General features: G+C 39.4%; 3 protein-coding genes across 9 annotated transcripts; 1 reads left to right on the plus strand and 2 right to left on the minus strand.

Moving 5' to 3' along the window:
- Nucleotides 1-379: 379 nt before the first annotated feature.
- Nucleotides 380-4,577, minus strand: ntpcr (nucleoside-triphosphatase, cancer-related). The gene is made up of 5 exons (XM_077496288.1): nucleotides 4,477-4,577; nucleotides 3,606-3,768; nucleotides 3,415-3,517; nucleotides 1,718-1,927; nucleotides 380-759 (listed from the first exon to the last, which is right to left on the minus strand). Exons 1-5 carry the CDS (start codon nucleotides 4,508-4,510, stop codon nucleotides 691-693), a joined length of 579 nt encoding a protein of 192 aa, XP_077352414.1. The 5' UTR covers nucleotides 4,511-4,577; the 3' UTR covers nucleotides 380-690.
- Nucleotides 4,578-5,565: 988 nt separating this feature from the next.
- map10 (microtubule associated protein 10) lies at nucleotides 5,566-8,173 on the minus strand. Its single transcript, XM_077496233.1, has one exon. The coding sequence runs from the start codon at nucleotides 8,114-8,116 to the stop codon at nucleotides 5,813-5,815; it is 2,304 nt and encodes a 767-aa protein (XP_077352359.1). The 5' UTR covers nucleotides 8,117-8,173; the 3' UTR covers nucleotides 5,566-5,812.
- A 1,273-nt stretch (nucleotides 8,174-9,446) lies between these two features.
- Nucleotides 9,447-106,883, plus strand: LOC144001088 (signal-induced proliferation-associated 1-like protein 2). Of its 7 annotated transcripts, none has more exons than XM_077495073.1 (22): nucleotides 9,447-9,610; nucleotides 44,378-46,126; nucleotides 50,282-50,415; nucleotides 54,706-54,894; nucleotides 59,453-59,627; nucleotides 60,820-60,923; nucleotides 61,691-61,848; nucleotides 62,801-63,377; nucleotides 68,946-69,220; nucleotides 76,113-76,367; nucleotides 78,833-78,982; nucleotides 80,178-80,281; nucleotides 80,367-80,455; nucleotides 82,796-83,169; nucleotides 87,395-87,670; nucleotides 88,332-88,385; nucleotides 91,257-91,395; nucleotides 96,030-96,249; nucleotides 98,328-98,459; nucleotides 101,164-101,293; nucleotides 103,340-103,415; nucleotides 105,397-106,883. In XM_077495073.1, the coding sequence occupies exons 2-22, from the start codon at nucleotides 44,707-44,709 to the stop codon at nucleotides 105,541-105,543; spliced, it is 5,178 nt and encodes a 1,725-aa protein (XP_077351199.1). In that variant the 5' UTR covers nucleotides 9,447-9,610; nucleotides 44,378-44,706; the 3' UTR covers nucleotides 105,544-106,883. The 7 variants fall into 7 exon arrangements, with proteins under 7 accessions (XP_077351199.1, XP_077351200.1, XP_077351203.1 ...); XM_077495074.1 differs by having other exon boundaries at nucleotides 101,164-101,281; XM_077495077.1 differs by lacking the exon at nucleotides 98,328-98,459.
- The last annotated feature ends 37,296 nt before the right edge of the window (nucleotides 106,884-144,179 follow it).

A 144,179-nucleotide genomic window follows, 5' to 3' on the forward strand; every position in this document is an offset into this window, starting at 1 on the left:
TGAGGAGTGTACTTTGCACTTTGACACAACCAGTAGAGGCGCTGTTGATTCAGGCTCAATGATACTTAACGGAAATATAAATGCAAAACTTTTTTCAATGTTGCTGAGTGTAGCCCGTGCTTGCTTCCTATCTATCTATCTATCTATCTATCTATCTATCACCAAGGGATGAGCATGGTTGAAGTTTAAAAGTTCTGTAATTGCACTACCGTTACGTTAATCACCCCTTCAACCCAAGGACACATGAAATCACATGAATCTTTGACCCATTTTATGCTGTCAAAAACTGGTAGTATTTTCCTGCTATCCAAAGAATAAATCATACATGTAAAATATTGTACAGTATACTGATTGGATTTCAATGAAAACAACCTGAAAGTGGTCTAAAAACATCGACCAGTTGTCTTTAATTGGGGAAATTCAATATTATTGTACATGGGTATGAATAGTTGAAAAAACACCCAGTTTGACAATACAAGGCAAGCTGCTACGTGATCGATAAATTATTCAGCACAGAATAAATTTTGAACAGGCACAATGCAAACCATGAATTGAGTACACATTGAGTAGCTTGGTGATTAGGTCACAAACCTGTTCTACTACATGGAAGAATGCTTTTAACAAGAAAATGAGGCCTCAATTGAATTAATTACATGTTTACCTTACTAAAGTTGTTATCCTTGTGTATCGTTATTTTAAACACTCCCGAAGAGCTGAGAGAACATCTTGCAGAATGGCATTTCTGTTTTCCCTAGTCACCTGGGCAGAAAAACAAACAATATTACTTTGGGAAGCGAAACGACAGTATTTGGTTTTTAACTCATTCACTCCCAGCCATTTTCACAGAAGCAATCCCGTTCACTCCCGGCTGTTTTACTGGATTTTGACTGATTTTGCATGGCCCACAGAATATTGTGTTCTATTGCTATAAAAGCATGGAACCTATCAAAAGAAAGATTAAAGTCTCCGCTTTCATCAGGAAAAAAAAAAAAAAGTATGTTTCTATCTGTTTCCGTTTTGCAGCAATTAGCATTAGAAGAGAGCTAAGTTTCATCAGTTTTCACAAATCTATTTAAAATTGTAAGTAATTGAGCTTTTTTTCTACATGGCCCTGGTTCATCTCTTTTGCTCTGCTGCCACCTGCTGGCCGTTTGTGTAATAACTACCATTTCTGCAACCGTTCTTTGCAGTTGAGAGGCTCCATCAAAGCCTTCTGTATGCTCCAGCATTAAAAAAAAAAAACGTATAAATACGTCTTTGGGACACTTAAAACATTTAAAAAAACGTATTTATACGTTATTGGGATTAAATGAGTTAAATGAAAAGTATACAATGCCGGATTATCAAGCTCAAAGTTGTAAATACCTGAGAAATAGTCACTGTGACATACTGTAACCTTGAGCCAGACAAGTACTGGCTACTTAGCATGGTAATATGCATAACGGAGTAGCCCCATGATAAATTATTTGGACACTTCAGTGAAGCCTTTGTTGTTTAATCAGTCACGCATGATTTTTTTTGTTAATCCTGCTATAGGCGCAGGATAATGCAGGGCATGGCTCTATCCAACACACAACAGACTGTCTCATAAGACCGTGTGAGATAAAGTGTAAACATGGTCCTACAGCTACTAAAAGCTCTTAAAAACGACCTACATATCCTTCTCTCCCCCACCCCCTTTTCCTAGCAAGTGTACAGTATTTGTTTTTGTACTCACAGCGATGACCCTGACATCGCTCCTAATCCGCACTTCTTCTACCAGGCCAAGCGGTTTCCCCCTGGGGATGGGGATGGTGCCCAAGACTGCGCAGGAAGAGCAATCTAGTGTCTGTCTGACCGCCTTGATGAACGGCTGGCTGAAGAGTTCCATTTTCCCAATCTCGTCAAGGACAAACACCTTCTTACCCGTCCCGTCTTTTGAACCCACCTGTACACAACAGAGTATTGAATATAAAAGGGAGTGTAGGGAAAATGAACAGCTGATTATTCAATTATTGTTTATTAGCTGCTAAGTACAAGTTATTTTATGTGAGTGTACCCTAAAAAAAAGTCCATTTCACAGGGGTGAGCCTATTCCAGCTGATTTTGGAGAAAATTAGAGGTATACTCACTTTCCATTTTCTGTCGCACTTCTCCTCAGTATAATAGTGGACAAGCTGGAGCCCATCCCAGCTGACTTTGGTCAAGAGGCGGCGTACACCCTGGACTGGCCGCCAGTTAATCACAGGGCACATCATGTCAAACAACCTTTCACACTCACATTCTCATCTACGGACAGTTTAGAGTCTTCAATTATAACATGCATGTTTCTGGAATCTTAAAAGGAGTCCCCGGAAAGAATGCACGCAAACACGGAGAGAACATGCGGACGACACCCGACATGTCCGAATCGTATATCACATGTTCATCGAAGTGGGGGTGGCGAAAAACATCCAGCGATTACTGTTTGATTGATAGGGGAAGTCTGTGCGCACAAGTGGGTGGGGGGGGGGGGGGGGGGGTCAAGGAAAGCGTGATTGGCCGTCGGGCTAATAAAACACTGGGGGAAAGCCTGAAAGTGATCCTGTTCAATCAGAAATTACTCTGGAAATGAGGAAAATCTGTGATCACAGGAAACCGTACAACCATGTTTTCTTCAGATGGGAGGAGACGTCAGGGTTCAGCATATAAAAACCTGCCATCAAGCAAGTTAAGGTCACAGACTGTCCTATCATGGTGGTGATTGACTGAATTTTTCTCACCCATCTTTCTGGTCCGGATAATTCTGATTTTCTCTAATCACTGGGTGAGTTTACTCCAAGTTTTCACATGACCTGCTTTCTGGAATACACCCCTTCTTGTCTGCAGACCTTTATTGTTCTTCATCAGGTCACAAATGAGTTGAACTTAATTCAACAGTGCCTCTGATGGTTGCAATCAAGTACGGCAATCCAATTTGTCTCCATTTCTTTAAGACGTCATTAATCAACCATCAATAAATTATTCTCCCCACCACTGGATTATATGTACTGCAAACAACATTGTTTCAGTCTAACATGAGGGAAAAGTATTAGCATGTAATATAATCTGTGATTCAGCTAGTGAACAAACAGAAAGTGGTTTGAGTGATTACAGAGAAACATTTACAAGAGATAAGAGGAAAACAGCATCATGACACCTTCCTTTACAGCTAATATGTAGGCGGCACGCGGGGCTCACTTTACAAGCAGGACATTCACAGTCAGTGACAGCCAGACGGCACCACTGCTACTAAAAACGTCACTCTGGAATTTATGTGTTTGCAGGCTTCCAATTATGCTCTCTGGTTTGAGAAAATCAAATGGTTTGATGATTTTTTTAAGCAGGAATAAAAGACAGCGTTCTATGATCTGTTGACGAGGGTAATTATAACAGGCACGCCAGTGTGTGGTGTACCTTCTCGAAGAGGGGGAGGGCCAGGCGTTCAAATGAAGGTAAATCCACAATATACTGTCCAACTGTGTACTCCCGTCTTCCGTGAGAATCACCAGCAATGTCTCTGTGGGGTGAAATGCATCCCGGGGTTCGTCAAACACAACATCAAAAAAAAAAAAGAAAAAAAGTAGCTTGTTTGACATTCCTACTACCTGATTCTGGACAGGTGGCCTCTTTCTCCACTCACTGTGACCACATCAAACCCCACTCTGCGGCCTCCTTCTCTGACCTCTTCCGTGTAAAAGCCCTCCATCGACTGGCCGGACGCCACTAATGCATCACACGCCTTCTGGACCAGAGTGGTTTTACCCACACCTGCAGCAAAAGTACTGTTCAACTCATTGGCAATGATGATTACACATGGAGGGGTCCTAAATTTGTGATGTAGTTCTGTTCCTATGGCATGATGACATAAACCGAGATTTGTCATAAAGTGACATAGGCTGTCATTTAACCAGTATGCTATAGTGTAAATTATACTATTTTACTAAATGTGTCCACCCATTATTAGTTATTATAATCTAACTGTGCCACTAATGTATAGTGATGGTTGCATTAGATGACAGAAGGTACAAGAAACCTGTGTAATCACCAGTTGCCAATCGTCCAACAGTCAATATTCCATCCGTGTGTATTAGCTTTGAAGTAAATTGAACAGGCCCAAATTTCACACCAAGTCATATTGTAAGTAAATTGAAATGAATCACTATGTCAGTACATTTTTTAGTGAAGTGAATATTTGTATGGCAAACACTTGGTCATTATTAATATAAAAACAATCAACTAAAGAGTTACAAATGTAACTGAATAGAGACCGAATACCTAAGTTGTTCTATATCAATATAGTTCGTCTTGTTTAGAGTATTTTATTGGGGAAGAAAACGGGTTAGGATCATCTGATTGGACAAAAACAAAAACGACTATATTGTCTCATTTAAATGAGTTTCTTTAGTGAATGGCGAGCAAACTCAATCTCAAGAAGTTTCCAGAGTGTGTAGTGAATCTATTCTGTGTAACTGTTACCTGGCGGTCCAGTCAGGAAAACGTGCCTGAGCATTTGTTCACCACCTTCTGCAACACCGCTTCACTTCCGCAAACAAATCTAGCGCATGCGCAGAAGTCTCTCGAACGATATTCATTCTTTTCAAACGCAGTTAAGTGGTATGTTTTTACATTAATACAGAGGCGACACGTGACTCAATAGATGATAATATTGGGAAAGCAGTCTGACTTCTTTGTATGTGGATGTTTTGACATTCGAGCATTTTTAATATCTATGAAAACTATTGAACTAAAATTGTGCATAATAAACGCATCCCATGCATATATAATTTCGCTTAGTTTCACTCACGAAATACACAATTGGAAGAAAGAAAGAAAAATCCCTTGGGAGTGTACTCGATAACTGCAGAAGCCAGAATAAAAGCAGCACGATCAAACCTTATACACGTGCTATATTTGTGTCTTCATATAATGAATTAAATTAAATAACCTGAAACTCCAAACAGTAATTAAAAACTACTAAACTAGTATGAACGGGAGTCATTTTGCATATCATATCTCATGAGAGGTGAGAATGCAAAGCAGTAGTTGGATATTATAGAAAGTGTTTGCCAAAAGCAGTATCAGCTCACTGAGTTTCATCTTACAGGATTTGCTGCTGTGAGGTGTTTTATTTTATGGAATGTAAGTGTATTAAATGGTGTGGTGAGGTGCTTTGTCATATACTGTACATTACTCACACAACGTTAGTGATATTCAGCTTTCAGGTAAAATTTAGGATTACAATTGGTATTGAAACAGTCCTCTTCATCATGTTGTTCACATTTTGGCATCCTGAGGCCAAGAAGATACCTAATAGTTGTTCAACATTACCTTGTCTTTGTGAGGCTTCAAACAGGACGGTGATGCCGCCCAACCTTGATTCAGATTTTGAATCACAGCAAAGAAAGTTGAAGATGGCTACTCAAACACCAGTGGCCAACCATTTGTATTAAAAGTTTAGAGAAAGGCAAACAGCTAGTCTATGTGTACCTACACATTCTTAAAATGATCGCCTAAGTCATTTCTTCAGATTTTTCAGGAAACATAAAAAAAATCATGACGAGAGGATTTAGGCAAACAAATATATATTTTTTAAATGACTTAGGAAATTATAACAGTGACGATATAAGAAAATAACAGATGGATGTAAAGTATTTCGACAATAACAAACATGTTGCATAATTCCCTTTTGTTTGGTTTTTTTTTACATTAAATGTCTTTATTTTAACTACAAATTGTGCCTAAAAAATACAATCCAATACAAGAAGCCCACGAGCCCTGTATTTATCTATGTGGTATTGACATTCTGTACTGTTTACATTGTGTAACCAGGGTGCTTGAATGCCACAAGCTCAGATATATGTTGATACTCTTTTCTGAAGTCCAGTGATCCAAGATCATCTTCCAGTTCCTTAGCCTCCAGTGGATCAGGGCCCATCGAGTCTGAAGAACTTCGCCAGACGAGGCTGCTGCTCTCACTCTTTTGTCCCCTTGGAGATGTCGTTCCAGAATCGTCCTCCTCTTCCTGTTTCTTGGAGCGTACCATTTGCATGGAGGCTGATCCATCTTCATCAGAAGAGAGGCTAAGTGCAGAGTCTCGTGTTCGAGGCCGGATGAGTTGCGTGCCTCTCAGAAGCCGCTGTACAGGGCTGTGACCTCGAATGGGTGCAGGGAGGAGGGGTCTCTCCTCAACGGGGTCCGAGTCCGAATCTGAAGCATGGAATCCATGGAGAGAAGGAGGCTTTGTAGGCTTAGATTGGGCTGGCTCTGGACTACTGGCGGTGTCTGCATCACTGGCCTCTAAACTATTAAAGTCATCTGCGTATTCTTCTTCCTTGTCAGAGTCTGATAATGAAGATCTGCGGCTGCTGTGTCTACTACAAGAGTCCAGTTTCACATCTTGGCTCCCTGATTTAGTCCATGTCAGGATCATTTCGGGAAGCTTGTTGATTGTGGCGGCATCATCATCATCGTCGTCGACACAAGGGAGGGAGACGGATGGAGTTTCTTTCGGACTTTCCAATTTAGATCCATCATGTTTTTGCTTTGTTGTATCCTGCACTACAGAGACCACTTCCATGTTTTGTGTCTTCTTCATATTTTCTTCAGGAATTGAAGTATTGAGCTTAGCTGTTTTCTTCCCCTTACTTGTACTTGACCGTGTTTCATCGGCCATGTGTGATACCATACAGTTCCGATATTTCACGACAGTGCAGTTTTTCTGCCGCCTTAGATTGTATGTTTTTGTTGTTCCATACACTAGCTTTTTCCTGGATGCTTTAGTCACAATTACAGGCTCACTCTGGTTGTTTTGCATTGGTCCTTGAGGTTCAGCCTTCATATGTTTTGAAGGGGAATGCAAATGTTTTTGATGGAGATTGTGGTTCACCTTGCTTTCTTGCTCTGGTCTTGTCTTTGATGTGCTTCCTTGTCCTTTTGAAACCTCAGCAGAAGCTGTGTTATAAATCAATGCCAAGTTTGGATGATTCAACATAGGTTGGTGCTGCAGATTGTGGGCATTTAACTGTGATAGTTCAACAAAAAGAGCATTAAGTAGAGGTAGCGGTCTCAGAGCTTCATCGAGGACATTTGAAGTGACACTTGCTGATATTTTAGGTGCATTTTGCAGTGCCTGGTCCGTCACTGAGGAATTTTCACTTTCATTTTCAGAGAATGTTTCTTCGTGTGTTACAACTGTTGAGTCAGGTTTTACTAACCTGAACCTGTTTCCTTGTGTTTCATGTTTTCCCTTGCCAGAATTGTAATAATAAAGATGTGGGGGACAAAATACAGTCGGGTCCTCTTCAAAGCCCGTCTTACGTCCTCGGACTGTTTGAGGAATTTGGCTTATTGGGTCATGTTCAGTCTGAGTTGACACAACTTGTTCATCCAGATCATCAGAATTGCCATCCATAGGCAGCTGAACTCTCTTGTGGCCAGAATGTAATTTTTGATCTGACTTACTCTTCAAAATGACCTCTTGAGCACAATGTTCTCTGTAGACAGGGATATGTTTTGTCACATGGGGAGGTAGACTGACTCCTACAGTTAGGAGTTTATAACTCAGAGAAATAACTCCAACGGGCTCCCCTGCAAGGTTGTTTACACACACAACCCCTCTCTCTCCATATGATGAGCAACTAGCAAGATCGTGGTCAATGGCGTCATGTCTGATTCTGTTCATGATCGCAGCCAACGAAATGAGGGACGTGCCTAATAATTTGGGTATCTCGTCGCTCACATCGAGAATCATAACATAAAGAGGGGTGTTGATTAGTTGCATATGCAGAGAGTCTAGATTCATTTCGAAGAAGCACGACTTGCCTCTGTTAAACCAATATACCCAACGCTTGTTATTGTCGTGCTGTTGGTGGTGAATTGTGTCATCTTCTCTCAGTTCAGGCGGATAAATGAGCAGCGTTGGGAAATCCAGCAGTCGTATTCCAACAGCGAGCTCGTCGGAGATTTTCTTTTCACTGTCAATGCGAATATATTCCACTAAAAGCTCAAATGAAAACAGGGTCTCTTGTTTCGCGTTACCATCCGGTTGTTTTGACATTGTAGTAGCGACGTGGGTACAACACAAAACAATAAAAACATCGAGAATTCCAGCTAACATACTAGCTAGCTGCTAGTTTTCAAGCAATCGGAGTTGTTAATCCCCTGCCGGAAAGAAAACAATGTGACACCTCATCATCCCGGATATCCCGTTTACAGTGAGCTGTAGAAAATAAAATTATGCTACATCAAAGAAAAACTCAATTGGGTTAGATATTACACTATTTATACAGAAAAATAATGTGCAAAAAGTATATGAAATTAAAATGAAATAATGAAAACGAGTTAGGAGGCCTACTAATTTTAATAAATATATACTCTCTCATTTACACTGTAGCTATTGACACTATTTTTAAATTACCCTAATAGGTTCTAATCCTTACTTTTAATTGTTATTTCGTCCATTTGAAAACCCTTTTCATTATTGCACGTGGTGTGTTTTGCCAAGACAATAAATTTTTTTATTTTTTTTTTTTTATTAATTTCTGTGTGACCTGCGATGAAGAATTAATTATCAAAGACGAGTAAGATGAGCAAAATAACAACTTAAAAAGATACTTTATTGAACATTAATTAAGATTAGGAAACACTCGTAGAGGATAATACAATGTGTAACGATATCCATATCCATCCATGTGAACTAAAACCTAAAATGAACAAAAAGGGGATTCATATATTAAAAAAAAAAAACAACAAAAAAAAAACGGTAATTTACAGTCATATACAAAAATGTATAACTATAAGCAAGGAGAGAAATTAAAACAACACTGAGTAATATCAACACTTGTTTTTCTTGCATTTTTTAAAAAAATATATCGTTTCTTAAGAGAAAAATTAACAATTATAAGTCAACGTCATGGTAAGGAGGGCTGAGAACGGTCACTTTCCTGCATCTGTCGTCACCATGGCAACGGATGTCGCAAGTTTTTGACATCAGTATTTTAGTGGGGACGCATGGGAAATGTAGTTTAGTTGTCTTTTTCAGTTACCACTTCGACGTGGAAATGATTATTTTCACAGGAGAAAGTATGAATAATGTAAAATAAGAATAATATATAATATGTTTCAAGTCAAACTACTATAATAGCACGTACGGTTTCTGGGTGACGATTTATTCCCATTTTGGAAGACTTTTTGGTGCCAAAAAGGTAGCCTATCAGTGAGGGGACCCACAGAGTTCGGGACCGATTAAAGGACAAAGGTGATTGATAATTAACAGCTAACACTACAGACTTATGATTATAGTTAATAGTTGTACACATTCGTCTCGGTCTCGTTTAAAAACAAACATACAAAGCACGCGCGCAAGCACGCACTCATTAAGGAGCGTGTAAATAAACCATCTCACCAAGCGACACAGGGCAGCAGGAGTGCCGGTGGGCGGGGACTTTCTCCCGGCGTGCTGTCATCGCCAGGCGAGGTGCTGCTGGATGTCTGAGCTCGCTTCAGTCTGGAGGCTCAGGCTGAAAGAGAAAGGTACGAGCCCGACTCTCGCAACTGGCGCCAGGCCGATAAGGATACTTTGTTGGTGAACTGGCGACGCTCTCGATGTAAGGTAAATAAGGAGTTTTATATATCTCTTTCAAATGGATCACATTATGAGCATATATGGTGCATATATGAACCACGCGGACAAAGTGGTGTTGAAGCGTAAAAGTGTGGAGTACTTGCGAGAGCGAAACGAAATAGAAACTCAAAAATATTAGAGCAAAAATTGAAGCTTAAGTGACTTTTAGGCGTTTCCGTTTAAAAACAAACAATACATAAATTTCTGCCCATGTTGTTTTGTCTTTATTTTTAACTTTATTTACTCAATGTCTATTTACATAATTTTGCCAAATTGTTAAACTCGAATCATATAGTCAATCTGTGGGCGGTGGTGGTGAAGTATGTGTGTTTACTATTTGGGAAGGGAAAAAACAATGAACTAGATTTGTCTTGAAATATTTGTGAATGGGTTTGTTTCGTGGAGTCAGTTCTCGCTTTGAGCGTGAGAGGGCGACAAAGATTTCGTTGTCCGCTTGTTATTTCAGCCTTTAAATTCCTTCTATTTGAAGACCATTTGACTGTTAAATATGCCTTTTATTCATCCAGTAAAAGTTGATTTGGGCTAGGCTGCGTTTACTTTTCTATACTTTTGATTATAGTATGGACTGTATTATGTGTTAAGGATCTATTTTCCCCATCAAGTTGAGTAGTGCATGAATATAATCTGTCAGTTGCCCGTACACAATATGCATGTCTCATTGCTGACTGCTTCTGTGGCCTATGTCCCTTGAGAGACTAAACAAGTCAAGTCATGTTTATCTTCAATCAACCATACTCACTGCTGTCTTCCTCTAGGAAATGAAAGCACCACAAGATCTAAATTCCTAATAAAGAGCTTCAAACGGCACACCGGAGTTCAAATGCAAATTATCGTTGCATAATTTAATGCGCTCTGATTTATCTCCCTGTGGTTTCACAGTCCCCATCTCAGCTTTTCAATCAAATAAGCATATTATTTTCCTGTTCCAAATTTAGTACATTCATTAAAGTACAATTATTTTCGTAGTATGATGCCTGATCAGTATTATTTATGGTTGCTGAACTTAGACATCTCCATTCTCCAATACAAGGACTGCTATTTTTTTTTTATGTGTATATTTAAAACTATACCATTTATGCTTATTCTTAATCCTCACTCTTCCCAGTTGGCCTAATATCAGAATTGATGTGTAAATAATGTGCAGTGGTCTTGCTCTGGTCCCATTTGTTTACCATAATCCTTGTCAATTTATCTTCCTAATGAGTTGGGGTTCATGTGTACGCTCATGCGTAATTGTAGTTGAAACTTTGTCTTGGAAGAATGCCCGTTTCGTACACTTCTGAGGGTTAAAAGTAAAAGCATACCTAAATGAAAATAGGCCCACAGTGAGTAAATGACTGCCACAAGCGTGTATACGCACTTCCATTGAGATGCCTTTGTAGACTCAGCAAGGGGGAAGTTCTGTTCCAATAGCGTGAAGAAAGGGCCCTTGAAGTGGAATTGTGTTCTCATCTATTTCTAACAACACCTTCTGCATGAATAAACAGAGAATTGGTAATTGAAGCAGATAGATATGCCTTTCAAAAATAAAGTTACGTGCACAATGTGTGCTCAGCTGAACAATAAGACACCTGTCAGGTTCCGTACAGAGACTGCTTCCTGTGACATGCCTCCGGGACATTTCAAGTTATCATTGTAGGGTTGTTGAGGACGGCTTGTGGCCTTAGGCGTTGGAAACGCCCCTCTAGTGTTTCACTGTTTGTGTATGTGTGTTTGAGACACACTATTTCCTTATTAAGATGTTACCATAACGCAGAGCTGTTTAGGGAGGGTTATGGGAAATCACCTGACAGGTATGTCTGCTTTCTGCAGCACCTGGCACCTACGCTCTGGCCTGTACCCCTTTTGTTAGGTTATTTCCTACTGCTGCGCTGACTCATCATGTTTTTAGAGGCAAATAAAGATGTGATGAGGTGGTATATAGGTGCCCCCCTCCCCCCATTCTTCTCCACCCTGTGCATGTGATGAGGATCAGGAAACTTAGTCGGGTCATGGCCAACAGACCGGCTGGCTGGCAGAGTCACAATAGGGCCTCCCCAACCAAATCGTGTTGATTTAAAACCAACCAACCAGCAGCCGCGTATCACATGCTGCCTGCTCCTGTATTGAGAGCCAGACGTTCTCCTCATCTTTATGTGAGCTTTTGTTTTGATTGCAGTCTGGATTTATGGAAGAGTTAAAGCCCAGTTATTACTGTCAGGGAAAACAGATGCTGTCATTGGGTTGTGGTGTGTTATGATTTGGCCATATGTGCCACCTGGAGTCAACGTGTGAAGCAATGTGGGTGCTTTGCACTATGAAAAACTAAAAAATGATGCTGGTCCTCTTTAGGAATCATAATTTTGAAAGGGAAGTCAACCCCCTCAAAAAATTTTTTACAATATCTTCTAGCAGCCTCATTAGTGTAAATCCGGTATTCAGGTTAATATTGTGTTAGTGAAAAATGAATTAAGCAGCAAAATCCAGCACTTTTTATCAATATCAGAAGGTGGCCATTTTGCCACTTGCTGGCAAGTGAAAATGACATCACACTTGCTCGAGGTATCACAGCTCAGCTTCAGAAAACGTGAGCTGTGATTGGTCGATTGATCTTCGGTCGACAGCAAGTGGCAAAATGGCCGCCCCCTGAGATGGATAAAAACGGCTGGATTTCGCTTCATAACTCATATTCCATGAATGTAATATTAATCAGAATGTCATGTTTAGACTAGTGAGGTCACATATATTGTCAAGAAAAGATTAAGGTCGGCTTCCCCTTTAAATGTGTAGTCTAACAGCCAGTGCATTATGTCCCCATTTGACCATTTTGTGACATGCATACATTTGATTTAATGGCCTGTTCCAGTGTGCACCGCTTGACCAATGAACACATATTGTATGTCATCTTTTGTGTACAGTAAGCAGTGGCTAATCTGGCTTTGCTGATATGGTTAAGCCTCAAAGAGTATACTTAAGAGATACTTAGGGGTGGCAGTATCTCATCTGGAGAGACTTGTGCTTTTGGAACCAGAGGATCATTCTTCATGTCCTGCTGCAGAAAAAAACCCATAAACATCCTGGGTACCGTTGACCTTGAACAAGACTAAAAACAAACAAACAAACAAAAAAAAAAAAAACAACAACACTTCTTTAGAGTGAATGAAATTAAGAGTACTACATTTGGGATCAAACTAAGGCAGGGGTGGACTGTCTAAACTATGGGCCACATCACATACAAAAAATAGCACAGCCTGCATCATTATATGTTTTTATTTATTTAGTTATTTAGTTATTTGTATTTGTATTTTTTATTTATTTATTTTTAAGTGGGGTGTGAACTGTGTGATTGATGAAAACATTGGGTGGTTGCTATGCCCACGATATGCAAAAACACAAACAAACAGTTATGGTAACAAAATTTCTCTTCATTAAGGTGGATAAAGCTAATCAGCAAAACTGGTGTCCTCCATTTTCTGCTCCAATTAATGATCCTAAAAATGTGAACTTACTACAGACTTCTCTTATTTTGGTTCTCATTGTGGAGATCAACATAATCCAGGGGCGGATCATTTTGAGCGGCTCACAGGGCTGATGACCACCTCAATTTTTTTTTTTTTTAAGATCTACAATTAAATTAAATTAAACATAGATAATTGCAAATGGGGACCTTGCATCCTATTTGTCTGTATTCAGCTCTCTGGGGAAAAAAAGTTTGGACACCCCTGATATAAGGTAAAGACTGTCATCAAAACTTGCAAAAGTATTGTTGTTTTTTTATTGTGAAGGTGACTTGGATCAGAGAATTAATGTTCCTGGCTATCTGGGCTATGTCTTAAACCTCTTTAACCAGCAGCTGCCTTTTAATTGTATATCTGTTGCTTCTATTTGAAATTGTGCCACTCATCCAGAGGCTCATTCCTGTGCCAGGCACAAGCCGAGCGATGACCAGAGGGGATGTTTTGCTTGACGTAGCAGATGGTATAACGACAAATGTCAAGTGGTTATCATGACATCCCTGGTGAGGACCCTGTCAACCTCTGGCGATGCACTGCAGAGATTCAGGAGACAAAGGAGAAGTTAGTTGGGATCTGGTGTCAAAGGGGGAGGTTAAAGGTTTGAGCCTGCTGCTATCCATGCCTGCTCATGCAAAGCATGACTGAAGAGGGGATAGAAAAATGTGGCTTCACATCTTTACAGCCAAATCTCTATATTCATGTTGGAGTCGACTGCTGAATGAAAACTATTTCTTCACACATTGACAATATTCATCTGTGGAGAGGCCTGGGTGGCTTTTTGGAATAAGGTTTCTGAGAGTAGGCTTTTATGCTTGAGTTGTCGTGGAACTAAACTTGCTGCCCTCCATTGGTTGGACAGCAGAGAATTGATTCTTGCGTGTTAAAATGGGAATGGAATGTATAAGTGCTTCACATTAACAGTTTCTATTTGTGTGCCCTTTTATTCATGCTTCCCATTAATATTGAAGCGCAGTTTTTGGGCGGAACTAATTGTCCCCTGCTTAAGTTTCCACCCATCTCATATTATAGATGCACCTGCCGATACAGCACAAGTTACAACAAGCAGACAAGCGTGAGCGCTCGTGACAAAGTTACATCTTGGCTGTTGTAAATGTAAGTTCAGGTGTCTAGTGGCCTGAAGTGTTTTTCTTTTTTTGTTTTTTTTCTGAAAAGAAAAATGATGCCTTGAAGAGAGGCGCTTATATGTTCAAGTTGGCAACACACCCAAGCAGTTAACACGTAGTCTGCTTGAGCAGAGGCCACTATTTGAGGATATGCAGTATATTGAGTTACAACGGGGGGTTTTTCATTCTTACATTGTGACATCTTGCTACATCAATCAGCTTGAATCTTTTCGGCATGATCATTTTAAAATCCCACATATTTTTTTTTTAGTCCAAGCTCAATCATGCAACAGATGGTAGTAGGGGTGTTAAAAAAAAATCGATTCGGCGATATATCGCGATACTACATCGCGCGATTCTCGAATCGATTCAATAATCGGCAGAATCGATTTTTTATTTTTTTTTTATTTTTAGGATTCACACCTTGAGCATGGAAGAATGTTATATGAACGGAACATTAAGCCTTAATATTTTATTTTAATGCTGTTCAAACATGAAACAGATTACAACCTCTATAAGACTGAAATTTCAGATAAATAAATAATACATTTTCATATAAATCTTACACTCTACAAGCTTACTGATTAGTATTTTCTAAATTTGAATGAAAAAAAATCGCAACAATCGACTTATAAATTCGTATCGGGATTAATCGGTATCGAATCGAATCGTGACCTGTGAATCGTGATACGAATCGAATCGTCAGGTACTAGGCAATTCACACCCCTAGATGGTAGCATGATGTAATGCTGTCACGTGCTTTACTACTTATTGTAAACAAAAGGTGAAAATGAGGCCATCTGAGGGCCTCTCTACTGTTGTACTAACCCGTAACAACTACTAATTCTGCAGCCTTGCAAAACCAACAAAAGCACCAAATTCCATCCACTGGATCAGCAGCCAAAAGCATTCATTTTACAGCGTTGCACCAAAGGCTGCCACACTTATGCATTATGGGTTTGTGAACATGTAAGAAAATGCGTTCTGCCTCCATGAATTACCTCCACCTGTGTGTCCCTTTGGGTCTCATTAATGTCCGTATCAGGAATGTTGGAGGAGGGAAAGGTTGCTGGAAGTTGCTGACCCTCACCACACGTTTTGTCTATTCCGCAACAACAATGGCGAGAATAAGCGCTTGCCAGTCATTAACCTGGAGGCTGCACAGTCCAAGGTGCATGAATCTTTGGGTTAACTTGAGTCCGTGCATCTCAACGTGCTCAAAAAAATGCCGACCTTTGTGGTGGCAGCCGGCCTCCATTGTGAGATAAGAGGGGATTTGGTGCGCATACCTCCTTCCCACTGTTGCGAAAACGGTCGTGTGATGGAGCTTACAAGATTGGTTGTACGTCGCCGGAGATCTATTGGCTTTCTGCCTTATCTTTCACCTCAGTGTACACAAGACAATAGAGTGAAATATAATAATCATATGATCATGTTCCTTTTTCTTTGAACATTCAATACACCAATTGACACCGTTACCCCTTCAGGCAGTCGCATGCTTACGGATAGGGAAGAAACAGTAAATGGTTTACTGGTAAATCGAGGCTAAATAGAGGCTCATTGTAATTAGCAAGTCCAATGGAGAAAAGCCATGACTGATGTGCCATGAAGTGGTCAGCCATAGTGCTGGCCCGTGTATATGAATATTGCTGGCATAGATAGATACCTTCACTTAATGTCACCAGTGAGTGTAACAAACATGCGATTATCAAAATAAATAGAAGAAATAAAGTGCATTTTACATGGAAATTAAATTTCTGACCAAGGTGACAGATTATTAATTAAATATACTTCTGTTCATGGGGTTGAATAATACTGCTGTGATTTGTAAAGTTGCTTTGTGTTGCGCTGCTCTGCTTTGTGTGCAGCACAGTCGGGAATGTGGAAGTCTTCTAAACCCCTTTTTTTTTTCTCAGGAAGGAACTTTCTCCCTAAACAGCCCTTTATCAATCGTGAGAAAATGTCTGTTTTTTCATTGGGTCCTTTTATGTTTGCCAGCTGTCTGCCGTGTGACATATTTGCTTATGGTCTGTAGACTGTTGTTTTTAAAAGCACTGACGAAATACGTAGGAGGATGTTATTCCTGTTTGTTTTCACCGAGTCGTAAATCAGACAGTAATGGATTTAGTTATTAAATGACATGTTTTTCTTGGGGACCTAGAACAACACTGTGGTCATGATTGTGACACTGATGTAATAGTCATGGATGCTGTCTATACTTTAACATGGTGGAATCTGAATTCATTCAAGTTACAACATTCTTTCATGTCTTCCATTTTATTGTCAGAAGTTTTTTTTAATCATAATTTTTATTTACTTGTGCAGTGTCTCACTTTTCTGAATGCACTTTAATATTATGTACACCATTAAATCAGCACATTAGTATCCAGGCCAGGGTTGGGTACTTGGGGAATCGAGATCCACAAAGTTAAAAAGCCTGAAACTCATCTGGCAGGTAAACAAACTCGTCTCCATCTGTTGAGATTCCTAAACCCTGTTAGAATATTAGGACTGAAACACAAAAATTGCTTTACGTGACTGATTTTATGTGTGCACTGGCGACTTATTTATTAACACAAAGTGGAAGGGAAGGCAAAAGTGGAAAGGAGCTGGCACTGGTCGCAGTCAAGTTGCAACTTTGCATGTGAGGCCACAGCAGTCTATGTTTATGGAGCATGGAAGTGATGCTAATTCAATGTTTGAGCTGTACTGTATATTATTTATTCCATGTCACTTGTTTCTTTTTTTTATCCTTCTTTGTCGCACGAGTTTGACTAGTGGTCACTTTATGACTAGGGATGGAAGATAATGATCTGGAGTGACAGTGGCCTTATTTCTTCCACCCCCTCTTTCTGTCAGTGTGGTCAAGAAGACCAACTGCTCTTTCCCTCCCCTCTACTCAAGTGTATTGAAAGCTGCTGTGGACATTTGGATGTGAGCCACAGTGGGTGGGATTCTGGTTGGATCCAGAGCCAGGAAGCAACACATCTAACAACAAATGTTACTTTTAAAATGTTGAAATTGGCTTAAAAAGGAGCAGTGTATATTCCGGGGAACTGTCACCAACACTATGGATGGGATGTAGTTGATCAAAGAGCTACTATGGGCACAGTATTTGTTTGTTCTTCCTGCTCATTATAATACCGTAGCTTCTGTGTGTTCCTTGCCTGGTTGCCTGTGGAACCTCACTGCAATGTAAACAGGACTGAAGGGCCACATGCAGTTCACAATGCCACATGATCAGCCAGGTGCTTTGAATAGGACCACAGGAGCAGCTGTACAACCACGCTATGGTTACAAGTCTCAGGATATGCATTTAGGCAAAGCATGCAAACATTAGAGGTCAAAGTAAGTTGACAGATTGTTTTGTTGTTGTTGTTGTTTTCCCCCAGACACTTCACACACATGAAAGTGCAATCTCCTAAACTCACTCAGTCAAAACATTTCTACTAGTGTTGTTCCGATACCGATACTGGTATCGGCAGAGGTGCCGATACTGCATTAAAGCAGTGGTATCGGTATCGGTGACTACTCACAAGTAACATGCCGATACCATTAATTCCAATGCTAATATAGTATTTTGTAGGGGTGTGAATTGCCTAGTACCTGACGATTCGATTCGTATCACGATTCACAGGTCACGATTCGATTCGATACCGATTAATCCCGATACGAATGGTCACGATTCGATACCGATTAATCCCGATACGAATTTATAAGTCGATTGTTGCGATTTTTTTTCATTCATATTTAGAAAATACTAATCAGTAAGCTTGTAGAGTGTAAGATTTATATGAAAATGTATTATTTATTTATCTGAAATTTCAGTCTTATAGAGGTTGTAATCTGTTTCATGTTTGAACAGCATTAAAATAAAAATATTAAGGCTTAATGTGCCGTTCATACATAACATACATAACATACATACATACATAACATTCTTCCATGCTCAAGGTGTGAATCCTAAAAAAAAAAAAAAAAAAAAAAAAAAAAAAAAAAAAAAAAAAAAAAAAAAACGATTCTGCCGATTATTGAATCGATTCGAGAATCGCGCGATGTAGTATCGCGATATATCGCCGAATCGATTTTTTTTTTTAACACCCCTAGTATTTTGGATGCAGCATCTTTTGTCTTACTCGTGCACGACATTCACTGATATGTGACATGCTCACTGCATGCCGATCTAAGATATCCTATTGGCCCTTGAATGCTCTGAACCAATGGCAGGACACCTTTTTCATGTTGAGGAAAAAAAAAACTTGCAGGCCGATACCGATACTGCAAAGCTGGGTATCGGTATCGGGGGCCAAAAAACGGTATCGGAACAACACTAATTTCTACACTATAAGTAGATTGGACTTCTCTCACAATAACTTCTCAGTGAAATAAACCAGTGAGGTTAGTCAGGTAAACAATGTGATTCTCAGCAGCTCACACACGATGTGGATGGTCAATTTCTCCAAGGTGCTGGTGACATTTGACTTTCTATGAGGGGAGGGTGTAAAGAAGTCTTTGTTAATTATTTCCTGTCATTATGTTTAATTTACATTGAAAGGCGCTCAGATTTCAGACTCTGTGAGCTTCTCCCAGACAAGCCTCAAACGGAGCCCTGGAGGAGCGGAGCCTTTGTTGACTGCATGAATGGCAGCAGTGTTGTGTGTTTTGTTGTTGATGTAAAATCAAAAACATGCCCTTGGCCATGTTTAAAAAAAACTAACTCCTGAGCAATTGTTTTACAACTATTTCAAAGATTCAGAGGATAAGATCCTGCTGAGATGTGCCTCAGGAGTTGATTTTTTTTTTTTTTTTTTTTGACTGATGGTTGCACTGCGGTTTAGGTTTCATTTGTGGTCACGTTGTTGTATATGTATAATGTATGTGTGGAATTGGGGGTGAAAAAAGTATGGTTGGTTTGAATTTGATGGCAAACATTACGCGGTTCAACAAAGTTTTTAACAAACATAGCTCTTGACAAGTTCACCAAACATAGGCCTACACGTTTATAGCTGTGCCCTCCATGAATAATTTTGATGATAACCTTGAGAGACAGCTGAACTGCGTCCAATGCCTTTTGTACTTGCTAAATTTTTTCCTCTAAAGAAAGATGGGAGTAATAAGGAGATGTGTGCTTCTGAGGAATGCTTTTGTATTTTATTTTATTTTTTTAATCAATGATTAGGAGGCTTTTTCATCTTCCACTTGTGTGAGGTCATGTCCATTCAATGATCCAATGATCCCTAAGTGCATGAATTTTTCACTAGTGAGGTCTCCTGTTGAGAAACTACTCTAGGGAGATGTTTTGTGAAAAGAGATAACAGTTGTGAGGGATTTTTGTTGATTATATGACTTCCTTCCCCGCCTCACATGTCCGCCTCATCAGATCGGTGGCCTCGATCAGTTCTCAAGGTTAAAGGTCACGCAGTCACTTGGGGGGGCCTCACGTCAGGTCACATCAGTGCACTTGTGGATGGAATGAATTCATCTGCACTTATCTCTCTTGACACTTTACCAATTTAGCTTTCAGGAAGAGGAGGATGGGGATGTGCATTGTGTTGAACAGGGGAAAAAGAACAAGCAGATTCACATGACTTCCTCTCCGGTGCATCAATATGGTTTGTGGCTTGTCTAGCTGTCTATTTGTCAGTAGATAACCGTCCTCAATATACTCCAATCTACAAAGATGTAGCTGTAATTAACTCATTTACTCCCAATAACGTATAAAAACGTTTTTTTTTTAATGTTCTGTGTCCCAAAGACGTATTTATACGTTTTTGTTTTTTGTTTTTTTTAATGCTAGACCATACAGAAGGCTTTGATGCAGCCTCTCAACTGCAAAGAACGGTTGCAGAAATGGTAGTTATTACACAAACGGCCAGCAGCTGGCAACAGAGCAAAGGAGATCAACCAGGGCCATCTAGAAAAAAAGCTCAATTACTTACAATTTTAAATAGATTTGTGAAAACCGATGAAACTTAGTTCTCTTCTAATGCTAATTGCTGCAAAACGGAAACAGATAGAAACATACTTTTTTTCCCTGATGAAAGAAGAGACTTTAATCTTTCCTTTGATAGGTTCAATGCTTTTATAGCAATATAACACAATATTCTGTGGGCCTTGCAAAATCAGTCAAAATCCAGTAAAAGAGACGGGAGCGAACGGGACTGCTTCTGTGAAAATGCCTGGGAGTGAATGAGTTAATGGATGTGTTTGTTTGTAGTTTTTCTAGGGTCAATAATATTCCAAAACTGTCAAAGTGAACGGAATGTGCCACAATAAATCAGTTAGTTATAGCTTCTTGTTGTTCTTGGTCATTCGCACAATTGTGATTACTAGGAACTTGTTGGTGTGTTTTCCTGCATGTGTTTGTGTGTACTTATGCGTAGGTGTGGGTGGCTCCCAGTGGGGGATTAGTCTTTGACACCCTTTTAGAAGCCAAACCTCACTTTAACACACCCACCGCATGCCATGCCAGCTGCAGCTGTTGATCCTCATTGCTAGAGATGTAGAGAATTCCTCACACTCTACAATTAGAGCTGCAGATTGCTGAATAGCACACATTGCGATGTCCTAAAATGGCACTTGGTCCCTTTTCTGCTTCTAAGAACACAGAGTAAATAGGAATTGATGAGAGCCAATCATGGCAAACTGGGCCAGTCTGTCTCAAGGCTGACAGATTGCGTTCTGTGCAAGCTGCTCCTTGCGATGTACTGTTACAATGGCGAAAGAAACCAAAGACCTCATTGACGGGGTGGGTTTCTCACGCCTGACTGAGAATGTTCGCTTTCCATCGAGTCAAGTGGTGCATTGTGATCTCAACCACAGAAATGCAAATATATGGAACAGATGCACTACTTCTTTTTGCTGGTATGTGAGTAGAGTAATTCCCCACAGTGATGTGGACGGTGTTGTGTGGACTGTGGATGCTATACTTAAGTGTTAACAAGGGAAAAGCCATGTCACCTTGGCACATGTGATGTGATGGTTGCTCGCCTTTCACGGCCTTTTTTTTTTTTTTTTTTTTTCAATAAGGTTGGATGCTCAGGGTAGATAAATGGGGGCTTTTGTGGCCTTTGCCAGAGGGAGAGCTAAACAATGCAGGACACACACAGAGCATGGTCTTTTCAAGAGAAAACTGCTAAAAGAAGTATTTCTTAAGCCCCTCCTTCCTTTTTTTTACCCACACTCTACTTAACTACTTCTGCCTCTTACTCCCTTTCCTCCTCCATGAGAACAGAGCCTGCTCCCATAATGTTTCCATAAACGGGCAGAGGCAATGGAAATAACTCTGGACATTTCCCATCGCTTCCCCATCTCCATCTACCCCTTCACTCACTTATTAGCAAGCTCTGGCCAGTACATGTGCTCAATGCTCCTGATGATACGCTGTGGTGTATTTCTCCAAGCACTATCCAAGTGAACTTCTTACGAATCTTTAGTCTGAATGCAGTCGGGCTATCATTGTTTTGATCCAGCATCAATGCAAATTGGTCTGTTGTTTTGGGAGTTAAAGACCAAATTGATCTGTAATGTACATTAGTTGTCTGTATTGTCTGCTACAGCTGGCTCTGCCAAGCAGCAAAGGCATGAGGCAAGCAGTTATTGGTTAGTTGATGGTCCATTGATGAACTGGATTCATCCGTATGGTGTAGTTTACTCTTTCACTTTCGATGGTATAGTCTGCTTGTATTGGGGCCAAGTGGAACATGACCAAGCAGATCCAGGATCTTGTCTCATTCTACGATGGCTGAAGACCTGACCAACTGGGGCATTTTATGCTTTGTGCTTTGTTTTGAAAGGTACTTGGTTTCTTAATTCATTTAAAAACAAGCAGGGTACTTTTTAAAACTTTAAGTTTACTTTATTTTAGAACCAAATTTATTATATGTGCTACTGAAATGCACCCTATTTAAAAACTATTTCTACTTCATTCGCTCCATTGTTAACGCTCCATTTTAAAGTCAGAGGTGTTGATACACTGCTGAAGATGGGCTTCATTGAGCGCACCGCTCAACAGTTGATTTGATCTGCAGAGTAATGCTGCATTCGAGGATGGTCGGAAGTCGGAAATATCTGAGTTTGAAACTTCCCAGTTCCGACCTCATAGTGTTAGAGGTGAAAGTAAACAACCAAAATGAGGGATAGTGATCAATTGTTTTTTTATTTTGGTCTTCAAAACTCAATTTGACCTCCAGAAAACTTACCTTTTTAAAATTTTGCTTCATTTATTGTTTTAATCTTATTTATAAGCATTCCATACAGTTAAGTAGTTGACCGTATAATTTCATGTAGGGATATAGCGGCAATACTGTCACGTACGTTGCGTTACGTGGACTTATGTTGAATATTTATGAATGAAAAAAGCTAGCTAGTTTTATACTCGAGTAAATTGTGTTTTGCCATTGTAGAGTGACGTCACATTGTAGTCCGCCGGTGAAGTCGGGGTCCTTTTTTTCTTCCGACTTCGCAAGTGGAATTTCCGAGTTCAAGGTACACACTTCCTGGTTTGAACTCAGAAAACTCCAACTTCCGACCATCCTCGAATGCAGCATAACACCCCTAATCTGACAACCCGTCTTATTTGCCAAAAGTCCAATGAAGCCATCACTATGACACTGATCATAATGTGGGTGTTAATTTCAAGTTCAACCCATACAATAGTGAAACATAAACAAATAACTTCACTGTTTAATATGTATTTTTTTCTGCATTTGCACAATTTATTATGCGATCCTGTCCAAAATGACTCAATCAGAACCTGTGAACTAATAAGTACACGTGTTATGTGTAAAAGCGATTTTTCAACAAAATCTCCTATATTTGCACAGTTCTGTTCAGATATTCACTGGGTAACCGTTTCATCCTTGCACCACTCTCTCCTTTCCCTCCTTTTACTTCTGTCTTTGTTCATAAAGGACGTCTGCTGTCACTCATGGCAAAAAAGTTGCCTAGCAACAAGATCGAGGGATGCGAGCCACTGTTTACTCTCCACCGCCTCACCTCATGCCCGCAGCCCCCTTGTCTTTCATGCTCTCTTGTGCTGTGGAGGAGTGTTGGGAAATGGTGGCAGCTTAGCCCCCTTCTCCATGATGAATAGAAACCAAATTTACAGAACACATTGAGAGGTGGATGGGGGATGGATAAGAGTGGCAGTGGTCCTGCCTGTTGCTTGCCAGCTGTTCAGCCTCTCAGCTGGAAGAAAATGCTATTTCCTTTGACTTCCTCTTCCATTCAGCGTAACTGGGGAGAACCTTGTCCTTCCATAGCATGCTGTTATCAGCAGGACTAAAAATACTGGACGGCAAATACGTCACATTCCTGCCTATCATCACTCATACTCAGTCTAGGCGGATACAGGTGTCTTTGGTTCTCTGTAGATAATTAAATAGACCCTGGTGGAAGCAATCAGGCTAAAGTCTTTGTTCCTTACCGCATTATGCAGTTCTACCTGTTTTAAGTAGTGTAATTACGTAGCAAGCCTCAATGACTTCCACACAACCATACACACAACCCCCCAATTTGACAATTTGATTTCATACAGATAAACCAGATAATACAGAAATCCAGCAATAATTATAGACATGCCGTCTGTTGTGTTTGTAGCTCATATCAATAAAATTCAGCTTCGTGGTGCTTTACATACATTGAAACATTGTGCAAAGTTTAAACAATGTTTCAATGCATTTGTTAGACTTATCGTAGGTCTTGAAAGTACATTTGTATTCAAGTTTCTTTTTACAAACAATTATCGGCTTACTTATCAGTTATCGACATCGGCACTTCTAAATTATTGGTTTATCCGTATCGGTTGAAAATAGCATTATCGTGCATCCCTAATTATGGTCATCTCTCATGAATATTCATGATGATTACTTTTGGCTTGCTTACTTAAAAAGTGTGTGAATTATTATTATACAATTCTCAAACCTATAGTTCTAATCATCTATCTAATTTTTAAACTGTTTTGTTTTGTGAAGTTAGTAACATTTCAAAATGTGCCAAGGATGGTGACTTTATGCACGATAGAACTCAGAAAGAGAAGCTGATAATGATATGCCAAGAATGTGCACTGTGTTGCAAGTGAAATGAGAAATTACAAAAGTTTGTGGAAACTGAGCCCCATAGGAATAAGTACTGTATGTTAATTAGTCCTAAACGTCACTGTTAAAGTATGTCTGTGTCGATTCTCAGTTATCCAGGTCACAGTAATGCGCAAGTTGAATTGAGGCAACTAGGCTTGTACTTCTTGTTGACAGGAACAAGAATATATTCAGCAAAAGGTTTGCAGATCACAGTAAAAGTAATGTGCTTCTCTCAAAACGCCTTGTTTGCATTTGGGTCAGATGGGCATTAACCAAACCCTCCAACTTTTCTGTTTATTTGAATCACAGACCTTGATGTGTAGCATTTGAAAGAGGAGCTTTTAAGATGTGTTTTTAGTGTTTGTGAATGTAGGTCACCGTGTATGTGTTTCCATCGCTGTAATGACTACCTTTTGCTATGTAAATGACCCATCAGGGACGGTCTTCAGTTTGTGTGTTCCTCCACCAGCTCCGCTCCACGTGTGTAGGCTGATGAATAGTTTGTGTGTCTGCTAGGGTGCAGTGACAAGAAAATTTAAGTGTTACCTCCTGGGGCTTCCCACTCCTCAAATAAAACTCCTTCCTTCCCATTCACTCAAATCAAAGCTGGGAACATGCCTGTGGAGGCTGGATCAAAGCAGAATGTGGCACAAAGATGCTTATACTTGCTGCCATTCATTCATTCATTCAGCTAGATTAAAGTCTGTCATTTCCTGCTGTTATCCCGCTCACACCTCCAACCAGTCAGAGACAGAGCAAAGCAATCATGAGGAAGTATGAAACGACTCTTATTTTACTGTTTCTCCAATTAAGCACACTAAACCCAATTATGTTTTACCATACAAGGACTATATAATCAAACCTTAATTACCCCAAAGGCCTGTGCTGTATTTAGCTGTCATGTGTTGAAACAAGGTTGACTTCCTCCCAAATAACCTGCTTCACATTCTGTAAACCTACCGAGTCTGACTGGTATACGTCATTGTTGTAGTTAGTATGAGAATTACACTACAACCAAGCTAACATTCAAAATGTTTATCACGTCAAGCCAGAAGCTGGCAAATGTCAGTTTGCTATGCAAATGGTCGTGAAAACAGAAGACATGCTTGTTAAAATTAGGTGTGCTAGGGCTCTGGGAAAACAACACAGCACTAATTTACGTTTATATGTAGTCAATAACATGAATATTGCCAATATTTGGGTTTTGAAAAGCCACGTAAACGTGCAAAAAGTTCAAAAACCCATATATATATTTAAAAAAAAAATCCAATAAGAACCGTGTTAGCCTTTCTGTAACCTTAATATTTGGCCATATAAACGTATGTCAGGGTATATTAGTGATTGACTTGGCCACTTTTTCCCCTGATTAAGTCCTTTGTTGTGTTGGAAGTGTGTTTTAGGTCATTGTGTGGTAAATGAGAACTGAATTGGCACTTCTGGTTGTGGGTTTTCACCCATATTGCATTCTGTTTAAATGTTATTCTACCACATACCATGTTGTTCACAAGAATGGCATATGGGACTTTCACCATCTTCTACAGCAGAGGTGTCCAAACTACGGCCCGGGGGCCATTTGCAGCCCGCCATACATTTTTTGGCGGCCCACGGCAAATACTAAAAATAATTTTTTAATGCTGTTTAAAAAAAAAAAAAAGAAAGAAAAAAAAGAAGGTGGATTAAACATTTCTAGCTACGCAAAGACATAAATTTGCAGCTATTAATTCAGTTTCAGAAATAAAAATTGTTTCATCCACTTGTTGCTTAGTGTCAAGGTTGTTTGTGAAAAAGTCACATTAGATTAATGGTTCTTAAGTGTGAGTTGACGACCGATTGTTCTTGTTGTGGTTCAGAACATCAAGTTGGGATTCAGCAGCTGCTCAGTGGAGAGGCATATATATTATAGTGGCACACAGGGGTCACTATTTGCCTTGTGACTGTTAGCAGTTTTCAATAAGTAACTGTACATTATATCAACAATTTATAATTGCTTCATTGATTCTTACCATGTTCAACTCATTCACTGCCATTGACGGAAAAAGACGTCAAATGATGCATTATTTGCTAGTCTGGCAATGAATGTGTTAATAAATAACTTAAAAAAAAAAAAATCAAAGAGGCCCTTGCAGCTTTCTATTTTTCTGTATGTGGCCCTCGGAGGAAAAAGTTTGGGCACCCCTATTCTACAGTATAACTCAAATGTCACCTGTCAAAAATAATTTTGAAGGTCACTGGCTTTGCCCATGCATCTTTACTTAAGATAACAGAATTTTCCCCTCTCTGTTTTCCCTCGTCCTTCCTGTCAGGCAGAGGAGCTCTGAATGTCACCGTCCATGCATTCGAATCCCCCCCACTCCCGCCTAACAACCCCCCAACACACACATATCCAAACTTTGCCTCCCAGCAGTATTTCTACCCCCACCCAGGGCAGCCACCTACTTTCTCTTACATATGCTAATGCTAATGTGTCATTCAGCTGTTGGTGGCTTTGTCACAGGGGGAGGTAGAGACTTGTGTGCATTAAGGAGCAGCTGTATGCAGTTCGCCAAATTGACTCCCTGATGGCTGCCAGACTTGCCCTTAATTACTTTTAGCCTCTTATTCTGTAACTTTTCACTAAACTCTGGGGACACACTACTTGGTAAAAAGCAGGAGAGCACACTAAACTTTTTTTTTGTTTCCTTTTCTTTGAACCTGTTGTCTTTTGGTTTACGGATTCCTTTCCCCAGTGTGTTTTGGGGTGGCTTGTACTCAACAAGTGCCTGATGGATTTAACGCAGAGCAATGGCTTCTACACAGTGAACTCATTATCTTGTGGTGGCTTACAGAGATTTATATCCTCACCATGGCTTGAGTAAAAAAACAAAAGGACTCTTGTAAGTAAATAAACATGACAACTATTGATATCCAATGATCTTAAATGCAGAAGTCTAAATACGCATGCAATTTGGCCTTTGTTTATTTGCATTTCTGTGCTCGTATGTGTTTATAGAGGAGTAGTTGAGTCAATGTATGTCAAACAAGTGTGTGTCTGTTTTGGCAGAGGCAACACAGGAAGCTCTTGCGTGGTTAATATATGTGATTCATCCACATCTGTGCTTACTTGTGTCCACCTCTCTTCCCTTCGCATTTTCCGCTTGGCGAAACATACTCTATTGTCAGTGTTGGAGCTTTCAGCTTGTGACCCGAGGGCTGAATTCTGTCTCTTATAGCTGCCACTGCCAGGTTTGTGTCAACAACAGCTGACAAAGTGTGAAAAACATACTTTGAGAGGAAAATTACTTGCCATCATTGTGAGTCAGCAGATCTTAACTCCTCAGGACTGAAATGTTTTGATTGGGGGTGTCAAAATTAATGCGTTAATTTTGAGTTGATTTAAAGTTCCTTTAATACGACAATTTTTTAACACACGATTAATGGCTGCCCCTTATTTGGAAAGCCTGTATTAAGGGAATTCCATTCGCAATGTGGCAGACGTGTCCACGTCAAAATTTAGCATTAATAAATTTAATAATAATGCATATAACCGGTACTTGTGGGGACTAGGGTCAAGTTTTATTTATTTATTTATTTATTTATTTATTTATTTATTTATTTTTAACTCATTTGCTCCCAATAACGTGTAAATACGTCTTCTTTTTTTAATTTTTTTAAATGTTTTATGGGTCCCAAAGACGTATTTATACGTTTTTCTGTTTGCTTTTTTTTTAATGCTAGAGCATACAGAAGGCTTTGATGCAGCCTCTCAACTGCAAAGAACGGTTGGAAAAATGGTAGTTTTTACACAAACGGCCAGCAGGTGGCAGCAGAGCAAAGGAGCTCAACCAGGGCCATCTAGAAAAAAAGCTAAATTACTTAAAATTTTAAATAGATTTGTGAAAACTGATGAAACTTAGCTCTCTTCTAATGCTAATTGCTGCAAAACGGAAACAGATCGAAACATACTTTTTTTTTTTTGCTGATGAAAGAAGAGACTTTAATCTTTCTTTTGGTAGGTCCCATGCTTTTATAGCAATTGAACACAATATTCTGTGGGCTTTGCAAAATCAGTCAAAATTCAGTAAAACAGCCGGGAGCGAACGGGATTGCTTCTGTGAAAATGGCTGGGAGTGAATGAGTTAAATGCACAACCTACTTCATGTTAAAGATTAGCTTGCTCTTAATATGAAAAGAAAAATGCGCTGAGGTGTCATTGTCTTACAAATGCAATTATGCCATCTAGTGGCAGAAAAATGACTAACACAAATCTGTCTCGCACTTGTTTTTTTACAGTAGATCTTATTAATTTTAACTCAATTTTATTTTATCATAAAATTACTGTATCAGTGACTCAATGATGCACATTTTTATTTAACATTATTTTTCACTTTTATGCCACCTATAATGTTCATCTGGTGGCTCACACAGTGCTGTCTTTTCATGCCTCTTCAGTGGCCAATGTTGCCCTTTGGTCGTGCAGTATAGGTCAACCAGTATGGTGCAGTTTAGTTCTGGGTAATTTGTTTCATCAGTTGTGCACCACTTGTCTTGCAAGTGCAGACACTTTTATAGCTCAAGAGTGGGTCATGAATCAGAATTTATTAGCATCGTTCTAACCAGCAATCCAAAAGTTAGTACATGAGCATGTGTTATAATGTTTAAAGAAATAATTAAACTTCTCGCAGATCTGTTGACAGCTTGCCCTATTTGCAAAATGAGATTGCCGTTCTCACCAGTTCTGTCCTTTTTTTGTTGTTGTTTTTTCTCTCTCTCACTCCTTCCCGAGGAGTGCACTGCTGACAGGCTGTCATTATGGAAGTAGCTGGGTGGGCAGCAGGCGGCTGGGGATCAGCTGAAGGGGAGATGTGTGCAGATAGAAATAGATAGTGGCTTTTATTCCAGAGACCCAGCAGTCCACATCAAAACTTGCATGTCCCTCTCAGTCGCCTCGTTGGAGTGAAGGCTGTTGTGGCTAGCCCCCACTTCAGGGGACAGATGGTCCCTTTTGGAGTGGGTCCACAGAGCTGTGCTTTCTGTTTACGGGGGCTCTGTTGGAGCAGCCAAAAATGAACATGGTCTCCTTCTGTTGGGAACGACGTAAAGGAAGTGCATCCTTGCAAGAAATGAATACGCAGGGAGTGCAACAAAAAGTACACGCGTGTGGGTCAACAACGTGATTCATACATGGTATTGTAACTTCTCCATAGTTACAATAGTTCTTGTTTATGTATTTATTTATTACAATATTAAGGACCTTTCACTTCATTACCCACTGTAGTGCATTAATGGTCCTTGATGTGGCAGCAGTATGCTTTGTTCTCATGTGAATAAACAAGGAAAATCTGTTGTCCTGTCCCTTTTAATTCCCGGCTCCCCCCCTGAAACAACTACAGAACAATGGCAATGTGCTGCCTGGCAGGCGCTGGGCAGATAGCCAGCTGGCTGACCAAATGGGCAGGAGACTCCCATTTTCAATCAGGCCAGGAGGGGGCTTGATGCTCCCCATTGCTCACAGCACCTATCACATCCACTCTTGTGCTAATTTGGAAGACAAACCACAAGCACTTGTCTTTTAACACTCATCTGCCTTATCCACCTTAATCCTGCACCACACGAGCCTTTGCATGAATTCTGGACGCCATTTCCGATATGAACCAAAATCATATTGTTTACATTCTAACGAATCCACTTAAAGGTGCATCGTTGAACGTGTCACTTTCTGACTCGTGACTGCCACCTCTGGCCTAAAGCCGAACTGCAGCCTCTGTGTCAAGCTCGTGCTCGGATGATGAGGCAATGTGAAATCTCAACGAGCGTTAAGGGGCAGAAAAATCCACCCGTTTTTATCCATCTCAGGGGGCTGCCATTTTGTCTTGGTGACATCACAGTGCCAAACGTAGAAAACAGGTGAGCCGTGATGACGTTTCAGTTTATATGTGACATCACATGTGGACCCTTCAGAAAGATGTAAAACTCCATGTTGTTGCCTGACTAATACTAAAGTGGGCTGGGTATCGATTCTGATTTTCTCAATCGATTTGATTTTGGTTCACAGGAGTTCAGTTCGATTTGATTTTGATATTGTTCGATTCACTTCAATCCGATATTGATTATTTATGGAATCTCAATTCTTCTTAAATATTAAGGACAGGATAAAAAAACACAAACATTAAATTTGTGGAATTAAACGATTTAGTTTATTGGTGTTAAGTGTTACACAAACATTGACATCCGCAAGGATGAGATGAAAAGTATTTCATAATTCCAATTCAATAATTTTAAATATAAATTAAAAAGAGTCTGAATTGTCTTAAAGTGTAATAGGTCAGGTCTTACATAAATTTAAGAACATACTTTGAAATTCGTGTGAACAATAAATTACAAAAAAAAAAAATAAAACGCCATTTGAAATTCAATTTTCTTATGAATATATTGGAAAAAGGCTTGAAAAGGAGAATATTGATTTTCCAAGGATTTTTTATTTTTTATTTATTTATTTATTTTTAAACCCAGCCCTACTAAAGTGTTGTGCTCCCATACGCATGAAATCATACTCCAATACTTTCTTGTTATACTGCTCTCAATATTTAAATTCTCAAATTCAAACGTTCTCCAGTGGTTGTCGTAACACAAATAAAATTCTATGCGCTTGTTCCTCCGTGTGCTTTTAGTCCACCAAATGAAATGAGCACACGTTCACGGTGATCTTAAAAAAAAAAAAAAGTTTCAGGCTAAACCTGTCTTCCTCATCCCTGGGTAGGTGCTGGAAACTGTACCAATTCTCACATAAACAATCTCTCAAAACAAAAAATATTCAAATGAACCGCTCTGGGAAATGAAAGCTGTATAAGGTGGATATCTCTGCACCACACCCTGCTAATGTTATTATATCAAGTGACAGGATTGCCATTAAGATGGCACTTGATGGATTACTGGTCATAATTATGTTCATCTTGGCTTATAAAGGTTGTCATTGGCTGCCATCTGAATATTGTTAGATTTGAATAAATTACCTTTAGAAGCTGATAAATGAAGTGTCATGTTTTCATTAGAAAGAGACTGTGACCATTGGTGTAATGGATGGAAATCTGAATTAGAGACGTTGGCTTAGAGGATATTTCCTGTCCAAGCAAATATCATTTTTTTGCCAACCTATCCATCCCTTGCCCATTTGGGATCAGAAATAAAATTCTCGCTGTGGTGAAATACAAAAAGGCATGTTTGTGTCTCTTGACTTGAATAGTATGCACTTAAGTGGATTTATTATGATTCTTTCCCTCCGGTTCACTGACTTAATACGTTTGTGTACCCTGGCAGACCTTTTTTTCTACTGTAACCAATTGAGCACATGTAGGTACTGAGATTTAAAAGAGCAGTGGGAATGTAGTTTCTGCTCTGTAAATACTTACTGTTCTCTGAACCAAATGAAATGGAGTCCAATCACGGGTGACCCATGTGCTTTAGACTCATCTGAAGCCAGCACATTCCAGATTGAGCTGCTGCTGCTGTCGAAAAAGCACCCAGAGGAAACACACACTTGTTCACATCATCTACCTCTATTATAGCGCCTGTATGAGTCCAGACCGCAAAGTTGAAGAAAAAAACAAACAGCTATCTTTTGTTAGGATTTATGCTTGAGAGCACAACTGTTGGCCGACGGGGTGTGGCGAGATCCCTGCTCGGGGGGGTCAGCGACTTTGACATTGCGCTACAGCCAAAAAGAGCAAGTCCCTACTAACGTGCTTCTTCTATTTCCAACTGTTACACTGCTTCACTCTGTAGGCGTCTCAATAAGTTTTCCGAGGGTTTTGGCAGTATGCATGCTGAATTCCGGTATCCGTCAATTTCCTTTTTGTGCAGATTCCTGTGTAATCCTCTAGATTCAGAAGCAAACCATGAATTTTATGCAGACAGAGCGTGCAAATTCTTTTTTGAAGCTCATGCAAGAGGAAAGACTCCTGCAGACGCTACGAGTCTGTTTGATGTTTTCTTCCATAAGTCTGTGCACCTGGGGATGGGCATTATCCAATGTGGGTATTTCCCACTGTGCATAGTCAAAGCAGGCACAGGGGGAATTATGAGACAGTCAATGTTATGTGCTTTGACCTATTTTTTTTTATTTTTTTTTAAATCTCTTTTGCTTATTGTTCTTTGCCCCGTCGTGGGGGCAGCCAAGGTCAGTGTGCACTGCGATGTAAACAAAAAGTCTCTGGCTCCTGCTGGCTTCCTCTGTTCAGCAGCTCTCTCTCCTAACCAATTATAAACACACATTCCAGTAGTGTACTCCTTTATCTTCTCATCTCTAGTGTTGGCATGATCTCATGACACGTTTGTGGGTGAGCCATGTCCGAATGACAAAAGAAATGATGTCACGTCAGATTGGTTGGTTGACAGATTTTTGCTTCGGGTGCGGCGGCAATGACGGTCACTGCCCACAGTGTGCCCATGTAACTCAACATCGACTCTGCTGTATGTTGAAAGTTTGAATTTTGTGGCAAAAAACCGTCCGTGTGTCACCCTCTTCAGGTTAACTCATTTGCTCCCAATAACGTGCAAATACGTTTTTTTTTTAATGTTCTAAGTGTCCCAAAGACGTATTTATACGTTGTTGTTGTTTGTTTTTTTTTATGCTAGAGCATACAGAAGGCTTTGATGCAGCCTCTCAACTGCAAAGAACGGTTGCAGAAATGGTAGTTATTACACAAACGGCCAGAAGGTGGCAGCAGAGCAAAGATCAACCAGGGCCATGTAGAAAAAAAGCTCAATTATTCACAATTCTAAATAGATTTGTGAAAACTGATGAAACTTAGCTCTCTTCTAATGCTAATTGCTGCAAAACGGAAACAGATAGAAACATACTTTTTTTCCTGGTGAAAGAGGAGACTTTAATCTTTCTTTTGATAGGTTCCGTGAAACTGACGTAGTCTTATACATGCCTTCATTGAGAGTTGGAGCTGGAATACTAGCCAACATCTTTATATCGATGTTCAGGTTAGTGATTTATTAGCATAGCATTTGGTTAGTTTATTTAGCATAGCTTGTCCTAGTATAGAAATTATTTAGATCGTAGTTTTCACTGCTGCTGTCAGACCACACCCAACCCAACGGTCCTCCAGGCAATGCGCCGTTTTCAAAGAAAGGTGTCGAGCAAGTGTCTGGTTGGGGGCGAGTTGCACTTTAAGAAAATTATAGAAAACTCTTTATGAGCATACAATGGAAACAACCAGTTCATGTTGTACCCTGCCTCTCGCCCAATGACAGTTGGGATAGGCTGAACTTGAACTCCAAATCTGTGTTTGTTTGTTTACCATTTAAATAATGACATACGGTATTCATATAAAACATGTCATAGGGATTATGTGCATCATTCCGGTAGCTGGAAGATTGTTTTGGGTATTGCCAGGGATGAATCGATATAATCCTCTTTCTCGTTTTGAAGATTTTGATTGTCTTCGCTTTGAATGTGTCTGTCCTGCTTGTGTGAGGAAGGACATATTCTGTGGCCCACATTGGTTCTAAGCTGTGCTCGACATAATGCGTTTCAAATTAGGTTTAGTGTGTCCATCTATGTATTCTCGTTAGTCCTGCCAAACCATCTCTTCAATAAAAATAATTTTTCATTAATTATACAGTATGTACACAGCTTTACCTGGCCCCACTGCCTTGAAGATTTTTTTTAAATGGTAGCACACTGAGACCATCAATCAATAATTATATATATTTTTTAGGACTTGAGATCATAAGACTCATTAAACCAGAAACTAATTTCACTGGCTTCCATACCTCCCTCAAAGGTGTGACCCCCCCCTCCCCATCTCTATTTACGCTAGCCTTTATCATCTCTGCATTAGTCCCTGCAGGTCATATTAGCAGATTAGGGGTGTTTGGCTGGTGGCCTGGCCACAAAAAAAAGAAAATGGAATCAGATGATCAGGCTCTTCAGTTCACACGTGCAGTGTAGGAAAACTTGGTCATTATTGTCACAATCCTATTTCCAGCTGTGTCATCTGGTGGCATATATAATTCTGTATCATGAGGTTGCATTTTATTATGGAGCCAGAAAATGAAAATGAGAAGTCATGTTGTAGTTTTTTTTGCCCTTATTTTCATTGCATCTTCTGTCAGCAGACGTATAAAATACTGAGGCATCTTCTTGCTCATGAAAAGCAGGATAATGGCAACTATGTCTGGTTTCCCAGACTAATTAATTTGATATATGATTAAAATGCACAGATTTGCTGGGAAAACGTTTTGGCATAACGTAACCCCCACTTTCATCTTCCCATTTGACATTAATGAATTAATTTCATTTCCAACTCTTTCAGAATTCCACAGTCACTGCTAAAATGGCTAAGTCATTGTAGCCCGTCGAGGGGCTTCTTTTTTGTGTACTTTGATCTTCTTACAGCAGAGGGCTGTAGAAGGATTAACTGACACAAGTTCATCACAAAAGTACAAACATTGTTGGAAACTGGAAAGCGTAATCAAAGTACGCTGAAGCACTTTGGGGCCGGAGCTTTTGCTGTCACGTGAGCTTATGTGTTTTGAAATGTTTACGACATGTTGGCAAAAGCTCCCTTTGCAACTGCAATTTGGGAAAATTTCTTGGCTGTCATCTCGTTGTAGTATGAAACAAAATGAATGGAACTTGAAGCTGATGAATCAAGTATCCGTCCATCTTCTATACCGCTTATCTTAACGAGGGTCGTAACTGACGTTGGGCGTTGAGATGCTGGGTAGAAACTGGACTTGTGGACAACAATCTTGCAAGGCATACTATATATAAACAATCAACCATACATGTTTATATTCACAGCTAAGGAAAATTTCCGACTTCACGAGCATGTTATTAGAATATTTGAGGAAACCGGAGTACGCGGGAAAACCCACACAAGCATGTGGAGAAAATGTAATTTCCATACAAAAGGGAGGCTAGATTTGAATCCACAACCTCAGAATTGTGTGGCAAATGTGCTAACCACTTGTTGTGCTGCCCACAAAGTACCGTATTTTCCGCACTATAAGGCGCACCTAAAAGCCTCCATTTTTTTTCAAAAGCTAACCATGCGCCTTATAATCCAGTGCGCCTTATATATGGATCAATATTGAGCCGCAACAGGTCTCGCTGTCAAGACGCTATCGGTCACCCTGCACGATCGGTGACGCGCATGCGCAGAAGATCCCGCCATCTTGGATCGCTAGCTAATACTAATACTTTATCTCAGAGAAAATAATAAAACAGCTGTTTATTCATTTTGGGAGTGAATGGAGTTGTCAGAAAGCTGGTTTGTAATCTATTAATAAAGTTTGACTGACCTATCTGACTGTTTTGTTGACATTCCCTTTAGCACAGCACCATCTAATGGATGCATAATGTAACCCCAGCCTCTACTGTAGCGCCTTATATATGGAAAAAGTTTTAAAATATGTCATACATTGAAGGTGCGGAAAATACGGTAATATAATGATGAACGTCTTTGAGTTATCCTTTTCACTGTTCGTTGTGGCCATGCCGAAATGCTTTTTTTTTTTTTTTTTAATTAAATTAACTGTTTAGTGTATTTAATTGAATAATTGACAAGTAATCGATTATCCAATTAACCTACAACTATTTTAATAATCAAGCAATCGTCTGGAGCCATTTTTTTATTTAATATTGCCCAAATCCTCTGATTTGAGCATATCAGCAGTAATTGTTCGGATCTTGCACTTCTGACTCAGCGTGTCCTCTGCAGCGGATGGTTTTATAATGAATAACCAGTTGATCACAAAAGTATAATAAAGAGTAATCAAAACAGCCTTTTTTTTTGCTCTCAAGGAAAGACTTGCCTAATTTGGCCTCATCACTTGAAACTTAACTGTCTTAATTCCTTTTAAACTTAAAACAGAGTCCCACAGAGTTTTAAATCACCTCCAAGTAGGGTGAAACATAAACACGGTTTGCGGCGTAAATGTGATCTCATTCGCCTGTGGAGTGACATGGAATGTGGCTCATTGTTTTAATTGTGGCTTTATGGAGGACTCAAATGGTCAATGAAGCACAAGCAACATGCCCTTGGGTTTGTTTGCTTTGCACTTGGATTTTCCCCTTCCTGGCGGGTCTTGATGAACATTGTGTGACACATCCAAATGTCTGACTAGCCATAGCCTTGTCACCATGAAACACTCAAAGGCCGATATTAAAGGCACAGATCATCTTGGAAATTTGCTTCCCATTGCAGTGCTGCCCGATTCGCTATATGATGAAGTCCATGAGGTGGAAAATTGGTGTAATCATCTTGGCCTCTAACCTACATGGCACCCTAATTTGGCTGTGGGAGGAGAGGATGATTGCATCAAGGCTTGGCCTCTACCTCTGGAGGTCGAAACAAGATGGGGACGAGGCTGGCGTCTACTTCCTGCCAGCTTGGAACAGAGGCACATTAATATTGCTCAATTACACATAGCTTTATTCAAGATAATTGCTCACGATCACAGGTCTGTGATGACCTCAAGGTTCAAAGTAGCCCAACAGCATAGTATGAGCTAAACAAACATGTTTGACCTTGACCCTGGGGCAAAAGGGACTGGGGAAGATGTTAAATATATAAAGGAGTATAATTACAAAGAACTGAACTCTTCAAATATTATGTAGTATTCCATGCACATAGGAAACTGACGGGATTCAGTAACTCCAACAAACCACTGGTTTATAGTCCATTATATGGTTTACATAAAGGATGAACATGGATATCAGTCATTATATCTTTGCAAGTCAGATGCGTTGAAAACGTGTGCATGCCTGCTGTAAATTAAAACCACTGTAAAGAATTAAGTGGCCAGTGTAGTAATATCGAGGCCACGTGTCTATTTTGGCACCATTGTGTATCTGTTTACATCAGGGGTGTCCAAACTTTTTCATTTGAGGGCCACATACAGAAAATCAGAAAGACACAAGGGCCACATTATGTTATGCAGAGAAATTGTGTTTAGTCCTAAAAATTGTACAAATAATTTATTTGTGCTTTTGCATATTTAGAAAAATGCTACAGTAAATAAACCATTTTATTTGTAATATGGCAGTAGTGTTATTATAGTTTTGGAATTTTTCATTTTAATTAGTTTTTATTAGTTTTCAGGGTTGTTCTTTTTTATTAGTTTTAGTTTTTTAGTTTTAACTTTAGTTTAGTTTCAGTTTTAGTATTAGTTTTTTTTTAATATGTATTACTTAATACTTTATACTTAATATTTATAAAACACCATTGGAGCGACGTAATCTGAAGGTGCTTTTCTATTGGCTGATGCTAGATGACGTCACTTCTGTGTGACATACTTTCAAACGTCATTATTCCGGTTGATATCAAAATAAATCTACTAAAAATCACACCAAAGACTAAAACGAAGGACATTTTTCCTATAATTATAGTTTTAGTTAGTTTTGTAAACATAAAATGTAATTTCAGTTAGTTTTCGTTGTTTAAAAAGCATTTTCGTTTTTATTTTGTTCACGAAATTGTTTTTTAATTTTAGTTTTTGTTATTTCGTTTTAGTTTACTAAAATAACCTTTAATAGCACCTGTGTTTTTCGATACACTTTCTTCTCACTTTGACCATCTCCAAACATTTTTGTTTTTATTCTGTTTGAACTGAGTTAAATGCCATTTTTAGCATATGTTGCGGGCCAATAAAAAATTGACGGCGGGCCACAAATGGCCCCCAGGCCGTAGTTTGAACACCTCTGGTTTACATGTTGTTTGGGTGTTAGCACATTTGTGTTGTTTTTATCAGTGTCAGTACAATAATATAAGGTATGGGTCACTTGAAAGTAGATTTACTAAATAGATACTCTAAAAATCTGATACTATGCACTAAATTAGATTTGGGGATTCAGACATGTAGTGTTTATATAGATAGATAATTCACTCTTCCAGAAGTTTCCACAAGCAAAACGCAACACAAAACAGACATACTGTATTACAAATACCACTAAAACAAGAGAAATATTTGAAATGTCATCTAAAATAGAATAAAAGTCAGTATATTGGCATAGTGTCTCCAGATAATCACAAAGAATTCTTGTTTCATGCATTCATTTTAGAGAGACCAAGAAAAACATTAACAGTAACTGTATGAAGAAGAGAAAAAAAAAAGAGTTTAAGTTGATCAAAATCACCTTTGGGGTGGGTGATTTCGACTCCTGCTTATTCATACTGCAGAAGTGATTAATAAGGAGTTTGTCAGAGCTGGCTGACATTATGTTCTGCTCTGGCAAAGAAAAAAGCCATATCACTGACAGATGAGTATTAATCTCAGGATGGTGGGAAGAATATGTTAATTTTCCTCACTCTATGTTTTATGTGCCAAGCTTCTAAGGCAGGGGTGTCAAACTCATATTAGCTCAGGGGCCACATGGAGGAAAATATATTCGCAATTGGGCCGGATCGGTAAAATTGTAAAATAATTTGTAAAACATTGCCGTCAATTACATGCAGATTTTCGCTATTTGTGGGCCAGCCCTAAATTGTGGGGCGCATCTGTACAAATATTGTCCTAAATTTTTTTTGCATAAACCTGTATATTGTTCACTGATTGTGTGCCGGGTGCCGTTAATGAAGTTATAAGGACGTTAATCCTTGTCATATGTGTAGTTGAATGTGTCTTATTCAGCATGTTTGTGTTTGATTCATGTTTTTATTTTTTAAACAAACTAACTTTAAATTGTGTTTAAAATAACGACATTCAGAGCAATTCCATGTACAAGATGCATTGCTCAACTGAGCCTTACTTGTGTAATTATGAATTTATAAGCTTTGATTGTGGCCGGCTGATTAATTGGGCCGACAGTCTTTTTTTTTTTTTCTTTTTTTTTAAACTTTACAAAACCATCTCGCGGGCCGGATTAAACCCCATTGCGGGCCTGATCCGGCCCCCGGGCCTTATGTTTGACACCCCTGTTCTAAGGCCTTGCCTTCTAAGGCTTCTAAGGTCTTGCAGATCAGACTGATATCGCTACCTCTAAATTGATCAAGGTGTCATCGTGACAACGGAGGATAAAAATGAAATTAGGGACCCATTTGGGGAGGATTTTATGGCTACTTTGCTGGAAACGGGCGTAAGCAAAAGTGCAATGACTCAATTCACATTGCATCTGACAAGTTACGGCCTTTTTGGACATTTTCATTATTCAAGTAGAAAGGACGCCAAAAATATGTTGGGCTGTTAACTTTGATCATCCTCCCTTAAAACTAAATGATGGAATTATAGAGCAATATTAATGGCTGTGTATTTTTTTTTTTACTGCTCCACTTTCTTTTCGTCCTTTAACCTGAAGACAATTACTGCCTACTCTCTGGCTTGGCTACTTTTTCAAGCTCCTTTACAGTGCAACTGAAAGGTCAAACGGAATCCATTCCTGGATGCTGGACCTCCCCTGACAACTTCTATCCAATTGTATTTGCTTGTCATCCTACCAATACACTTGCACCGTCGGATTTTGCTGAGTAATCATCAACCCCAGATAACTTTTACTTTGAATTTCAGTTTCAAAATAACATTGGAAAACATTTTCAGTCTTTCAACCTTAAAGTTACAAGTTTTAAAAATGATCACCATTTCCAGGTTTCAAAAATAGGAAACAAATTAATGTCCAGGGAGAACAATGCCAAAATGCCTTTTTTGAAACGCGGCTTTTGACCCTCTGAAAATTTGTGGGTGAAACACTGTTGAAGTCATACTTATAAAAATGTGTGTCTTTTCTTATCAGTTTTTTTTTTTTTTTTTTTTTTTTTTTTTTTTAAAAAAGCTTTTTCAGAGATTTTCCAGTCATTTCAAAAAATATTTTGGGAGATTCAAAACAAATTTTCAGTCATACAAAAATGTTTTCGGCGATTCAAACCCTTATTACGAGGTTTTGAGTATTGGCAGGATTCTGATTCCATTTTCAAAATTGTTAGGGTGGATTTCGCGCTGAGCTAGTGACGTGCAAAACTGAAAAAGGTGGGGTAAGTGACGTGTAAAACCGATCTGCTGAAACAGCCCATTTGAGAGTCCTGTTTGAGCTTCGTTGATACAAACACCCATAGAAAAGGGAAACATGGGTTGTTTATCTCACAGCTTTGGGGACTTAGTCAGGCTATGGTAAGGCATAGTTATGATCAGAAACCTAAAAAAGTGAACATTTCATTTCAGGGGACCTTTAAGTCTTGTAGTTGTATCATAGATTATCGTGGATTTATTACCTGACCAATATCCATAATTGCGGTACCGTCATATCGTGAGATAATCGTTATCGTGAGCCTTGTATTGCATATCGTATCATGAGGGCCCAGAGGTTCCTGCCCCTAGTCAGTACCCTAAACCAAGGCCATCTTCCACATAATCTGTTTTGCTTACATATACAGTAGTCATTAGCTAGCTAACATTAGTCTTTCTTGAGTGTATTTGCTGTCTTTAGTCCAGTGGTGTCCAAACTATGGCCCGGGGGCCATTTGTGGTCCGCCATCCATTTTTCAGTGGCCCGCGACATATGCTAAAAAATGGCATTTGACTCAGTTCAAATCAAATAAACAAAACAAAAATGTTTGGAGATGGTCAAACTAAGAAGGGAAGGTATCAAAAAACAGGTGCCATTAAAGTTTATTTTAGTTAACTAAAACTAATGAAAAAACTGAAACTAAAATAAAAACAAAAACAATATTGTTACCGAAATAAAATAAAAACAAAAACTAACTGAAACTACATTTTTTTTTTTTACATTTTACAAAACTAACTAAAACTAACTATAATTATAGCAAACATGTATTTTGTTTTAGTCTTTGGTAATGATTTTAAATGTGATTTTTAGTAGCTTCATTTTGATATAAACTGGAATAATGACGTTTGAAAGTATGTCACACAGAAGTGACGTCATCCAGCAGCAGCCAATAGAAAAGCACCTTCAGATGACGTTGCTCCCATGGTGTTTTTTTTAAATATTGTTCACAAGTAATACACATAAAAAAACTAATACTCATACTGAAACTAACTAAACTAAAACTAAACATTTATTAAATAACTAAAACTAATAAAAAACTAACATAACCACCATGAAAACCAATTAAAACTAACTAAATTTAAAAAACAAAACTCAAAACAAAATAAAAACTAAAATGAAAAATTCCAACAAAACTACAATAACCCTACTCCAATATTACAAATAAATTGGTTTACATACTGTAGCATTTTTCTAAATATGCAAAAGCACAAATAGATTATTTGTACAATTTTTAGGACTAAACACAATTTCTCTTCATAACATTATGTGGCCCTTGCGTCCTTCTGATTTTCTGTATGTGGCCCTCAAATGAAAAAGTTTGGACGCCCCTGCTTTAGTCTTTCATACATTTTCCCCTTTGTCTGCCCCTTTTTACTTCTATTCGTATTTCTCCCTCCAGCCTCATGGTTTGCCAGGCTCTGTGTCTTAAATACAACTGTGCATTACTTCAGTAATAAGGCCCTGTAAGGAACATAGCCTGCCTACCAGCCATCTGCTGCCTCCCCAGCACATGCTGCCGCTAGTAAGGAGCGAACAGAAAACGGCCACCTTCGAGTCACACTATCACACAATAGACAGATTCTGCTGACCATGGATCCTGCCACACACTCCATTAGTTGAGGGTGTGGCGTGTTTGAGGTGGAAGCAGATATGGCACAACTGTGTTCATTAATCACTGTCACAAGGAAATAAGTTAATAGAATGAGGGAAGGGGAACACAGACCACCATGTTCATTGGTTTATTCTGCCTCGTCTCCCACATGAAATAAAAGCCCTCTCACCCTGTCCTGACCCTCCATGGCAACATAAACAAGGGGAAGCAGGCAGCCTGATTCTTCTGTGTTCTTTACATCACATTTACTTGCAGCAGGAGACACTTTCAAGGTGCTTTGCTTTCCATCTTAATTATAGTTTGATGAGGTCTGTTTTTTGTATCTTTGCATTCATGATAAAGTATACCTTGAATGTCATAGTGAGTGTTAGTAGAAATGATATTTACTTCTTTTTGTGCATTTTGTGTTTGTACATGAGATCAGCATGTCATGTTCTTTGTTGATAGGTTACCATTGATAAAGTGATTTGCACAGTTTTTGGCAGAATGTGATTGGTGTTCCATTCCTTTTACAAGATAGTATTGGAAGACATTTGTGTGACGGCGTGCTTGCAGTCTTTATCTCTTGTAGATTGGAACAATATCTAATTTGTGGGGGTTATTTAAAGAAAGGACAAAAGCGGTTTAATCCCACCATTTTATCCTCATCTAATCCCACTTTAACCAATCGCCTTTGGCTTTGTTTACTATATGCAGTATTTCATTATTCATCAGTTACCAACACTTAACAGACATATTTCCCAAAGCAGTCTTTTTTTCCCCCCTCTAAATTGCTGCCACATGACACACTGCGTGTGTTAAATAGCACCGACCATTTGGTACTTGTAAACAAAGCCGTTCAAAGCAAGACAAGCCAATAGAACACATTTAGAGGCATGCCATGGAAAGATTGACAATTTTCTAGTAATGATTTGTTAAAAGAGGATTACACTATTTCAGTAATCTATGTATTTGGCTAACGTGGACAGATATGCTATGGTTATTAGATCGGACCCACATTTCTATTCCAAAGTACTCTGTTTGGTAAATTACACAAAATATGCCCACGAGGGGCCTGTGTACTGATCTTGAATGTTTTCTTTCACAATGGTAATTAAAAAAAATAAAAAAAAAAGACAAATTTTTTTTTCAGAAGCATAAGACTTAAGTTTGAATCCACTAACATAATATTATTTATCTTCTTATTTATTATTGTGATTCTGGAAGAAATAACCTGCACAAACCCAACAGAATAAGACAACATAATTCAACATAGAAACATAGAAAAACATAGAAACTTTGTCGTCTAGTGGAACACGTAGCTGATGTTCACACAGCTGATATGGGGTCAGTTCCTTACTCAATGCCTCATTCAGAATTGCCTCATGTAGTCAACTGGGATGGGCTCCAGCCTCCACAGCCCTGATCAGGAAAAGCGGACATAAATGATCTGGCAAATAGTATTAAGAGGGAGAGGCACAATGTAATTACAGTCCATTTACTATTTTCGAGACTGTTGGAAACAGACGTCAATATTGTCCCTTTTGTTTATTCTCTGAGTTAGCTGAGAGGGGAGGGCGAAGATAAACTTTTCTTGAGTTTATGCTAGCAGAGGGTCATCGGGAATTTGGCCTCATAATATATTTCTGTTTACAAAATGTGTCATGCCCAATTTAACTCATGTGGTTTTGTTATTTTCCTTCAACCGACAAAACCTTATGAAAACTGTGTTTCAATCTTCAAAAACATCCCTGCTGTATAATTTGCAGGTTTGATCCTGCAGGCAGTATCAGATATTTGTACATGTAAACGTCTAGCTGAACATCTGCCTCCTGTTACTGTAATTCGCTTCACCACCATCTGTTAGGCATTGGACAAGCTGATATACATCTGTTTAGTCATCAGGCCGTAATTGTACCGACTCCTCTCAAATAGTCCAATCAGCTGCATTTGGTCATTTGAATTCTAAAACCACCCTTCATTTCGTTAATCAACGTACCATTGTGCAAACATTTTAGGTCAAAACAGTGAGCTGCATCTTAACGAACTATCTACATTTCCCAATGTTTTGTATAAAGACCGGCCGATGCAACCCTGTCTATTGTACAACATAACAGAGTACAAACACCTTATCAAAATGAGCCTCAACAGAAAGTTTACGAGCGACTTTTCCCCTTGTAAATGGTACTTTATTTAGTTAGCGCTTCTCCGCCTTACAAGGCCCTCAAAGTGCTTTATATTGGACTACTCATTCACCTACTGACGACACAGCATCAGGAACAACTTTGGGGTTCAGTATCTTGCTCAAGGATACTTCGACATGGTCACAATGGTATTGGATCGAACCCACAACCTATGTGCTGGGAGACGACCACTCAACCTCTGAGCCACGTCATCCTATGTTACATAATAATGTCCCAAAACATTTCACTCTGTGTTTCTGTTGCTTTTTCTTTAGGTCCATCTCTTCCGGCTGTCGTTATACATTGGCGGCAAGCTGTGAGAAGAGATTCCACTCGGCGGTGCCTCAGAACTCCTCAGACGCTTGTCCTTCAAATCCAAATGCTGTTTGTCAATTGTCGTGCCAGTGGCCTCCTGTGAGGTATGACAACGGCATCTAAAAAAAGAGGCCCCTTCTCCTTCTCTCATCAGTGAGCAGACCACGTGATATCATGAAGAAGGGTCCTAGAAGTCCGCTCTTCAAGATATGAGTATATTGAGCCCGTGACGGATAATAAATCAAACCTTGTGGGAGTCGTGGGAGGCCCAGAAGAATACCACAGAGGCATGCAGTCTGAGGAATTATTTAGCAGGAAACTCAAAGCCCTCAATGGTAGCATGGGACCACCAGGCTCCAACATGCAGGGCAAACTTGAAGGTCCCGGCAAAACAAATGGTACCCCAGCCATGCCTAAAATGGGCGTCAGGGCCAGGGTAACAGAATGGCCACCAAGGAAAGATGGATGGGATGGGCGGCCATCACCAAACTATCAGAGTGTGATACCGATATTTCAGAACGGCCAGCAGGACCATACTGTGGAATTACTTGCACAAGATGACCCTGTCTGTTTGGAGGTAAACTACGCTGATGCAAAGTATACATTGAGCGACCTCCTTAGTCACTCACCGCTGAAAAGCCTTCACCCTATTCGTCAACGCAGCAACAGTGATGTCACAATCAGCGACATTGATTCTGAAGACGTAGTAGACCAGACAGCTGTCAATCCCAACACTGGGGCTTCTTTACATCGGGAATATGGAAGTACATCCTCTATTGACCGCCAAGGTTTAAGTGGGGATGGCTTTTTTACCATGCTCAAGGGCTACCGAGTGGATACCTTGGACCACCGCAGTGTACCACCCCTAGGTTTTCCTGAGCTGTTGCGCTGCGATGCCTCCCTCTCTCCCAGTTTACAGACAGCAGCCCAGATCGCCAGAGGGGAGTTTGTCACAATTCCAGGCTACGACTATATAGACAGCTCTCTCCTCTATAGCAGAGAAAGGGAGAAGTCCTTCATGAGGCGTCTTAAGTCAGAGTCATCTGAGACGTCTTTGTTCAGGAAATTGCGGACAATTAAGAGCGAAAGTGATGCTTTGAGACTCTCTCTGGAGGACGATCGACGACCACTCAGCTTTCAAAAATGCTTTGCTCATTATGATGTTCAGAGCGTTCTTTTTAATATCAGCGAAGCTGTCGCAAGCCGAGCTAACCTGAGCCAGAGGAAGAACACCACTACTGGAGCGTCAGCTGCTTCCGCTGGGGGCTTGTCCGGTGTCGGAGGCAGTGTTCTACCGGGACCAGGACCAGATTCTGGAGCAGTAGGATGTAGTAGCGGAAATTCTGTTTTCTTTGAGTCACCGCTAGGAAGCAGGGAGGACTTGAACCCAAAGGAGAACTTGGATGCTGACGATGGGGACGGAAAGAGCAATAGCCTCGTGTTGGGCTGCCCGCACTTTCGCAACGAGATCGGCGGTGAAGGCGAGAGAAAGATTTCACTTTCCAGAGCCAACAGTGCCAACTACAGCGGCATGTCGGAGAGCTGCTCTTTTGAATCCTCGCTAAGCTCCCACTGCACCAATGCAGGCGTCTCTGTACTGGAGGTGCCTCGAGAAAACCAGCCAATCCATAGGGAAAAGGTCAAACGCTACATCATTGAGCACATTGACCTTGGTGCTTACTACTACCATAAGTTCTTCTATGGAAAAGGTAAGAAATCTGTCTAGATGTTGGTCTGCCAGTATTGCTAAAAGTTCACAAGCATTTCCCTCAAACTTGGTTTTATTGTGTAAATTTGCGTGTCAATAGTATTTTTACTAGGAGTGTCAAAATGCGTTTGTTATGAGTTAATTTAAAGCTCTTTTAATGCGACTAATTGTTTTTTAACGTGCGATTAATTACCACCCTTAGAAAGCCTGTACTGTGGAAATTCCAGTCGCAACGCAGCAGACACATCCACGGCAACATTTAGCAGCATTAAATTTAATAATAATGCATATATTTGTTGATACTGGGGTCAACTTGTATTTTACAATTTTAAACACGTGCAGAATTGACTTCATGTTAAATGTTAGATAGCTCTTAATATGAAAAGAAAAATGCGCTGAGCTGTCACCGTCTTACAAATGAAAACTGATCTCAACACAAATCAATCTCACACTTGTTTTTTTTACAGTACAGTGCATCTTTTTTAATTTTAACTAAATGTTATAAATTACTGTGAAATTACTGTATTAATAACTAAAAGTAGCAGCCATAATTTTATTAGTATAACTTTTTTTTCCACTTTTATGTTAACAAGAGTATGAAAACTTGGGGGAAAAAATGCATTGTACATTTTATTGTACATTTAGAACAGATATCAAATCTCTGATTAATCATGAGTTAACTATTGAAGTCAAGCGATGAATTATGATTAAAAAATTTAATCGCCTGACACCCTTAATTTTTAAAGGCAAATTCTACACCAACTATTCTACTGACCTGTAGAACAAAATAACTTATTAGCCTTTTAACCCATTCACTGCCATTGACGGCTATAGACGTCAAAGAGCCATTTTTTACTGGGCTGGCAGTAAATCAGGCAGTGAGTTAAATAATGACATTTTTGACATGGCGGAAATTAGTTTTGCTTAAGCTAACACCTTTAATTATGATAAACACACTTGTCCTTGTAAAATTGCTTCATTTGACATGTTTGTGTTAAAGCAAATAAAAGTAAAGGTGATCATTATTCAAAGACAGTGCTACAACAATAATATTATTGCAAATAAACGGCTCATTGGAACATATTTCTATGAGGAAAAAATCCTTACAGTGGGAAAGCAAGTTCCCCAATGGAACAGCCTTAGCTCATCATATCAGATATCCTGGCGTCCCAGTTATTTGTAGCTACAAGACCAGATGATATTAGAGTGAGAACAATAGCTGGCTTGTGTTGGGTATATGTTTCTCTTTCTTGAAAGAGAAGAGCGGTCATGTCCTCTCTGGATATTGCTCTCAACCTTGTTCATGTGAGAAATAAGAGGTGAGTGAGAGGCTGTGTTGCAGCTGTTCCCCATGGGGGGGGCAGAGGGGTGTGAGGACCCTTCTTCTGAAACTATGGGGTCAGCGAAACCACGCCAAGGTCCCCGATCACCCCATTAAAACACCTGTGAGCATGGCTGTAAATACCCACGCCAGCCCAACCCATCACATCATTATACATATCTGTTTTCTCACTGTCTTAGGATTGGCTGCTCTCAGCAGATTGAATTTCCCAACCTTAAGCCACACGGAAAACAGCTGCTTCACCTTTTAACACTGGCAGATGCCTGAATGTCCACAAAAACGTGCTCTGCTTTAAAATTAAGCTCAGAGTGTCAGTTTGTAACTTCACTCAAAGCCCTCCTGGCAAGGTTAATGAGACTATTACTGTATGTGTGGATGTATCATTGAACTTCCTCGGATAATCATTGACTATGAAAGGCTCCATCCCGCCCTCTCCATAGAAATGGTTCTGTTTAGTGTTTAACCTCTCTGGTAACACAGGCCACCACATACTGTATATCATAGCTAGCTGTAGTAGCATGTGCAGCTGTCACTTTGATTTCCTTGTTCATCTCTCTTTGTAAAGATGATGCTTTTTCACAGTTTGTGAATTTAGCCCTTGCCCTTTTTACGAGGTGTTTTACTGGAGAGACAAGTCTGTCATCACCTCAGATACATACACACCCATGCACAAACGAAGATCAACACTCACACAAGCATGACGTGGATGCTTTTATCAGCCTGGCCTGCTGAACATTGATCCCACTGATTGCTTAAAGCTGCATCAGCACAGGTGTTGTTCTCCAAGACTGCACTCATGAACAGTGTTTATTCACAGTCAAAGGCCAGAATCGCTTTGAAGACCTGGTCATGGTCATGTCATGAATATTAGAAGTCATTAACTCATTTAGACATTTTCAGCAATACAAAGTTCATATTTTGTCTATAATTAATTAATTTGATAACTTCATTGTTTTTCATATGCAATTACCGTATTTTCCGCACTATAAGGCGCACCGCATTATAAGGCGCACTTTCAATGAATGACATATTTTCAAACTTTTTCCATATATAAGGCGCACCTTCAATGAATTACATATTTTAAAACTTTTTCCATATATAAGGCGCTACAGTAGAGGCTGGGGGTACTTTATGCATCCATTAGATGGTGCTGCGCTAAAGGGAATGTAAACAAAACAGTCAGATAGGTCAGTCAAACTTTATTAATAGATTACAAACCAGCTTTCTGACAACTCAATTCACTCCCAAAATGAATAAACAGCTGTTTTATTATTGTCTCTGAGGTAAAGTATTAGTATTAGCTAGCGATCCAAGATGGCGGGATCTTCTGCGTCACTGATTGTGCAGGGTCACTGATAGCGTTTTGACAGCGAGACCTGTTGCGGCTCAATATTGATCCATATATAAGGCGCACCTGATTATAAGGCGCATGGTCAGCTTTTGAAAAAAATTAAGGCTTTCAGGTGCACCTTATAGTGCGGAAAATACGGTAATATCTTTAAAACCACATTTTGCCACTTGCTGTCGAGTGAAATTACATTACATTACAGGTGCTCAGAGCTCAGGTAATGACCAATCGTGGCTCACCTGTTTTCAGGGTTTGATCATGTAACATTAGGAAACTGAGCCATGATTGGTTGTTACCTGAGCACAGATGTCACTGATGTCATTTTCAGTCGACAGCAAGTGTAACAAAATGTGTTTTTATAGGTATAAATTGTACTTGAAAAATAATGAAGTTATCAAATTGATTATAGAAAAAAATATTATGTTCTTACTGCTGGAAATGGCACCAATCGATCCCTTAATTTTAGGCTATCAGTAATCGGCCGATCCCTTAAAATAAAACCGGTCTTGTTCACCGATTTCATTTCCTACCTCAGAAAATGTTCAATGTTTTACAATAAAAAGATTGGAACATTGAAGATGTATGCTGCTTGTTATGAAAAAAAAAAATCAGGATTGGCAAAGATTTGGATCGACTTTTTAAAGGTCGGTGATTGGTGCACCCCTATAGTTCAAAGTGAAACGTGATATAGCTTGAGGAAGGAGGTACAGTATAACCTGGCAGGAAAACAAACTTGAGGTCTTATTTCACATGACAGTCCAACCAATCTTTTTTTGTAACCGTTGGCATATTGTCAACACCAAAGTGATGTCAGCCAGCGACATATTATGCAAAAGTGTTGACAAAAAAAAAAAAAAAAAAGCTGCAATGGGGTATATGCCACGGAAGAGGCGGGACAGTTTTTGCACATCAGCTTTGGTTCTGGTTCGGTTTGCGATGTGTGGACTGTGTCCCAATACTTGTGCTTCCGACTTTGTGCGCCTCGGTTGTGCGCCCGCAACCCGGACCGGAATCAAAGCTCATGTGTAAAATCACGGAAGTCGGAAGTCCCGCCTCTTCCGTGGCATATACCCTATAGACACCATCAGTATCCAGTCAGTTGCATCTTGGCCTTGTACCAACGTGTGACCTCGTGCCTCACAGATCATTCTCTCAGCCCACTATCCCTAACAAGCAATTTTTTACAATGTTATATATTTCTTTAACATTACACCAAAGAGCTCATATCTAATTATGAGTGAATCAATTTGAAGTTTTTGTTGGACCAGTTCCCTCCCATCATTTTAATCTTTTATCAAAGCTTGACGTTTAAAGTTCAAACCTTTAACAGCATTAAAATGCAGACATTTTTTCAAAGCGAAAGCTTTGGAGTCTTCAAGGATGCCTGCGAAAGGTCTGGAATACATTTCAACGCTGAGATTAATTTGGTCTTTTTTTTTTTTTTTTTTTTTTTAATGTGTCTCCAGAGCATCAAAACTATTTTGGTGTAGACGACCATCTGGGACCCGTGGCAGTCAGCATCCGCAGGGAGCGGCTGGATGACGGAAAGGAGAAAGATGGAATGCAGTACAACTATCGAGTCACCTTCAGAACCAGTCAGGTAAACATAATGTGCTGATGTTTTCTCTTTCCGCATCGCTGCGTGTCATAAATCGGACTGGAACTTTTACAGATCCATGGTAGGGACACCTACTTCCTGTCAGAGTATTGTCTACTGAGCATGCTTTTAAATGCTCTTCCTCACGCTGCCTTCAGCAGAACATGTTTGAGTCACTGAGGTCATTTTTTCCAGTGCAAGGGTGTTCTCAGATGAAATGAAACCTTAACTCTGTAGAGGTGACAGAGAGAGAGAGCGTAACCTTGTCTGATAACGCTTTATGGTGGATACAATAATAACAAATGAATGATAGGGGGTGTATGCATGTGACCTCAGGGAATTTTTTTTTTTTTTTTTTTTGCCATACAAAAATAACGTGTAAATAATGAGTATTAGCTCCTCTCCAGAGGTGTACGAAGAAAAAAAATATAGACAAATGATACTGTTTATAGTCTGGATGGAGAGTGGGTGGGAAAGGCAGGATGTGGGGGGCAAAATATTTTCTTCTTCCTGAGGGGCATAACAAAAAATAATTGAGAAACATTGACCTAAATTGAAGAAAGTTATTATTGAATGCTGCTAAATTTGATTAGGTTTGCAGCATTGGTTTATTTATTAAATAAAAAAATGGATGTGGACAGTGGCTACAATAATCTCTGTTGTATCCCCTCAAGCATAAATTAAATTTTTCAGTTCTGACATTTTACATATAAGACATTGGTGACAGATATTAATTTAATTTACGCCTGATTGTTTGCTCACATTTACTGTAACGTGTCATAAATAACTGGAGGATACATCTCACTTTACAAGGCAATGTTCAGTTTCATGTGAATTTATTTTGGCTCATGATCATGTCCCTATGAATTTTAAAATATATGAAATATATGAGTGTGCCCTGCGATTGGCTGGCAACCAGTTCAGGGTGTCCCCCGCCTACTGCCCAAAGAGAGATAGGCTCCAGCACACCCCGCGACGCTTGTGAGGAGCAAGCGGTTCAGAAAATGGATTGATGGATGGATGAAATATATGAGAGAAAATTAGAATTCTTTTTAAATAGAGTATTTATTGGTCCTTTTGACCAAACAATGTTTGTGTCATATTTGACACAGCCGGTCATAATGCTTTAAATTCGTACATTTATAACTGTCAAAAATATAATAATAATAAACGCACATTTCAAACATATTAGCATTTCTCACTATTAATAAGTATAGGTGTATCTTCTTAATTGGGACAATCTTCTGCAAGGTTGCTGGAAAAGCCATCAGCTCTAATGGATTAGCCATACATGCATGTGTCTGATCATATACATCAGGGTTTTAATGGGGGAGGGAAAAAAAGATTATTATTATTATTATTATTATTATTATTATTATTATTATTATTATTATTATTATTACTACCTCATTTACTCCCAAAAACGTATAAATGCGTTCTATTTTAAATATTACCATAGTCCCAAAGATGTATTTATACGTTTTGGCTTTGATGCAGCCTCTGAACTGAAGAGAATGCTTGAAGTAATGGTAGTTTTTACAAAATCGGCCAGCAGATGGCAGCAGAGTATAAGAGAGCAAAAAGCTCTTATTTTAAACAGATTTGTGAATAATGATGATTGTAATCCTAATTGATGCAAAATGGAAACAGATAGAAATATGATTTTTTTTTTTCGTGATGAAAGAAGAGGCTCTAATCTTTCTTTTGGTAGATTCCACGTTTTTATAGCAATAGGACACAATATATTCTATGGGCCTTGCGAAATCAGTCAAAATCCAGTAAAACAGCGAAAATGTCCTGGGAGTGAATGAGTTAACGAGGGCTCCAAATGTCTTGTATTTAATATGACACGTTTTGCGGGTAAATACATTGTAAAGATGGCCATGTAGCTGGTTTCTGCTCATATCAAAATTTCCTCCTTTGTTTCCTCAACATAAATTGAATTGTTTTAATTTTGGCGTTGGGAGAGTGCGTTCTTGATTAATGCTAGTAAGCAGCAGGTCCCTCTGGACCGAGCCTGGTTGCTGCCATGCCAAACATACCGGCTGCCTTCGTCACACTTACTTAGTGAGTTATTACGACTTCCTTTGTGACAAGCCTGTAAGCGTGCAGAAACGCTTCACTGCCCATTAAAAAAAGGCGACGCTCTCGCTTCCCAAGTTTACATTAAACACTCAAATGCATCCGTTGGTTCTGTGCCAGTTGGTCAGTCTTGCAGATGTTGTCTCCCTCGCCCACGCACACAACATGGAATGCTCCATCCCACGGTCCCTTGGTGGTACAGGAACCCTCTCACTGATAGATGCTTGGTGGTCTCAGCCGATGAATAATTCAGGTGCAACAGATGTGTCAGGCAAAGAAATGTCACCGATATCCAGTGCCATTCTTAGGTTTAGGCGACACTCCCTCGATAAAACAATGTATCTGGGTCATGCGAACCCTGCATGTAGCACGCAGTTTTAACTCCCGGACCAGTGGAGCGTCTATTTGCATGGGTTTCTATCATTAAGCCCCAGCTAGCTTTGCCTCTGTGCCCCATACTCGCTTGCTGTTAAGTAATTTGCTTTTCAGCATGCCTCTCTCTCAGGAAGCCATTCACTGCTGACATCCAAGTCTACGGGCCGTGCAGATACGGGTGGGATTCCGAAGTGTAAATGTGTCTGTAATGTTCCAAACAACAACACGTCGTTACCGGCGGCGTGGCTTAAAGCTGTTTGCTTCAACCATTACTGGCACATTAATGCTCATAACACTAAAATACCACTTAACATCTAGTGTTCAGTTTGACTATTTTAATTATTTACAATGGGAGACATTAATGCTGCCCATTGGAGCTTTAATGAGCCATTGCCCGAATAGCACGGCATAACACGAAAATTGTATTATAACTGGATCTCGCAGCAGCAAACATGAGCATACCCATTTTTGATATTGGTACAAAATGTTTCAAGCCATCATCAAATCATTGTGATGCAGACTTGCTGACCTACATGGAAGGAGAGTACACAGAGATGTAATTATAATATATTTCGGGCCACAGGATAGAGAGTGCATAAAAGCTGCCTCTAAAATGATAGTATTGCTCAGTTTTGATTGAAACTGTCAAATTGGTATTAATTGAAGACAATTTATATTAGGGGATGGACGGGTACCTCTACCAGGTATCAATTTCAGGCTGATACGCGGCCTTATTTCATGGTTTCTGTACTTGCGACATTGGCCGATACCACTGATCAGAAACTAGAAAGCATAAATTAGAAAAATAGAAAATTGGTATTAATATCATGCAATTTGAAGGAAAATCCTATACTGGGATGTATAGTTTTTCTTTAAAATAATCTGTCAGTTTTTGGGGGAATTTTATGTATCAAAAAATACTAGTGGTATTGGTACTGGCCTGAAAAAAAGTGGTATTATTATTGGCTTTGTACTTAGTGGTGTAAAACATCACTTGACAGCATCCAAAATAGAATTGTTTGTAATATATGTCCCCGCAGCAATTATGAGCAGCCCCTTCGAAAAATGTTGATTTTATTCAATATCTCAATTAACATTCAAAACAACTTCCAAAATGTTGTCAAAATCTTTTCTGTAGAATATGTGCTAAACTCACACCATGAAAGGTTGACAATAGAATGCATAGATTAAAAAAAAATAAAATCTTCAATTTAATCAAATGAACTAATGCAAAAAAAATTATGTATCCTACCACAGACGCATCTGGTATTTTCTCTGCCCTCCATGACTTTTATGGATAGCAACACGTCTGCTAGGCCTGGAATTAACACGTTGTCAGTCTTTTTCATGGGGTCTACTTATTTGGGTAAAAGGTTCTTTAACAAATTTAAGAAATATACTTTTTTTGTGTGTGTACTAATTAACAAATCTTGTTTGCAATCAACGGTCCACATTTGTGGGAGTATGTTTGTAGTATAATATCCCATTAAAACTGTGATTGGCTGGCAACCAGTTTAGGGTGTACCCCGCCTACTGCCCCTAGCCAGCTGGGATAGGCTCCAGCACCCTCCCACGACCCTTGAGAGGAGTAAGCGGTTCAGAAGCTGGATGAATGGAATAGCCCATTAAAAAAAAAAAAAAAAAAAAAAAAAAAAAAAAAAAAAAAAAAAAAAAAAATCTTGACTCTGAAAGGAAACTAAAGGTTTTCTTACACACCTGTTGGGGTGTATTTATTTATGCTGAGCACTGTAGTTTAGGTGTTCCCAATCTTGTGTCCATTTTATAGGTATTAAACCGAGTGCAATTATTGTACTTTTGCCATCTGTATCCTGACAGCTGACCACCCTCCGAGGAGCCATCCTGGAAGATGCAATCCCGTCCACGGCACGACACGGGACGGCCCGTGGGTTGCCGCTTAAGGAAGTACTTGAATATGTAATCCCGGAGCTCAATATCCAATGCTTGAGACTGGCAATCAACTCCCCCAAAGTACCGGAACAACTGCTCAAGTTGGATGAACAAGGGGTAAGTGCAGACTTCTCGAGTTGGATGTTAAGTTTCATGCAAGGGAACGTGCATTCTTCCGGATAATGTGACATTTCGGGGAATGTTTTGGGAGCACCTCTGCATTCATTATTAAAAACATAGGCATGGACTGTCATAACAGAAGGTTAAACCCATAAAAGAGCAACTAAGGTAATAGCTGTGCAGGATGATGTTCAACTAAAAAGGACAGGAAAGATGTGAAATATGTGCTGATGGGAGGATGATGATGATGATTATCTGCCTATGAAGTCATTTAAAAACACGCAATTGACCATTTTGACCTGACACTATTTAGCAATACATTTGATATCAACTGTCAATATGTTATCAATTAGATTCTGTCAAAGATCCTGGAAAGCAAAAATATGTCTTGTAAATTTAACACACCACATGGAAGAATACGCTACACATTTAATAACTTGTGGATGTCACCTGACATTATCAAGATGTGAGTGGTCTTTTAGTGATAAGGACACTGACAGGTATTAGAACTATTGGACAGGAAGAAGCGCGCAGGGATTAAGCAGCATTGCACTTGGTTGTCTGCCAATTAGAGATATGGCTACTTATCAGTGTAATTACATTTGTTAGCATTAAGCTTTCCTTCCAAATGTCAGGGGACAGCCTCTTAAAATGTGAATGAGAGTGACATTTCCCTCTGGTATATCAAGATTTTATTCCTACAGTTTCCACACACAAACAGGAGCACTCAAGTGACCTATCTAAAGTGAATTAGATGTAATTAAAATAATAAAAGTTTTGCTCATAATCACAATCTAACTTTGTTAAAAGTAATTTTAATAGCAAACACTTTTATACTTTTATACACTTCCAGTTTGATCATTAAAGGATAAGTCAACCAAAAAAAAAAAACGTTTTTTTTTTTTTTAAACAATAATATGTTCTATGGAGACCCCACTAGTCTAAATCAGCAGCAAAATCCAGCCATTTTTATCCATCTCAGGGGGCGGCCATTTTGCCACTTGCTGTTGACTGAAGATGACATCAATGTTGCTCAGGTCTTCAACAACCAATCACAATGTAGCTTCAAAAAGCAGATGAGCTTTGATTGGTAGTTGCCTAAGCCCTGAGCAACTGTGAGGTCATCTTCAGTCGACAGCATGTGGCAAAATGGCCGCCCCTTGAGATGGATAAAAACGGCCTGATTTTGTTTCACAACTCATATTCCACAAATAATATTAATCAGTAGGGATGTAACAATATCGTGATATCATGATATTAAAACTGCCACAACATCATCGTCGTCATGTTCACAATATTTAAAAGCTACACATCTGTTAAAAAAGGTCAGGTTGATTTCCATTTGTGCAGTTCTAGCACCCTCTGGTGGCTAGTTTTTTTTTTTTAGTGCAGTTTAATTTTTATTAGGTATGTTTTGGCTCTTCTATGTTTAAAATACCCTATTTGTCAGATGAAGGGGATTGTAAAATACTGTAAAATGAAGCGAGCCAACACGTGGAGGAACTCAATGTGGGCTTGCATTAGCGAGTAAGTGCCTCAATATTAAGTGTTATTCGAGATTGAAGGTAGTTTATATATGTATTGCTGTTATGTACACTACAATATTGTGCTTTTGTAAAGAAAAAGCAAAAAGCAAACTGGTTTTCAGCACCCCAACAACAGGACAGGAAAGACTTCAACTTTGACAGCCTCTCATTTTTTTTGTGCGTGCATAAAGAGTTGAACAGTTTTTGTTTTTTTAAACGTTTGTATGTCTATCAGATTATATTGCGTGTGTTTGCATGGCCTTCCCAGTATTTACATGATCCGTTGCGCTGAGAGAAAATCCCTCGGAGCAGCACGTTCGGTTGCCAAGATGAAAAAGGAGATACGAAAACGTGAATGTGTTTTACGTGTGTGCAGATGGACTGGGAAATGCATTAGCCTGTTGGACATTTTGGGATATGATTTGAGGTCATATATCATATATTATATTCGTAAGTAAGCTATTCGTGCAAAATATAAAATCTGTTGCCTCCATCTGGAAAATAACCAAACCCTTTCTTTTACCATGTTACAGTATCTCAAACGTTTAAATTTAATTTTAACAAGGACAGATGGAAACAGGATTGGGGCTAGCCTTTTGATATTACAGTGGCTAAATGATTTACTGCCATATTCTTCATTTCTTATCTTTGCCAGAACTTTCATTATTAGAAACAAAAATACTAGGTCATGGCGGATTTTTCATCTGATAGTTTCTATTGATTATCTGATACCTGAGTGGTAAAGGCAAATTATTTAATGCTTACTGCATCCTGAGATATAATTGAGATTGTAAAGACATTTGTTAACAGGTTAAACAACACAATACAGTAGAGGTGTGAATTGCCTAGTACCTGACGATTCGATTCGTATCACGATTCACAGGTCACGATTCGATTCGATACCGATTAATCCCGATACGAATTTATACGTCGATTGTTGCGATTTTTTTTCATTCAAATTTAGAAAATACTAATCAGTAAGCTTGTAGAGTGTAAGATTTATATGAAAATGTATTATTTATTTATCTGAAATTTCAGTCTTATAGAGGTTGTAATCTGTTTCATGTTTGAACAGCATTAAAATAAAATATTAAGGCTTAATGTTCCGTTCATATAACATTCTTCCATGCTCAAGGTGTGAATTCTAACCCGAAGTCAGACGTTTTGTTGAATATTTTTCCATTAAAAATGGAAGTTTAAAAATCGATTTACACACACACACACACACAAAAAAAAAAAAGGCAATGATGATTAGACGTTAAATCGGTAAGACTACCGAATGAACAATTCTGAGCTCTTAAAAAAAAACAAAAAAAAAACGTTTTTTTGTTTTTTGAATCGATTCGAGAATCGCGCGATGTAGTATCGCGATATATCGCCGAATCGATTTTTTTTAACACCCCTACAATACAGTATGTCTATTGAGGCTGTTGTTGCAATGCCTCCCCATGCTTAAGATAATCCATCACCTGCCATCATGTTTAAACATGAGAATTAACTGAATTAATGCCCACTCATTTGTTCTGCACAAATTCCCCCGAACAGTGAGTCAGTCAGCTCCTGTGTCTCTATAAATATCGTGTTTTACTATTGTTGTGTTTCAATACTGTGGCGGAAGATGAACTTTGGAGATTATTTTTGTCTTTGTGTTTCATGAGTTGAAACCACTTCAGGAAAGTCTGTTGGAAAATACATTATATTGTGAGCTGTATCCTTGGAGCCTTACCAATGCACGTTTCAAGCACTGAGCAATTCCCACCATGTCAACAGAATTGTCCTTGCCACCGCCAATGTCTTAACAAGAGTAAAAGGTGACGTGATCCCAATAAATGTATTTTTTTTTGCTTCAAAGGAAGGAACCTCATCAAGCCACTGCCACTGCTTGACATGGTGTAATAGCCTTCTGTCAGTACTGCCACTTTAGTGCACAGCAGATTGCCTGATAGAGAAAATCACCATGACAACAGTGTCAGCAGTACACCAGGAGCTGATGACCTGTAAGGGAGGAGAAAAGCAATTCCACTTTGTTGCCATTACTTTTCACATCCACACAAACTTTTTTTTTCTTCTCTTGTATAGACTTATTGACATTGGGTCATTTTCAAGAAGATGCCCTTGAAGATACGGGCAACAGGTGCCAAATAAAACAGAGGCAGGCGGTAGTTTATTATTTCGCCTTTGACTCTTTGTTTTGGTCAGGTTCAAAGAGCAGTCAGCCATTAAAGATTGATGGTGGTGGTGAAGGCTTCACATGTCATTTTGACCTGGCTAGTAATAATACCCACAGTAAAAAAACAAAAAAAACAAATTGTAGTACTAAATTTGGCCTCTTTCAGCAAGACTTTGCTATTTAGATATGTATCTTTATCAAAGCTAAACAGTTCCATAATAATAAAAATAACAGTCAAAATACGGTTCAATTCATAACTTGAAAGACATTTCATAGTTGTAGCCTAATTCACTGCTCGTTATTAACCCTTTGACCGCCAAAAACGTTTCATAACGATTAGTAAAATCACGACTTATGCCGCCATAGACGTTAAATGACGTCAACTAAGTTTTTTATTTTATTTTTTATTTTTTCTCAGTGCACCGTCTAAGTGCAGCGCTGCCTGGTCAATGGGTTGTGGAATCAATAACACTCCAACTATGGCCAGCAGATGCAAGCATTGTATCTCTTTTTGTGAATGATCAAAGCCTTTGTCATATCAAAGTTTTTTTTTTATAACGTGGCAGTAAAAGAGTTAACATCTGCAGCCATGTAGTACCTGTTAAATAGGTTAAGATTTATGCTCGGCTTGTGGCCCGTGTGATGCCGTTGCTTTACTTTACAAAGGACGAGATCAGCTCTTTCCTAGAAGAGGTTACGAAAGCCATCGCATTAGCTGTGACTTGACAAGTGGGCGCTCTCGGCTCTTTTGAGTGCATCATGCAGAGTATGCACAAGTGTTTTTGTATGCTACACAGTCGCAACAGGAAATTATACTTACTCTCTGAGTGTGTGCTTGTGTGTCTGTCTCTCTTTCCAGCTAAGTTTCCAGCACAAAGTGGGTGTGCTTTATTGTAAGGCCGGCCAAAGCACCGAAGAAGAGATGTACAACAACGAGAGCGCTGGACCGGCACTGGAGGAGTTTTTGGATCTTCTGGGCCAGAGAGTTCGCCTCAAAGGCTTCACAAAGTACAGAGCCCAGCTAGATAACAAAAGTAAGATTAGCCACATATGTTGCACAGCAAAATCGCCAATGTTAAATTAACACTGTGAGTGTTAAATCGAACACTAGAAAAGTGTTTGTGTTCCACAACAATGAGTGTAAATCTGACACTTTTCAAAGTGTTACTTACGCTTAACTTAACTTTATATTGTTAAAAATCTACATGGTTAAACACTGAGTAGTGTTGAAAGTACTCAGTCAGTGTTAAACATTTCGTTCTGCCATACTACACTTAACTCGTGTTTAAACTAGGGGTCTCAAAATGTGGGCATTAATTTGGAGTTAATTTAAAGTTCCTTTAATGCCGCAATTATTTATTTATTTTTTAATTAATGACCGTGCCTTACTTGGAAAGTCTGTACTGGGGGAATTCCAATCGTAACGCAACAGACACATCCACGACAAAATTTAGTAGTATAAATGTAGTTTTTCACAATTCACAAGTTACTTCATGTTAAAGATTAGATACCTCTTAATATGAAAATAAAAATGCACTGAGCTGTCACCGTCTTACAAATACAATTATGTCATCTAGTGGCAGACAAATTACCTCAACACAACACTCGTTTTTAACTTTAACTTGATTTTATGAATTATTATGAAATTACTGTATGAATGACTAAAAGATGCAGCCATATTACTATTACCGGTAGTTTAACATTTTTTTCTACTTTTACGTTAACAAGAGTATGAAAACGCAGGGGGAAAAAAAAGGAATTGTACATTTAGAACAGATATAAAATTTGCAATTAATTGTGTGTTAACTATTGAAGTCATGCGATTAATTCCGATTAAAAATTTTAATCGCCTAACATCCCTAGTTTAAATACTTGAGTGCATTGCACTAGTGTAAGTGTTTTTATTTATCTCAAACTACCTGCATGGGATTGAACGCTCTCAGGGTGGGGAGACGACCACTCTATCACTGAGCCATGCCGCCCTAACAGCAATAACTGGATGTATCACTATTGAAATGTCAACCAATTAGAACCAGTGCAGGCTGGCTTATTTAGGCTACTAGTTTGAATTATAACGGAGAACACGTAATATTGTCATAGGGGCTTTATCCTGTTCAATTTGGCAGCTGAATTGAAAAAGGAGTTTATAATTTTCAAATGCCGATCACTAATCAGAATGCAGTTCAGATTTTCTTACCCTAAGACTGAGTTTGTTTTTTGTTCCAGCTGATTCCACAGGCACACATTCTCTCTACACCACCTATAAGGACTACGAGCTGATGTTTCATGTATCCACCATGCTCCCTTACACACCCAACAACAGACAACAGGTCAGTGGGCACGGCAATCATCAATTGTGTAATAATGTGTATTGTCAACCAGTTTGACGCTAGACTTCAGCTTCATATTTGGATAGCTTCATTCTTGACTCCTCCCAGTGCCTCGCCTCCCCTCCCCTCCATCATTTTGCCACATTAACGACCCATCAGTTGAAACTCTGAGCATTGCCATGGCAACGGTACCTCATAGTAGGATTTAATCAATGCATCCCCAGGGGCTGGACCTGCCTATCTGCACTAACAAGTGAAATTAAATGATTGTAGCCATTGCTTGACAACCACTGGCACATAAATCTGTAATCATAAAGGCCCGCTAGTTGAGTTTTTGCACACATTTTTATGTCGACAGTTCTCGTTCAGACACTTGTAATTGTTGCCCCTTAGTGTAATGTTCCAAAGCTGGGTTATTTCATTTAAACCTCCTTGATAATCTTTCAGCAAGGACCAAATAGATTTTACCATCAACCTCTCACATTCACCTCGCCAACCTCTATTTCAGCTTGATCTAAATTCACTTCATCCTGAAAATACAGAGTCGGTACACAGTTCAACAAAAGAGGATGTCTAAATTAGGTTTGGGGATCGATGTTCTCTGCCCTGATGCACTGCACTTACTGAGTTTGGGAACACGCTTCACATTCTAAGCTTAAAAGAAACTGAAGTCTTATGAGGATCATTGAATCAAAACAGCTACCTTAATGCAAAGATTGTCTTTATTTTCTCTTTGTCTTAAACTGATGTCTCTACCTTGTCTTTAGTTATTGCGGAAAAGGCACATTGGCAATGACATCGTCACCATCGTGTTCCAGGAGCCCGGGGCCCTTCCTTTTACTCCAAAGAGCATCCGTTCTCATTTCCAGCATGTGTTTGTCATCGTCAAAGTCCACAATCCATGCACTGATAATGTCTGCTACAGGTAAATAAAACGAGCGTGAAAGAGAAAGCGAAATCAACAAATATTTCCGTCTTAGTACTTTGGAATTGTCATGTTTTGGTTCTGTGGGGTTGGGATTTTGTTTTCTTTTGGTGTTTTGGGGTGTGTTTGTCTGTGGTTGGTGGTTTTGTCATGTGTTCCTCGTTTCTTCCCTTGTCTCATTATGTCAAACCATGTCCACCTGAGTGTGTCTTCCCTTCCCAGAGTGTGTGACCAATCACTGCCCTCAGCCACTTGTGTTTTCCCCCAGGTGTGTCTCTTTAGCTCATTAGTGTTGGTGTATTTAGCCTGTTGTGTTTGTCCAGTCGGTGTGGGTGCATTGATGGTGTTACATGGGTTATGCTGCGTGTATTGTCAAGTCAAGTCAAGTCAAGTCAAGTCAAGTCAAGTCAAGTCAAGTCAAGTCAAGTCAAGTCAAGTCAAGTCAAGTCAAGTCAAGTCAAGTCAAGTCAAGTCAAGTCAAGTCAAGTCATGCTTTTCTTGCCTAGTTGTTAATAAATCACCCTAAGTTGCCCATTCCTGATCTGTCTCATCAATTTGGGTCCACAATCTCCTACATATCGTGACAGGAATGGGAGGCAATTAAATATCCTCAAGCTGTGTTTATATTCTGATAGGCTTTGCACGAATGTCTTTGTCACCTTTTTTAACGGGTATTAATTTTGAAGAATAATGATAGTGTTCAACTGATTGTTCTCTTTGTTTTATGCTGTGGCTTACTAGTAGCTACTTGACAGTAGAAGAATAACAAGTGAGTCTTTTGATCTGCTCGGTAATGATACAGTTATTATAATAATACCTGGAAATTGTGACTTAAAAATCTCTTCCTGTGTTGAGCTCTGCTTTGTCTCACTGTGGTATCATTTCCATGTTTCTAATGGATGTTTTTTATATGAGCAATTCCATTAAAGAATTACTTTGTTTTGTTTTCTAGTGTCGCCGTGTCGAGGTCAAAAGACGTGCCTCCATTCGGCCCCCCCATTCCAAAGTCTGTGACCTTCCCAAAGTCTGCAGTTTTTCGGGACTTCCTGCTCGCCAAAGTCATAAACGGAGAAAATGCAGCACATAAATCAGAGAAGTTCCGAGCCATGGCGACCCGTACGCGGCAGGAGTACCTGAAGGACCTGGCGGAAAACTTTGTTAGCACCACTACGATTGACTCTGCTGTCAAATTCAGCTTCATTAACCTCGGGGCCAAAAAGAAGGAGAAAGTAAAACCCAGGAAGGATGCGCATGTGCTCAGCGTTGGAGCCATCACTTGGAGCGTTCGGGCCCGGGACTTCGGCCAGTCGGTGGATGTGGATTGCTTACTCGGCATATCCAATGAGTTCATTGTGCTCATTGAGGAGGAATCCAAAAATGTGGTTTTCAACTGCTCTTGTCGAGATGTCATTGGATGGACCTCAGGGATTATGAGTATAAAGATCTTTTACGAGCGCGGGGAGTGTGTCATGTTGTCTGCCCATGACAACTGCGGAGAAGACATCCGGGAGATGGTGCAAAGATTAGAGGTAAGTCCTTCAAAATCTCCACTGCAATAATTCTTTCATTTTGAAGTATTCCTCCTACATTGCATCCTTCGATACAAGAAGTAATGATTTGTCGTTTATGCTTCGAACCTAACGTGTCCATGGCATTCGGGTGATCATTAAATTGATAGCTGTCCATTTGGATCATATCGTAACACTTTATTAAATTCTGATAAAGTTGTGAGTTATTATCAACTGCTTCATTTAACCTGATCTTACTATTAAAATTTACTTTGTTGAAACATGCCACACACTAAAGTAGTTTAAAAAAAAAAAAAACATCTAATGATGCTCTCTGAATTAAAATATTACGTTAAAAAAGTTTTAGGACTCTAAAACGTCTGCACTAATGTCACTGTAAGAGTAACTAACTGCAGCTTTGCCATATTCACTACACTAAAAAGAGAAGTATTGAACCAATTTAAGATGACAAATTGAATTTTTGACCAATTTAAAAAAAAAAAATCGCTTCAATTGGTAACACATGATTGAATTCAGTTAATCCAAAGTGAATCTATTAAATTTAATTAATTATGAGTTCATTAAACTTAATATATTCACTTTGGATTCATTTTGGATTGTTAATTCACTTTGGATTAAGTTAATTTAACTGAATATATTAAATTTAATAAACTCATAATTAATGAAACTGAATATATTTACTTTGGATTATTTTTGGATTGTTAATTCACTTTGGATTAATTTTGGATTAAGTTAATTAAAGTGAATATACTAAGTTTAATGAACTCATAATTAATAAAACTTAATATATTCACTTTGGATTAATTCTGGATTGTTAATTCAAGTGAATATATTAAGTTTTATGAACTCATAATTAGTGCATATTCATTTTGGATTAACTTAATTCAGTCGTGTGTTACCAATTGAAGCTTTGGATTAGGTTAATTTTGGATGAAGTTAATTCAAGTGGGAAAAAAAATAAATAAATAAATAATAATTCAAGTGAATACATTAAATTTAATGAACTAAGAATTCATTAAATTTAATATATTAACTTTGTATTCATTTAATTCAATTGTGTGTTTTGACCTGAAGTGATTTGAAGTTGGTCAACAATTCAGTTTGTTAATTTCTTAAATTGGTTCACTAATTTTCTTTTTAGAGTGTCAATAAAGGATTGTAAATACAATCCATAGTTTTTAGCATGGATTTAAAGGATTGATCACAGATTATCACACAACTGTTGGTTTGGTGTTGGTTTCCAAATTGCTAATAATCATTCTGGTTAGTTGCATTGGCTACTTCACAGTAATTAAGGCCTTTGTTGGCATAAATAAACTATGATGCAACTGAGACTCCATCCATTCATTTTCTATCGTGCTTGTCCTTTTTTTGGCTCATAACTCACAATTGAGGTGGAGCCTGTCACATCTGACTTTGGACGAGAGGCTCAGTGCACCCTGAACCAGTCGCCAAGCAATAACAAGGCATGTGTGAGGAAGCCGGAGTATCTGAAGCAAGCATAAAATGAACATGAAAACTCCATATAGTAAGGGCAGATCTGAGATCTGACATCCTTCTAATAATTTTATTACAAACACTCTAGTATCACCACTGTTTCCTTTCAAATGTTTTTTTGCCCCCAAATGAACAGTCCAAAGAGGATTTTAACCTTTCTAGTTATTTTTGGCTCAGTCATCTCTCACATTCAGCGCCAGTGCCAATTATTTAGGTCACATATTTACCGGAAGATGTGTTGCTCTTGCTTCAGTAAAGCCATCAGTGTAAAAACATCATTTAATGGAATTGAAGAGATTTGGGGCCATTTTTTAAATTGATAATGTTACAAGGGATACATTTTAAACAGGACACAACCCAGTTTTTGGGGAGGAAATAAGGTCACAGTTTATTGGGTCTGAAAGACTAATAGTAGACAACTATGGCGGCTGGCCCCTTACTCCTTTTCAGAGTAAAACATTTAAAATCTCATCTCCATTATGTATATTTTCATTCAGGTTATACTGTGTCATTCGGCGTTTAACACCAAATCAGATCATCTTTTTTTCTTATTTCCAAAATACAAACATGAACTGCACAATGAGTCGATTTATTTCTATGTAGTCATCTATGGCTCCAAAAAACGTTCAAACTAATGAATGGTATTGTTTCATTAGTGTTCAAATATTCCCTAATTTTGAATGTGATGCTGAGACAGGGTCAATAAACACCTGTTTGGTACATGTGAAATGGTGAATGTCATGATGATTGAATATAAAAGTTGTTCATCAGTGAATATTTGCACACAAAAAAAAAAAGAGCTCATTTTACATGATCACACTTTGCACCGAACTTGAACTATAGCACAGTTCTCTAGTGCTTAGAACAGAGAATAAAGAAATAAGGGGGAAATATATGCAGCCCAAGGACAAAGATTTTGCATAATGAAAAGGCCCCAGAAGATTCCAAAATTCTACAAAGTACTCACCTTAGTTAGTACACTCATCACTTGAAAGAACAGAGAAGGCCGTATTAGCATTTGTGATTAGCCAAAGGACATCTCCTCCTCATTGGCCATGCTAATCTCTCTCACATTTGCAGTGCTCTTGCCCATGGGATTTGTGACGGATAATTCACAAAAAAAGATAAGTACTAGCAAAAGCGAGCGGCTATCTTTGCTTGCCTGAGAAAATGTGAGTCAGTAAGGTGACACTGCCCAATTTAATCCAAATGTCCGTCTTTTTGTGCTGCAATTTGATGGAATCGGTTTTCATTGGAAGAGTTTTCAGACAGTTGAGCAAGAGTTGTGTTGTGAAGCAAATAGACTGGCCACTATAACGCCGTGCAGCCTGTGTGAGAACACCACAAAAAGCTTTGTGATAACATCCTGCTCTCCAGGGTGTCAGTGAGTTTGGGGCCTCATGTTGGATGACTGGATTTTATTGAATAAGTCTTCACTGCTATGTGTGGTCCTTTTCGTTTGAATTTCCTGCGTGTGCATGGATTAGAAAAAATTGGATTAGAATGATGAAAGCAATGATTTTCTTTTTAATATTTGGTACATATTGGTTTGCTCAATCTCCTCGGATTTGGATTAAGGGGTTGTAACATTTTAATCTGCTCTGCTGAGTTGTAATCTATGTTTTTCTTTTTCATTACAATGCTTCATTCAAAATGTATAGCCCTTGTGATGATTTTTGGTTCAATTTTCGGTTTCTGGTCACATGCCATATCATTAGGGATGTTCGATACTACTTTTTTTCAGGCCAATACGATACCGATACTCAGACCCTCAGTACTTACCGATACCGATACCAAGTGCAGATACCAGTAGTACATTTGATAAATAAAAATAAAAAAAATCACTAAAACAATTTTTAACAAAAATACTTCCTTTAATTTTGACAAAAAAAAAAAAAAAAGCACGGTCACTGTCCAATAGTGTTAACGCTCAAATTAAAAATGCTCTTTTAGTTTCGGATTCACAATTTTGAAGTATTTCCAAACTGGAGAAGTTTTGGTGAAAAACGCAGACATGCTTGTGGGTTCATTGATGTCAAAACAGGAAGTGATCTTGATGATGTTAAACTGCTGCAGGGTAGCGCCAGCTACAGGCAAGGAGGACTCACTCAACGTCTCCAGCATTGGTCGCTTTTACTCGTCGGCTTCACGAGTACTTGAAAAAAGGCTGGTATCGGCCCGATACGATACCCGGTATCGGTACTCGCCCATCCCTACATATCATAATGATGCTAATTGGCTGACGTTTGTGACAAGTCTATATTAAAGCCTGTCTGTTGGTGGCGGTGCTATGCTAAATGAAAGTTTATCTTCGAACAGTACTAGCTAGCACATAATGAAGTATGTTTGTTTAGTTTTCAACCTGTGACATTTTGTTTATAGTTTTGAGCAACATTTTAACATTCTTAAAGTGGATGTCAAATCAAAAATCGTCTTCACAATATGTTCTATGCGTCACAACTCGTCTGAATACAGCATTCCGATTAATGTTGAGTTTGTAGAATACAAATGAATTAACGGACAGCCATTTTGATACTTGCCCTCAACTGAAAATGACATCACAGGTACTCAGGGCTCAGATAACGACAAACCACGACTCACCTGTTTCCGAGTTAGGTCATGTGACGTTAGCTGGCTGAGCTGTGGTTGACCGTTTCATGAGCCCTGAGCACCTGTGATGTCATTTTCAGTTGAGAGCAAGTGGCAAAATGGCCACCCAATGGAGGAAAAAAATGGTGGATTTTACTGCTTAGCTAATTTTCCACAAACACAACGTTCATCAGAATATCGTGTTTATACCAGTGGTGTCACATAGAACAAATGAAGTGTTTGACTTTTAGCTACAGGTACTTGTGCTCAACCGACATGTTAACGAGGTCATTATGAAAAGCACCTGTGGCTAAAACCAAACTCTGGCTGGGCTTTGACTTTCTCGTCCTAGTTTTCCAATCTGTCTTTGACTTTGACTAGACTTCCCTTCAACTAAACTTAGGAGTAAGAAAGAAATTCCAATAAAAGGTAACAACAATAAAACATCATATATTTGACTTGACCACCACTATTAAGCATCTTTGGTGATATCACAATAATAACAAAGAAAGCCAAAGAACAAGCAAAGCATATTAGCTCAATTAGCTAATTAAATCCGCTGCGGTCTCTCAAAACATTCAGGTCAGTTGTTCTCTGGGTTTTAGGGTATTTTTCCTGAATTATACAACATTGTGGGTGTTAAACTACATGATTCCATCATTACTAAACTTGTCCGACATTTACCATGAGTTCAGTACAATGGACATTTTAGTTTTCAAATATTTTTTTGTCTTAGTTTTATGCTCCATAAAGCCCTCGTTCTTGTCCATTTGAGCACTCGACTGTGTGTGTGTCTATGAGCCAATGGGGAAATTAAGTGATCAACAAACTAGTAAATTCACATCATACCAAACTAATTCTGTGTCTCACTTAGTTGATCTGTAGTGGTCCACTCGCACAGCAGGGTAGGATTTCTGCTAGTGTGAGAATCTGGTGAAGTGTTGACAGGCCAAAGTCCGAGTTAATGTGTCCCTGAAGCCAGCTGCCACTCTGAGGTATATGGAGGCAGTCAACCACAACTGAACCGGGACTAATCTGGCAAGTGATTAAAGCTCATTGAGTGCGATGTGATTTCTTCTCCAGTGCTTCTACAGAAAACACTTTTGGGAAAGCATCCAACAACACAGTGCACTCACACTTGGAGTGAGACCTACGAATAGCATGGTCAAATTATGTTGTCAAGCTAAAAATAGATTGCATGCTTTTATGTGTGACCTCTTTTTTTTTTTGTGCTTTTACTTCTATTGTGATTCTGAACTGGAATGGGTTTACTGAGCATTATTTTAAGGAAATCAAGCACTAGTGTTAATTTGCGCAAACTAATTCTAGCATACAATTATGAAATGAATCCAAATCAATGTAATGTTATACACCAATTTCTCTAAATGGAGTCATTGCAATCAGATCTAATGCACAAAACGTTATTTATTTGCGCTCAAATTACACATAATTGTCAGACTGACATTTATTTTTTTGTTTAAGATCACGACCAGAGGCTGCGAGACAACCGAGATGACTTTACGGCGCAACGGTCTGGGCCAGCTGGGTTTCCACGTCAACTTTGAGGGAATCGTGGCTGACGTGGAGCCCTTCGGCTTCGCTTGGAAGGCGGGATTGAGACAGGGCAGCCGACTGGTGGAGATCTGCAAGGTAGCTGTCGCTACTCTCACCCACGAGCAGATGATCGACCTACTGCGCACCTCCGTGGCTGTCAAGGTGGTTATCATCCAACCGTATGAAGATGGGACCCCTCGGAGGTAAGAAATACAACTTTATCTTGTATTTGTCATTTATTGCTGTTTTGTTTTGTTTGCCGCTGTGCAGCTACACTGAGGACATTTTCGTGTTTGTGTATTAGCTTGACATTTCCTCTCATATCTGAGATAATTAGTGGAAAAAAATACTTGTTTTTTGCTTGATGTTGTTGACAGCTGCTTCCCCATGGATTCTCCCTGTTTGTTGATGTACCTGTGCTACACACAATCAGCATTTCACTCGGATAATAACTGGAAGAACATTTAGATTCATGGCTCAAGTCTTTCCGCTATGGTTCACTCTTGTAGATTGCTTTTATTTCTGTCCTCCCCCAGTCTTCTCTTCAGCAATTAGAGTGGGAGGGGCTGGCTTTTTGGGAACATTCACCCATGGCGAGACACCCTTTTCCCTGAAGTAGACGAACATATTTCCAGTGCTGTGATGAGAATAAATGGACTGTGAGAAAATGCCTTTTCGGTGCCATGCGATCACCATTATTCCATATTTTCTATCTCATTCAAATCAAGACCAAATATAGTTTCTCCCTAAAACTCAAGAGTATAACAGTATTTTAAAAATATTTCATGCAGTGACCCTAAATTTCTAAAAGGCTTCATCTCCCTATTTTGACACTCAGATTATCATCTGTTTTGTAGATGTTGCAGGTTACCACATATTCATACTCTTCTGTAATCATACACTTGTGGTTTGTTGCCATTTGCAACTAATTCTTAGGAATAAAGAATATGAGTATGAAGAAAAAAAAAATACTGTCCAGGAATTAGTGATATAAAATATGAGGACCACAGTTGTCAAAATTAATCGACAAGTAATTGATCGTCAAATTAATTAACAACTATTTGAATAATCAAGTAATCGCTTGGAGCCATTGTCCAAATCTTCTGATTTCAGCATATCAACAGTTATTGTTTATTGATTTCTGTAGTCCTTCGTGAAAGAAGGCTGATTATCTTCTGTGTTGAATCGAAATAAGACATTAGCAAATTTAAAAAAAATATTTTTAGTTTGGAAAACAATGGCCGAGCCGGTAACATAGTACAACATCAGTCCCACTTTTTTTAATCACTATACGAATACGAAGTACGAAATAAGCACCAATCACTGGCTAATAAAATACTTTTGTAATACAATTTATTGCAAAATTAAAATGAATCTAATTAATCGATTGAATAATTAATCGATTAAATACAATATTCAATAGTGACAGCATTAATGAGGACGCCTGAGGAAAAGCAACATTATTTATGTTAGCTTGATCGCTGATTTCGACTTTAGTCTTCTCATCTGGCAACAGAGCAGCAGCATATTTGTTTCTCCAGATGGTAGCCTAATATTCTTCCTCTGTGAATCCAACACGGCTGCCTCTCTGGCTGAACTGCTGTCTAATCCTCTTACCAAGATCAGTGATCATAAACGATGACAGTCATAATCGCAGTTCAGGAAAACTGAAAGTGTGCAAAACAATCATCCTACAAAAACTAGGGGCGGCATGGCTCCGTGGTAGAGTGGTTACAACATTGGTGACTAAAGCTCTTGGTTTGATCATTGTGCCAGTTTCAGATCAACAGCATTTCGAGCATGATTTTTTGAATGATAGATGGCTCAAGCAGGGCATTGGGCCCTAAAAGTCAGAAGAACATTATTCTGTCCATGCCTACAAGGTGACACGTTACCACACATACTGAATCCAGACGTGTCATTTGCAAACAGATGCATTTGGCAGATTAGTGGGTATTACTATAGAAGAACATGCTGCCCTGTGCTTTGGAGCTTTACTGCGGGCTATTCCCTCTGCTTGCCAAACACACAAATTGTCGCAGTCTCATGAGAACCAAAAGCATCCGTCTCAAGGTCTTGTGAATATTCTCCCAAGGCTCAATCAAATGAAAGAGGTCAGGTGAAGAATTGTGAGGTCTGTCTCTTTTTCTTTTTTTCTTTTTTTTTTTGGCTTGCTTCAATTTTAAGTTGCTTTATTCTTGCAGTCAACAATGAGTGCTCTGCTTTCTCCACAATCATCTCAAAAGAAAGGAATTCAGCTGGGGCTTGAAGGACCCCGTCAGTCCCCCGTGGCCCGAAGGATGGGGGCAAGCTTAACAATGGACTCGAGTCTCATGCCCGCGAGACAATATAACCGGCTTCATGCACCCCCTATACACTATTTGCATCATTTATATAGCTTCTTCATTTGGCATTTCTGTTATGTCAACGTTGATCTTATGTGACTTTTTTTTTTTTTTTTTTTTTTTTTTTTTAAACTGCGTATGTCTTAAAACCGGTATAACTGTGTCTGAAACCAAAGCATATATGGCTCTGACTGTATTTCTTTACACTGGGGCAGGATGTGGTTTTAGGCAGTGCAACAGTGCCAGAGTCTTGTCCATCATTGCGCCGAAATGTTTTGAAGATGAAAAAGATTAGCTCTATGGAAATGTCATGAAAGTAATGGCTCTTTAGAGAGTTTTGATACATGGTTTTTATATATATCTGAAGATAGGAATCCGTTTTATTTTATTTGCTAAATTCCTGTCATCCCCGGATTTAATGTTTATCTCAAATTAATGGGGGCTCAACCTGCTCCAGACCCCTGGATAACAAGTATTACAAATGACATTTAGATGGCCACTTATGACCTTTACTTTGAAGTGCCATCAGACACGTCATTGTGGATTTTGATCTGGACTCAAGTTAAGCCGGATTTCTCACTTCCCATGATGACACTGTGAAAGAAAACGTTGCTAAACAAAAACATTCACAACCCGCATCACAAATTGCTCCACTTAATCCCTTCACTTTCTATACAGGAGGCATTCTTTCCTTCAAATCACTTGGCAAAGAAATCCTTGAGACTTCTTTTTGCATACGTATTCACTTTGGAGCACACCTTCTTAATGAACCTCGGGACAATGATGCTCTACAGAGGGCTGCCGGAGGTCGTAACCTCTTTGGCTCTTTGCTGTGACAAGGACTGTGGGAAGGGATTAGCATGTCTTTCAATCCCTGGCCATGTCATTGAAGTGACGGCTCTCTGACTGAGGTCCAAGGTCCTGTTGTCACACTCATCTATTCTATTTGGTTCAGCGCCAATAGCTGATTGCCCCCCAACTGGCCAAGTGAGCGCTAATGTTGTTTTGGCAACGCCACTTTAAAATGGTTGAAACTGTGTCCAATAACTTCCTCCAAAGAAAGACGTGACAACGTGAGGGCAAGTTGTATTTGGCGTCTTTTCATCTTATGTAGGTCATTGTGGTCAAATGTAGGCATATAGCCTTTAATTAAAGCTGCATTAGCTTGTGGAGATCAAGACATTTCGTTTCACACCAGTTCCCCTCCTTTCAATTGGATGATATGTCTACCAGTCTGTTTTTCCTACACCAGGCTAAAGCTCAGTTTTAGTGCTGGTTTCCTGCTGTTTTGCCATGATTTATACACAGAAAGTCAGAGCTCCCCCCCTATACATTTCAAAGCAAGAAACCCTGGTCCAGTTTGATGATTTTCAACAGTCTGCCTGGCAGGCACTCAGCTGTAACATTAGATCATACCTTGTCACTTCTTAATCATTCTTGTGTAAAAAGCACAGCCAGAAACAATAACTGAGACCTTTCCTGTTGACAAGCTGTTCACCACATTTAGCCTTTGCGGAAGTGATTGTGTGTGGCAACCTGGCATTACCATGTACACACAGTTCATCGAGGTAATGAGTGGGTTCAAAGTCCCGGAGAAAGAAGTGTAACATTGTTGAGGATTTAACATGTTTTTTCATTGCCAACACTTCCTCCCAGCCACCACCATTAAAACAGTCGTATAATAACAGATTTTAAGAAGTCTGGAATAATACATCAGAGAAACAAATGTTTTTATCCTTTCATCATGTTCGATACCAGTTTTCACAATCACATAACCTTAAACATTTTTTGACAATACTATGCTATATGTGACCTCACTAGTCTAAACATAACATTGTGATTAATATTGCGTTAGTGGAATATGAGTTAAGCAGCAAAATCCAGCTGTTTTTGTCCATCTCAGGAGGCGTTTCTCAGGTCTCAGTTAACAACCAATCACAGCGCAGCTTCAGAAAACAGGTGAGCTCTGATTGGTTGTTGCCTGAGCCCTGAGCTACTGTGATGTCATCTTCAGCCGACAAGTGGCAAAATGGCCGCCCCCTGAGATGGATAGCCCATAGCCAGCTGAGATAGGCTCCAGCACCCCCCGCAACCTTTGCGAGGAGTTATGGAAATTGATGGAAAATGGAAATGTGTTCTATGCAGCCCCACTAGTAAAATATGACATTCTAGTTAATATTGCAGTTTGTGGAATATGAGTTAAGCAGCAAAATCCACCTATTTTAATCCATCTCAGGGGGCGGCCATTTTGCCACTTGCTGTCGACTGAAGATGACATCAATGGCCACTGAAACTGAAATGGTTAAAAATGGCTGGATTTTGCTGCTTAACTCATATTCGACTACTGCAATATTAACCAGAAGGTCATATTTAGACTAGTGGGGCTGCATAGAACATATTATTGTCCAAAAAAAATAATGGGGGGTTGACTTCCCCTTGAAACATTTCTTCACAATATTACTATATTACTGACAATATACAACCCTCACGAGTCTAAACATGACTGATTCAATATTACATTTGTGGAATATGAGTTATGCAGCAAAATCCATCCATTTTTGTCCATTTGAGGGGGCTGCCATTTTGCCACTTGCTGTCGACTGAAAATGACATCACAGTTACTCGGGTTTCAGGCAATGGCCAATCAGAGCTCACCTGTTTTGCTGTGCTGAGCTGTGATTGGTTGCTACCTGAGACCTGAGCAACTGTGATGTCATTTTTACTCGACAGCAAGTGGCAAAATGGCCACCTTCTGATATTGATAAAAACAGCAGGATTTTGTTGCTTAACTCATATTTCACTTACGCAATATTAACCAAAATATCACATTTACGTAATGGGAACATGTCACGCCTTTTTTTAATTATTATTATTATTTTATTTATTTATTTTATTTTATTTTTTTGGGGGGGGGGGGCAAGAGATCAGGTCTAGAGATCTGAACCACAAGACTACCAGTCTCCTCATCTCCATGAGGAGATGAGGGGACTGGTTTCATACTCGAACCCTATGTTTCATGCTACATACCGCACATGAAGTCAATCAATTATTCAAAGCTTAAGATCCGAAGGATATTGTTCATACCATTGCATTACGTCACCATGATGGGATGTCGACATTGGCCATATGGGTGTGAACTGGCAGATGCAAGAAGTGGAGGATGATTTTAGGCATGGGTCGCGTAGCACCCACAGCCTCACTCAGTTCCCAGTTGTAAACAACCAGTCAGTTATGGTCCAGGTTGATGAAAGCATCTCACTTACATGGATTACTTGTCCCCTTCACAATCAGTCAATGCAACCCTCCTCAAACCTCTTTGTTTGTACTTGTGACCACAGTAATGTATACAGAGATTTCTCCCCTCAGTGGATTCTGGAAAATGGACTTTGGAGGGGTAGGCAAGTGCAATCACGAGGTTCATGCTTCAGATGATTGTGGAGAGCTTGCACAACATCCAGAATGTTTAACCCTGACCCATCACCCTGTAATCCCTTTCCCACAAATATACACATAGCCCACGCACCATCATTAATGGTGCATGAAACAGCATCCTAGGTTCATCTACTTCAGTGATCTTCGCTGTTATTACCAATAATGGCATTGAAATGACCATGGAAAAGCCCCCTTAGATTGTCAGCTTTATTGTAAGAGGCTGAGTGTGGATGGATGATGCAAGCACACGTGTGATGGAGATGGGGATTTTAGGGCCTTCATAGTAAAAGCGTATATGACCCACTTAATCATTGCAATTATATGTAATTGTATTGCAGAAAATAAAAAAAAATACATTTTATTGTTAAACAAATTCAACTACCAAATGCAGACATCATTTAATAGATGTGTTATTATTATTATTATTATTATTAGGGATGTTCGATACCACTTTTTTTCAGACCGATACTCAGACCCTCAGTACTCACCGATACCGATACCAACTGCCAATACCAGTAGTACATTTTGACAAATAAAAGAAATCACTAAAAGATATTTTTAAACAAATATATTTCCTTTAATTCTGACAACAACAAAAAACAGCACAGTCACTCTTCAATTGTCTTAACGCTCAAAATAAAACACAAAAATGCTCTTTTAGTTTAAGATTCACAATTTTGAAGTATTTCCAAACAGGTGAAGTTTTGGTGAAAAACTGCTGCAAGCTAGCGCCAGTTACAGGCAAGGAGGACTCACTAAACGTCTTCCCCCTCTGCCACCGGTCGCTTGTACTCGTCTGCGTCACGAGTACTTGAGTACTTGTAAAAAGGCTGGTATCGGCCCGATACCGATACCGGGTATTGGTACTAGCCCATCCCTAATTATTATTATTTAGCAAATTATCTTAGACTTTATTGTAGATTTTTCTCACATTAAGTATGCACTAATTTACATGTTAATAAGGCTTTGATGTTCCATATTATTAGTAATCAACTCCACAGAGCCTTTTAGCATAATGTTTATGTTCCATTTCACTGCTCTCTCCAATCCTGTTTTGCAGAGTGGTGTCTTTAACCTAAAATAAAAAAATAAATAAATAAATGAAAAATAAAAGGGCAGTAAGCCTCACAGTTTGTATACACTTTGCTAATTGGTTATCAGAAGCAAATAGATTCCTCTTATTGATTTTCTGATGGCTTTAGATGAGATGGATGATGGAATTGTTAAAATATGAACTGCTAATAGCTTTTACTCCACTAGTGGCATTAATAATTCCTTATGGCTTCCCCTTAACCGTCTTTCTTTAACGTCTTCTCAGGGGCTGCTCTGAGCTGTATCGCATCCCCATGGTGGAGTACAAAGTGGACAGCGAGGGCACACCCTGCGAGTACAAGACGCCCTTCAGAAGGAACACCACCTGGCATCGGGTGCCCACGGCGGCCGGCGCTCCTTTGTCCAGAGGGTCACCCACTCAGGGTCCCGATCGCCTCCAGTGTCAGCAGATCCTGCAGCAGCATCAAGCCGCTATCCCACGAAGCACGTCCTTTGATAGGAAGTTACCGGATGGATCCAGGTACACTCATTGCCCTTCCACTTTTTCTTTAATTTGTTGATTGTACTGTATACATCAGAACCACATTTCTCTTTCACAGTAAGAGTATCGTATTTTCCGCACTATAAGGCATTATAGTCCGCACCTTCAATGAATGACATGTTTTAAAACTTTTTCCATATATAAGGCGCTACAGTAGAGGCTGGGGTTACGTTATGCATCCATTAGATGGTGCTGCGCTAAAGGGAATGTCAACAAAACAGTCAGATAGGTCAGTCAAACTTTATTAATAGATTACAATCAGGTTTCTGACAACTCCATTCACTCCCAAAATGAATAAACAGCTGTTTTATTATTGTCTCTGAGCTTAGCTAGCGATCCAAGATGGCGGGATCTTCTGCGCATGCGCGTCACCGATCGTGCAGGGTCACCGATAGCGTCTTGACAGCGAGACCTGTTGCGGCTCAATATTGATCCATATATAAGGCGCACTGGATTATAAGGCGCATGGTCAGCTTTTGAAAAAAATTAAGGCTTTTAGGTGCGCCTTATAGTGTGGAAAATACGGTAATTCTTGATATTAATGTGGAGTGTATTTTGTAATCGTGCAGCAATTGATGGAAAAAAATGAAACTCATCAAACAGTGCTTTTATGTTGGGCTATCGCATAAATATGAATGGAACATTTTGAATTCACTGCGTCTCATTCATCTCTTTTTGATGGGAGCTCCCAGTCTAATTTTTCCACTTTAGGACATCTCCATCCAACCATGTAAAGCAGTGATTTGTTCATCCTAATGAAAGCCCCACAGTCATGATAACCTTTCCACAGTGTCAAAATGACCTCCTGTGGTTTTGCTTGTTCTGACTGTACTGGGATAACGGGCCGCCTCCTCTGCCTAATCACAGTGTCTGTCAGTGGGAGCACTCCATTTTCCATTCTTTCTTTTACACTGTGTATGTATGACTCCCACTCCGCGCTCTCTGCGCCCCACTGAAGAGAAAGGTGACGGGGACACTGGCATGGCACAACTCATCTCAGCCAATTACTGCAGAAACAAAGAGAGAGATCCACTCTAAACCATCAAATGACGCAGTCCTGGAGGAGTGGAGGAGGGACAGGAGAAAATATTGCAAGAAAAATAAACCAAATTGTCATTTTTAAATAGATGTGTATTGCAATGCAGCAGACAAAATGTTTTGGGATTATTTATGTATTTTTATCAGACTTAATTAATAATTATACACTCTAAAACAGGTGTGTAAAAAAAATAACCCAATTTGGTTTAAAAAAAATAAAAAATAAAAGACTGATCCACTACCTGGATCAATTTGACTCAAGTTTCTGTGTTGTGATGTGTTGTATTGCAAAAATAATTGAGTCATCTTGTATAAAATAACCCCAAAGGTTGGGTTGTTTTGTATAAATAACCCACAAAATTGGGTTATTTATTTGCACAAAACAACCCATAAAGATGACTCATATTGAACCAAGTTGTGGTTCACACCATTTGTCACCAAATCAGTTTTGTTTTTTTGTTTTTTTACCCAAATGTAGTTTAGTTTAGTTTTGCTTTGTTTTACTCAGTGTAATCAAATGAACTCATTCACTCCCAACCATTTTCACTGAAGCAAACTCCCTTCGCTCGCTGCTGTTTTTCTGAATTTTGACAGTTTTTTTATTTGATACATCTGGGGGAGGTAAATTTCTATCAATCTGTTTCTGTTTTGCAGCAAATAGCATTTAGAATAGTTCCATCAATATTCGCAAATCGGTTTAAAACTGGGGAAAAGAGCTTGTTGCAACATGGCCCTGGTTGATCTCTTATACTCTGCTGCCACCTGCTGGCCGTTTTTGTAATAACTGCCATTGCTTCAACCGTTATCTTCAGTTCAGAGGCTGCATCAAAGCCTTCTCTATGCTCTAGCATAAAAACAAAACAAAACAAAAAAACGTATAAATACATCTTTGGTACACTGGAAATATTTAAAATAGAACGTATTTATACGTCTTTGGGAGCAAATGAGTTAATACCTATTTTCATCAGTGCTTAGTGGTTAACATGTCTGCCTCACAATTCTGAGGTTCAGGGTTTGAATCTTGACTCCGATCTTCCTGTGTAAAGTTTGCGTGATCTCCCCGTGCTTCTATTTGCTTTTTCTCTGGGGAACATTCCAAAAACATGCTTCTCAGGTTAATTGAAGATGTCAAATTAGCCATGGTAATGGTTGTTCATCAGCATGTGCCCAGCAAATCGCTGGCAACCAGTCTCGCATCCAAAATCAACTTGGAGAGATTAGCTAACCCGTGCCCAAAATTAGGATAAGCATTATGAAAAAATAGATGAATAATTAGGCCATTCTCAATGAATAATTATTATTTTTCTATCGACAGATTTTTTTTTCATGCAACCTTTGTATTAGATGTCATTTGTGTAATTTATTCATGTGCACACTCAGATTTTAGCCCTTTTTTTGTTCCTCAGAACGGTTCAGGATTTGGAAAATCCCCAGGTTACATCCTGTAACAAGGGAGACCAGCATTACCGCAGCTCCCCCAGTAACCAGTCGTCCTCCAGCGACCCGGGACCTTGCGGCAGCAGCAGCTCCTGGTCCCAACAGCCTGGATATGATGGGTATGTGACCATACAGCCTTGTACTTTGGAGTGTAGAGATAATCAAAGCAGATTTCTTTTATTCCCATAAGAATAATAATAATAATAATAATAATAATAATAATTTATTATTATTATTATTATTATTATATAATTTATTATTATTATTGTTATTATTATTATTTCTACAAAATTGTGTGTGTTTTTAAGATGGGGGAGTCTGATTAGAAGTGCAGTTTCATCAGGTGTTTTACCCAAAAACACTGTTGTTCCTTTGTTGGCTAATGTCAGTTAAACAGAGTGGACTTGAAGTTGGTTAAAATTGCACTGAACGAATGAGATACCATTGGAAACTTTAATTAAATCAGCCTGAAAACTTTCCATTCACAGCGAATGTCTACCTGAAAGATCAATGTCCATCCTCTGAAAAAGTCATCTCAGTTAGAAAGCCCAATGAAAAAAAGAAAGCCGAAACTTGTGTTCTCAGAACACTGAAATTAAACGATAAAACCATTGCTAACTGCAACTGGAGTAAGAACCTGTATAACTTAGAGAGGGCACTCCAAACGTCTACTTCTGAAGTCAATTAAGTCCAGCCCAAGAGACCAATAAGTTGATATTTTGTTGCGACTTCTCTTTCATCACAGTGTGTCGGAAAATGTCATGTCATGCTCAATATGCAGACCTACCAGTTCTCAAGCTGATACTGGCACATGAGCAGAATGCACCAGAGACCAATATGCTTCTCTAAGAGGTTACGGACCATGACGCGGAGCTTTTGCTCCAAGCTGCTGCTTTCCCTGTCAGCAGCCTCAAACGAGCCATAAATTTGCAGGGATCCGGATAGTTGTGGTCCGTCAGAGCTGACACCATGCAGAACAGAACAAGACACATTGACTAGTCCATTGATCTCCAGCCAGGGTCGCCGGGAGAAATCACAAGGCAGCATAGCCGCAGCGCACAAGACGGAACCCCTATTAGCTCTAATAGCTTTAATTATAAACACTGTTGGAAAAATTGGCTCCTCTTGTTCTCAAGAGCAAGATAGTTCCTGTAATGCTGAGTCATCTAAAAGGTCTTTTGTTTGCTTCTGTGTTCTGAGCTGAAGTGTTTCGGCTCTCACTGATTGCGCGTTAATTGCGGAAAATCTATTGAAGCCTTTCTCCTTGTGGAACACAATGCTCACCACTTCCTCCACTCGTGTTTCTCCCCGCAGATGTCCCTCTCCGATCCTTCATGAGCATGCAGGAGACATCCAAGGGGGCGATGGAGACATCCACAGGGAGCGAGAGCCCACTCTGGAGAGGACCAGGTCAGCAGGTGAGTGCTCGAGCCGACCATTAAAGCAAAGTAGTCTAGACATTTGACAATTATGCCTACTTTTTATTTTATGTGTGATCTGCAGAGGCCAAGTGGCACATACCCGCCACCAAGATCCTGAACCCTCTGAAGCAGCGAGAAGGAAGCAAAGACTCCCCGAACAAGCTATCAAGGGTAAAAATTCAAATCTACAGTTATAGCCACTTCAGACCCGCATTCTTTTTGCTGGGCAAAATTGATTTCTTTTTGTTGAACTGACTGATACAATTCACTACTGCACTCTCTTAAAAAAAAAAAAAAAAAAAAAAAAAAATCTCCTCCTCGCCCTCTTTTTTTCTATTTGGTTCCATGCCCCTAGTTACATAGGTGTTTCAACCCTGATAATTCAAATGCAAAACATTTTGGAACACAGTGTACTTGTTTGTCTGTGTGTGCATGTGAGAGGAAGATTAAAAGTTAAAACTAAACTTATAAGCCTATATGAAACATTTTTAACATGAACTTCATGCAAATCAACTTGCCATTGGGATTGGTTAAGATTCAATCACGAACCAGAAGTGTAGAAATCACCCAAATTTTGCGTTTTATTGGTTTAGCCACGCAAATATGTCATGTCCACTGCAACCACCTATGAGTCTGAAGGGGTTAAACCGGGACAGTTCCGTTTTTGAGACTTGTGTCCCGATGCTTCCGTGTTTAACTCATTCACTGCCTTTGACAAGTATACTTGTCAATTTTATTTTTTAGAGTGGGGATAATCTGACGATGCTCCACAGTAAATGTTAAACTTGGAATCAACTTTACTGATTCCCAACCACTGGTAGATGACATCATTGCCCCATTTTATACGAAATAAACAAAGTTTCAGAGTCCATGGGAGAAATGGCTGTAATTTGGCAAACCTACAATTTTCTACTGTCAATTAAAAAAGAACAGGACAAGGAAAAAAGTAAGGAGTCTTCTGTCATTTGGTAGATTCGGTTTATATATAATTATTGAATGTAATATCACATAGGTATTAAAAATTTGGACATTTTCTAAAATGGCTGGCAGTGAATGAGTTGAATCATGGGAAACGTAGTCAGACCAAATGCGAGCTGAGCGTTTCTGGCGCCACATTTCCAGTTATACTGTTGGATATGAAGACACGATAAACATGGTTTTGCAAAAAAAAAAAAAAAAAGTGCTTCCATTCGACGTGAGAGGCAAAAGAAAGCAAGTGTGTACTGTACTGACTCACTGGTGTTTGTCAGTTGACTCGAGGTGCGTTCAGTGACCACTCAGTAGGACATCCCGAAAACATCCATAGAAATACTCATTCAATGCACCAAATAGCAATGACGAGTACATGGATTGGAAATATTTTATAATTTATTTGATGCACCGAAATCAGAACAGCCGTATGTCAACTCAAGTTGCAGGTGCAGGGGATATAATTTTTTTCAGGGTTAACAACATTGCCACAATACCAGAGCGAGCAAACAAAGTTGAATAATGGTTGTTTATTAATTGTTTAGTGCTGTTGAACTGTTAACCAAGATGGCATTGGCTTAAAAATAAATAAATAAATAAATAAATAAATTTGTGATAAATACAAGTAGTTCCTGGTGAGAATTTATGCGATTCACTTTTCACGGTCTCGCAGTTTCGCAGATTTTTTTTTGTATGCAATTTTGCTTACATTTTTTTTTTTTTTTTTTTTTACAGTAATGTACCTATTTTATAAAATTTATGAAGGTTTGAACATTTATTGAACATTTAAACAAAAGAGAAATATGAGAATATGTAAATCATTGATGAGAAAAGTGTATAAACTGTGTGGTGAGGGGTTTTAGAGCCTTAAAACATTTATAATAAATGTAAAACAGAAAGTTAACTACTTCGCGGATTTCATTTATTGCAGCGGAAAATGAGGGAACACTGTATTTGATTTTCAGCTCTAGTGTTAGTATAGTGTTAAGACTCGATTGCCAGATTTAGCCAGAAACAAGTGTTTTGTTTTGTTTTTTACTTTCTTAAAAAAAACAATATTTTCCCCAATGTGCTCACCATCATTTTGGAAAAAAAAAAAAAAGAGCATCGTAGCTCTTTTTGATGTAATATGGTGTGATTACATCATGAATAATTGAATTTGGCCCCATGACTTTGCAGTCTTTAAGAAGCAAATTGAACAAAACATCATGGGTCATGTTCTCTTTTTAGTTTAAAAATATTCACAAATTACATTTAGCCTCTTGTACTAGTCATCTAAATAAATTATATGACTGATTTAAGCTGAGTTGTGGTTAAGTTGAAGTTAAAGTACTTTAAATTAAGTTTCAACATTATACACCCCAACTAGGACTACTTCCAGGGAACAAGACTGATTTTTTATTTTATTTTTTTATTTTTTCTGGAGAACTCGGACAAAGACAGCAGGAAAAAGTAAAATCCTTGGTGCCAGTAATCCATTTTAAAACACCTGTAAAAACGCTTTAACCTTACCTAATGCACTGTCCATTTGTGACTCTCTAGATGGGCGATAAGAACTCGAGCCACTCAAGTAGCAACACTCTGTCGAGCAACGCCTCCAGCAACAGCGATGACAAACATTTTGGCTCGGGAGACTTGATGGACCCGGAGATGTTGGGCCTCACTTACATCAAAGGGGCCTCCACGGACAGCGGCATCGACACCAATCCCTGCATGCTTCCTGGCGCTCGGGTGTTGATGCAGAGCAGGGCGGGGGAGCAGGGACACCCGTGGGTGTCGGAGCACCACGAAGACGGGGCATCCGAAGAGGAGCACGGCAAACCGTACCTGCCGCACGGTTACGCTTCTGCCTTAATGGCCAGCAATGTGACAGAGGGAAGCATCGGAGACCTGAGCGAGATCTCGTCACATTCGAGGTATCACACGTGCAGTTGTGATTATTGTTTTTAAATGTGCTGTTTTTTTCTTTCTGTTGTTTTTTTCCAGCATCTCACCGTGTCTAGGTGAAGTGACAACGTTTTGTTCTATGGACATTTTAAGAGAAAACAGAAATATACACTTTGCAAATATCAATTTGTCAGTAGGTGGCAGGTTAGGCTGTTCGTTCATTTGTAATAATTGAATAGCACTGTGAACAGTGTGAAGTGTACTCCTGCCACACTCGCGCTAAAATGAGCGGAAAATGTCGCCATTCAAATTGATACCTTCAACTTGTTTGAATTCTCACAAAAACGAGGCTGTCATCAGGACGCCAGCCCGTAAAGATGCATTTGAAATCATTAATGAATGACAAATGTGCCTCAATGCAGGTAACGAGAATGCTGTTGAATTGTTTGATGATCATGAATGAGAATCACATGAAAGACACTATTCATAGTAACCAGATCTTAAAAAAAAAAAAAAAAAAAAAAAAAAACAGAACAGGTGCATATGGGGGAGTTATGTGAAGAAAAATATACATTTTCAATAGCCATTTTTTTTATTTAAATTGTCCAAATCCTCTGATTTCAGCATATCAACAGTAATTGTTCACTGATTTTTGTAGTCTTTCATGAAAGCAGATGATTTTCTTCTGTGTTTAATCAAAATGAAACATTTTCAAACATGTTTTTTTTTAAATCACTATACGAATACAAAGTCCGAAATAAACATAAATCAATGGCTAATAAACATTAATCAGGGGAAAATGCTTTTGTAATACTTTTGCAAAATTCAAATGAATCAGATTTTTCGATTAATCGGCTGAATAATCGATAGATTAGTCGATTCCAAAAATATTCAGTTATGACAGCACTAATTTCAAAGATGTTTGAAGTTACAGGAACTGTGGTGAGTAATACAGGCTGGGCAATATCGCTAAATAGTGTGTCATGATAATATTTTATATCAATCGATATTAGTGTTGTTCTGATAGCACTTTTTGCCTTCCGATACCCAGCTGTGTACCGATACGATGCCAATTGAAGAAACGTGTTTTTTTGTTGTTTTGATTCTAAAGAATTAGATACTTTCTTAGATGTAAGATCATTACTATCTTGATCAGGCACTGCTTAAAAACCTTTGTGAAACAGGAAATGCATGCACCGAACACCTGTGATCACACATCAGTGAGTGTTCAAATTTCTATACTAGTATTAGTAAATGGCATCAGCCCGTTATTTGTTAGTACTCACCGATACTGATGTCAGCATTTTCATGCAGTATCGGGCCCCCTCCCACACTAGTCGATATTTGTAATTATCAAATTTAAAAAAAATAGGACAGAATTCTGGAGTCAGAGTTTGCTTCCTCATATTTTTCTATTGAACATTTCATCGAATATAATACATATTGATATTGAATTATTGCCCCACTCGTAGTAATACGCGAGAAAAGTGGAACATGAGCTTTCTGTTGCAGAGCCAACACTATAAAGTGGCACCATGTTGTCGTTATACTGAACATTAAATAACTCCTTAGTCATATATAAATAACTTGAAAATGCCTGGTTGCAGACAACCGCAATGTTTCCCACTGGAAATCGTCTCTGATTTCATACACCAGTGAAGAAAAACACAACCAGCCTTTTGATTCCTGTTCGCCCATTTAATAAAAACAGTTATTACAGTATACAGGGAGTTCCAAAATGGTTGACCCCATTCTAAATGCCCATATCTCGGAAATTACTTGATGGATCTTAATGAAACTAAATACACTTTATGCTGAAGGTCACAAGTTTTATTGGTTAAATTTACAAAGAAAAGTACAAATATTTGTTGGTTCTATGACAGATTTTTATAAATGTTCAATATGAGCGCAGAGTCGGTATTTGAGCCAAAAAGGCCCCTTTTCTTGAAATTTTTGGTGCCAAGTCCTAATTTGTTTTGTAGTCGGTGCCTTCTTTGCAAAATTTGTGACGAAGGCACGCTGCACTGTCTTCGGCGACTGAGGTCGAGCACACTCTTAACACGCAAAATGCCTTTTCTTTTGAAATGAACGGCATTTCTTAACCTGAAAAGATAGAAATGCCAAACCTTACACACAAAAACTTGAAACGTTTCTACACAAGCTGTGAAAATTTGAGGTCATTCCAACGAAAATTGCCAAAATTATCAGCCTACGAAATGGGGTCAACCATTTTGGAACACCCTGTATGTTTGTCAAAATAGAAGGTGACATTCCTATGGACTATCAAATGTATCGTTATGTAATAATCGTAATATAATTTGGATGATGGCATATCTTATCCTCCTGACTAATTTAGTCAGTCAATTGTAATTGTTGTGCACTGCTTGGTCCAACTTGGCCAGTTTGAAGTCATCCTACAACAAAGACGGGTTTATTTAACACTCATTCATTGGCCTAAATTTGATTTTAGGAAGCCCAGGAACGAAAGTGGACTTTTTCTTTATCTCTGCTGTGTGGTTTATTTCGAGTCTTTCATGTTATTGATTTGACCACTGAGATAAAACGCACCGACTGATTCCTCATTATACGGTTCGCCGCACAATCCCGTGTTGCATTCACACGTGTAGTGCATCGCCACCCATGACTCTCGGTCTGACTCAACCAGCTGTGTTGAGGATTGTTGGTGGCGCTGTTGTCAGGCTGGAGCAACATGGGGGAGGGCTTCATCACATTCCTGTTCCGAGTGCCCCTTACCAGACTGCTGCCCATCTGGGAAAGAGGAGGGGTGTGAAGGAGACTTGTCTAGCACCGACTGCTCACAGTCGCTATGTGATAGTCTCATGTTTTTTATGGCACACAAGACATGATCATGTTTGCATAAATTTGCTCAAATTCATCATGGTTGTGGGAACTATCACAACTCTTCTATCCGGAATAGCATTTAGCATAAGAGACTAGTCCGTATCATGCTTTCCATCTTTTTCATGTAATTGATTTTGACCATTCGAACCAACAGTGCAGCAGCAGGGGTGTGGCCCAGATGGTCATGAATATGCAAGTAGAGAGTAAACACCGGATAATGCCAACTTGAAGTTTGAAGTTGACCAGGAAATTACACACAAAGATTTAGATGGAATCGTAGTTCACTCGTCATATTATTAAATTAAAATTATCAATTGATTGTATTAATTAATTAATTTAATTACAATTTTGTTTTTTACTCGTTATATTATTTGCATCATATCTTTAGAAGAAAAGATGTCACAGTTGGTGATATAACAGTAGACTTTTTTTTTTTTTTTAATATTTGTCATATATTGTCTTATAGCTGAGTGTCATTCTGTCATCTCATGTTTATTTATTTATGCCTACATATTTTTTGCCTGCCTTTAACCTTATAAAGCCTGAACCATGAAATCATGAGAAAAAATTCTGATTCCTTATAAATTATTTATTGGTCCTTTTGAATGAACAAACAAAAACAAAACAAAACAAAAATTTGAAAATCAACCTCCACATATGACTTTTGATTTGTGTCATATTTGATACATGCAGTCACAATGCTTTAAATTTGTACATTCATAACTGTCAAAAATATAATAATAACCAGACATGTCAAACATATTAGTATTTACAACGATCAGAAAGAACATTTCCTATTAGGGGTGTACGATATTGGAAAATCATGCGATATGCGATATAGTTGCTGAATATAGTGATATCAATATTATTGGAATATTTAACATGTACCTCAAGAAATGACATTTTTATTATCTAATGAAATAATTATATTTTTTATGCAGCAAAAAAAAGTAAACTCAACACATTCTTAGTTGATTAATTGTAATGACTTCTCAATAATATTCAGCTATTGGATTTTGGTGCACATTTTAGATAGTGGTTGACTGGTCAAATTCAGATAAAAGCATAAAAATCCATATGAAACTTATTGCATGCCTTTGCGATATCCATATTGCATGGGCCAATTTAGCGATATTGATATTTTTTCGATATATTGTGCAGCCCAATTTCCTACTATTAATACTGCCCTCTAATGGATTATCCATGCAATGCATGAGTCCGATCATATACATCAGGGTTTTAATGTGGAAAAAAAATATTATAGTCGTGAAATAGAGGGCTCAAAATGTCTTATTTAATATGATACGGTTGGCTTTATAGGGTTAATCAATTCATGCATGATCAACCTTTGAGTTGCATTATTTGCTTTCTTTTGCTTTGCTTCTTGGTCAGTGGCTCACATCACTCTGGCAGCCCGTTGGCGCGTGGTGCCAGATATTGTATGTCGGCCGACTCCACCAAGGTGTACACCATCCCTCAGACCAGCAGCTCAGGTGTCGAGCCCGAGCCCGGGCCAGGACCCGATTGTGGCCTGGATCCCAGCTCGGAGGCTTGTGGACAGACACGCGCTCAGCCAGATGGCAATCTCCCAGTGAAGACAACTGATAATGATGATGATGATGATCACAGTCGCAGCAATGAGGAACCTCGCAACATGTCAGAGTGTGGGTGAGTGTGTTTGTGAACAAGATGGAGAAAGAACTGTGATTTTTGCACGAGAATAATTGGTCACAGTCAACTTTTACGACGTATCTGCCAGACCAATTCTAATACAAGCGCCCCCCCTCTGTGTCGTGGCCCAGTGTGCATAAAGTCAGCCTGATTGAGGCAGACAGCTACAGAATAAATACGCTCAATGAAGCCGCCGACTTAATACGCTTGGCACATGTCACTTGTGGTTATTGATCGTTTCCGAGAAGGCGGATCTCGTGAGGATGCCAAGCAGAGATCCACACGCTGCTATGGGATGGCAAATACAGAGATCGATTTGAGACCTGCCAGGGCAAAACTTTGCCCCAGACTTTAAATAATTTCATTTACTGTGTACAATTTGGTTTTTAAGAGCTCTGTGATTGATCACATGCGCTGAAGTCATCTTCCGCAGACTTATGAAAAACCCCCCTAATTCGGTTATCCTCCCCATTGGATTGTTTATTTATTTTACCTTACATAAGCCTGTCTCATGATGAATGGTGTAATATTTTTCCCGATATTGTTCTAACATAATGAAGTTTCTCTTGACCTGCTCTAACACGAGTCGGCGTTTGTAATGGTGCCTTCTAACTCCGCCTTTTTTCCCCCTCCTCTTCCACTCACTCCTTCTTTCCAGAGGAGCTGAGAGCTTGTTAGCACTCCTTCTCAAAATGCTGTCTGAGCGTGCAAGGTACACAATCAGTGGAAATCAACCCTCCGGCCCGAGCTGTGAACCATTGTGACCCTCCCCCATACACACACTCCCCTCCCGTTTCCCTGACTGCCGCATCACTCCCTCAAGATGGTCGCTTGCTATAAGTGGAGGTTAATGACTTGTGCATCTGTGGCTGTGACATTTCTACTGGATCTCTGCAGAGTAATGTTAAAGTGCACTACTGCTCACCCAAAAAGTCCTTGCGTCCGCCTCCGAGCCAATACACTGTGAGGTTCCAGCTGAATAACAATAATGTTGCGGTTTGTTTGCTAGGTTAGCTTATTATTAACACTGCAGTCGATTGTTATTATTTTACAGAGTAACCAGCGGGAGCAGATGTTTTACTCGAAGCTAAAATTAATGCGTTTGTAGTTATCCTACAGCAAAGTTGTGCCCAAAACAATTACCATTATGTATAATACGCACAAGTGTATAATACCCCCTACTCCCCCCAAAAAATAATCCCCTTAAAATCTTGCACTTGTGTATAATACGGCCCCCTGACATCCTTTATTATACTGGCCACCATTTTTTATTTTTTTGCCAAATTTAGCCTGATTAGTCCAAAAAATGTCAATTTCGTTAATTTTGGAGATAATATTTGTGACAGACAATTGAGTGATAATTCATTTTGGGATATCAAAATTTCTTGTCATTTATTCTCTGTTAAAAGTGAAACAAAATGTTATTTTACTGCTAATATTGCCTAATTTTCTGAAATTTTGCCTAATTTTCACATGAATTATGATTTGCATAATACTGTCCGTGATAACAATTGCCGTGTTTCACAATATTCCATCAACAATTGAAAACTACTGTATGGACATGTTTGAAAGATACAACCTCAAATTTGTAGCATAAAAATAAAACTAATGTCCAAATGTTCCAATTTTTAGCACTTTTGTTAAAAACATTGAATATCGCAAAAACTGAAGCCAACTCATAAAATTTGCAGATTCAGCGACATTAAATTACCCTAAAGCAATCAAAACTTTCTTAGCGCCACCATGTTTGTTGACCTGTGTCAGCAGAGTGGGGGAAAAAAAAAAAAATATATATATATATATATATATATATATATATATATATATATATGAATAAATATAGGACTGTCTCAGAAAATTAGAATATTGTGATAAAGTCCTTTATTTTCTGTAATGCAATTAAATGAGCAGAAATGTCATACATTCGGGATTCATTACAGATCAATTGAAATATAGCAAGCCTTTTATTATTTTAATATTGCTGATTATGGCTTACAGCTTAAACAAAACTCAAGTATCCTATCTCAAAATATTAGAATATTTCCTCAGACCAAGTAAAAAAAAAGCCATAATCAGCAATATTAAAACAATAAAAGGCTTGCAATATTTCAGTTGATTTGTAATGGATCCAGAATGTATGGCATTTTTGCTTATTTAATTGCATTGCAGAAAATAAAGGACTTTATCACAATATTCTAATTTTCTGAGACAGTCCTGTACATATTCAATACATACCAATAAAGTGTAAATGCTTTTAAATCAAGGTTTAAAACTGTTGTTTTCCCATACCAAATAATAAGTCGTTCAAAGCATTTTTAAAATTATGCTTTCTCAAACGGCCAACTGGGTTTCATTTCTAGATAATCTTTTTTTTTTTTTTTTTTTTTTTTTTTTTTTTTTTTTTTTTTTTTTTACTTCAATATAAACTGCAAGCTACCTTCATCTCTAGAAAAATTAGTAAGTGGCCACTAAACACTTGCAAAAGCCACCGTTTAAAATAATGTCAGCATAATTAAATATTTTTTTAGTTTATTAGTAATTGAAGGTGTTTTCAGGATGTTGTTAGCTTGATGCAAGCAAAGTTACTTGAAAAAATTTAAATCAGCCGTAACGCTGTGACACGCCGTCAGGAACAACTTCAAAATAAAAGCATCCTATGACACTATGCATTTAGAAAGATTAAATTTTTGAGTTCTGTTGTGGATAGCATGAACAATTATTGCTACTGCTGGCTTGACTAGTTATATCAATGGTGTACATATGATTGATTTTCTTATAAATGAGGTACTTTGTAGCACATGAATTTGTAACATTAAATATCATGTTGGAATGAAAGTGCCTTTTTAAACATTGACAACAAAATAACTTTTTATACAGTAGCCATATGTATGTTTGTGATAGTGATAGATCAATGTTTACAATCCACAGGACTAACCATACAAGATGGTTCTAGTGTAAACGTATAGCCCAAAGAATTGCATAATCCTTGAGTGATCGGTGTGGTGTGAATAATCTCCCACTGTGCAACTCTTAACACGCGTGTCTACGTGTAAGCATTGCAGCCAGGCGCGTGTTGTAAATTTCTCACTGTAGCCATCTAACACTGCCAAGAGCAGTGCTGACACGGTGTCATCCTCACTGGCTGCTCACTTAAGCTGACTTCCCCGAATAGGTCACTCACATCCGAGTGCTCGCTCGAAAAAGCATTTGAATGTCCTCAACCGCCCACAAACCTAAACATGCCACCTCTTCTGAATCCTGCAGCTTTTATGTCTTCCTCCAGTGGAGTCCAATATTTTTGCACATCTTTATAGATATCATTCATTTGCAAATCCGTTTTTTTTCCCCCTCCCCTTCCTCCCTCTCACAGTGCTTGGCTGTGTTCTTCACACTTTCCGGCTCTGCTCCTTCACACACTGTTGAAGCCTGATGTTGGCATGCCAAATCAGATCCACCCGAGTTGCCTTGTGTGATACTGACATACTTTCTTCAATAGCTGAACCCGGGCCTCCCCTGCCAGGACGTGGCTTGCATGACCCCTCTGATGAGCTCTGCTGTTGTGTGCCCTCTGCCTCGTCTTTAGGCAGCTGTATGCACAGGAGGCCGCCTGCCGCCTCAAGGCCGCCGAGCGGGATGGAAAATCATTACAGAGACTTTCAAAGGAGGAATACCTGAAAAGGATGCTGCCCGACAGTCCGCCAGGAGAAGGCAGGGGTCAAAAGGTGAGGCCACCAACTAGCCTTACTATATCTTGCATGTGTGTGCAAATGGAAGCTGTTAAACTTTAACATGAGTAAACACAGCATTGTAAGGATCAAGCACCGATATGAGCAAACACCCCTTAGGCTATTTCCCTGGATTCAAAGCTTGAACCAGAGCAGATAACCTCAAACCACCAAGACAAGAAAAAAAGTAGAGCAAACATCTGCGGCTACGTCTCCTCTCTCTCAACATCAGAGCCTTTATCTGGGGTTGCTATTGACAGGTAAATTCAATTTATAACCGAGCCTGAGTCTGCTCTATTGGGACATTATGGATTAATGGCGCGGAATGGAATGATGTTTGCTGTTGCTGGGTCCTACAGACTCTATTAATTGCATCATCCGCGCCACTCCCTCCCGCTGTCCTCCATCTATTATCTTCCTGGAAGGGACCCTAGAGATGCACAAATGGGTTATTTTTGGACGGCGCTCAATTCTTGTACAAAATGCACTTCCTCTTGTGAGAGGAGGAAGACACAGCCGTGTCCTTGCGCGCTGATTACTTTGTCACATTTTCGCACACTCGCCTTTCACTGTAAAATGGATCTTTTCTGTTGTAAAATGAACACGGATGTGTGTTGGTTGCTCTTTGTCATTTCCTTTCGCTTCGTGTCTAAGAAGAGCTCAATAACAAACCCGAAGAAGTGCAGTGAGTTTAGATTGTAAGCCTTTGTTTGCTCACATCCTCTTCCTGATAACATGTGGGAAAGCAATCTGGGAGGGAGATGAAGAAGGCACTGCGGGGAGGACCAAAATTGCCAAACTTAAAAATAAATAAATAAATGACTAAGAGTGAGAATAAAAACAGATATAAAAAAAATGTACATATTCAAAAAATAAATAGAAATGGAAATAAAAATAACAAAATATATATCCCCAAATAAATAAATAATTAAAAATAAAAATAAAGACAAAACGAGATTCAAAAATTAAAATAAATATAAAAAATAAATACATTAAAAAAAAAAAAAAAAAAAAATAAATAAACAAATAAATAGAATTAAATATCAATCTCACATTTATTTATTTCATGCTGCAGATGCTCTTTCAGCAGGTCAAAATGTTATTCAGATGAGGGGGCGGTCCTAAGCATGTCTTGGGTTTGGCTCCACTGTTGCAAACTGCCTATAAGCGGGTTGGCAAGGAAGAAAGAACAAGGTTTCACCCGTTTGCATGGAAATCCTTGTTCGCCGACCTGCTCACTCGACCATTGAAAGGCAGTTTGCAAGCGGCGGCGTCCAACCCAAGACACGCTTAGGACCGCCCTCTCATTTGCATAACGTTTCAACCTGACAGTGCGTCTGCAGCATGAACAAAATAAATGTGAGAGCGAGCAGAGCGTTTTTATTTATTGATTGATATTTAATTCTGTTTATATTTTTGTATTTATTTCGACATTTATTTTTATATTTATTTTTAGAATCTCGTTTTTTTTATTTTTTGCATTTATTTTTACTTGTATTTATTTATTTATGGCTATTGTTTTTATTTCCATTTATTTATTTTTTGTATTTAATTTAAAATTCTATTTTTTATATTCGTTTTTATTTTCACTTTTAATGATTATTTATTTATTTATAATTTGGGCAGTTTTGGTCCTCCATAGCACTGAGCCAGATGCCCAAACGACTGTATATAAACCATGTAATCCTAATGAATACATACGGCTCTTTTGTTGAGGGTGACTGTTTTCAATCATCAGCTGGCACGTGAAAGAGTCACTTTACAGTAATGACAATGTTGGAAAAACCATTGAATCGTTTCTAATTTAACACAATGTGACGTGACGGGGCCTCTATGTAATCAAGGAGAGTAATACAGTAAAGGTTAACGCATGTGTCACTTCCGGTGGCCACCCGATGCCATTCTTCGTGTGGGTGAGCAGGTGCTGAAAGATTTTCTTTGGCAGCCACGATGTCCGCCGGGACGTCCCTTCCACAGACAGGCTGGCTATTGTACGTCTGACGTAAAGGAAAGGCCGTTTGCAGCTTTTTCTACCACACGGCTCCTCTTGTGGGAAAGAAAACTGGCAACTGAATAGGTGGTTATCCGTCACATCCTCCCAAGCGGCATGTCAAAGAGTTCCATATGCCGTTTGTTGGCTTTATCCATTGAGGAAAAAGTCAGATAAATCTGGGGGGAAATAGGTGGATGTGTTAGTGAGGCTGATAAGAGCATGCGCTAAAAAAATCATCATAGCCTAAACCGGCCATGGAATGTTTAGCTGTGATGACAACCATTGGAAAAATCTTAAAATGTTATGTTCAAGATATTTTCTATATGGTGTCTCCTGGAGGTTCATGTTTTATTCTGTACATTTGGACAGCACACAACCTTGTTAAAGGGGAAGTGAAACTAAAACATTTTCTTTACAATAATACAGTGGTCTCCAAACTACGGCCCGGGGGCCATTTGCGGCCCGCCATACATTTTTTGGCGGTCCGCGGCAAATACTAAAAATAATTTTTCAATGCTGTTTAAAAAAAAAAAAAAAAAAAAAAAAAAAAAGAGGGTGGATTAAACATTTCTAGCTACGCAAAGACAAATTTGCAGCTAATAATTCAGTTTCAGAAATAAAAATAGTTTCATCCACTTGTTGCTTAGTGTCAAGGTCCAGTTTGTGAAAACATCACATTAAATTAATGGTTCTTAAGTGTGGTCAGTTTACTACCGATTGTTCTTGTTGTGGTTCAGCATGTCAAGTTGGGATTCAGCTACTGCTCAGTGGAGAGGCGTATCTATTATAGTGGCACACAGGGGTCACTATTTGCCTTGTGACTGTTAGCAGTTTTCAGTAAGTAACTGTGCATTATATCAACCATTTATAATTGCTTCCTTTTACCATGTTTAACTCATTCACTGCCATTGACGGAAAAAGACGTCAAATGATGAATTTTTTGCTGGTCTGGCAATGAATGTGTTAATAACTAACTTTAAAAAAAAATCGAATTGACCCTTGGAGCTTTCTATTTTTCTGTATGTGCCCCTCAGAGGAAAAAGTTTGGACACCTCTGCAATAATATGTTCTATGCAGCCTCCATAGTATAAACACAGTATTCTGATTATTATTGTGTTTGTGGAATATGAATTAAACAGCAAAATCCATCTCGGGGGCGGCCATTTTGCCACTGAAAACGACATCACAGTTGCTCAGGAAACGACCACAGCTCACCTGTTTTCTGATTTTACTCATGTGACATTTGCAAGCTGAGCCGTGATTGGTCGTTACCTCAGTGGCAAAATAGACGCCCCCTGAGATGGATAAAAACTGGTAGATTTTGCTGCTTTATTCATATTCCACAAATGAAATATTATTCAAAATACTGTCTTTAGGCTAGTAGGGCTGCATAAAACATATTTTAAATAAAATTCACAAGTTAAAGCATCTGAGAGCTTCTAATTACGCAGCATGTGTACACACTTGAATTCCACTGTATCTTGACTTTAAAGATGTACTAGCTGTTTGTTAGCGTCGTACTGTGGGATTCGCGGCAGCATCTTTGAAATCAAGATGGCTGGGGTGTTGGCTTGTGTGGTCGCAAGTCAGTGATGGTTACAGTCAAGACGCCGTAGGCCGACATTTACCCATCTGGCTGACAGCCCTGCATATCATTAGTGGCTACTTCTGATGCCTCTCCAGCAATATTTATGTAAGCTAAACAGGGCAATGACGGATTGGGTTGCGCTGCGTGGTTTTGCGTGTTTCAAGAGGAGATCCCTGTCAAAATTCTGGCCACGGCCTTGAAACTCTGTATGTATGTGGAATAGTGCTTCACGAGCAGAAATTCCCTCAGGAGGAAAATGCTTTTCCAACTCTCCTACCGTAGTTGTTCCTAACCTTGTATGGTGACCGCAGCTCTGGCCACTGAGTCCATTCTCAGTCTATTGTGGCGAGCACACACACAAAGCAGTTTGCACAGTAGATGCCTTCTAGAAGGAAGTATGCACTCGGCTTAGTAAAATGGTGATTTAGTAGACTGCACTATTGACAGTACCATGATTAAAAAACCTTTGTCAGGAGCATCTCAGTATTTTGCTCAAGGATATTTCAACATGTTCAGCAAGGGGATCGAACCCACAACCTCAGGGAACCAGATATGACCACTGATGCGCACTCCCTCTGCTGCTTATAATTTTAGATCTCATGAAATGTAAACTTGGTAGTGCTGATGCTTCAGCAGAGGCAGCATCCATAAGCCCAATTTTTTGCTTTGTGTATTCACCCTCTGCGATTGGCTGGCAACCAGTCCAGGGTTTACCTGACGTACTGCCCAAAGCCAGCTGAGATAGGCTCAGGTAGAATTATAGGTAGAATTTTGACATTCGGAGCTAAAAAAAATAGTTAGCCATTGATAATTGTAAAATATAGAACAATGACCCTTTTAACTGGATGTTGACTTTAGTTATATTCTATGAAGGAGCTCCGATATGTGTACTATACTGTACTACTTTCTAATAAGAATTCTTGTTGATTCCTGATGTTGTTGCCTCTGTTATCTCCTTAACCACCCACTGTTGATTAAAGCACAAAGCGCTTTTTTAGATTCTCGTTGACTCCCTTTTGATAAGTTGTTCTTTTTCTTTGTTCCACCCAGCTGTCCGTGACAGGAAGTCTGTCGCCGCGTCATTCCCTGTACCGGACGTTATCGGACGAGAGTGTATGTAGCAACCGCAAGGGCTCATCGTACGCCAGCTCCCACAGCTCCATGCTGGACCAAGCCATGCCGAACGACATCCTGTTCAGCACCACGCCACCGTACCACTGCACGCTGCCCCCTCGCATGATCCACAACCAGCCGCAATCCAACCTGAGGAGTAAGTGCGAGTTTGGTAGATTGATTCATTAAATGTAAAATGGCAAAGTATTGTACATAATTGTACGGCTTTATGCAAGCAAATCAACTTATTCAAATGCTTGTTTTCAATAGCGAGACTTGGCTCCAGATGAGAGTCCGCGTATAGATACTTGTTTGAAGAGCTACTTGTATCAAAACAATTTCACTGGCCCCACCACTTGAACAAAACTCCTTGGCATCGCCAGCTAATTGGAAGTGTGTGTTAGGCGGCGCGTTGCTGACAAGAAGCTCGCCGCGCCGTCTCCGCCGAGTCGACACCTGTCACTGCTGGCTAGTTTTGCCACGGCGTCCTATGAATATGTATTAGTTAAAAGTGTGATGTGTCCTGCTTGCACCACTGCGGGTCTTTAAAGCTCAGCTCCGACGTGACGTGAACATGTCCATGTTTCCAGTTTGTGTCAGTCGCGATGCTTCATTCACTCATCCGTCACTGTCTGCTTCCCCTCTCTGTCCCTCATGTCTCATTTCCACATTATCCCTCAGTCGTCTCTGGCTGCCGCCGCTAGACTGAAAACAGCTTTTGAGGGGGATGCTTGGCTCCTTAGCCTCGTCTAGCTGTCATCCTGATGGATTCCTGATTGTTTTGAAGGGTGGTTGAGAACAGCGGCTCTCGTTTTTGTTTTTTTTCCATTGTGAAACAGGCCAATTTAGTAAGATACGAATCCCTCAAACTGCTGGTTAAATAGAACGGAAGCATCAGCTCAAGCTCTGTCTTTCTATGTGCTTCCCATCTCACGCTTCTCAAAATGGCTCTTTGGAATGATGGACCTGTTGATTGCAGTGGATATTTTTTTTTTAGAGGCTCGGTTGAAACAGTTGCAGGGAAGGCGATATTGATTGAAACATGAGACATTCACTATGACAGGTTATTTATCGCCTCTCGCAGTGTTTTGCAATTGATATGCAGAGAAATTGGTTTTATGTCAATCCACACAATGGTGCGCCGTCTTTGTCTGTAAAGGGATTACACCACGGTATTCCACAGTTAATTATGGGCAAATAATGATTAAATCTTAACATTTGACACCATGACGATGTAATTTTTTATGACATATTGCTATGTAGATGCAAAAGTAAAAGGTCAAAGTAAAACCCCGCCTCTCCCCGTGTGGTTGCCGCGCCCCCGGAAAGCCGCTGCAGCCTGCTGCCTGACCTCAGCGTTTGGCCGCGCAAGCCATCAATTCTTCAATAAACATTTGAAACAAAACATCTTGCTGAAAGAAATCATGGAAGAGTGGAAGAAGAGAGGAAAGCCTGAGCAGGTCATGAACCGGGTACCTGCTGATTACAGGGCTGTCACACTAACCACTACACTATTCATTCAGCTAGGTTCATTAGCACAAAGGTTTTACTTGTAGTTTACAAAAGTGTCAGCCAGATCAGATTTTAAGACGGCCAGTTGTCATTGCACTTTGGCATTGCAAATGTGAAGGATAATAGATTGTTTTGAATTCATTTGGACAGAATATTTACTCATAAAGGCTACTTTTGTCACTATCCCATAGAGGTCTCAGAGAAAGTGGGCGTGCATTTAGAAGGCAGAGGCGGTGTGAGGGTGGGTCCACACCTAATGACGTCAAAAAGTGCCAAGAGCTCGTTTTCTCAGGTTGGAAGGGGCTGGCGCTTGGAGAGCAGAATGACCTAGAATTTCTCATAGAGGGGCGACTGGAGGAAATCACCACTTCGGTGATGTTTTTGGTGAGGAATTAGCATTTTACCATGGCTAAAAGCTCCAAAAAGTAGATTTTTCACGTTGCTGTCCCTTTAAAGTTACTTTGCAGTTTGAGGCATTCAGAGTCAATATCGACTTAAAAGCTAGATTTTAAATGAGCTGTTTAACTAAGCATTTTTTTAAAGTTGGCTGCTGTGGGTACATATCCTATTGAAGTGAGATTCCAACTATTACCCGCCCTTATGCCCACCCCTCCCCTAACCCTTCACATATGCCCTGTTGCAAATCGATGGGCAACTCCAAAATGAGCCCTCAACTCAGCACCAGGCCGAGACACTGATCTGGGCACCCGCCTGTCTCTGCAGATGATTTTTGGTTCTCTGACGGCTTCTTGGCAGACAGGTCCAAGTTCAGCGACCCGGGCCTCATGCCCCTCCCAGACACTGCCACAGGCCTGGACTGGTCTCACCTGGTTGACGCAGCAAAAGCCTTTGAAGGTAACCTGCCTTCCTCAAGCTGCTAGCGCCCCCTAGACACCACCCGCCTTTCCTCTTTGCCGCTTAGCCTTATATGTTTGTTTGTCTGCAGCCCGCAAGAACTTTCTCTCTTGCATGTGTAGGTTTAGAATAGTTTACTTCTTCCCGTCTCTCCCAAATGTTCATCGAGGCGACCTTTGGGAATTGTTAGGTTTTTACCCTCTGCTCTGAGCCTCATTCTGATTCCTGTCAAGCGAGTTCACTTGGAAATGGAGCCTATTTTTGACACTGTAAGCCCAACACTGCACTGCTCGCTAAGTAATCAGCCTTCAGGTGGATTTTGGACTTCTTTTTTTTTTTTTTTTCTTCACAGCCTGGTAGTTTCATGGAAATTGGTTGCACGTTTTTTGTCTCTGCCAAGACCAAAAATAGTGCTACTATATATGTTGGTAGTCTCCTTCCTCACAGAAAAATGGCTTTTATAATGCATTAAGCAGAGCACCATTTGCAAACGTTATATTAAAGTTTGAAAAAAAGGACAACATTATTAATACTGATACTGTTCCACTCCTATTCTCGAGGTGCTTGTTATGTGTATTAAAACTTGTCAACTTGAACAAATAAAAAGAATATGCATCTCTCTCAAATGGAAATGATGTATCCTGAGGTGGGCGTGTCAGTAAATTTTGACAGTCAATCATTCATCATCGTCAGTCCATCATTATTTTAAGCCGAATCAAACTGTAATCAGTCGTCCGTCACTGCTGTTTTAGGACCGACTCTTCTTCTTCTTCTTTTTTTCTTTTTCTTCTTTTTCTTCTTTTTCTTCTTTTTCTTCTTTTTTTTCTTTTTTTTCTTTTTCTTCTTTTTCTTCTTTTTCTTCTTCTTCTTTTTTTTCTTCTTCTTTTTCTTCTTCTTCTCCTCCTCCCTGCTCTTCTTCTCCTTCTTCAACTACTACTTACTACGCCACATGTATTCTCAAGCAGGGTATCTACTCCTGCAAAATGTCTGTCTGTCCGTCCAAGCAATTGTCTGTCCCAAACCCAAAGTAATGTTTACAAAATATTATTGAAATAATTTCACCAACATTTAACAGAAAACCATAACCATTAAGGTTTATATGCATATAAATACATACATAAAATATTACACTCAAGCAAATACTGTAGATTTGTGTAGTCACAGCAAAGTAAAGTAAGATCATCTACACTAAATTCGTCTGGTTCCGCCTCCAATCACACCCTGCTGCCAGTCTCGGCTGAGCTCGTCCTGAAAATAGGAGCACAAGATGACGACTTGACTTGACTTGACATATGTAGTTAATGCAGTCTTCTCTAAGCAATCCCTGTAAACAAACACACACAAGACATAAGCACATGTTTTGAAACGGGCGCCTGAAAACAAAAGCGGGACGCCGGGACATTGGAGAAATCCGCTGGGACTCGGGACCTAAGGCTCAAAACCGAGACTGTCCCAGAGAGCACTTTAATTGGATTGAAGATATGATGACACGCACCATCATTTTCTCATGGTCAGCAACATCATGTTCTTTTTTTTTTTTTTTTTTTTTTTCTTTTATGATCCTGCTTTCAGAGTATTTCCCATTTGTCACAGAAACGCGCGCATGCCTGAACTCCCTCTGACCCCGAGTCCACGAAACGGGCAATGTAGCATGTGAACTACTCGTTTGTCATAATTAATAAGAACTCCTGATTCGGATTCCTCACTGATACATTTTCTGCTGCATTGCCCTGCAGCAGAGCATTTAAGTGGAATAGAAACAGGGCGAATGCTGCAGAGTGTGACAGGCAGCCCGACCGGACGAAAACGATGGCGTGTACAAATTGACGCTTGTTGCTGGAGCAGAACGTGACTCGAGGCTCTTGTTGTACTCGGTTTGTACGCGTATGTCCATTTAACCACCACTGCTCACTTGGAACCTGAGACGCTCGCGCAGAGCAGATGCACTACACGTTACTACATTTTAACAAAAATTGCAATTGCCTCAGTTCACAAATGATTATTGCACACTGTAATATTTCTTTTCCGGTGAAATCTAATAGCTACTGTTTGTTTACTCAAGTCGTACGCTACATCTTCCAAAACACACAAACTTCTTTTCAGTGTCTTTAATCTTTCAAACACATACGCCGAATATGAAGAAAATATTCATTCATATGTAAATGAAAACTTGGTGTCCTTTTCCTGGCTCGTCTGAGCATCCACCTCCAGACTCAATTAGCTTTTTGTCTCCGAGTGGATTAGTGTTACATTAAAGAAAGGCTTTTTCTTAATCTCTCCTGTGAATATGCAGATTCCCCCTATCTTGTGTCTCACACCATGAGCGCAGGACAGAGAGGATGCTTACTCAAGAAAAGAGCATTATGCCGCCAAAACGGAGCAGTCCCAAGCATAACATGCTAAATTTGGCTTTTCCACTGGGATTTGAGGAAGCTTAAGGGCCTGATACGGGAAAAGAAGCATGCCTGATTCCTCTCAGCCCATTAAGAAGCAAACAGCTGCCAGAGGAAAACTCTGAGAGGGGTGGGGGTGAACTCAACGCTCTGTTTACCACCTTGTTCCATATTGTCTGCCTCCATCGCTCTGTGGGAGAGCAAGAGAGTCCCTTTTTTTTCATATCCTCTTCATATTTGGCTTGAATGATGTGATGTGCTTTTTATAGATGAACATTCTAACCGAAAGATGTCACCTATTGTGTCTGTAGACCAGCGTGTGGCGTCTTTCTGCACCATGACGGATATGCAGCGAGCCGAAGCACTGGAGCTATCTCGAGAGCTGACCAGACGGGTTGTGGAGGCGGAAGGGGCGGCGCTGGATGCAGAGTACGTACCGACGTGAGCATACTGTTGTATATGTGTAAATGACTTCATCTCATTTACAACCAATACTACATATATATAGTACTATATATAATGTATTCCAGTATAGTTTTCACAAACGGTACCCTGCCTATTGTTCACTTTTATGTCTGCAAAAATAGATCGAATTGTTTACAAAATATTTGTCTCTTTGTTGTCACTGCCCTGTTCATAGTGTTGCTATTATATTTTATTTTTAACTATTTGTTTATGGGTGTATGTACAGGCCTTGTTTGTTTGTTGGGCTGCTGTTTTCATCCAATGTATTTACAGTAGGGATGTAACAATATTGTGATATCGCGATATTAACTTTTACTCCCACACGTTATCAAAAAAGCACCCCCACAATGCCAGCCGATTACGATCATTCATCAGATTCCGTCACGTTTCGTTAGAATTCTATACACCGGCAGCCCATTGAAAAGAGACACAATGCTGCCATCTGCTGGCCATAGTTAGTGGGTGTTTTTGATTCCACCACCCATTGACGAGGCAGCGTTGCACTTAGACGTTGCTCTGACAATTTATTTAAAAAAAAAAATTTTTAAAACGTAGATGACGTCATTTAACGTTTACATACAACGGCATACATCGCGATTTTACTAATCGTTATTAAACGTTTTTGGCGGTCAAAGAGTTAAAACCGCTACAATATCGTCATGTCACGATATTAAAAGCAGTAAAAAAAAAAAAAAAAGTCAAGTTGGATTCCATTTGTGCAGTTTTAGCACCCTCTGGTGGCTATTTTTTTTTGTTTTTTTGTTTTTTAGTGCAGTTTAATTTTCATAAGGCATGTTTTGGCCCTTCTGTGTTTCAAATCCATATCATATTGTGATAATATCGTATCGTGATGTTGGGATATCCTTACATCCCTAATTTACAGTAGTTCCTCTCTTTCGTGGTCAACCCTTCCAAAAACTGCAAAAAGTGACAATCCTAAAGCTTTTATATCCCACTGAGGTGGCAAACATTTGCGATGCAAGCGAATGTTGATTTCGCGTGAAGGCTCGTTCAAGGTTGTAGCATTTCCAAAAAAAAGTCTTCATGGCTCCCTTAATGCTTGTCTAAACAGTGTTAATTGTCTTTCTTTGAACATCTTCAACATTTCCTTGCAACAAGAAAGACCAGAAACACTCATCCCTTAGTAGGATATGGGCTGAACCCTAGAAAACATGTTTTTTTTTTGTAGCTGAAGAAGAATACTAGTAGAATACTATAACACTCAAATTGGATGTTGCAGCATAATACACAAATAAAAATAGGTGCATTCCAATAAGGGTCAGGCAAAATGATCTGACACATTTGTAGGTTTAATAAAACACAAATAAAGTAAAGAAACAAAAACATGTTTTTATTTTTCGAAAAGTACGTATAATGCCATTTATTTCATATAATGCCTTTTTGTTTTGTTTGTGTATAGTGCCATTATTTTTCTTTTTCAGTTGATGCCATGAATTGGACCGGTGAACATTGCGCTTTCATTGTGGAAACGTTTATCAAAACAAACGAATCTGTAACTGCAACACAGCGAGCGTTCGTTCCGTTTGCACTTCAAACTTGGCAGACATGATCCCGTACCAGCTCGTAACACGATCTTGTTATGGTTTACCAGCTTCAGACCTGCTAGATCTGCATTGAAACGAAAATGTGTCGACAGTAACGGATCCCATTTGACTGATTCAATATTCAAAACCTAATGAAACATAATGAATGGCATTAAATGTACTTTTCGAAAATAAAAACACTTTTTTGTTTCTTTACTTTGTCTTTTATTAAACCTACAAATGTGTCAGATCACTTTGTCTGACCCTATATTGTACTTATATATTCATGTGCAGTTTTCCATTCACATCAGCTATATTGTATTTATTATTCATGGAAATTTTTGTTGTCAGTCCCTATGGTTGCTTATATAGATATGTAATGATTTTGTTTTGATACAGTATAATTTCTGATAATAAAATATTTTTACCATTGCTGGACTAACGCACTTTTTTTTTTTTTCTATGTACCGCTCTGTAGTTCCCCATCTACACTGACTGGCAAAGTGAACCAGCTGGAGGTGATCCTCAGGCAGCTGCAGCATGATCTCCGGAAGGTAACTTCACCCACATTTAATGTATTGCTTCAGCTTTTAAGCATACTGTTCCTTTTGCTCTCTCGCTATCTGCATGCAAGTCCAGCTCAGAATAGATTCATGAGTGTGTCTGCACAATAGCAACTTGTCCTCCATTCGATAGCCTGCTTTCCTTGCCGCTTTGTATCAGGCCTTCACGTTTCCCCTCCTCTCATCACTCACTTTTAGAAATAGGAGGAATTGCACTTTTATCAAGCTAAAAAGGCTGCTTTGCTATGTTAATATCTGCCTTTAATGATGAAAACCGTTTGTAATGGCGACACTTTCATCCAGCTCTTTTTAAGAATTTTTAATTATGCAGTTCCTCCTTTTAGTGGTTAGTGAATCGAGGTCTGAGGTTCTCTTGCCTATGGCCTTCCTGTGTTGAGCTTGCATGTTGGTACATGTAGATACTTTGGCTTAGGTTAATTGAAGACTCAAATTTGTCTACAGTTGTGAATGAACATGTGAGTGAAAATGGATGGATGGATGTGTCAAACATATTTGAGTTCAAGAGCTACATTCACTTTTTATCTCTAGTGGACCACACCACTATATTTGTCACCTAAAAAGCTATAAATGATTTTTCCAAAATGTCCCCCTTTTCTGGAAAATATTCACTTTTATTGATGTTGTTGTAAATCATGTGAACAATCTGTAATTTCTTCACGAAAATTAGTGAGAAAATAACAATATAATGAGTCACTGCTTTTATTTACAAATGTGCAACATACAGATCAGATTGTCTCTCATATGTAGCTTATGTAAAACAACTTAACTCATTCACTCCCAGCCATTTTCTCTGACGCAATCGCTCCCGGCCGGTTTACTGGATGTTGACTGATTTTGCAAGGCCCACAGAATATTGAGTTCTATTGCTATAAGAACATGGAACCTACCAAAAGAAAGATTACAATCTCTTCTTTCATCAGGAAAAAAAAAAGTATATTTCTATCTATTTTCATTTTGCAGCGGTGCAGAGGCTGCATCAAAGCCTTCTGTATGCTCTAGCATTTAAAAAAATAAAAAATAAAATCTTTGGGAGACTGGTAATATTTGAAATAGAACGTATTTATATGTTTTTGGGAGCAAATGTGTTGAGATCTGGAAATTGTTTTATATGAAATACATACCCATCTGAAAATCTTGACAGTTGTCAAAAATAATTTCCTGGGTTGTTTGAAACTAAATTCCCAACCCCTGTTATGTTCTGGGGTTGGATCCCAAAAACAGACACAAATAGTTTAACACTTTATTCGCATAATGTCAAGAGGCGTAGAACTAACTTGACTTGACCAGCAACAATGAGAAGGCATCATGGAACCAGAGGCATGGAACTAGCTTGGGCTATGGAGGTGAGCAGAGGAACAGATGAACAGGTGGCCAGATGGACAGATGAATAATTCGGCACCAACACACTTCTCTGTCAGACTTATATAGTAAGCGAATGGATCTGATTGGCTGCGGCCAGACATGTGGGTAACCCTGATAGGTCGCTGAAACAGGAATGGCATGGCTTTATCTGATTCGCTGCTGATTGACATGCGGGTAAAACTGATTGGCTTCTGACCAGATAAAGAGATTAAAGATTCTTGACATCACATAGCTTCAGACATCACATAGCTTCTGACCAGTTGAAACTAGTTGCTGGTTACATGCTGATTGCTCAAATCAGACACTTGCCCCAAACAAAACACAGTCATGACAACCTCCTCCAAAAAACGGTTGTAAACAACCCAAAAACCAAACAAACCACAAAGTTAGTTCAAACTGACCCTCTGGTTTTAGAGAGGATAGTACAATACTGATACTAAAGTATTCTTCTATGGATGTTTCCCCATACCTCTTTGGTGAAAATCCCCACTCAGATGTAGCACACAAATCTCCAAATTAAATACGTTTTTTTGATTATCAACATTTTTTAAGTGCCCTGGTTAACCTTGTTGGTGTCGCATGTGTTTAGGAGAAGGAGGACAAGGCGATGCTACAGGAGGAGGTTCAACACCTGAGGCAGGACAACATGCGGCTACAGGAGGAGAGCCAGACGGCGTCGGCTCAGCTCAGGAAGTTCACCGAGTGGTTCTTTCACAGCATCGACAAGAAGCCCTGAGATAATGACGGACGTACTGGAGGCTCCCAGACCCGTCCACAACACTTGTGAATTGTCTTGGCAAGACTATAGACCGAGAGACTCGCATTATATGAACAGGCCTCCTCGTATTCAATGCACAGCATTCCGTATTTGACATTAACAGTTTCTCCATCGCGCCAGCTGAGACCGCTCCTGGGGAAATTCCCTCATCTGCGGGGAGGAATTTTTCCACCAGATCCTCTTACAGTAGTGGAATGTAAAGCTCATTTACTGTAGTCAACTTGTAACCTACCTACATACTGTATGTCACGTCAGTCTACTGTACCTGCAGCTGTACTCCGCTCGGCACGCTGTCACAGCTGCTTGGGGAAGAGGATTTCATCAAGTGGTACACACTCAAGAGGAATCAACTTCTGGGTGAAAAGTACAGCTGGAGGAATAATGAATGTACCTCAACTTGAGACTTTTTTTGGTTCCCTAAGTGACTAAAAAGGGGTTTTATTTGCGCCTTTTTCTTTCTATTTCAACTCAATTCTACTTTTTGTTCCCTCAGTGTTGCGATGACGCGTCACATTTCGGCAGCAGTTTTGATGTTCAAAGGTGCTTTTCCCTACACACGATTGTCGGTAGTCTCCATTCACTGTCGCACTGTCCTAGCAATAACAAGTTGTAGTTATGAAACTGTGTTAGGAATCAAACTATGAAGAGGTTAGCACAAACATGAAGCAGTTGGATTTGAAAGCAGGAGATTGTGCCTAAAACTCTTGGGTGTAAATCGGATTGTTTCTCTTCGGCTTTTCTAAACACATGCCTTGTCTGTGGCTCACTGATAGAAACGTGCGTGCGCGCGCGTGCCCGTGTGTGTGACTGTGTGTAGTTTATCGCGGCAAAATGTGTTCTTATGCTGTGGTTTTCAAGAGCGTTAGAGCAAGCGCCAGTGAACCACAATTACAATGCCAAATGTGTTTATTTCTGTACATATCGGCCACAGAAGTGTCTTGTATTTAACACTGTTATTTAAGCTTATTTAACCTAAAGTTGTTTATTTTATTAAGGGTAATTGATTTTCTTTTTTCTGCACTAAGGAGAGATAAAGCTCAGTGTATGTTGTAAAGTGTGTAGCTGGGCAGGGCAAAAAAGAAATAAACAAGACAAAGCAACTATATATTTAAATATATAAATGATGACTTTGGAGATTCCAACATTTGGATGCTGCTAGATTACAGTTTGCTGGTTTGTATGCTTTTAAACATGTTGCTCTGTCTCTTTCCAGCAGAGGGAGAGACACTGGATGTTGTTTTTATGTTTTGTTCTTTTTTTTTTTTTCTTTTTTTTTTTAATAAATGTAGATGGAAATATTTGGTTTTGCAGTTTGTTTTGTTAATGTAATTCCACAAGAGAAGTTATCATATTACGATTTGGTGAATGCTTAGATTCTAATTTATTGGTCAAGTATGTAATGTTAGGCTCTGGATTTGGATCCCAAAAGCGCATGCAATTCCGCCTCTTTGTAGGCGACTCAGTTCCCTTACCTAGCATGGCCCAAGAATAACCCTTGCATGACCCTAGTCATGACAGTAGACATAACCCTTGCAAGACCCTAGTCATGACAGTAAACATAATCCTTGCATGACCCTAGTCATGAGAGTAAACATAACCCTTGCATGACCCTAGTCATGACAGTCAGCATAACCCTTGCTTGACCCTAGTCATGACAGTAAGCATAACCCTTGTATGACCCTAGTCATGACAGTAAACATAACACTTGCATGACCCTAGTCATGACAGTAAACATAACCCTTGCATGACCCTAGTCATGACATGTAAAGGGGTGGTGGGGGGTGTAAGAGGGCCAATGAAGGCAGTGATGTATGCATTTTATAATCATGTCTGTCTCGCCATATGTCTGCGGCAGAATGTCCTCTCTGGCACATCAAAGCATATCGTCTCATTGCCATGGAGACATTCTCAACCGGCCTAATCAGGAACACAATGCACAGACGAATGAGGCGGGAGGAGATAAGCATCTGGCAGGATCACTTTCAGGAAAAAGTCCAGATGATGACTTTGGGAACAGGCTGACAATAATTTCAGTCAGCCTTAAATATTTGCCTGTTACGCTGTAATCAACCAATAAGCATTAATTAGATCAATTAACAATCACTTCAAGATGATATGCAAATGTATCCATTTTTTTAACTAATTTTCTTCAAGATAGAAGTCCGCAGCCCGTCCCATAGATTGAAGGCCAACTGTCTGTTCTTCATCTGCTCTGGACCAGAAAGTTGTCTGTCTGCATAGCAAGCAATATGACCCCTAATGTCCCTAATACATTTTGACTTTTAATTGAATAATTTGGCTGGTAAGAAATTCGATGTATGGTATTTGCAGCATTGCTAAAAAGATGAGCAACGGTGGCCTTGAGTGGCAATGACGTGAATCTCAGAAGGTGACCGAGACTGTTAAGAAAAGTGCAGGCGCAAAAATGTAAGACAAATTGTTTTGTTTGGTCAACTACACAAATAAGTAGGAAAAAATGTGTATTTGTATGGCGGTAGTTAAGTGTTTTATCAAGTAGCCACTGTCTCTTCATGTCCTTGTGGAAAATAATGAAAATGTCTCCAGGGATTTTCTAATAAAACTGCTGTTATGGAAACGTCCACACTAATCTATTGAGGGGTTATGATTTGTTTTATGGCTTTCAGAAGCTTGTGAAAATGGATTTGCCGCAAAATTGTATTGTTGTATTGTGGCCAATCCAGCTGCCAGAAGTTGTTAATGATACCCGATGTTGGGATCTTAACTGTTTGATTTAAAAAAAAAAAAAAAAAAAAAAAGTAAAAAGCAAAATCATGTGTAGAACTAAGAGATTTGTTTGGATGGGAAACTTGTTTAAATGAGTCGTCTGTGTTCATTTTAGGATGTACAAAATAGATGAACATGAAACAGTAATGTGTTTATGAGATGTGCGCAGCTTTAAATAATTGGCAGATGTTGCGTTCGCTGCAGGGACGGCAAGAACTTGCTGAATAATTAATCACAAGCCCCTCTGAGTGTTCACAGAAAAACAATCCAATTTGCCTGCCACTTCCTTCCAGGAGCTTCCAGCCGGAGTGTGTGGCCTCGTCGTGTGTCATGTCCTCTAGCAGCTGGAGCATGATAAAAAAAAAAAAGTAAGAGTTTGTCCCGTCTTTTAAGGGTGTTGTTTGTCTTTGGAGGACACACTCATAACACATTAATCGCAAAGTAAGTGAGCTCATGACATGAGAAAGAGGCTTCAAAAATGAGGTCCCGGGGCACGAACCTGCAGAGGTCATGTTACCAGACCGCCTGCGCTCGCTCCCTCGGGAACCTCGTGATCGCTATCTGACCTCAGTCCAGCCAAAATGGCGGCATGGCGGCGTGCGTGGATGCTGAGACGCTCTGGTTTGGAGCGATGAGATTAAGTAGATAATCTCCATGCGTGTGCGCGCTGCCAGGACAGCAGATGGGGGCGCCGGTCTGGCCCAAGGTGCAAGTGTTGCCAGTGTTGTTTCAGATGGGGGAGATTTGCAGGCGGGCGCTATGATCGGGAGTTCAAGCGGCAGCCAAAGACAGGTGCCAAACGGAGAGAAATTCTGAGAAAACTGGATTCAAATTCATACTCGGAGACAGGCGGTGACTCGATGGGACTCGTGCTGACAAGCCAAAAAGTTCAATCCAAATTGGCTTAAAAAAAAAAACTCCTCTAACTAGATAGTGAGGCCTTACAGTCAAGGAAATATCGATTCTAATATTTGATAGTGTCAGCAGTTTATGGAATAAAGCTCTCAGCATTTCTCTCGTCTCCACACATGCACACACACTAAAAGTTCCCCCTGAATAAACAGCATTTGAGAGCGACACGGTTGTCCCTCAGCAGATGCTCGCCTGCTGTGACTGTCACCATACTTGGGATCATGTTACCCAGAATAGGACTCAAAGTGCCCAAAGCACAGCTGGCACAGTGCAAAATGTTGGGCGGAGGGGTGGGGTTGTGTGGCTTTTGACCGGGTGAAGGTCAGCCGATGCTAATTGTCGGCATTGTATTCAATATCTGTATCAGAGTTAAGCTTCAGAAGCAAAACAGCAAGAAAGGAAATTTTTATCAACATGTTATCTTATCAGGTTATTTAAAAATATCAGGCCAAAATACAACATAGATGCACAAAATGAACTAGAGAAGAGGAAGCCATGTCAATGTACATGCTTTCCATCCAAACCAAAAGTTCATCTGTTGCTTATAAATTTTACAACAACAAAAAAAACACGTTTGTATGCAAATAATTATGTTTGTATGTGATTTTAAAATAAAGTAACCGGAGAATACATCATCAAAGGAGAACCTTTAGTGAATAGGCCCTACAGTGTGTAAATTCAGATAAAGTGGAAGGTCTCCCTTTGCGGATGATGTAATTAGCTGCACGTGACATGGACAATTGGAGAATGGCCTTGCACCTCCCGATCGTGCATCCATAAGATGATTTTGATTATATGTCATTCAAAACCAGAGCAATTGTCCGACTCTGTTGTCCATATTTAGGAATGAAATATGATGACATCCACCTCACATGTCCGTGGAGCGCCGAATCTGTCTGCCTGCTCATTGAATCCACCAAAATTATGTTACAACATCCGCACCACCACTTAGACCCGATTTTTACGAGTGTGAACTCGAGTCTAGTTTTTGTCACCAACTTTTGAGATGTGTCTGCAGATTCAGCACGCTAAACCAGACTTTCCCCAGCACAAAAAAATGAAGATATGCACCTTTATTAAAACAGAACGCACAGGCATCTGTCTCCGAAAATAGAGCTTGTCGGTCTGTGTGTATGCTTGTGTAGAGTCCCACTTCCAACAGCGACAAGTAAGCGTTTGCAATTTATTTAGTCCAGAAAAAATACAAATAAAAACACCTTCCTTCGGTTGAGTAATCTTTGGGTCTTACCGCTGACAAACATTACGACCACAGACTGAAGCAACCCTCCTGATTGTGGCCAGGACAAAACTCTCAAGTGTTGTGTGCCTGGGAGGCTCAACAGCAGGATTAAGTCTCTCTCAGCATGACCGCTTATCTGTCATCTCTTCACCTAAAACTCCCTCCAGCTCTGGAAAGCAGCCAGGCTTCATCCCTCCCCTCACAGACAGACAGAAGGGAATGGAGAGGAAGCAGAAGAAACTCATCCAACGCATCAACGAGGCATCCCCCCATCTACCTCTCAGGACCCAACAGACCGTCTCTATACATGTCAATCAAGTCACAGGTGAGCACCCTCCTTATGAGGCCAGTGAAGGGCAGCACCCGTATAAGTGACGGCCACCCTGCTGGCCCACCTGGCCTCAAACACATCAGAAGGAATGAGAGAGGATGGAAAACCTTTTCAAAGGTCACGCTTGTCTCGTGTGGTAAAAGTGTAAATGAGTTGGAGAGACAGGAACAAATAGATACAACGGGGCGGAATTATCTTGGTGTGCATGGATGTCCTTGTCTCTTGTCCTTTTCAGCCTTCGAGCGGCGAGCAATGAAATCGATTCTCAATTGGCCTCCTCCTCCTCTTGCTAGGAGGTCTTCAAACTCGCCACATTTTTTTTTTTTTTTTACATATTGATTATGCAAAGTTGCACTCGTCTGGGCCCCAGCCTGCGTGGTGATTTGAAGGGTCATGGGAATATCGATGTCCACGGGGTGAACGCAAGGTACGATGGTGGGGGCGTATCACGCTGAATAACAAACAAGCCCCACTGACCCATCATCAGCTATAAAAGCTTAAACTGGAGCTACGATCAATCCAAATGCGTGGGAGCAGAAGGGCAGGCGCAAATTGTGATCAAGTGTTACTTACCGGTAAGAAAAACACCATTCGTTATTTTTACGTGTGCTTTCCCATCAAATTGTATAATGGGAAGGAAGCTATGTGCACATGAACAGGTTATTACCTCATTGATTTTTCACCCTTACCAGGCTTCTGCACAAAATCCTACAGAGCTCCACCAAACTCACCATTGCATGCCCTTAGTGAAGTATCATAGTCCCATTTGAATGGATGGATTCCAAAGCTTGGAATCAGCGTCTCATCAAAACATATACAGAATCACAAAGTTGGACGCACCCATGTTAAGGTTACGTCACCAACGCACAGCGGTCAACAGTCGAGGCAAGCTCGGGGCTACTTATGCCACAACCACCTAGCTAGCAACAAGCTTCACTGGTTGCTAGTGTGGCTAAACTCATTGCGGACTCGCTCCTTAGTCGGTAGTCATCACCTACATGTCGGTGAATGAGCCCCACATCTGACAAGTATCGTTCTCACAAAGGGAAGACGAGGAAAGACGGAGAAGCCATGCAAATTTCTAAGCTAGCCTAGGACTGGCATGGCTAGTGTGTTTAACAACAAAATAAAGTGCTTGGATGATGGGTTATGCTTTTCACAAACTTTTGGCTTGAACCACGTCCAAATGGAAGACATTCAACTTTGAACGATTAAATAGCAGGGACATTAGTAAGTGTTTGGGTTCTGGAGAGAAAGTCTACTTGCTAAACAGAAGCAGCAACACAAATGAATTACGCTATGCTAAGCCATATTAGCCAGGGGGTTTGGCCTTTAAGCTTCGAAATAAATCGATAAGCAGTTGGGTAAATAAATGAATAACATAAAAATAGTATAAAATATTTACATTAGAATATCAGTAATATTATCTGTTTTCACAATAGAGTCATGAGTTGTGATTTTGATTAAGTTTGAGGTCTATAAATTCAATGTTCTCAAATTATATTACAGTAGAATTTTTTTTAATCAATTTAGCTTTATAGACAACAAAATACAGTTTGGTCTTACACAATGTGAATTTAAGAAATAAAAACTTGATTATATAATAAAGAACTCCAATTGTTCATTTTTTACAGTATATTGTCGTAACCTCCTGACTACCAGCAATTCAAATTTGTCCTCTGTAGTGGACCTTTTTAAACCTGCATATCTCCCACCCACCCAGTGCATATGATTGAATTAACTCATTTTGTGCTCTATAAAAGACATTCGGAGTTTTCCAATGATACCAAATGTGTAGGGGTGGGGCTTTGCTACCTTTGATTGGCATCATAAAAGAAAATGGCTTCCCTCCAGTGCAAGCACTTTTTAGGGATGAGGATAAGTAAGTGTACAACACTTTTTATTGAACAAATATAGGCTTTAAATGTTGTTAGCATGTTTTCTATAAGACTCCTAAGAACACATTAAAAAAATGTCCTCTGTAGTGGACACATCATATCTTAAAAATAAAAACTTTTTTTTTTTTTTTCTTTTGCAGTATTCCAGTTACTTCACAAAAATTTGGGAATATCAAAATAAACATGATCAGACAATATATTTTTTTCCTGGGAGTCAGGAAATATAGTCTTATTGTGAACCCTTTCTTCAGGGATTAAACAGGGACTGTGTACACAGGACAAATTTGAGTGACAAATGTTTAATAATTTACATTTTGATAAAAACCCAAAGCTCAAAATAATTTTAGCTTTATAAATAAATGACTTAATTTGAGGAGCAAGTTTCTAATTTTGTGGAACTTTTTGTTTTGTTTTGCATGTTAAGTCAATGCATTTGCAACATACAGTAGCTGTATATGCCCAATGATGTCCTGATGTGAAAGGAGTGTGCAGTAATGTGCCAGTAGAGCAATTATGATGATGACGTAGTTAATGTTCCCTACTTGTCTCTTCAATGACAGAGTAGCACAGTGTATGATTTTGGACTTGGTAAGCTGGAATAAGTGGACAGGCAAGAACAACTGTATCAGTGGTTGAGGCCAGACGAGCAGCAGATTTGGCAGATGGGCGCAGCCATGTGTCAGCGCTGATAACCTCAAGCTTGTGGCTCAACAATGGCCAACATCTTTTTTTAACATCTGCCTTCTTGGCTCTTCTATTTGCTCTGTTCTGTTCACTTCTTTTGAGAAGCTTCTTGATGACTTTTTGCAATTCGTTTTAGCTCACTAAAGTGTGCATACTATTTATTATTATTATTATTATTTGCGTCTTTGTGGTTGCAGGACCTCATGCTAATCATGTGTTGTGTTTCAACCAATAAATGATGTTAATATTTCATTCACTATTAAAACAAACAGTCATTTTTTAATTGTTGGCTAAATGTGATCCGCAGTTAAACAGTGAAATGTCATACTTGATGGGCATTCAACTTTAAATGTTGGCCTGTAAAATGATTCCCCTGAATAGTTCATTAACCGCTTCAATAAGTACAAATTAAAGTTCACCTTTTCACTAGAGTGAGTGACAGCTCAATTTACAACGTGGAAAGAAAAAATGAAAATTACACTCGAGTGGGATAAAGGAAGACTTATAATAAATACTCACCTGATTTTGCCCTTGAAATGTTTTTTTTTTTCATGCAAAGCAAAGTGGGTCATTAAATCACATGAATTGATTGTGTGTGCAGCAACCAGACACTGAGCTAGAATGTTTTTTTTTAGCTCACATTACGCATGCACATCGTAATTAAATCCTTGAACAACGGCTTAAAGTTGACTTCTGACCTCAGCCATTATCTTGCATCGATTCCCAATGCCGTCAATATTGTAGAACATAAGAAGGAAATGCAAACAGCCATTTTCCCATGATGAAAACATTCAATCGCCGAAAAACAATGCTGCTCTCATCAGATGACACCTTCCTGTCATTCCCAGGAGTGACATCACACGCTCATGGAGCTACCTGTCTAATTGATGTGTGTAATTATAAAGACTCGCAATCAAGCAAGTCAGCGCTTTCATCAAGTGTGGTTGCGCACCTGTCTCACCTTCATCAGCTTGGAGACAAACATTTGTTGAAGGCATGTTGGGGGGGAATAAAAACAATGTTTTTCTCTCCTTTTCTCTTGTCCAGCTTGTGGCCTTCCTCTTCCGATGTCTATCATCATCCTCCATCTCCACACCATGCGACAATATCGTCCTCCCCGGGGGAGCTCCAGGACAATGTCGGCTCGTGCAGCTGGAGCAGCTCAAACCGCAACAGCATCTGCGAGGAGCGAGGTCATATTTCCATCACGACACACACAATGCATTGCTGCATAAATGAATAAATGGCCTGGATCAACGGGAGGAGGATGTGCGACATGGCAGACTGGCCTCAGGTCAGCCTGACATCATGAACGCTGTCTATCGTCGTCTTTATAAAAAGCCCACCCAAAGTGCATTGATCCCATGAGAATTAATATTGTAAGCTCTGGTATTAAATTACAATGTATTAAAGTATAATGAATCGTTGATGTTCTTCAATAGCAGCATTCCTGCGTGAGCGCCATACATATGCACAACCACACACAAAACGATGCGCACAAATGAATATTAACATTATGTTAACATTAATGCAATAGTAACACAATTTAGCATTGAGTTAATTCTAAAATATTAACACTATGACAATCAATTTAGTAATGCAACATTATAAAGGAGTAAGAAGTCCAGATTGGATGACAAGGCTACTCTCCCTGTTCATTTTGTTCACCACTAAACTGTCTTGAATAATAATAATAATAATAATAATAATAATAATAATAATAATAATAATAATAATAATAATAATAATAACAATGTATTAACTGATGTTTATGTACAGCACTTTGTATACAGCAACGCCTGTTCTTAAAGCGCTTTATAAATAAAGTTGAGTTGAGTTGAGTATAGAGAATGTCCTTGTTGTTCCATATGTAGTAATTGTGTGGTGAAAAATCGTGCTTTTCGATAAGAGACTATGCCAAAAAGGACTGTCGATCTTCATTTTTGTCCTGTTCTGCCACTGGCTGTCAAAGGGAAATGACGTCACAGAGCCCAAGGACTCGAGTAACGACCAATCATGGCTCACCTTTAGTCACGTGATACACTCAAGCTATTTAAAAATAGTAGCCAAATTTAACATTGACTCCATTTGTTTTTTGATAGACAAAACAAAATTACAAATGATATTTTATTACAAGATAAAGTTCCAGTTTTTGGAGCTGCTTTACTTTGACTTGTTGGAGAAAATCTTACTGTGAGAACAGGCTGTTGTGATATTTCCAGAAAGTTTGTTTTCTCTTCACTTGATGTGTTCCATCCACGGTGTTGAGATGCTACACCTTGGCTGACAGCTGCAAGTGTACGTGAGTTGGGTACGTACGCATGTGCTTGTGTGTGGGTGCGGACGCATTGTTTGCCCTTAGCTGTCATTCTCCTCAATGTATTGTGCAGCACTTGTGAACAGAAAATCAACATTATAACATGGTTTCACTCGTCTATCTCAGACACACAGACACATTTCTGTCCTTTCCGCTTGTCATTTTTGTTTCAGGCTATAGTCTGATTCAAGGTATGGAAAATCATGTATATTCCAGGAATAATCTGTCATCTGAAATGATTCCAATAATTTAAATAAACATTTAAACCTTTCTTATTTCACTGAGACCAGAACAGCTGTGAGTTTTAACTCAGATAATATAGGCTAATATACGGAAGCGTAGAGCTGCCAATGTGGAGTAAACATTTTTGGCAGGCGAATATGTTCGAACATGCTCGCAAATATGTTCGAACATACATGTAAGCTACATGCTACAAAGTTAGCATACCTTCCCATAATGCCACAGGGTATTATTTGCGCATGCGCGAGTGTCTACTTAGTTTTCTAATGAATTGGTAATGTGGCCCAAATGCCTAAAATATGGGGTTTTGTTTTCACTCCGCCTGCGCAAATAATACCCCGTGGCATTATGGGAAGGTATGCTAACTTTGTAGCATGTAGCCTACAAGTACGTTCGAACATATTTGCGAGTACGTTTAAACATATTTGCGAGTATGTTCGAACATATTTGTGAGTATGTTCGAACATATTTCAATACGTTCAAACATATTTGCAAGTATGTTCGAACATATTTGCGAGTACGTTTAAACATATTTGCAAGTATGTTCGAACATATTTGTGAGTATGTTCGAACATATTTCAATACGTTCAAACATATTTGCAAGTATGTTCGAACATACTCGCCAGCCAAAAAAGTTTACTCCACATTGGCAGCGCTACGCTTCCATACTAATACGACTACTTAAAAATAAAAATTCTAAATTCCAGCCCAGGCTACAGTATTATCATGTGAATTGTTGGACTTTGGACTCTCTCTGACTATTCTCGACATAACATAAAATAACAACACTCAGGTTTAAATGGATTTTTTTTTTTTTTTTTTTTTGAATGGACACCAGGCAGTTATTTAATCAATACATGCAAGTGTTGGCAACGTTTCATCCTTCCGCTCGTTCCAGGCATCATGGAAGCATCACAGATTCATCATGGAAGCATCATTAAACCAGAATGTGGTCGATGTAAACAAATTGCCTCAGTTCTCCTTTGGTGCTTCACACTATACCCACAACATACAAGAGCTAATAAGCAACCATCTGCTGTAATAACAAACCTGGTACCTGGTAGTGTGCCAGACAAAGTTGGATCATTTTACAAACATATTCTTATTACACTCCCATGCCATTAGCATGTGTAGGAGTATTTGTAAATAATAAGTTATCATACAGGGCGGCACGGTAGTCGAGTGGTTAGCACGTCCGCTTCCCAGTTCTGAGGTCTCCGGTTCGAGTCCAGGCTCGGACCTTCCTGGGTGGAGTTTGCATGTTCTCCCCGTGCCCGCGTGGGTCTTCTCCGGGTACTCCGGTCTCCTCCCACATTCCAAAGACATGCATGGCAGGTTAATTGGGCGCTCCGAATTGTCCCTAGGTGTGCGTGTGAGTGTGGATGGTTGTTCGTCTCCGTGTGCCCTGCGATTGGTTGGCAACCAGTCCAGGGTGTCCCCCGCCTACTGCCCAGAGCCAGCTGAGATAGGCGCCAGCAGCCCCCGCGACCCTTGTGAGGAATAAGCGGTCAAGAAAATGGATGGATGGATGGAAGTTATCATACATTTGCTGCAATGAAGAACTGCTTCTGCTTGCAATGAAGATTGCTTTGCTCTGTTCCCAGTCACATTCACACAGCCTGGCTATTTGAAGATGACTCAAAAGCTGAAGAACCACAACATCTAACGCAGCAGAATGGTTCGAGCCAGTCTGCTGAGGTCGCCTGTTTTCTGTTAAGAAATGATTGCAAACTTGAGCACACATGTACTCAATCTTCCACTCACATGCACAACACATAGATAAACAAGTAAACTGTGTTCCAACTATGCAATTTTAGGGTTGGAACACCCATCTAACTAGGGGCGTGGAAAACCAAATAAAAAGAGAGGGTGAGGAGAGGAATCTTCAGAGAGTGCAGGAGTGAATTGTATCAGTCAGTTCCTCTCCTCTCTCCTCGCGAGTATCTTCTCTCCTTTAATAGATGTCAAACAGGTAACCATGAAAGCATGTAAATGTGTTGTGGCATCCTTGTCAGATTTTAATAGATATGTAGCAAGTGTATGAGGTGAAGTGGGGCCCAACAACACTCTAAACCCATGCCTAACCAAAGCCCAACGAGTAGACCAAGTGGTGTCCATATAGGCCCCAACTGTACGTGTTTGCTGGGCTTATCTTGAGAGACTGGCGACTTAATACAGCAACATAGCCTGCTTAGCTACATAGAAAAATGCTTTCTTGAGCTCAAAATTATTTTTTTTAAGTCAAGACAACGACCTGAGAAGAGCATATTAGGTATCCCAACCTTCGAGCATGAAGTTTGGGTGCCAGTCCAGGCTTCAGACTATTCATGGTGCTGGAGCGGATTTGTCTACGCTGCTTCCAGGGCACAAGCTCTTCATTTTCATTCTCTAGGTTGAACAACAACAGAGCTAGATAATATGCACCATCGTACAGTATGAGAGGGCCATTTTCCGTCCTTGGCATTTTTTGTTTTGTACATTTGTGAGAGCATTTTTGTGTTACAGCAACAAGCAAATCGATACTTCATCTTTCACATATGTCTAAGTGGTAAGTTGCCACAAGCACAGTGTTCAGACTTCTCCTTCTAGCTTTTTGTAGCCATTTCACTAGGGACCTGAGCAGGGGGATGATCAGCAGCGGCAAGGAGGGAACCTTCTGGAACAAAAAGACACGTACTGGAAGTATTATTTTTGATCTTCAAAACAAGTATTCAAGGTTATGTTGGATGGAAAGCCTTTTGTGCAGAGGCAACGTGAGTTCAATTCTCACTCAGTGACATCATGAATGTCAGTTTGGTTGGTTGCTTGTCTCTATGCCCTGCAACCGACATGGCGACCAGACCAGGGTCTATTCCAGTGTTCACCTTAAGTCAGCTAAGGGACTCATTGATGTAATTTCTCAGGTGTTTAATAACTGTGAAATGTTTTTGTGACATGCACCACAATTGGGAATAGAACATGTATAGCTTTACATCACATTTGTTATACCTGGCGGAACAAAAGCTGTGCTATTTCCAAGTACAACTTTCAGTGTGGTGACGACTGTGGGTGGAGCTAGGCCGGGTTGGGATCTATAAAGATGGATTGCTAAAGATAATAATGGGTTTTCAATTGTAGAGGCTGCACTTCATGTATTACACTTTATGCACTTTTGAGTTAGGGCGCATTTCTGTGTAAAATGGAATTTTGATTTTCATATTATGCTCATTTTGGTCATTTTCTAATCATAGTTTTGTCACCGTTTTGATGCAGGAACAAAAAAACATAACTCGGTCATTCATTTCCTGGAATTGATGCACGTTCATACTAAACATTTGAGAAGTTGTGGGTTCAACAGACGGCAAGGCATATTCCACAAAAGTTCCCAGACTTTTGTTTTCTATGGCTTTTATATAATAACAAATTTAATATAGTATATTTCTTTGAGTCGCATTCAGTAAACAAGCATAAAATACTTTGATTTAAAATCATTTATAAATAATTTCATAATTTAAACAAGTTACTTGCTATATACATATTGAAATACACTCTCAGTTCCTACTCATGAAAAATTAAGGGAAGAATCTGTTTAGCTCATTGGAATTGGACCATTTGCATCATGGTGGGTCTTACAGTGTGCACTGTACAGTACCTGCAAAGGCTGTGTTTGTTTTTCCACACCAACAGCTTGCAGTGCTTCTGAAACAATTGTCTTTGTCTGAGTCTGCTGATGATTAAATTCGGTCATGGTCGCATGAGCTGACTTGACTTCTTGGTCTTTGCCAGTCGCTTTGCACTCAGTCGAACCTCCTGCGCGCAGACCTATTAGCGCATTCCTCAGATGGATTAGTGCCATTCCCATGCAGTGGCTGCAGAGCTTTGTGCTCCGAGCAAGGCACAAATCCAAATACTTTATTGAAATGTTTATACTAAATATATGCAAGCCTCAGATAATCTATTGAATACTTTTGGAGCGGTGTGGGCACTATGGCTAACTCGAGGGACAGTATTTTAAAGACTTTTGAGTGATGATAATAGTAATAATAATAATAATAATAATAATAATAATAATAATAGCAATGATAATAATAATAATAATGATGATAATGATAATAATAATAATAATAATAATAATGTTATAAAAGTTTTTAGTTTCAGCAATCGGCTCGATTTTGAGACCAAAAAGATCCTCACTCATGTTAAGAGTCTGCATCAAGAAACCCGATGGGGGTGGGGGGGATGTCCCAATTTAGACATGTATGGCTTTTTACAGAGGGTTGGCTGAGATTATTGGTATCATTCCAAATGTTTATGACAAATACAAAACTACTGCCAGCGCCTAATTAGCATACCGGCAGATAAAAACAGTACCATGTGGAAAACTGTCAACTTGGCTTGGCCTAGAGGCAACAACCCCTGCCAACTAGCATCTTTGCTAGCATATAATCGTGACTCTTTGTGTGGCGAGGAACTAAATTTGGACGTACCCCACACTTAGTATGAGTTTTGTATTTAATGTACTTATCAGTGTCATTGTTTTATATCAGTGGTATCAAACATACAGCCCGTGGGCCGGATCAGGCCCACAAAGGGGTTTAATCCAGCCCGCTCGCGAGATGATTTTGTAAAGTAAAAAATACATTTGTAACGTCGGACCAATTAATCAGCCAGCAACAATCAAAACAGATAAATGTGTAATTTCACAATCAGTCCTCAGATGAGTAAAGCAACTTGTCCGGGGAATCGTCCTGAACGTCATTATTTTACACACAAATAAAAGTTACGGTTTGTTTAATTTTTATTATCATTATTATTATTATTTTTTAATTATAGACCGACATAAATGTGTTAAATATGACACAAATGCAATTACTGGTAACACAAATAGATATGACAAATTAATTAATTTGCTCCCAAAAACGGATAAATACGTTTTAGTTTAAATATTAACAGTGTCCCAAAGACGTAGTTATACTTTATTTATTTATTTTTTATTTTTTTTATGATCAAGCATACAGAAGGCTTTGATGTAGCCTTTGAACTGAATAGAATTGTTGAAGCAATGGTAGTTATTACAAAAACGGCCAGCAGGTCGCAGCAGAGTATAAAAGATCAACCAAGGCCATGTTGCAACAAGCTCTTTTTGCCAACGTTTTCATCAGGAATGTGAATAATGATGAAAGTTAGCTATATTCAAATGATTAATTGCTGCAAAATGGAAACAGAAATATACTTTTTTTTTTTTTTTTTTTTCCTGATGAAAGAAGAGACTCTAATCTTTCTTTTGGTAGATTCAATGTTTTTATGACAATAGAACACAATATTCTGTGGGCCTTGCAAAAATCAGTCAAAACCCAGTAAACCAGCCGGGAGCACAGGGGGTTGCTTCAGTGAAAATGGCGACGAATGAATGAGTTAACTGCGCCACGCAATGCATTCTGGGAACAATATATATGCAAAACAGGTAGATTTAACATGTCCAGAACACATACAGGCAAAGTGCTGCCATGTTACATTTGCATTCATGTTCTTTTTTTGATTACAGTTCAGCTCTGTAATTTATGGTTGGCAATTGTTTTTAAGTTATATACCATTCATTATTTTACCGATCACTTGGTAATATGTTTTCCCCCATGCGGCCCCTGAGCTAATATGAGCTCGACACCCCTGTTTTATATTGTGTTTATTGAACCAGTTAGTTATTTTATATATAGACAAACGACCATTTACACCATACTAGGAGAAGAGAACCCAGGCAAGCATGGGCAAAACATGCCAACTCAATGCAGGAGGGTCTGAGTGCAGATTCAAACCCAGGATCTCTCATCTGTGAGGCAGCAATGCGAACCACTAGGTCACTCACTGTACTGCCCAATAACGTACTACTGTACTATAAAAGTCCCAGGATCCTGTTTTTTCCCCCCCCATAAATACAGTTTGACTCCCACTTTTCCACAAGGACAGTTCGACAATCGTCGACAGGATTTAATGAGCGCAAAAGTTGCAGGCAGTGGACCAGTCCCAAGCGCTGTAGGAAGCGAGCAGAATGAGGCAGGAAGAAAAGGAGTAATTCGAGTAGACAGTTGAAAAGAACAGTCGGTGTTCACCAGTGTCATGTTGTGATACGGCATCAGAGGAAACTCTCATCTGCAGCCAAAACCTACAAAGAGCCTGACAGTGAGACAGCGCGGAAGGGAAGCAGTGGACATGAGCTCAAGGACAAGGCTGGGCCGAAGGAAGCTTCCAAATTGCAGCGCCACTTTGGAGAGGGTGACTTTGCAATGTCGCTTTCTCTCCTGGCTCCTCACGTTGCCACAGAGAGACGGAATTCAGCTGATGTCTGCACAAACACAGTGACCTCAGGTTTAGGTCCTCTTGAACTAGCCAAAAGGGAATTGCACGCGTGAGTATATTTTTTTTAATGAACTGGGAGGAAAAAAACACTCAAAATATTTGTACTGAAAATCCTCAAAGGCAGCATTTTACGCTCAAGGGACACTTTTTTTTTTTTTTTTTTTTTTTTTTTTTTTTTTTTTTTTTTTTTTTTTTTTTTTTTAAAGGTGTCACTTTGTCCGCTGGAATGCCCAATTACAGCATTTACAAGACTGAAAACATTAGAAATAGGCGTCTCAAAATGGAAGCTATTAAAAATGACACCATTATTATTACAGAGTAAACACTGCAAACATTTATGTGGATGTTAAAAGGGTTCACCAGACTGTCATAAACAAAATAACAATAGAGGTTTGCTGTGCTACTGTTGTTTCTGCTTTTGCACACATTGGCCAACAAAGGCCTTGTTCAGGCAAATCTTATTAGTTACTAGGGTTGCCAACTGTCGCTTATTAACCGGGGCGCCTCGTATTTTGGGCTAAATTGTCAAATATCCCATGAAAAAAATCTCAATTCTTACACAAAATGCAGCAAGCATTGGACCACGGCTGCTCCCGTAGGTTGACAAGTGACAAGAAAGTTGCTCGTAGCCAATAAAATGAGTAGGTGTGACGTTTTGTGGCGATCTTGCAAGGTAAGGCAACTAGAGAGAGAGAGAGGCACTTCCTGGTTTCGTCACAGCTTCATGTCGCCTGTACTCTAAATGGCGATTTTAATACGTCGGCTGCGAACGTATCAGCGGGAGCAATACAAAACGTATTCTCGTACTATTTATGAACAAATACTGCGCGAATTTAGCTTGCTGGCAAGTTTCGCAATCAGCGCTTAACACAGCAAACTGCACTCTACAGGTCCTAGATCAGCTAAAACGGCAATGTCACGAAGCACAGCACCTGTCAGCCAATCCCAGGCGTCAGGCATCGTCACATGCATTTTTTGTAGCGGCTTATAGTGTGTCAGTGGCTAGAAAATAATAATAATATATAATGTGTTAGGTTAGGTAGAGAGAATGGATAAACCTGTAAGAAAGAAAAGACTGTGGTGTTACAACAAATATCCATGGAAAAAGTAAATTTGGTGAGTCACGCTCCTCTTTTGTATTATTTTATTTTTTTTGCACCAGTTTTTTTTTTTTTTTTTTTTTTTTTTTTTTTTTAAAGGAAAGAGACAACTTGTGGTTTCTTTGAGGTTTAGTATGAGGTTACATAATGATGGCCTGCAGTAAGGATTAAAGGGAATGTACAAACTTTGTGCATTTGGAATCTAGTCAGAATATACCCGCATATTATCAAATTAAATTTTCAGTATGACTGCCGATAATGCTGGATACAAACATAAAAATAACGGACGATATACGAATATGTCCACTTTTGAGTACTTCAGTCTGATCGGTTGCAGACTGAGGATGCGTTTGCAGAAATCCGTTTTGAAATGCGCTTCAAAGTACAGCACATCCACATGTGGTCGGGATCAGATTTTCAAAAATCGTTTTCCATGTGATTTTTTTTTTTTTTTTTTGCTGTTCAAAAACAAAATCTGAAATGCAGCTGTCAATGTGAGCATTGCCTAGAAGTCTTCAAAATAAGTCTCAAATAAGTCAAGTAACTAGTTGGTGTGCATGTGCATTTTGACATCAGTCGACAAAGTGCACTCTTTTTGCCCTTTGTCTCTTATGTTTTGGTTTGACAACACAAATGGCAGAGGAGGCCCACAGGTACGCTTACCTGAGCGCCACTTCTCATTAAGGTCATTCAGGTTCAATATATCCACAGCAACAGTTCACTGGCCATGAAGAAAGAGCTTTCAGTTCCATATAAGCCAATGGATATTTGATATGTTTGTGCTAACTTCAGTGTAGAAATTTTTATTGTATTCTCTCTATTTTAATATTAAAATGTTCTGTGATGATTGGCTGGGAGAAATTATATATGCTATTTGACTGTAGTGAAGCATGTGTGGTCCATTTTGAACAGTCACCCAGTTACCAAATATGGTTCCTTGCCTGAAGCCATTTCTGGGTCAAGCCTGTACCCTAGAGGCAGATTTACTGATCTTGGAACTTTTCTGGCTCAAAAAAACAGACCTTGCTGGCAGCCATATGGAAACACAAAATTTGACAACAAAACGACCCTAAAAGTAGGATTTAGAACCATTTTAAGCCAGGGGCCCTAAAACCAAATTTAATGTTTTTACAGTCTCGCGGAATCAAAATACAGTAGCCAGCAGTTCAAGTGAAGATTCTCACAGGATGACTCAAGCTGATTTTGATAAACCTTTTCAAAATTGGTTCTAGCTGTTCTATTCTAGTCATGTGAATTTACTTTATTACCAAATATCCAAAAGTTTTGTATGATAGACTATGTGCAAAAATACTGTAAAACCAAAATTAACATCATTAGGTAATGTGGTGCTTGTTTTCATTAGTGCAGCAGACCTGCCGACTTCTTCCTCACAGTCAAAGGTCAAAGGTGGTGCACATGGCATCTCTGTGTTGTTGTATCAACATTCCAAGTTGGTAGCCTGCCGTTCTGTTTTGTTTTGTTTTTTTTGTTTTGTTTTTTTTTTGGGGGGGAGGGGGTTGGGCATCCCAAATGAGGACTTTCCCACCTGCGAATGTAGATTGCATGTGACGTTTGTTTGCAGGCAGTGACACCACACATCCACTTTTCCTTCAGGGCTTGTTGAGAAGCCGTCTGGGTCAGTGGTTATCGGGTTTGGAGCAAATGGCTTCTTTGGCAGCTTTCTTGTCACCTTGACTGTGCGGCCGCTCTACTGCCTTGTTTTACACCGTTGCTCCGAATCTGATACAATCCTATGAGAGGGAATATGTGTTTCTTGACTGAGGGCGGTTGGGTACTACTCACGTGTTTCTTACTGGATGGATGTGTTGATGACTATAAATCACACAGCAAATATTCGATAATGACAGCACTAGATTGGCACGTTTGCCTCAGTCGAGAGGTTCCTGGGTATTTATTTATTTTTTTTGACACTGGTTGCTTCCCACATTAAAAAAAAAAAGTATAATAGTATAACTGACAACTACAGACTACCCATAGTTTTGACTATGGCTGTGAACAGTTCATTTATATGTGCCCCACAATTTAACTGGTGACCAAAAGATGCTAATTGAAATAGGATGTAGCTCTTAATGAGGACATGCAGTTTAGAAAATGGATGTATGAGAATCCATTGGGCAGCTATCCTCAATTAACTTTTTTCTATGACACTATTTGGATTGCTGCGGGGAAATACCGTTTTTATGCCTTTGTGCATTTTGTCTACTTGGTGTGAACGACATGCTACACAAGTTTGCTGGTCCACTCACTATATGCCACACATTTCCGTTGTAATGACTAAGCCAACTTGATTATATTCACCCTGTCTCTCTCTCTCTCTCTCTCTCTCTCTCTCTCTCTCTCTCTCTCTCTCTCTCTCTCTCTCTCTCTCTCTCTCTCTCTCTCTCTCTCTCTCTCTCTCTCTCTCTCTCTCTCTCTCTCTCTCTCTCTCTCTTTCTCTCTCTCTATCTCATTCTCTCACTCTCTCTGCCGCTCTCTCTTTCTCTCTCTCTCCACCTCTCTGTATCTCTCCCTCTCATTCTCTCTTTCTCCCTCTCTCTCTCTTTTGTTCTCTCCTCTCTGTAACTCTATCCTCTCTGTCTCTCTCTCTTCCCCTCTCTCTTTGTCTCTCTCCATCTCTGTATCTCTCCCTCTTTCTCATTCTCTCTCTTTTTCTCATTTTCTCTCTCTCATTCTCTCTCTCTATTTCTCATTCTCTCCGTCTCTCTCTGTCTCTCTATCCCCCTCTCTGTCTCTCTCCCTCTCTCTCATTATCTCTCTCTCTTTCTCTCTCTCTCATTCTATCTCTTTGTATTTCTCATTCTCTCTCCCCCTCTCTCTCTCTATTTCTCTCTCTCTCTTTCTCTCATCTTCTCCTCTCTCTCTATCTTTCTCTCTATTTCTCTCTCTCTCTCTCTCTCTCTCTCTCTCTCTCTCTCTCTCTCTCTCTCTCTCTCTCTCTCTCTCTCTCTCTCTCTCTCGCTCTCTCTCTCTCTGAGTAAAAATGTCACAGTACTTGTGGTTGCATTGGCGGTCGAACGGAAAGGAAAGGTTAAACTTAAAAGATGCACACAATTGATCGCAGCAGGCTCTAAGAACCCAAAAATGTGAATGAAACATTGAATTTAATTAAGTCAGCTGTGTGAACCATTACATTACTAATGCCCAAGTAGTGAAACCTTTCATCTTGCGTCCTTCGTTTGAGTCGTACATTTAACGGTTCTTGTGATTTGTTGCTCTCAGACATGCCATTAGTACGCGTCACAGTTGTAAAGGGTCAACACTGTGCTTCTTGCAGAGCCCCTCATAAATCATCAACCCCAAGCTAGTCGACATGTTTGTCATGCTGCTGCCCTTTCTCACGTAAACATAAACGATATCGATCATAATGTATCTTATCCATTTCTCAAAATCTGGAGATTTTTCTTTTGAGGGATATCAACGTAACGTTCTCTTAACTCTCCGTCCTGACAGATTTGACACCTCAACTAATTTTAAAGGTTTGTGTAAGCGTGGTTGTCTGCCAGCTTTCTACTTCATCTCCATTAGAGAAAGAAAAGATTCAATTCTGATAATGAATGGCCTCTCTCAATGAGAAGTTCTCTTCTAATCATAAAAAATGTTCAGATTCTCTTGCAGCACACAATTTTTTCTGAGGGTGGCAGACATGGGAAAGCTGTTACATGAACACTTGCATCAAAATGTTGCTTGTCCGCCCACAGATACAGCAAATTGGTAAAGTTGTAGAGTCTGAGGACACTCAACATAGGTCATACAGTAAGGACTGCAGCGACTCTTGTCAAACACAAATTCATAGAGATGAATTTGTGTTTAACGAAGAGTCTTTAAACACTGTTTATCTCCAAACATCATCAGACTCCAATGATGATGTCATTGACCAGCCGAGCTACAATATTTTGAGCGGGTACTGCTCTTGGAGCAGATTCTTCCTCTCAAGCATTTGGAGCACGTCAACATATAGATTGACAGATTGTCTAATGCCAGCGGGGGGTCTGCTGGTGATGAACAGAAGATCTGATGCAAAGCTGTGATCCGTCATGCCCCCCCACCACCACCACCACCACACACACACAAACATACGCACACAAACATCTCAAACCCTTTTAAAGCCCCCTCTGTGCCTGCAGGGGTTTGTGGACCACGCACAATTACCCTTCAAGCTGTTGCCGGGCACTATTACCATGCTCTTTAGTGAAACCACACACGCTATGGAAATAACATATGTAATGGCCACTTCTGCTGTTGAGCTGGAATCAGTTTCGCTTGGGTGAGAAAAATATGTGTTGCTTTCACACCCTCTTTGAGATATTTGGAAATGGCTGCCCTGCAATGACTGCCTCTGTTGTCTTGCAATTATCGACAATTGCTAGCTTGCAGGATGGGGATATTTGAAGAAATCGGGTATGCAAATTGTTGAAACAGGTACACAATATGAAAACATGTTTTGATTGTTGAACATGAAAGAGATAAGCAGGTTTTAGATTTGTTGGGTAAGTTATGCAGCACGTGAATTGAAGACGGAAGCCTGCTGATTTAAGTTATATCGATTCCAGGGGAATTATAGTTCTGGAATTTCATTTTAGTTTTTATTTCGCTTTGAGTTTTGTTATTTGAATTTAGTTCGTTTTAATTCGTTTTCAGGGTGATTCTGTTAGTTTTTAGTAGTTTTAGTTTTTTTTTTTTAATGGTTAGATTTAGTTTTAGTTAGTTTCAGTACAGTTTCAGGTTCTAACAAAAGGTGATCTATCCTGAATTGTTTAACGCATCTATGTAAATATAATAAAATAAATGCGGGAAATATTAAGTTTTGTCATTTTCTGATGTGAAACCCAAATGTCTTCAGTATGCAACAAAAACAAGGGAATTGACCTTGCCCTTCCAATACTTTTTGGAGGGAAGTGTAGCTACATTATATTCAAATACGTAGTCTGGATCAATTCCACGGAAATTTATCATCACATTTTAATGTCTAATTAACTCATGATAGATGGTTCTCTCACGCCAATTGCATTTAATTGAATGACACTCTGGGACTAAACAGAAGTTCGAATTCATCCATCATGGTTAAAAAGCAGATGGCTGAACTTTAACCTTTTGTACTTGCAGATGTGAGTGAAAACATCTTGAACCCAAGTAATCAATCAAATCAACTAATAAGAATGATGAAGCTTGAAGTTATCTTTAGAATCCGGACTGAAATCCTGGGAGTGATGTGGGGGAGGTTCCAACTTGTTCAGCTGCCCACATGTGCCGGCCGGCCTTTGAAATGTCCACGCTCTGCTTGGTGCCATCAATTATTAGCGACGGTGTGATGATTAATTTCTGTTCCAGGTCACGAGTTGATTGGACAAGGCTTTGGGGAGAATCAAATTGATTGAATGGGTCCTGTTTCGGCTGTCGCGAAGGCGCGTCGCAGTCTCGGAGGGGACGCAGGGTCCTTCACTCAGTATCTGTGTCCGCCTCTTTCACTCCTCTGAGATCATCCACAAATGAATATAAATCAGCAACCCCTTTGCTCACCTTCCCCCCAGGTAGGAAAAAGGATAGAGCGTGGCGGCGCAGGTGCGGTCGAGCACCGAGCAATTGGAAGAGAAATGAATTGAATATGAGCGAGGGAGCGCTTTGTGCTCAAGAGACAACATCTGTGACAGGGAGATCAGACGAAAAGCAGATATGGAAAACTTGTGATTACAAACACTTGGAAAGACACATGGTCATCCAGTTTTACTACTGACTTCTGAAGCAAACCCACAGATGTTCAAATCATCTCAATACGTCATCTTGTTAAAAAAAAAACAAATCATTTTCAGAACGTGGAAAACATTCAGACAAAAATGAAGCATTAAAGTTTAGTGTATCAGTTTAAAAACTGGTTTATTTGAAGACTGCTTGTCATGTCAGTTGCAGTGATGATGACAGAGTGACCCCTTCTGGTCTTGTGCCCACTGCCCAGTACAAAAACCCAGCGCTTTCCAGTAACTTGTGTTTGCATTCTCAGGTGCTGGCAGTGTGAAACGCTGAAGCAGCCACTGTAACACTATCTTTATATCACTTGTGATTAATGCTTGCGGACAACAGCAGTTTAAAGGAAACATATTGTAGGAGAAATACTCAGTCCAGTTTTTACATACTTGTATCTGTGAAGCTAACAGTCACGTTCTTCTATTGTTAATCACAGGAATATATTGGGAGCATACTCCTGGATTAGCGATAGTGAGTGGCTAACAGTGGACTTTATTGTTGTCATGGCTTGTGGCTAGTCCCTGATTTAATTTGACGACGGTCTCCTCCCCCATGTGTCTGCGGTTCACTTTACTTCCGGTGTTTGTTTTCTGTTCCCTCTGCTTTGTATGCTCACCTGTGTCTTGTTAGTAATCAGTCATCCGTTTTTATAGCTGTCGTTCCTGCTATGTCTTATGGGCTCTTTGCACAAATCCACTACTTCCTGAACTCAACACCATTCGTTCATTTCCTGTCTTTCATGAGTGGACAAGCTGATTAATCCAGGTGTGCCTGATCTCAGTAACTACAACAACATTGGCCAGACACACCTGGATTAATCAGTTTGTCCACTCATGAAAGACAAGAAACAAAAACGTAGTATTCAGTTCAGGAAGTAGTCTTGCTGCCTTCCTGTTTTTTTTTTTTTTTTTTTTTTTTTTTTTTTTTGCCTCAATGTCTTGCTAATTTGGCTCATCTTTAAGTGAGTAACCCCTGGCAGTAAAAGTGCTTCAGGGGTTTTCAAATATCTGCTGACGAGATCTAAAGCTTTTATTCAAACTTATTGGTGTTACCTACAACAGAGAGGTTGTATTTTCTTTACGGTTTGCTTATTTGGTATTTAAATTCAAATTCTCATCCAATTCTGTGACGGGGTGCTAATTGCCAAAACTGCATCTATTTCATTTTGGTGCTGCTACGGAGGGGTTTCTAGGCCAGCAGTAAGAGGAGGACTAAAGATGATTCTAGAAAATCCATTCAAATACTCATTTTTTAAGCATGTTTTCCTGTTCAAGCTAATGCCAATGTCCCAGCTGACATCACGAGACAGGCACACTTCTTCCTGGACTGGTCCAATCAATCACAGACACAAAATCAAACAGGCAGGCCACCATTTTGTCCCTGTCAGCCAGATCTGGGTGAAAGTCTGTATTCAGTGATGTATTTATACTTTCTGCCACTTGATTGGCATGGCTCGAAATGGAAAAATGTAACCCAGAATCAAAGAGGCATCCATTTGAAATGTCCTACATGAACTTCCATCAACAAGGAACCGGCAGACAAATATATACATATACAGCCCCACAACATTTTTTCACTTCACCAATGGGATTATTTATTTTCTATATGGGCAGAAGTTCTCGGTGTAGTTTGGGCTGGCGCATGCACAGAGAGGCACCTTTTTGCCATGGATGAAAAAAGTGACCTTTCTGTGGAGCACACTTTTTTCCTTCATCAATGTTTAAGAAATAAAAATCATATACCCAGTCAATATTTCTATTGAGAGAAAAAAATGCCATAAGAATAATCACTATAAAGCAATTTAGAGATCCTACAAATCCATTATTTCTTCAGTTAAATGTGTTGGAATTTTATGAATTGGTAGATTACAGCATACTGCAAATTATGCAAAAGGCGCACAACAAAACGTTGCCACTGAATATTCAAAAGACATTTGAAAAAAACAGAAAACAAGCACAAGTTGAAAGGAATGCTGATCTTTAAAGAAAACAAAATTAAGGATCAGTCTGATGGAGCATTGTGTTTCAATAAAAGGAATAATTTTAAACAAAGAATCCAACTCAAAAATTAAATTTTAAAGAATGACTAAAGCCATCTTATTAAAGAAATATTAACGAGCTTATGATTGAACACTATGCCATTGTCATTTTGTTGTTACGAATATCAGAAATAAAATTGTAAACCAAGTACAGATATGATTCTGAGACGAGTTGTCAACATTTTAATCATTTTGTTTTTCTTTTTGGATTTATTTTGTTGGTGATGATATTGTTTGTTTGTTTTCTAGTTACTTTAACTAGTTACTTTAACTTGTAAATGAACTCTGGGGAGAAACGAGGCAGATATAACAAGACCTGTCTTCTTTCTGCTCCTTTTCATTCAATGATGAAGAATATTCTTTTTTCTTTTATGAGTGAATGCAATAAATGATTGAAATGAAATGAGAATGAATCACCCCCAAAAGTGTTTTGACAACTGACTTATTTTTGTGATTGTGAGAATTCTGCCCCTCACAGTGTACACATGCCATCCTCGTCCTCCTCCTTCATTTAGCTCTCATGCAGTGCTGACTGTCAAGCCAAACTGCTTCAGTCTCCTCTGACCTGCCACAAACTGGTAATGACAGTGTGCAATCCCTGACACTTTATGGTGCAAAATTAACCACAATACTTATATTACAGTATGGTGTCATGGTACAAAAATAGCCAGACACTAATTTTTCTATCAGTGCAAAGCTCGTTACATTTGCCACTTTGGCAGACCGCTCTCCAACAAGCTGCATCGGGAGGATTGTGTCTTGGAGATGTGCCTGACAGAGTGACAATTAGGTGGCAGAAAGTCGATTGAAATTTTTATCCTGCTCAGACCACGTGTAACACCGGCGGAGGTCACAATCATATTAATAATATTCTACTGTAACATGTATGACACAGATTGTGATTTTTTTTTTTTAACTCGAAGTTGCTCATTTTGCTGGAGTTTGTCTTGTTTAATTAAAAAGTGAGAAGGGATGAGACATACTGGCAGATGCAGCAGCAAATAGATAATATAATTTGAAATGAGTTTGTTCTAGAGTTTTACAAATTAAACAAGATCATTTAAGTAAAAAAGAAAAAAACTAGCACATTTGGTGGTAAAATGTCAAGTAGTACTCACATGAAAGTGTTGAAAATAGAAAAATCATACAGTACAGTATTTTATCATTACTAGTACAGCATGCTGGCCAAAACTGGTCTGTGTATCCCGTTTCATCAAGAAGATATTTTCATGCAAGCATTTCTACATCAACAGTTTAGGTTGATTAGGAATTATTTTGCAAGCTAATTTAACATTAGTCTACTACACGTAGAAGGAAAAATATAATGATCTGTTGTAGAGCAGAATACAAAAAATACATGGGAAAATATTATTTATGTGTCTATTTGATTTTATGACCAGAACTTATTGTTATTGTTGTCTACCCACCCATGGTTAGGTTCTTCTGCTTCCCATTGACCAAAACATATAATTAAACCGGAGTAAGATGATAAAAATCTTTTGAGGATGTTCTTCTGGTAAGAAATGTGCCTGAATGATCATGCCCTCTTCACTTCCTTTCAAATGATACTGGATGATATATTTTATTTCATTTTCTGCATTTAGAGTAGTTTTAATAAGTTGTAATGCAAGTGATAATTTTTTAGCTTTATTTAAAAAGTTCAATACACTCGACTGTGTATTTTTTTTCTCACAATTTTTAATGAATATTTTGGCAATGGATGCCTTGTTTTGTTTCTTGATCAATTGCCCCCACCCCCACCCCTAAAAAAAAAAAAAAAAAAGTCTGTGCATGTCATGTGCCTGTGCCAGAGCATAGCGTGTAGGCACTTTTGTTGCCTTAGACTCTCATTTGCTATTTGTGGTTCTGATGGCTTCATCTAGCTGTGACCTTCAGTGTCTGCTGAGTTGGCTCACAGCTGAGCGCTGCCAGGATTGACACTTCTAAATGTGAAGCAATCAGAGGCTTCATTAGAGCCGTCCTAGTTCGTTTTGGACGCTCAAAAACATTTACTGACAAAGCTGCTGCTTCAAATGGAATTCTTTGTTAGATATGATTGCGTGATGGTCAATACAGTTCACGTTTGAAATGACATATTAGGAAAAAGTCTGGCCAGGACTAAAGATATAATGACCCACTTCCAAGCCACCAATGGGACAGACGTTTTCGTACCATCAATAACACATGAACGTGACACGCAATCAGTGCAGCTGTGATAGAAAGTGAAAATTTAGGTTGTGAAACTGCCACGTGAAATGTTATTAACTGTTCAATCGCTGGTCCATATCGAGTATGTAGGTCAGTCAGTGTGCCTACAAGTGGCCTGTAGAATCCATTGGTATTGCTGAACTTGGGGGTCTGTCGTTCTACACCTGAACGCTTTTGAATAGTTTGACCTTCATTGAGGTACACCATCTATGACCTTTCTGCCTCACTAACTCCTCACCAAATCAATCGTGTCAAGTGCTGGTAATAGGCCAGTGATAAGTCGCCTTAATTTCAAAACATGAAAGAGTTAAATGTCTTTTCTAAAATTGTGGCTCCAAATCTGCCTTCCAGGCTTGATTTCCCCCCAGTGTATGTATTTCCACAGGGTAGAACACCATGCAGTGCTTTATTCCTTGGACGCCACTAATCACCTTTAAATCAGAAGCCTGCAGCTATTTCAGTGGACAATAGTGACGCTACTGTTTGCCTTGAGGCAGCTTGCCATACGGAACGAGAGCAGGAGGTATCACCAGCTAAATGGGAGCACCATATGTTTTCTCAAAGATTTTTTTTATGACTCTTTTCCTAGGAACAATAAAAGTGAAGTCATATCTCACAAAGCTGCCAACTTCAAGTCCACTTTATTTGATTTTATCCACCCACAGACCGAGAACAGGAAGTCGGGCAGACATGCACAAAGGAAACTATCTATCTATCTATCTATCTATCTATCTATCTATCTATCTATCTATCTATCTATCTAGCAAGCTAGCAAGCTATAGCTAGCTAGCTAGCAAGCTATCAATTCATCGTAATTGTTTGTTTTGGTCTTTGTCCAGTGTTGTTATGGGCTGAAAGGCTCCTCCACAGCTTGCTTCAGCTGGTACTATTGATTTTTAGAGTATTCAAAGCGCTGACAAGAGAACATTTTTCGTTTATTTTTCCATTAAACACCTTCACTGTCTTTACGTTTCTCCCATCTTGTCTTTCTGTTTCTTGATGCTAAGTGAGGCTAATTGTTTTTCCACACTGATGCGAGTGGCTTCTGCTACTCTCAGCAGGATCGATCAAGGAACATGTTGATTTTCCGCACAGAATAAACACTTTGAAGATGAAGATGCTACAGGAAGAAACTGCTCTCAGCAGCAGAGTTAACACGGTGATGCATACTGACAGTTGTATATGCAGCAAAACTAGATGGCAGTGAGCCTGCAGCCCAGATGTCAATAAAAATAAGGGGCATGCAGAGATGATATTTCCTCAACACTGTTTTTATATAGTGTCTTTAACAATATGACAAAATTGCATCTTTCTATAAAATCATGTTGGATTATTCTGTCGTGTGGAGTGAATCTCTTGTGTAGAATGGTGATATACATGCTCGAGTGCTTGAGGTGAAGGTCAGGCATGGCGCATCAGTCACTTGCACACAATGGCGGCATGAAAGTGAGCTGCTGATGAGGAGAAAGCCTCAAGGATCCCTTCTTCAGCAGATGGAGGTGTGTGAGCAGGGCAGGCAATTAGGCCCACTGTAATCCTCCATCTGCCTTCCTACATCGCCAGCCTCCAGCCCAGAAATGAGGATCAGGCACTGTATACACGGTCCAAAAACCTGACAGAGCATAATGATAAATAAGACAAGCAGCCATTTTATCTTTTAATTGCGCCATTTGTCTTCATCTATCATCTTCGCCTTATCACATTTTTTTTTTCAAAAGCATAGCCACGTAACTTCTTTAAAAGCACATTTGTAGCTGTCGCCATAACTGGTGTACACAGTGAACGTGAGCACTCTCTCGTGTGCTGCAAACCTCAAAGTGAACTCTACAACGCTGAGCTCTCATGGCTGACAGAACACACCAGAGGCTAACAGAGTAGCAGTGGCACGCTAAACACTATTGCAGAAGGATCCAAACTCAACCTGTTGTATTACAGAGTCGCTTGGTCCCCTCTCATCACTGGTCATACAAGTAGAATCATATTTCTGTTTGAGCGTTTATGGTGTCAACTGTGCCCCTTTTTATGACGGGAGGCTAACACTCCTTCTTCACCTCTTCGACAACATATAATGCTTCATGTTCTTGCTGTAGAAGAACACTGTGAGATTTGCCATCTTGCTAATATTTACAATCTACCATCTAAGATCAATTTGAGAGGAGTTTGCCCCTTCACGATAGGCTTAAAGCAGAAATATATGAGAATCTGACTATAAAATAACACCTTTAAAAAAATAATTCCAACAGCATACAAGTTTGTGATCAGAACAACGTCAGTATAGTTGCCATGGAGTCTATAAAAATGGTGGAGCACACTGAACATGCAGACTTATTGTGAAAATGTGAAGTCCAACGCCAACACCAAAAAAGGTGACAACAGGAAAATGACTTTCAGCTGAAATATGCACGACGTAAGAAAGCTTTACTGTACTTTTGTCATGGTTTAGGTTGGGTTTTGTTAGTTTTTCCGGGGTTACTTTTATTATGGATCAGGGTTAGTTTGTGTTTTAGTTATTTTTCCTCGTGTTTCTCTAAGTCAGTCATGTTCTGTGTTTTTGAGTTGTTATCCTTGTGTCATCCCCTAGTCCAGTGTTTCTCAATTCCGGTCCTCAGGCCCCCCTAGCCAGCCTGTTTTCCATGTCTCCCAATTGCAACGCAGGTGAGGATCGTTATCAGGCTTCTCCAGAGCTGGCTGATTAGCTGTCATTGGAATCAACTGCATTGGGAATTGGGAGACATGGAAAACTGGCTGGCTAGGGGGGCCCGAGGACCGGAATTGAGAAACACTGCCCTAGTCTGAATCTAATGCTGCATTCGAGGATGGTCGGAAGTCGGACTTTTCCGAGTTCAAATCAGGAAGTATGTACGGGAACGCCCCCTTGAACTCGGAAATTCCACTTGCGAAGTGAGAAAAAAGGACCCCGACTTCACCGACTGACTACAACTGACGTCACTCTACAATGGCGAACCCTTTGGTAACACAGAGCGTGAATGGTAAAACACAATTTATTTGAGTATAAAACTATATAGCTTCTTTCATTCATAAATATTCGACATAACTTCACGTAACGCAACATACGTGACAGTGTGCCGCCTATCTCCTTGCATGAAATTATACAGTCAACTACTTAACTGTATGGAATGCTTATGAAATAAGATAAAAACAATAAATGAAGCAAAATTGCAAGAAGGTAAGTTCTCTGGAGGTCAAAATGAGTTTTAAGAACCAAAATAAAAAAAATATTTACCACTAGCCGCCATTTTGGTTGTTTACGTTCAAATCGAACGCTTTCAGGTCGGAACTGGGAAAAACCAACTCGGATATACCCGACTTCCGACCATCCTCGAATGCAGCATAAGCCAATGCTTTTGTCCACCTGTGTCGCCTGCCCTTCCTCATGTATCTACCAATCAGCATCCCCTGCCACTTGTGTCTTGCCCAGCTGTGTCTAATCATTGTCAATTTGTGTGTGTATTTAGTTCCCTGTTTCTCCGCTGTCCTTTGTTGGTTTATTGTTATTTTCTGCCCGATTTGCTGCCCTATTGCTCTGCCCTGGTTTCCCCTTGCTCGTCTGCCCAGAGTTTATTTGTGTTTGATCAGTTCCTTGTTTTCCCCCTGCTTTTCTTTTATTAATGAAATTCCTTCTTGACGACAGGTCTCCCCTCGTGCCCTGCTTCGCCTGTTTGGGTCCCTCACTACATCGACACCTGACAACCAACTGAATCTCAGCAAGCTACCATTATAAAAAGACTAATCTGACTAATGCATTATGTTTTGGAAAAGACTAATTTGCTTTTTACTGACCAACCTTTGGTCCAATGCAAAATATGTCCACGTGAATGCAAAGTAAAGCACCATGATCAACTGTGATTTGCCGTGTGATTTGTTTGTTTTCTCTCTTTCTGCTGTGCATGCAGTACTTTTAAATAAAGAAATTGTTCATTCACTCAAGTGCCAATTTGCGTAATTATCTCCTGGTCACTGCATGGAGCAGAGCCAAAGCGCAGCTCAGCCCTGTTTATTCAGGATAATTGAAATGTTTTGAAATCATAAATAATTATAGCATTTCTCTCGATTGGATTGAATTGGAGATGAACTGGACTATTCTGAAACACGTCCGTCTCCACTTTTACATTCACGTTGAGCAGATAGGAACTTATCATCAGATTGTCTGTAAAAGATGTGACATTTACTGGTCCGTTTCAGCTGTCACTTCTATTGTCCTTTTATCTTGTGTAAGTATGGCTTTTGTGCGTTCGGATGTCTCTCACGCTGTGTAGTTGTCACAATGTGTGGCCTTTTTAAGCTTTTGACAGTTGAATTAAAGGTCTTACAGGGGGAAAAAAATGACAGCAACTTTAAAAGCACTCTGTGAATCTCTAGTTCTTAATAAATGGCACATACACTGCCTTGTGGGACCGAGCATGGACAGAGATTCGCCTGTATCGTATTAAAAAGATGCAGAATTGTCTGCAGAAGCAGGATGTTCTATGAATCATAAAGACTGCTTTCTTCATGACTCCCTCCCCCAGGGAGAGAATGAGCGCGGCTCCATACATGAGTGTTGCTACGGTCACCAGTGGCGCATTGACCTTCTGCAATATTTACAGGTCATGCAAAGTGCAACTCCTGCCTTAGGACTGATCCATTGAGTGCCAACAACAGGAGTTTGTATGAACTAACATGCATGCCAGTCAAACATATTTTTCAAGGTACTTTCTTGCATTCACTTGAAAAAAAAAAAAAAACTCCTGTTTTTCTGACAAATTATTTTGGGGATCTTTTTTTTTTTTTTTTTCCAGTTTTTCCGAATATGTCTTTTTCTGTTTTACTGAACATTTTTTTCTGTCGCAAAAAAAGTATTCAGAAAAACAGAGAAACAAATATTCAGGGAAAAAAAGGAGAACAATTATTCAGAAAAACATGGGGGAAACAATATAAAAAAAAAATAAAAAATAAAAATAAAAAAAATTATTCCAAAAACAAAGCACCAACTTCTGTTTTTCGGAGTAATTTATTTATTTATTTATTTTTTACCTCTGAACTCCAAGTGACTTGTTGCAGACCACTGACCTGTATATATGACTGGATAGCGGATAGCCCATACATGCCAGTCCAAGCCGTTGAAGTCACAGGGCGGCCATCTTGTTACTCCCACCTCGCGAGCAGACTACTGTATAAACTATACGGTATACTTAGACATATACAGCTCGTAGGCAGTTAGTATAAGGCCGGAAGCAGGGTGGGGGTTTGCCCCGGGGTGCTCACTATTTTTTAACAAGTAAAAAAAAAAAAAAAAAAAAAAAAAAAAAATAATAATAATAATAATAATAATAATAATAATAAAAACTATTTTTCTGAATATTTTTCCCTGTTTTTTGGGATATTTTTTATGACAGAAAAAAAATCAGTAAAACAGAAAAAATGTTCAGAAAAACAGAAAAATAAAAAAATACTCAAAAAAACAAAGCTCCCCCCAAAAAAAAATTTGTCAGAAAAACAGGAGTTTCCTTTTTTCGAATGAATGCAATACGCTTCCATAATATGTTACAAAATAAGACAGCCAGAGTGATGCAAAGTGAGTCGGTCAGCTAAAAGTGTCTTCTCTGAGGTGAAACCTGTTTTCTCTGTGACAGAAGAGGCTTTTTGTGTTGTTCCATCTGCTGCTGTGTCTGGAGGCATCAGCCTCACTATCAGTGGTCAGCTGGAGGAAAGGTTGCTGGGCAGGACATGAGTCGTCGCTCGCAGACTTGACAACAGAAGGAGTCATGTTAGCATTATTTTTAGGGATTGGCGAGTACACCAGTACACATTTCATCACATATCGATACTGGCATCGGCCCCCGCGCTTATGGCCTTTTTTTTTGGTCAGGAACTAATGGCTGAAATGGTTATTTTTGCATTGATTGACTGCCACAGTGTGCTCCGGTAAGAGAGCAAATAAGTCTTCAGTTGTACTCAACAACTGAATTAGATCTGAAGTGCAGACAGATCTTTGTATATTATATAGTATATCGTCATTTAGTACTACACTGCTGTGAGATGAATTATGGAGAACCTGAAACAGGAAATGGCAATACTGAGCAGCCTTCCAAATTAAAAGCATTCTTTTCAAAACAAGATATAATTAAACATCATACACTAAACAGCTTGAGGAATTCTGAACATGATAGATATTACTAAATTAATTGAAACACTATTGTATTGAATTGAATTCTTTGCACCTCACTGTATTCCTTAAAAAGAAGTACAACCACATATTTTGATTGGGACCCAAGGCCACTTGATTATTTATTTCATTTTATTTATCTATTTTTTTAAATTCATTTTATTGTGTACTCTATGCAAAATTACTTTATGAGGAAATTGAAAAAATATAATTGCCATTAATTTCAAGCAATTTTAAGAAAATTTGCTATAATTGGGATGTATGAGTCTTTTAAAAAATATATATATCTGTCATTGTTTTTTTTTTTTTTTGTGGAAATTTTATGTTTCATATTGTATCTAGTAAACACTATTGATGCTAACCTATCCCTGCAAGTAGTTGGTGCAAGCATTTTGATCTGCCCTCAGTTTTTTTCATGCCTCCTTACCAATCATAAATCTCATTAAATACCCTGAACGGACAATAACATAACCATGAAAATGGTTTGCAATGACACGAGGAGAGTGTGAAAGAAATGCAACGTATAATTGGTGAGGAGAATCAGAGTGTGAACTTGAAGTGTCAAACATGACCACCAGTCCTCTGAGCATATTGATAAACCTTCAATCTGTTTTGCCTTTCAATGGCAAAATGTCATTTTAGCCAGGGTCTTATGATCACTGTAACCTTGATTAACATTTACAATTGGTCCAGAATATAAACACACGCACACGTCACGCACTATTAACTTCATTTGACCAAACAAAAGAACAATACAAATCCTACCAGTTTTCTTAATGCGACTCATCAAATGATCAGATCATGCAGAAACGTACTTCCTGTGGGACTTGCGTGCACGTCGCTAGCGGAAAAGCCTCATGAGTTAGCTAATGTAGCATGGAGAGCCACTGAGACATGTCTGATGCATCATTCATTTATATGATGTATGAAGAGTGGAGGAATGGAGATATCAATCAATTGGAAGGTTGTCATGTAGCACATATTAGGAACAGTAGAAAGGAAACAATTTGGAAAAAAATTGTTGCCATTCTGCGTGTTAACAACAAAAGGACAGACAACAAACACCACCTTCATGCAATTGTTCTTGTGGTGCTCTTGCCTTTATGAAAATATTTTGATTCTTAAAAATAATGACCTCAGTCTCTGTAGTTGATTTGTTTTCCTTTTCATGCAACCTTGCAAGACAGCATTCCACCCACGGTTAACAAGAACAAAGACAGAGGACAAATCCTCAATCCAGTGATTATTTTACATCAGGAAGATTGATAGACTGGATTTATAATACATTGTTCAAGTGACCCAATAGAGTTTTTTATTATATGTGGCCCTGTGCGGAAATGCATAACGGCAAAAATATGCATCAGGCCGAGATGGCTAAAAAGTCGGACATGAATCTAGCAACGTGACTGCATATGTGGACATACCATGTCATCGAAAGCATAACGTCACTGGAAATGTGCTGATGGATGGACGTCGACATGTGTACCATGACAGTACAATTGTAGTAAATCAAAACTACAGCAAATGCTTTGAGATGCACAGACCAATAAATAGAGAAAATGATCTCAGATTGCATCTGCTGGATATTTAAACCTGTTCCAGGCAGAGTTCATTCAGTCAACACTACTCCCATATATTTATTATTATTATTTTGTTTACTTCCATGTTGTTGCTGCCTGATACTTTTGCCTTCCATTTCTGTAGCATATGTATACAGCCTAATTGTTTTCCTAAAATGTGGGCATGTTTTTATGCAGGTTTCAAGTACTGTATATTAATATCACACCAGTCTTAAAAAAAAAAAAAAAAAAAAAAAAAAAGCATCATGAAGAAGGAGAAAAAAAAAAACACAAGTCCCACTGACTGAACTATGAGTCACATTTTACTTTATAAAAACCGAGACCAAGAACAGTAGAGCTTGGTCTTGCACCCAAAATTGACAAAAGAAAGTAGAAGAAGAAATAGAAGTAGTCATGGTAACTAATGTGTGACGTATGTCATTATTAGTTTGCTGTCACCTTTCATGAAAACAAACGGGACCAGATCTCTCCAGCTAGCTTGCTAGTTTAGCATGTGCCATCCACCACAAAAGGGATTTACTATTTACAGCACCAAAAGGTACAACAACTGACCAGGATTCTACCTTTGACAACAATGTGGCATAAGATTCTAGGTAAGGTAAACCATTTTAAATAAATAAAAAAATGTACCCATAGATAGGAGCAAAAGTTTAGAATCCAATCGGGACTTGTTTACTTCAGTGAACATGATCAGGGGCGCGAGTCTGAGCTCTAATTTTCAGAGGTGGGCACTTCCGTCAATCGGCAATTCCCGGTAATAACGATGCCCATATTTTGCCGAGTACTTCCGCATTTTCCGTGAATGCTTTATGACGCGAGGCCTTGCAAAAATAAACATAGAATGAGAAGGACCATCTGTACTCACTTCGATCAAACGGAAACCTGCTTCGGTCAACTGTGAGTCTGTATATTTTTTTCGAGGCTTTGCGTTATTGTGCATTCACCAAAACATTACCATTGATGGAAATTGATGATTAATGGAAGTACCCACCAAATTTTAATATATGCAAGTCGAATCTGAGTATAAGTTGCAGGACCAGCTAAACTATGAAAAAAGAGTGGCGTATAGCCTGAAAGATATGTTGTATGAATAGCATATGGGTTTCTTAAATGTAGAGAAAAAAATGGGCAATAAACTTAAATTGGACATGGAGATGTGCAGTCAAAATTCAGGTTTAATTCAAATTTCCAGCGAGTGTTCATAGATGTTGAGGACAAGTAGGTCAGGGTGAGGAAGGCCATTACCTGAACCAAAGGCTGGCTGACAAAACAAGTTTATATAGTCTCTCGGGAGCTCCGCAGCTTTGAGGGAGCCATGTCAGGTGTCTTTAGAAAAGATGTATAAATAGTGCATAGCTGCTCCCTGAGCTGGCGCACTGCCTCCCTTTGAGTGTCATTAGGCCCATTTGGAGCAGTAATTGCTTATAGCGAGGCAGTCAACCACGGCGCTGACGGATGGAAGGAGACGACAAGACTATTTTTGGTTAAGCTGCACAGGCTGCACATTGTGGGAGAGACTTTTTTCACATTAAATCTACATCGCTGATAAAATAGCAGACCACATACCAGACATAACAATGGCACATAAAGCCAGATTTTACCTAATCAGGTTTATAAAAATCACATCAATACTGTATTTAAGATTCGCTGATAGTTCCGTCCAGCCATTGTGGATTCAGTTCCTACTCGGACGTGACATTAATGGTTGTCTGTCTCTATATGCACAGCCTAATTACCAGGTAACATATGGAGTCTACACAAACTCCACCTTGGTGAAATTATTACACACAAGCAGCAGGATGATGAAATGACAATGGCCATCACAAAGAACAATACCTCGTTTCTCCCCCCCACTCTTTTGTCTTTGCTGACGAGGGAGTTAGCAGCCAGAAGGTTATTTTTCACCTCACCTGTCCTCTGCCTGCTCGATGACAGATAAACCCAGCGGGTCGGCTCGGCGTCTCGCATCTACAGATGGCACATTGGTGCTGATGGGGCACTCTGGAGAGCGCACATGGATGTGCAAGGGTGGAGGGTGTGTGCAGTGCGCCAGTGTGAGTAATAGTATACACCAAGCCTGCGAAAGGAGAAATCGGGGGAATGAATGAGGCGGCTCCATGGCAACCAAAACAAAGAGAGGCCAGAAGAACTCCTCGGGCAAGTTGCACATGCATGTTCTTGCTATTATCACCATGGGAAGACTTTCACTGTAGCTGACAGTCCATCACTGCTCAAGGGTTCTATTGATTTCACCACTAAAAAAATCTCTGCATATGCTTTGACTCCAAGGTCATTTTTTTCTATTGTTTTTGCAAAAAAAAATAAATAAATAAAATAAAATGCAAGTTCTATTGTGTGTAAACTATTTTCTGTGTCTTAATGTTGCAATTCATTTAACCCGAACTAAAACAAAAGCCATCGATTTGTGTCTGTTCTAGTAGAGGGTGTCATTGTTTGTCATAAGTTAACTTGACGGCTTCTTAATACTACCATGTCACAATTTTACAAAATAATATACAAAAATGAAATATCCTCCTGATTACCAGCAATTCAAATTTGTGCTCTGTAGTGGACCTTTCGAAACCTGAATATCTCCCACCCAGTGCATACGATTGATTTAACTCCTTTTGTGCTATATAGAGGACATTCAGAGCTTTCCAATGATACGAAATGTGTAGGGGTGGGGCTTTGCTACCTTTGACTGCATCATAAAAGAAAATGGCTTCCCTCAGTACAAGCACTTTTTAGGGAAGAGAAAAAGTAAGTGTATAAGACTTTTTATTGAACAAATTTAGGCTTTAAATGTTGTTAGCATGTTTTCAATAAGACTCTTAAGAACACATTAAAGTATTGTTTGAATTATTTTAACTGTATTTGAGCCTACAATTTAAGTTTTAAAAAAATGTCCTCTGTAGTGGACACATCATAGGTTAAAAATACAAACTTTTTTTTTCTTTCAAAAATTTATTTAGCAGTATTCCAGTTACTTCAAAAAGATTGGGGAATATCAAAATAAACATGATTGGACAATATTTTTTTTTC

This window comes from Festucalex cinctus, chromosome 14, assembly GCF_051991245.1.
Source record: "Festucalex cinctus isolate MCC-2025b chromosome 14, RoL_Fcin_1.0, whole genome shotgun sequence".
Lineage (NCBI taxonomy): Eukaryota > Metazoa > Chordata > Actinopteri > Syngnathiformes > Syngnathidae > Festucalex > Festucalex cinctus.

Coding starts and splice junctions, on each gene's coding strand:
- ntpcr (XM_077496288.1), bottom strand. CDS start 4,510: ATGCTCAGGCACGTTTTCCTGACTGGACCGCCAG. Junction 3,518..3,605: donor GGCCACCTGTCCAGAATCAG/GTAGTAGGAATG, acceptor TTCACCCCACAG/AGACATTGCTGGTGATTCTC. Junction 1,928..3,414: donor CCCTCCCCCTCTTCGAGAAG/GTACACCACACA, acceptor TGTTGTGTACAG/GTGGGTTCAAAAGACGGGAC.
- map10 (XM_077496233.1), bottom strand. CDS start 8,116: ATGTTAGCTGGAATTCTCGATGTTTTTATTGTTTTGTGTTGTACCCAC.
- LOC144001088 (XM_077495073.1), top strand. CDS start 44,707: ATGCAGTCTGAGGAATTATTTAGCAGGAAACTCAAAGCCCTCAATGGT. Junction 60,924..61,690: donor CACCCAACAACAGACAACAG/GTCAGTGGGCAC, acceptor CCTTGTCTTTAG/TTATTGCGGAAAAGGCACAT. Junction 98,460..101,163: donor CGCAGCAAAAGCCTTTGAAG/GTAACCTGCCTT, acceptor TTGTGTCTGTAG/ACCAGCGTGTGGCGTCTTTC.